The sequence below is a fragment of the Meriones unguiculatus genome (genome assembly GCF_030254825.1).
Source record: "Meriones unguiculatus strain TT.TT164.6M chromosome 13 unlocalized genomic scaffold, Bangor_MerUng_6.1 Chr13_unordered_Scaffold_37, whole genome shotgun sequence".
In the NCBI taxonomy this organism is placed as follows: Eukaryota; Metazoa; Chordata; class Mammalia; order Rodentia; family Muridae; genus Meriones; species Meriones unguiculatus.
In genome coordinates, this window is record NW_026843647.1 from 1,520,584 (window position 1) to 1,664,762 (window position 144,179).

The following is a 144,179-nucleotide window of genomic DNA, read 5'->3' on the forward strand; positions in this document are numbered from 1 at the left end:
TTGGCATCAGAACCAGAAAAGCATATTTTGAAGAAATGCAGCTGAGAAGTACCGTGATAATGTGGCCTTGACTCACAGAATATTTCCTCAAGTGTTTCACAGCATTCTTATTCAGTAGAAGGTGTTCATATGTTCCCTATACAAAACAAAAATAGAACGCTGTGTCTTCCTACAACCCCATGGGACTTCTGTAGTTTCTCCTGCCTTCTTTGACTTCTTTTGTTTTCAACACATTAAGAATTTCTTGTAACAGAAATTTAAAAATTAAATAAATAAAGATTTAAATCTTTCTTTCATCCGCCATTTTTTTCTGTAAACTCTACTGTGTGCTTTCCTTGTGAAAGGAACCTGGCAAAATGCCAGCAGACATGGCTCTGATGTTTGGTTTATTATTATTATTGTTATTATTATTATTATTATCATCATCATCATCATCATCATCATCATTTTGGATTTTTTGAGACGGGGTTTCTCTGTGTAGCTCTGCCTGTCTCGGACTTGCTCTGTAGCCAGGCTGACCTCAAACTCATAGAGATCTTCCTGCCTCTGCCTCTCCAGTGCTGGGATTAAATATCTGCACCACAATGCTTGGAAGGACTTTCTTATAGCCTGGTTGTCCAGACATGTGAGTGTGAAGAGCTGACAGCAGGTACATGCCCCTCTTTTTGAAAGACAGGGTTTCTCTGTGTGGCCTTGCATGTTCTGAAATGGTTTACAAACCCAGATGACTTGGAACTCACACATACCTGCCTACCTCTGCTTGCCCCACTGATTGTCACAGGTGTCTGACACCACACTTGGCTTTTTGTTATTATCTTAAAAAATGATTTCTAGTCTCTGTCGGCCTTCCTGAGAGCAGCCCTGTTTTTTACTCAGTCGGCACTCACTAAAAGAAAGTGTGGCAGGGATCCCAGGATTTCTTTTTTAGGAAGCAGGGACTTGCTGGGCCCTGGCTGAGCAGGAGAATTTAAACTGGACACATTTAAACTGGGATTATATAAATTTACATTGTGGCTGTGTGGCCAATAAACTAGCTGTACTTACTAATGGACACTTCTGCTTTTTTGTCCTCTCCTAAGAACTGTAAATCCCATCTGTTTGTTTATTTTTACATATATGAGTGCTTTGCCAAGGTGAACAGGTGTACCTGTTTGTACCAGGTGGATGCCTGGTGCCTGAAGAGGCCAGAAGATGGAGCTGAATCCCCTGGAACTGGAGTTACAGATGGGGTGAGCTACCAGGTGGGAAACACATCTGGTACTTTGCAAGGACAAGTGCTTTTAACTCCCGAGCCATTTTGTAGCCCCAGAACTCTGAAAGGCATCCATGATCTTGTCCTCAGTGTTGTGTCATATTGGTAGAAATCCTCTCACAATATTGACTGTAAGTCTAGAAGGCGGTCACCGACATTTCTGGGTTCCCATGAAAACTCTGCAGCTACCTTGACCTTGCCCCTGTTGCTAGGGGGGGTCAGTCAGGAAAGTGGCTAAGACACTGCAGAACACTAGCACGCTGGGTGTCAGGAGCCTGGCTTCCGTAGATCAGTCAGGAAAGCTCTAGCCAAAAAAGTCACAGTGAACACTCCTCAGTGACGGAACGGCTGGGTATCCCAGGACATAGTAGAAAGCAGAAGTTGTGTCTTTGTTAAATATGACTATTGTCATGGACCAGCAACATAGATTCGGGTCATCCCAAATTCCAGGTTCCAATGTGGGGGCAGTCCCATGAAGTATTTATACTATCAGAACAGGCATACATGCTCTTCAGTTAGACCTTAGAAAAAGCAGGTTATGGCAAAGCATAGAAAACTCAGCTATGGACTCCAATGCCATCAGGTGAAATTCTTAACATTGGGCCTGCCAGACACTTGTGTTCTAGTTAGCACCACCCTACAGGTATTCATCAGTCCTAGGATACTAGGTCCAACAAATAAGCTGACAAGGAATGGCTAATAGGGGCTAAAGATGGCCAAGACAAATTGTTATTAGGCTCTGAACACACCATCTCCACCTCACTCCAGTTCTGATTGGTCAGTCAGATCTGTCCACATGTTTCTTCTGTGGGAATTCTCGTTCCTATGTTAAGGTGGGTGGTCAGGTTCAGGGTGTGCAACTCTGTCAACACAGGGGAGATATTCCCACTAAACACCACAGACAAGAGTCGAATCCAAGAGCAAATAAAGAAGACAGACAGGCGACTGATACCAGCAACCGCCCCAGTGTTCCTGAATTATAGCAACACACACACACATAGCAATATTCTCTCTCTGTCTTTGTCTTTCTGTCTGTCACTATCTCTCTGCCTCTCTTTTTCTCTCTCTCAAACACATACACCCCAAATGACTCATGAACAGAGCCTCAGAGTGGCTTGCTGGGTGATGCAGATGACTGTGCTGTGGTGGCCAATGGAGAATAAATAGAGGAAGCAGTAGCAGCAGATAATCAAGAGATGGCTTAGAATTCTGGGATTGCTCTTGACAATGGCCAGGAAAGGCTTAGTACTTCAAGAATTGACCCAAAACCACAGCAGTGATAGCAAAGAAGCACAGAGTTGCACCAAACCCATAACCAGAAAACCCTAAATGGTAGGCCAGATCATTAGTTTGGGGAGGTGGATTTATGTCACAAGCACACACTTTGGGATTTCATAAAGAGGAAATTGTCAGGCTCCAATCTTCCAGAAATCAATAAAACGGTTGAGGTGTCTAATGTTATTAATAAAAAGAGGAAAGAAAAAACATGAGGGAAACATGGGTGCAGAGATACAGATATTCGCTCACACAGAAATACCATGAAAGCATGAAACCAGAAGCCATATGCATACAAAAGAACTGAATATATATTGTAGCCTTGACAACTCACAAATATTCCCTTGAGTTTTTTCTGTTGCCATCTGTTGCTGCTCATGGGGCTAACCGGTTAGTCTGGTTTGTGGCCCCTTGGAGAAAACTAACTTTAAATTTTATTATTATTATTTAAAGAGGTAGTGAGTGTTCTTTTTGGATGGAGGGGAACTTTTTCTTTGAAAATTTATTATTTGTAGAGTATTCTGCCTGCACACCAGAAAAAGTCTCCAGATCTTGCTATAGATGGTTGTGAGCCACCATGTGGGTGCTGGAAATCGAAATCAGGACCTTTGGAAGACAAGCCTGCACTCTTAAACTATGTGATGTCTCTCCAGCCCCATCATTTATTATTATTATTATTATTTTAATTTTTACTGATTCATTGTAGATCCCTGTCATAGACCCCTCCCTCCTCTCCTCCTGGTTCTACTCTCCCTGATTCCCCTATCACCCCTCAACTGGCCCCTCAGAGAAGGGGATCATCCCCTCCCCTGTGCCCACTCACCCACACCACCATATCAAGTCACATCAGGACTCAGTGCATCCTCTTCCCCTGTGGCATGGCAAGGTAGCCCCAACAAGAGAGTGTGATAGAAAAGCTAGCTTGTGGGTCAGGGTGAATTCATATGTGTGTTGGTCCTGCTGTGTTTACAAGACCTTGTTACCCTCGTGTCCTTCATCCCCTCTGTTGCTTACACTCTGCACACAGAGTTTCTTGAGCCCTTGGGGTAGGGAATTGCTGGAGACATTTCATTTAGGGTGGAATGGTCCAAGGCCCCTCACTGTCTGAGAATCTACTGGATGTGGATCTCTGTATTTGTTCCCATCTGCTGCAGGAGGAAGTTTTCTATGATGGCCAAGCAAGGCACTGATCTGTGAGTATGGCTGTGCTCCTTTAGCACAACTGTAGCATTTACATTTCTCTGATGTCCATGGTCTGTGTAGGTTCAGGCTCCTGGCCACCCAAGCCATGTTGGATCAAGGTTCCTTATCATGGAGTGGGCCTCCTGAAACTCAACCAGATGTTAATTGGTCACTTCCATGAAATTTGTGCCACAAGCACACCAGCAAATCTTATAGGCAGGTTACCATTGAATAGTGAAGGGTGTATGGCTGGGTTTGTGTGTACTTTACTCTTTAGGTGGACTTTGGTGAATGTTAAGTGGAACACGAGCATCCACAAGCATGCATGCCATGTCTTCAATGTCTTATGTATTGTTGACAAGCAAGCACTTGAGAACAACTATAAAGTTATGTTCCAAGAACCTGACACTTGGTGGAAATTCAACTTTCAGGAGTTAGCAAGGCACCTCTTCACTTTCCTAGTTCCTCATTCTGTATCCTGTTATTTTCAGGTATTTCAGACTGAACAAAAAGCATCTTTTCAGGCTGGAAATGGACTGTAGTTTTCAGGTTAGATATACCAGTAGCATAAAATTTGGTCAGTGGTGAACTATACTCATCTGTGTGCATTATTAAAAATATCTAGATTGCAACATGTTTATATTCATGAATGGACTTACATGTATTATAGGGATTTTATGTAGATAATTCACAGTATGATTGCTTAAAACTCTTTCAAAAATTTACTGTTATTTAACCCACTTCCTTTTTTATGTTTATCCTCCTTCATAATTAGAGTACCTCCCCTGGTTTATCTCAATAGGATCAATTGTACCTGCCATTGTATTGCTTCCCTACCATGCTTTCTTGTTTCTACAGTTATTCCATGATGAATATTCACAAACCAACATTTGGAGCTAGATGCCACAGAGTAAAGAATGAAAGATATTTGTCTTCTGGATATGGGTTACCTAAATTATATTTTTTACTTACATCTATTTATGTGTATGATATTTATTGTGTTAAACATATTTATGAGTTTCCATTTCCTACCTACTGTGAACAGAATAGCAATGAAGGTGGCTGAGCAAGTATTTATAGAGTGGGATGTCGAGTTGTTTTTACGTATGTCAAGGAAAAGAGAGCGGAGTCAGGCAGCAGATTTATTTTTTCTATTTAGAAAATTCTCCACTCTGATTTCTGGAATGGCTCAACCTGTTTAAAAGACACCCCACCCTCTTTCCAGAGATCAATTTTCACGCCTGTTCTGTAGAAGAATCTCATATACCACCCAAAACCCTGTTATACTCCCCAAAATAACAAAGAGAACAAGTATTTAGTTCATGTACTATTTATATCAATTACTATCATATAATTACATTTTGAATATGTATATTGTCCACAAATTAATATGTAACATGCATAACTTACTAAAATTTGTTTTTAACAGCAGCTTCTATTCTGAAATAAAATGTCTGTGATTGGGAGACAAAGTGAGGGGCTCTTATATTTCTTTAAATACACATTTCAGAAAAAGTTACTTTAAAGTAGGTAAATGATTTAATTTTATTACACTAATGAGTTGTATTAGAAAACTAATACATGAAAATGACCACTTTTTTTGCTAGTTTTTGTTTTTCAAACATCTCAAAGAGTTTTTATCAGGTCTTAAGAGAATAATGTAGCACTTAGGAAAAAGATGCACCCCAACAGCCCTGCACTGGAGGCCAAGATGGAGAAGACCTCCACAGCCACCATGGCTTTGCCCTTGGTGCTCTGGTAGACAGGGATGAAGGTGACCCAGACACTAAGGAACACCAGCATGCTGAATGTCAGGAACTTGGCCTCATTGAATGTGTCAGGCAGGTTCCTCACTAGGAAAGCCACAGTGAAGCTCCCTAGGGCCAGGGTTCCTAAGTATGCCAGCACACAGTAGAAAGCAGTAGCTGAGCCCTTATTGCATAAAATGATGACATGAGCATGTTCAGAGTGTACATCTATGTCAATATAGGGAGGAGAGGTTCCCAGCCACACTCCAGAGAGAATAAGTTGAATCAGGACACAGATGGGGATGACAGCATTATAGATGCCTGAGACAAACAACCTTCTCATTGTTCTCCCAGATTTCATGATCCTAAAGGCCAGAATTACAGTTATAGTTTTTGCCAAAACAGTGGAAATAGCCAACGTGAATACAAGTGCAAATGTTATTTGTTGCAGTATGCAGGAGACAGTGTTTGGGCGTCCAATGAAGAAAAAGGAGCAGAAGAAGCAGAGGAGGATGGAGATGAGCAGGATATAGCTGAGAGTCTTGTTATTGGCCTTAACAATGGCTGATTCTCGGTGTTTAAGGAAGATCCCCAAAACTATAAATGTGCTGACAGAGAAGAACAGAGCTGTGCAGGCCAGAGCCATGCCCAGAGGATCCTCAAAGGATAGGAATGTCACTGCCTTGGGTAAACACTGGTTTCTCTCAGGGTTTGGATAGTCTTGACTTAGGCAAACACTGCACTCCTGCTGATCTGTGCGGAGTAAGTGAATCAACATTTCAGTTTATACATGTATTTATACATTGCACATTTAATTCATAAGAGTTCTTTTCAATAATTTGTATAGCCTGGCATATTCGGCTTCATGATAGTGCCAAAATCATGAACTCTTTGTGAATCCCAATCTATTGTTTTCCTTGATACTTAATAATAAGTTTTGTTTAAAGAATTTATTACTGTTTGTCTAAGGCATTTAAAGTGAAATCTATATTTCTCATATTCAGAAAAAGTAAGACTCTCAAGTAATCCTTCAGGTACTTTTTATTTTTTATTTATTTTTTTATTTTTTTTATCAGTTACATTTTATTAACTCTGTATCCCAGCCGTGTCCCGATCCCTCATTCCCTCCCAGTCCCTCCCTCCTTCCCTCATCTCCACCGTGCCCCTTTCCAAGTCCACTGATAGGGGGGACCTCCTCCCCATTCATATGATCCTGTTTTATCAGGTATCTTCAGGACTGGCTGCAAAGCCCTCCTCTGTGGCCTAACAAGACTGCTCCTCCCTTCGGGGGTGGGGAGACCAAAGAGCCAGTCATTGAGTTCCTGTTAGAAATAGTCCTTGTTCCCCTCACTTTGGGAAACCAATTGGTTACTGAGCTACCACAGGCTACATCTGAGTGGAGGTTCTAGGTTATATCCATACATGGTCCTTGGTTGAATGATTTAAATTACTAAGTATAGTATTTTGATCATATCAGTGTATCCAAATACACTTCCCTGATTACACCATCATGGGTTCTTCTCATTTTGCTTGTTACTCACAGTTTCAGTAGATATTTATTACCCTGCTTCTACATATTTTCCCAAGGTACCATGTGAAGAAATTAGATCCCACATCCATGGCCTATGAAACAATTCTGATTTGGTGGTAAGCATACAACACTTGCATCAACAAATTGCAGCTCTAAGCTCAGATCAACCAGTACCTATCTCAGCTGTAGAAGTTGCAAATGCATTTCTACATTCTTTGGCATTCTTTGACTCAGTACAGGACTCTTGGTCTTTTCATTATAATTCCAGAGTAATCCTAGGAATTATTCTAATTTCCACACTTGTTTTTCTGGTTATTTTCTGAAGACTAAAAAAAGCCCTATATGTCACACAAGAGGTCTATAAATATTGAAATCATTACATCAGAAAGGGGAAAATGGCACAGTAATATTCACTGGAGTTGGTGAAAGTCATTTACTTTGCTTGATGTAATGCCAGCAAAGCTGAGCAGATTGTTAAAATCACTGTTCTTCTAACTTTTTGGATATTTTTTGTGTGTGTCTCCTTAGTAGTGGCTTTCTGCGCTATGATTCCATTTGTTTTTTCTACAAAAATTTATGTCTGAGTCTTTTTATGAAAATCCAAAACTTAACTTTATGTGTACACTGTTTATAAATCTTCTTTCTGCCTGGGACATCATTAAGCACAGATAAGCATATTAGACATGAGACCATTATTTCAGAAGTTTTCTTGGGGTATCTTCCCCTAAACAGTATTTTGGTGCAGAGTAAACAAGGCATTGTGCAAACCCTGAGAGGCCAGGAGATTCAGTTATAGATTTAAGACTTCCTTTCATTATAGGTTTAGAGCTCCTTGAAAATGTAGTTTAAAGATCAGAGAGGATACACTCCTGATGGAATAAAACTCAGTAAATAGGACAGATTGACTAAAATAAACTTTTTCTACTTTATAGCATGATGATGATGCATATAGTAAAAGGAGTTATTTATTAGTATTTGCTATTCATACAAAGACCTGTTAAAGTATTTTCTGTTTTTCTGGACTGCACTCATACTACAAACACTGCCAGTCTAAAAGCAAACTGTCATACATTAAATATGTTTTCTTTGCAGGAGATATTTTTGATTCCTTAAAGTAGAGTCATGGGCTTATAATACTATCTTTTCTGTTTGTATTTTTTTAATTGTTGCTGAACTTGTAACCATGGAAAAAACTCAAACACCCACTCTGTACCACTTGTATAATCATTAGTCTGCGTTTGAACTGTGAAACTTGTATAAATACAGAAGGACCTTTTTGATAGTAAATCAGAGCTACAGAAATGTCTGAATTTTAAATGTCAACTGAGAGATTCCCCTGACCACTGCACCTGACTCACTCCCTTCACTTACTGACCCCTCATATAGTATATACTCTGTGGAACACCCTGCTTGCAAACATACTCCAATTCTCTTTTCCATGCTGAGGATGGCCTCACAGAAAGGTTCCTGGTACAGGATCACAGAGAATGAACTGCCTACAAGAAAGTATTCATGGGACAGATATGTGCTCTCTGCACATATGTAGTAGTTGTGCAACTTGGTCCTCATGTGGGACTTCTAAGAGCACATGTGTAACCATTGTGCAGATTGGTCTTCATGAGGGTACCTATCAGCAAGATCAAAGCTGTCTCTGACTCTTTTGCCTGCCATTGGATTCCTTTTCCATAATTAGACTGCCTTGTTTAGTCTCAATAGCAAAAGTTGTGCAGTCTTATTGCAACTTTATATGTCAAGGCTGGTTGATATCCAAGGAAGGCTCCTTTTTTTTGAAAAGAAAGAGAGGAAGGGAACATGGGTTGGCAGGTGAGGTGACAGAGAGGGACTAGGAGGAAAAGTGTGATTAGATGCTGCAGTAGTACATAAACAAATCAATTAATAATCCATTAAAAAGAAATAGTAAGATTGTAATAGAAATGAATGAAACAGAAACAAAGAAAATGCAAGTGTTAACTAAAGGAAGAGTTGGTTCATTCTGAAGATAAACAAAATTCACAGACCCTTGTCTCAAGTAAATCAAAGAAAGAAGTAGAGGACTCAAATTAGTAGAATCAGAAGTGACGGAAAAACATTGCTACAGAATCCAAAGATATTCAGAATATTCTAAAGGAACATTTAGAAAAATTATATAGCAGAGTGCTTAAAATGCACATGAAATGGGTAAGTTTTAGATTGGTCCAAGAAACCATGACTCAAACATGAATTCAACTTTTATTCAACATCCTAAATAGATCTAAAGAGACCCATGAGGAAATTCAAACGCTCATGAAAGCATCTTACCAAAAAAGAAATTAAGGAAGCTGAAAGATTACAAAAGGAGACTCTAATATGTTGGAGACCAGAGTGCACCATAACTGAAGGATAGAGGATCAGAGTCCCGAAGTCCATCGAGCAGGTCCAGGGGTAGCAAACTATGGGCAGCCTGCCCTTCCACATACTCCAGTGAGTTTGGACCCCCAGGGTCTCTCAGCTGTAGAAACCAGACCTCAGATCCTTCCTGCTCCCCTGAGATCAACATCAGGATTATTGGGACAGAATCCCAGCCATCAAGCCACATATTCTCTGGACACCTTGTGGACACCAGGAGAATAAGAGAAACACAGGGATCTCAGATCCAATATGGCAGAGCAGAGAGGAATCTTCATACAAGGAACACAGTTTTAGGCAGGCTTATAAGCTGCAGCCCAGCTTTCTTCTGATTAACCCCCACTCTTGTCACCTTGGCCTGGAGCCCTTTGGGGCACTTGCATATGCTCAGTGTTCATGACCAGCAGCAGCACCTGTACCCCAAACATCGGAGCTCCCACGCATGCACACTCCATGACCTTCAATTCACCTACTCCCATCTGTTTTTTTGCTCACTACCTGGCCTGTTCACTGCCCTTGAAGACACCGGCATCTGAATTGCCAGCACCCATTCTTGAGCCACTGCACATTCCTCATCTTCCTGAATGCTACACTAGACTCCAAAGACAAGCTGGTTCAGTCTTTGGTGCAGGTTCCAGGAACAAAACAGCTAAGGCTACAGACAACCACATGGCAAAAGTCTACAATAAAATAACAGTCAACAAAAATTAGGAGACCATGGCTCTAACCCCCCCAAAAAACAATGGATATACTAATGTAGCTGTAACACAAGAAAATGACCTTAAATCTATGCTTATTCAATTATTTGTGGCATGTGAAGAGGAAAACAACTAATCTCTCAAAGAAATACAGGCAAATACAACCAAACAGAGGCCATAATAGACAGGAAACCACAATCAAACATGTGAAGGAAATAAAACTTTTCATGGCCTTAGAAAACTAGAATTAATAAAGAAACCACAAACAAAGAAAACTGAGTATGGAACACTTAGAAAAGTGATCAAGTACCATGGAGATAAGCATCACCAACAGAATACAAGAAATTGGGGAGAGAATCTCAGGCATTGAAGATGTAGTTGAAGTAACTGATAAATCTCTCAAAGAAAAGAAAAAGTACAGTTTCTCGTGCAAAACATTCAGGACACCATGAAAAGATGAAACCTAAGAATAATAGCAATAAAATAAACAGATGATTCAAGGCTCCAAGGTCCAGTATCTATTTTCAATAAAATTGTGGAAGTTTCACCAACCTTAAGAAAGAGATAGCCTTAAACATAAAGGTGGCTTACAGAACACCACATATTCTAGACCAGATAAGAAAATACTTGTGCAACATAATAATCAAAACACTAAATCTACCCAATGAAAAAATAAATAAATAAAAGCAGCAAGGAAAAAGGCCAAATAAGATATAAAGGCAGACCTATCAGAATCATACCAGACTTCCCAACAGAGACTATGAAAGCCAGATGGGCTTCAGTGGATGTTATGCAGACACTAAGAGACCATAGATGACAGCAAAAGTGACCCAGCAAAAGTTACCGTCAACACAGATGGAGGAAACAAGATATTCCATGACAAAACTAAATTTAAACAATATCTTTGCAGCATCCAGATCTAGAGAAGCTACTAGAAGGAAAACTCCAACCAATGAGATAATCTAAACCCAAGAAGCACAGGATATAGATGACATCACAAAAAAATCAAGAGAACACAAGCACACAAACATACTATTAGCACCAACTCCACAGTAACAAGAACTAATATTAATTGGTTTTTAATATCTACCAACATCAATGGACTCAACAGTCCAAGAAAAAGACACATTCTAACAGTATGGTTATACAAACAGGATCCAACATTTTGCTGCAAACATGAAACACTTCAGCCATAAAGATAGACACTACCTTGGAATAAAGTGCTAGAAAAAGATTTTCCAATCAAATAGGCTGAAGGAGCAAGTGGCAGTAACATCCTAATATTTAATCAAATAGACTTTTAACCAATATTAATCAAAAAAGATTGGGAAGGATGCTTCATCTTCATCGAAAAAAATCCATTAGGACATCAATATCTTGAAAAACTATGCCCCAAATACAAGGACACCTGCACTGTAAAAGAAACATTCAAGCTGAAATCACACATCAGTCCCAACTTAGTAATAGTGGGAGACTTCCACCACACTCTCACCAATTGACATATCATTGGAACAGAAGCTAAATAGTGATAATGAAGAATACAGAGGTCAAAAATCAAATGGATCTAAGAGATTTCTACAAAAATTTTCACCTAGACACAAACAAATATGCTTTCTTCTCTGCACATCATGGATCCTTCTCCAAAATTGACCACAAAGTCAGGAACAAAGCGAGTCTCATCAGATACAAGAAGACTGACATAACCCCTTGTATCCAATTACACTGCCATGTTCTAGAGCTGGACCTCAGCTATGACAAAAAGAGCAAAACACCTGCACATATATCGAGCCTGAACAACTCTCTACTCAATGACAGGTGTGTCGTGGAAGAAATAAAGAAAGAAATTAAAGATGTTCAAGAATTAATTGAAAATGAAGGTGCAACATACCGAAACTCCTATGACAAAATGAAAGCCGTCCTAAGAGGAAAGTTCATAGTGTTCAGTGCCTTCATAAAGAAACTTGAGACATGTCATACAAGCAATTTAACGACACACCTGAAAGATCCAGAAAAAACAAAAAGATACAGACACACCCAAGAGGAGTAGATGGCTTTAAATAATCAAACTCAGTTCTGAAATCAATATACTAAAAACAAAGTGATTCAAAGAATCAACAAAACCATGAGTTGGTTCTTAGAGAAAATCAACAAAATAGACAATCTCTTAGCTAAAGTAACTAAAAGTTAGAAAGACACTATCGAAATGAACAACATAAAAAATGAAAACATGTATGTAAGGACACACATCAAGAAAATCAAAAGTCTTACTTCAAAAGTCTATATGTCATAAAATTTTTAAATCTATATGGAATGCACAATTTTCTTGATAGAGTCCACTTGCCAAAGTTAAATCAAGATCAGGTAAATAAATTAAATAGTCCTGTCTTTCCTAAGATAATAGAAGCTGTAATAAAAAAATCCCCATCAAAAAAGCCCGGGTCCAGATGGTTTCAGCACAGAATTCTACCAGACCTTCAAAGAAGAGGAAATACCAATATTCTTCAAACTATTCCACAAAATAGAAACAGAAGGAACATCACCAACCTCATTGTATGAGGCCACAGTCACATTGACCCTACAAAGAAATGAACCTCAGACCAATACTGCTTATGATCATTGGTGCAAAACTACTCAGTAAAATACTTGAAAACTGAATCCAAGAATACAACAAAAATATCATCCACCATAACCAAATAGGCTTCACCCAGACATGCTGGGGTGGTTCAGTTTACAGAAATTCATCAATGTAATCTACCATATAAACAAACTGAAGAGAAAAAAAAAAACAAAAAACAAAAAAAAAAAAAACAATGCATGATCATTTCCTTACATGCCAAAAAAGCATCTGACAAAATCCAACACCTATTATTCATGTTAAAAATTTAGGAGAGATCAGAAATAGAAGGCACATACCTAAGCATAGTAAAAACAATATACAACAAGCCTATAGCCAACATCAAACTAAACAGAGGAGAACTTAAATCTATCCCACTGAAATCAGGCACAAGGCATGACTGCCTGCTCTCTCCATATCTCTTCAACATAGTATGTGAAGTCATATATCACACTGCAAGGAATTTAACCTATGGTAGCACTAGATCTCAGAATATAAAGAATATTTATTTAATCTTTCAACATTTTATTGTTTTTAATAAAACATAAAAAGTTTTGTTTGTTATCCAGTTGTCTAAGGATTGGCCTTTTTGAATATGATAAAAAAATAGTAGATTCTCATCATTATATTAATGTATTTTCATTTTGACTTTATATTTTATTATAAAAATTTTCATTTTTAAAAAGAACATAATTATCTCACTATACCTCTTCTTGTTCTTTGCCTAGAACATCTTCTTGAGCCACTTTATATCTATTCTCTCTCAAATTCATGGCGTCTTATTTATTATATGTTTATTTGTGTGTGTGTTTGTTTGTATTAAAAATACAACCTGCACATGCCAGATGATATTACTTGTCTATGTTATCACACATTTGAACATAACCCTAAACAGGCAACCATATTTTTATTTACATCAACTTGCTTTTTCTACTCTTGTTGATACTGAAGATGACAAATGTAAGTGTTATAAATGCAATTCTATTTCTCATGCACTCAAGAAATAATCATACATGTACTTTTTCTGGAGTTATCTTCAGGCAAAAATCATTAGGTTTGTTTATTGCAGAAATAAAAATCAATTCTGGACAAGTGGAGATCTCACATTTAATGGGGAACCTATACCATGGAGATAGCCATGTCATGCACCAAAAGGCAGGTTTTTTTATTTTAGTAGTTTTCATCTGACACAATAACATGAGAATTGCCACTCAAATCTTCACACATTTTGTGGCATCAGCAGTGATTACTAATGGATTCAGGGATGAGGGAAAGAGACATGGAGAACAGCATTGCATTATGACACCATAGTTACTTAACTTTCCCCTTCTACATTCCCAAGCAGTTGAGGAAAAGTATTATTTTTCTACCTGTCTGGTTGGAAATGTGCCACTCTGGACAAAATACACAAGAAAAGTAGCAAATGGGTCTTTCTTCTTGTAGAACTTTCCAGAATCCTGGACCACAGCTCTGTGTACATACAGATTGAGGAGTCTGAAGGCAACACAGAAAAACTGGTCATAATATTGAACATTAATTTAAAATACTTTTGGCTAAGTAACTTAAATGCTCATACTCTAGGTAAAGTGTATGTATTTTTTGTGTGTTTAACTTTTTTATAATTTTTATTTTTTTATATTAATCACAAGCTCAGTATCCAAGTGGGTTACACTAGTAAAGGGAACAGCGACTATTTCTGACAAGAACTCAATGACTGGCTTTTTGACCTCCCCCTTCCCTCTGAGGGAGGAGCAGCCTTGGTAGGTAGATGAGGACATTGCAACCAGTCCTGAAGATACCTGATAATCTAAGGTCAGATGGAATTGGAAGAGGAATTCTCCTATCAGTGTACTTTGAAAGGGGCAAGGAGGATATGAGGGAGGAAGGGTGAGATTGAGAGGGAATGAGGGAGGGGTTACGACTGTGATACAAAGTAAATTGTATGTATTTATGGGGAACTCTGAGGTTATTATATGTGAGTGTAGAATGGAGATTTGAAGTTAGCTCACTTTCCATTATTAAGTGTTCAACAACCATTTATGGTGATCAAACTGTGACTCACTTCTGCCTCACCTTTGTGAAATGTATAAGGCATCCACATATTCTCTCCTCTGAGGCAACAAGTCAGAACTCATTTGGAAGGGTTGGATTGTCAGACAGAAACCCCATTTCTCTTGCCTTATATTACACAATGAAGTTTATAATTCTTTACAAATAATTCCCTTTATATTAAATGCTGAAAAATTTCCCAACCTGATTAAAGTTGCTTGGCCATTGAATCAGAACTTCATTGATGAAAAAGCCTTGGTCTTGTGGACTCTTGAAGACAAATTCTCCCACTTTAAGTATTAATAAATTTTGCTTACTATATGAAATAAACTTCTGTATATCATATGTTTCCATAATATTCTTTTTCTCATCAAAGCTTATTTCATCTCCGGCAGCATTTATCACTTTAATTTTCCTCAAAAATGGATGCAGCTGAAGAGAGACAAAATTAGATATGAGTGGCCTATACAGATTACTCATTGAACTCTAAGAGAAATTCATTTTCACTCCCTCTGACATGGGTTTCTTTTTGAAGGTGCTTAGTTTGTTTAGGTGTCTCTCCAATTATGTAGCAAGATTAATATTATTCCCCATGGAAGTAATGCTAGAGCTCCTAAACACAAGTAGAAATATCATCTATGAGTTAGAAGATAGTATAGTGTGTAGCATGTCCTTAGTTGGCAAAATGTGTCTTTCTCCAGCACCAGAAAAAAATATTTCCACTTAAAAGATGGAGATTTGAAGAGGATCCAAAATGATGGTGCCGAGTGTACATGGTTACTGAGTGCTAGGACTCTAGTGACTCCACAGCAAGTGAGAAGCTATGCTGTGGACCCCAAAATGCCAATGTCTATGCTTCCCAGCTTTAAGGTACACTAGAAGGAAAACCCCAAGCAAAGAAAGTTAACCACACCCAAGAAAACAAATAAAATATAAAAAAGCACCATTGCTGCAAAACCAAAAGGAGAGAAACACAGAAACTCACTACAACCATAAAAAACAAAATTACCAGCACTAGCAAACATTAGTTATTAATATCACTCAACATCAATGGATTCAATTCCTCAATAAAAAGACACTAACAGAATGGATATATAAATAGAATTGCTGCATACAAGAAACACATCTTAACAAAAAAGGAGGACATTACCTCAGAGTGAAGGGCTGGAAATAGCTTTTTCAAGGAAATGGACCCAAGAAGCAAATTGAAAGAAGCCATCCTAATATCTAATAAAATAAAATTTTAACTGAATTTATTCAAAAGATATGGGAAAGGATACATATCATAGTAAAAGGATACATATCATATCAAAAATCCACCAAGATGATGTCTCTATTCTGAGTATTTTGCTTCAAATACAAGGGCACCTACATTTGTAAAAGAAGCATTACTAAAGCTTAAATAATACACTAATATATCCACAGTAATAGTAGGAGACTTCAAAACCCCACACTAACCAAAAGACAAGTCATGAAAACAGAAACTAGATAGAGAAACAATTAAACTAACTGATGCTCAAATCAAATGGATCCAATAGATATCTACAGAATTTTCACCCAGACAAAAAGGGATATACCATCTTCTCAGCACCTCACAGAAACTTCTTCAAGATTGCCCATTGACTTGGTCAGAAAGCAAGCCTCAACAAGTATAAGAAATTTGTAATAACCCCTTGTATCTTATCAGACCACCATGGATTAAAGCTAGAGTTCAATAACAATGGAAACAATAGAAAACCTATAAAACTAACAGAAACTGAATGACTCAGTGGTCATTGGGTCAGAGAAAAAATAAAGAAAGAAAATATAGATCTTCTAGAATTCAGTGAAAATGAAGAGACAACATACCTAAACTTCTGGGACACAATGAAAGCAGTGCTAAGGAGAAGGAAGGTTCATAGCATTAAGTGCCTTTCTAAAAAGAATTAAGGAATTCTCATAGCAGCAATTTAAAAGTACATGTAAAAGCTCTAGAACAGACTGAAGTAAACACCTAAGAGGAGTAGACAGGAGGAAATAATCAAACTCATAGCTGAAGTTAGTGTCAAAGAAAAAAATGGGAACAATACAAAGAATCAATGAAACCAAGAGCTGTTTTTTTTTGAACATCAACAAGATAGACAAAGCTCTAGAGAAGCTGACAAAAAGGGAGAGAGATAGTATCCCAATAAACAAAATCAGTTATGAAAAGGGAGTGTAACTCCAGAGAATCATTAGGTCTTATTTCAAAAGACTGTATTCCACAAGTTTGGAAAATCAAAAGGAAATGGAAGATTTTCCTGATATATGTCACTTGCCAACATTAAATTAAGATAAGGTAAGCAGGTTAAACAGTCCTATAACCTCTAATAAAATAGAAGCTGTCATCAGAAGTCTCTCAACCAAAAAATCAAGAGCCAGATGGTTGTAACATGGAATTCTACCAGACTTCCAAAGAGGACCTCATTCCAACACTCCTGAAACTATTCCACAAAATATAACAGAAGGAATATTGCCAAATTCATTCTATGAGGCTACAGTTACTCTAATACCTTAAACCACAAAAGGACCCAACAAAAAAGAACATTTCAGAGCCATTTCCCTTACAGACTTAGATGGAAAAGTACTCAATAAAATACTAGAAAACCAATCCAGGAACACATCAAATACATCATCCACCATGATCAAGTAAGCATCATCGCAGGAATGTGGGGATGACTCAACATATTTAAATCCATCTCTGTAATTCAATGGAAGAAAAAAATAAACATGTTTATCTAATTAGATGTAAAAAACGCCTTTGATAAAATCAAGCACCACTTCATGATAAAAGTTCTGTAAAGAGCAGGACTACAAGGCCCATACATAGACATAATAAAGGTAATATATAGCAAGCAGCCAAAATCAAATTAAATGGGGAAAAATTCAAAGCAAATACACTAAAATCAGGGTCAAGACAAGGCTGCCCATTCTCTCTCTCTCTCTCTCTCTCTCTCTCTCTATATATATATATATATATATATATATATCTTCAAAGTAGTACTTGAAGTTCTATCTAGAAAAATAGTAAAACTAAAGGAGATCAGGGGGTCCAAATTGGAAAGGAAAAAGTAAAAACATCCCTATTTACAAATGATATACTATTATATATAAGTGACCCCAAAAATTCTACCAGAAAACTTATACAGCTGATAAACAACTTCAGAAAAGTGGCTGCTATAAAATTAACTCAAAAAATCAGTAATGGCCTGAATACAAATGAGAAATGGGCTGATAAAAAAATTGTGAAAATAGCATCCTTCAGAACAGCCAGAAATAATATCTTGGTGGAATTCTCCCCAAGCAAGAGAAAGACTTCTGTTACAGGAACTTCAAGTCTCTTAAAAAAGAAACTGAAAAGATATCAAAAGATGGAAAGAGCTCCCATGCTCATGGCTTGGTAAAATTAACAGAGTAAAAAGGACCGTATTAGCAAAAGCAATATACGTTATAATTCCTATCCAAATAACAACACAATTCATCACAGACCTTGAAAGAACAATTCTCAATATTATTTTGAACACCAAAAAATAATAACTCAGCATTTCTGTGCAATAAAAGAACTTCAGGCCACAGAGGAAGACAATGCAGTCAGTCTTGATGAGACCTGATGTACTAGGGACAAAGGGAAGGGAAGAATGACCCCCCCCAACAGTGGGCTTGAGGAGAGACATAAGAGGGGATGAGGGATGTAGGGTGGGATTGTGAGGGGATAAGGGAGGGGGCTACACCTGGGATACAAAGTGATTAAACTTTAATTAATTCAAAAATAACTAAATCAACAAACCTCTCTCCCCACACACAAATAAACAGATTGTTTGATCAATGGAATTGAATTGAAGACCCAGAAATAAACCCAGGCACCTATGGACACTTGATTTTTTTTTTTTTACAAAGAATTCAAAACCTCTAATGGAAAAAAAGAAGAGAGTATCTTTAACAAATATCTCTGATCCAGCTGATGCCTACATGTAGAAAAATATCAATAGTCCCATATTTATCAATCTACACAAAACTCAGTTCAAAGTGGATCAATGACCTTAACATAAAAGCAAACACTAAATCTATTAGAGGAGAAAATAGGGAAGATCCTTGAATTCATTGGCACAAGAGACAACTTCCTGAACAGCACACCAACACCCCACGAAGTAAGATTTACAATTGATACATGGGACCTCATGAAACTGAGAAGATTCTTTAAAGCAAAGGACCCTATTAATTTTATGATCTTTTGACATTAAATATAGATTGAATTTTATGTGAAATAGCAGCTTTGGATATGGTCATTATGTCTAAAGCTTATTTCAATTGGTATATTCCAAGAAAATATAAATTTTGATTACTGAACTTGCTATATTTTGACATTAATCACATATTTATATTTTAGAATTTCGTGTCAGGTTAGGAAACATTTGTTGAAACACATTCTAATTTAATGTCTTCAAATCTGTGCTTTGAGTTTCAAAATCATGTCAGATAGTTATAGACATATATAGATATCCTATGACAAACCCTTTTGCATTTTAATATATACTTTTAATTATAAGAAGAAAATGATCTCTTGGTTAACCACAGTAAATTGCTTACCAATAATATACGATCCTGGTGATTCCCTTGCTTATGAATGAGGCTTACCTGCCATGGTAGAATCTCACCCTTGTTTCTGTCATCCATAGGTCCCATTTCAGTTTTGGTCAACAGCATTTTATGGAGGGCATGGGCCACTGCATATACTGCATTCCATATGGAATAGCTGGGCTCAGAAGTAGTCATCACATCATTTATTTCATCCCCAGTCTTTAGGGAAATATTCGCTGGAGAGGGTTTAAATTTTTCACATAGAAAACCAAGAGGTGAACAATCAAAATTGTCAACCCAGAATTTAGAGAAGTAAGAATCTCCTGGGTACTGGGAGGGTGTAAGTGCCTCAAGAAAGTGCTTGAAGCCAGGGATACTTCTCCTCTTTGAAAATGAGAAACTTCCTCTGAAAATATATATCCAAAAATTCCTGTCATTGAATGTAGATTCTAAATATGTCAGGTGTTGCTTTGCCATGATCACACCTTTATTCTTAAAAAAAAAATTAATGTATGGGAGGGAGATCACCAAGTCATCCATATTATCATAGAATAAAATCACATTTACTTGTATATGTTGGTACAAGTTCAGCAATCCATAATCATAAAATATTCTAAATTTTGAGTTATCAGTTTTTCTGTAAAAGCCACACAGATATCTTCTGAAACAATCTTTACTGTTAGGTCTGAGAGAAACTCCCTTCCTCTCCCATCATCTGACACAAAGAGCCCCAGCCACCTCCAGCCAAAGTGGAGCAATAAAGAGATCAACACTTGGGTTAGAGCTCTGTCTTTAGGAGACAACTGATAAAGGGTTGGGAATGTATCTTTGTCACTTAGCATGGAATCAAAGGGACCATATGTGACCTGAAGAAGCAAAGGAAAAAAAAAGTGATTCTTGAGTTTCACATATTTGGAATCATAACCCGGAGGGAGGAAGTGAGTTCATTCTTTGCATATGAGAATCAAAGGACAGAATATTGGTGAGGAGCTGTCTTCTCTGAGATTAGCTTGTCTCTCTAATCACGTGATGGAATATGTTGTTTTTTTTTTTTCAAGTACCATGAGCTCCAACGTTACTAAGGTATCTGGAGTAAACAATATTCTGTTCACTGTCTTTGAAAGACCTGATAGATCTCCTTTGTTGCAATGACGATGCAACAGAGTATCTGATGTAGTGAAAGACTGCAGAAAGTACTACCAAGTACTTTCTGGTCATATAACAGCATATTTCTCAGAACCTTCAGCTTTAGAAAAGCAAATAGAAAAAGAGACTGACAAAATTTTTAGAGATTCAGTTACCTAAGTTAAAATGGTACAAGTTGTAAAGATCTAAAATCACATTTCCAGGAGTTATTGCATTATTCCTGTCTAATGATAGATTTGACTGAGGAAAAAAAAAAAGTCTCTGAAACAGATGTAAATTATTCTGTTTCATTTTTTGTTACATTAGGATAAAATACATTTATTAATTGTTAAACTGAGTGATAACAATCAGAGTTACACTGTGGTTTTATAATCTTCATTATTCCAGACCCTTGTGCTCACACAGTATTTTTCTCTGTTTGTAGTAATGGCGGCTGATGGATACCTTTCTTCAGTGTAGCCTGGAAAGAGTCAATTGTGGCAATCTATTTAAGTGGTTGGTCTCTGTGAATGCTGCGCTGAGATCTACTTTCCTGAATGAGATTGTTAATTCCTTGAAAGATTTTCATCCATGATGACATTGAAGATTGTTCTAAATTTAGTTACATGTCCCAGACTTTCTTTTTTCATACATCAGTATTGACAACTGTAGGAATTTTGAGACTGTTATATGCTTTCTTTGGTACTTAGGTATCTTTGTTGTACAATTTGGCTTATGATAAAATGCAGCCTTACTATCCACAGTACATCTTCCAGTGTTTGACAATAGAGTCATGGTTTCCACTAAGTGATCGGCTTAGAAATTTTCAAAATGTACTGAGCATGATTTTTATGACATTCTTTCTACTGTTAACCATTGCCATATCAAAGTAATTCATTCACTGCTCTTTTAAATCTGCTTATACTAAACATAAAACACTTCTCTGTTTTCTTTTGTTTTTGTCAGTTTTGACCTATGATTGTGCACCAAAATACTTTTCTAACTTACTTGTGGGACGTTTTAGAGCTCTAAAAGTGTTCCAATTGCAGCAGAAAATTCTGACATGGTTCCTGAAATGATTCCTAGAGCTTTGTGTTGTGTTTTGCATTCGTAGTTAGGAACATACTCAGTTCTTCCAGACATTGACATCAGAGGGCCTTCCAGGGTTTTTTTTTTTTTTTTTTTGTTAGAATTAAAGGCGTTGTAGACATGGAAATCCAAGGTCACAATGGGAAGCAGTTGTGAGTCCTTATTGATCTGATCAATGGCAAAGTATAAGGTCATCAAATATATAGATAGTTTCTCCATTTCGGTCTAAACCAGAAGAACAGAATGATGAGTGTCGTCAGCCCATTTTGTCAGAAACTCTTTATCAAATTCAGGAACCTAGAAGTGTTAAGCCTTGACTTTTACTGTGACATGTACAGCTTTTGTGAATAAGCCCCTGACGAATCAGGAACATCATGGAATGGCTCTTAAACTCTCAGAAATTGAACTATAACTAATAATGGTTTCCTTGCTGAAGATTTTGTGGATAAAGATTTTGTGTAACTTTTTTATGTCCTGTGACTGCTGAATATATAGGTGTTTATGATGTTTCTCTTCATGGAAACATTGGAATATAGAGGAGTCACTAAGGTGTTCACTGGGAATGTGAATAAGAGCTTCATGTCCTTTTGTTTTGCAATTATTCATTTTCATAGTCATTTACAAAAATTCTAACAACTTTATTTGTATGCACTCTTGGTGTTAAAGTGTTGCATGGCAGGGTGGATAGATATCCAGGCATCTAGGAACACTGACCCCTTTTTGTACAAAGAAGAGTATCAGTCTCAGTGCACACAGGAGGTCCTGGAACCATCTGTAGCTCTAGGTCATGAGATCCCTTTTGGAATTTAAGACCACCAGGCACACATTTTGTATTCACACAAGAAGGCAATCACTCAAGTACATGAAATAAAAATAAATAAACCTGTGTAAAATAGTGTTTTGAGACTTCAGAAATGACTGAGATGTTATGAGTACTTGCTGCACTGTGGAGGACTCTGATTCAGTCACAGTAGCCACATTTTGGATTTCCATACCATTTAACACCAGTTCTAGGGGTCCTCCTCTCCTCTCTGCACACACCAAGCATACCTGTGGTATACAAACAAACATGTAGGCAAAACACACACAAAAAAGCTCATAAACACAAAATAAAAATACAAAATAATTTTATAAAAATGTAAAAAGTAATAACGAAAGGAAAAGTGTTTCTATAAGTTTTCCATCTAAATTGCTGAGTAGAGTTTCCTGGGTAAGGTAAGGCAGTGAAATAAAAGAGTAACTTATCCTAGCATAAGAAAAAAAAAAGAGGAAAACACAAGTTCCATAAGGTAGTAAAAAATTACTAATTATAGAAGGAAATGGAATTTTGGTGCAGGTAGTTGGGCTGAACTGTCTCACTCATAGACGTCCATGTTTGGGGATGGGTCTTCATATGCTTCTTTCCAAACCCCTGGTAGGTGAGAGCTTGCCTGGCCCAATAGAGGCAGAGTAATAGAAATCATTAGCTTGAAGTCCACTGGTTTCTACTGAAGGAAAGATTATGCCTTCATTCCTGCCATCACCAAGTAGAAATTCATTTGGTTGCAATATATTAAACTGAGATCTATGGCTAGATGCTGTGAAGAGAATCTATTGTTCTAAACCATGCAATTAGCAACCATTGACAGAGGGAGGATTAGTCTTTCCCAGGAATTACTCAATATCAAATATTCAACTGTGCGAATGTGTACATGTATGAATGATAACTACTGGAAAGAGCTATGTCTCCAATGACTGGCTATAAAATCTTCATTGATGATTTTAACCTTTGGCTACCTGAGATCTGACTTTTGATCCTAGTCCCTTAGCTGGTATGCTTTGTCTGGCCTCAGTGGGAGAAGATGATCCTGGTCTTATAGAGACTTAATGTGCCAGGGCTGGTTGATACCCATGTGGAACCTTCCCCTGCTCTGAAGAGGAGAAGGGAAAATGGGGGAAAGAGTGTGTGAGAGGAGGGACTGGAGTATAATGGGAGGGCTTCTATCAGAATATAAAATTAATAAATATATAAAATAATGGAGAAAAACTTGTAGCTTATATATAAAATTTTTTCAAGATTTCTTTCTTTTTTTATGAAAGATCATGTTTATTTCAGAAATATTTGTTTACATAAACTCATATTGATGTCAACTTTTTGTTTCAATGATGTGTTCTTGTCAGAGAGAGAAACAGATAAATACATTTGTTTTTTTTATTTTATTTTATTTTATTTATTTTTTTATTTTATCAATTACATTTTATTAACTCTGTATCCCAGCCGTGTCCCGATCCCTCATTCCTTCCCAGTCCCTCCCTCCCTCCCTCATCTCCACCGTGCCCCTTTCCAAGTCCACTGATGGGGGGACCTCCTCCCCATTCATCTGATCCTGTTTTATCAGGTATCTTCAGGACTGGCTGCAAAGCCCTCCTCTGTGGCCTAACAGGACTGCTCCTCCCTTCGGGGGTGGGGAGACCAAAGAGCCAGTCATTGAGTTCCTGTTAGAAATAGTCCCTGTTCCCCTCACTTTGGGAAACCAATTGGTTACTGAGCTACCACAGGCTACATCTGAGTGGAGGTTCTAGGTTATATCCATACATGGTCTAAGAATATTTTGTATAGATTCTATAACTCAGGATTTGTAAATTCTTGGGTTTGGTTTAAAACTCTGTAAAATCACCAACAAAATGTCAGGTTAAAAATTGTAAGAAAAAATATTAATAGCTAAAAAACTACAGCATGCTTGTGTATTATGTGCATTCAATTCATATTTAGAAAAATAAACATGTCAGAACATAGTGTATATGTTATGGGAATACAATTTCTGTTTCTAGAAAATAGAACTTACTAACATCAAATGTTTGACAACATTTTGTAAATATCTATTCAGGTTAACAGAGACTGACTTAGAAATGTATGTCTAAGTTTATAACTGTCTAAAAACACACATATATCTCTACTAATTGTGTTCAAAATGAGGCTTGTTGAAAAAACCTAGGTAAGGAACAACGGATGTTAAATAACTAAGTTATGTTTTATAAATGAGGTCTATTGGAGGTTGTTCTGATGTGTGTTACTGGCACTCAAGATCTGTTACACCTATCTTAGTTTTGAAAACCTGCCTAAATCATACCTGATTGTTCGATTAAATGTCCTATTCTGGGCATGGCAGAATGGGTTAGGCCTGACAAAGATTCTGGGGCTTCTGGGAAAGGAGAATCATGAGACAGATGGTCGGGAAGTGAGGAGGAAGAAGGATGCCATGATGGGTTATTGTGGAGAAAATACCATGTGGGCTAAGGAAGGACTCTAATAATGGCATGAAAAGGCTCATATGTAGAATGCTAATATGTACTATGGGATTATAGATGGAAGGTGGACCAGATGAGGAGGATTAAATTGGAAGGCATTGGATGGGGGCTAGGAGATGAATGGTGAGGTTATTGAGCCAGCATATGTGAAATATCTATCTGGCCCAAAATAAATAAGACAATTATAAAATCTAACCAATATCGGTGTTTTATTTGTGATAAGGGGTAAATAACACCACAGTGATAGTGTTCTGGAAAATAATAATAAATAGTATAGAGCCCAACAATCTTTTTTTTTTTTAATTTTCTGCAACAAAGGTTTATAAATTCCTAAGGTCTATCCAGGATCCCAGAATTTTACATGAAGATGTAAATATAACCTCTCTGTCTTTGCTTAATATGTTAATGTTTAACTATTTGGATAAACTGGGTCATATAAGAAACTAATATTCTATAAGATACACTACAAATATATCTGGAAAATGACATTCCTAGTCTTTCTGTGAACTCTATTTATGTTTTAAGGTTCTTTTTTGTTGTAAAAGATCTTCACCTAAATCTTCAAATCAAAATGTTAAGGCTCAAACTTACCATGGGTAAAAGTGCAAAAGTTTAATCTTAAAAGCTGTGAACTTGTTGAAAACTGTAAAAGATAATTAATATTCTGGATAATGGTCAGACACCTTATAAATGACCAAATACTTTAACATGTTCAGAGGTAGGCTTATTATCATGCACAATATAAACATAATGCCTCTACAGAGAGAAAAGTGTCTCTGTGTCTAATCAAGGACAAACCTTACATAAGTAACTGAATATCAGTGAAATTTATTTACTATAAAATATGGTTAACAAATTTGATGTTGTTCCCCAAACCCTTCAGAGAGTTCTTCTGAATATGGATTTAAGAAATCTAAAGAAAAAGTCTCCCTCTGGTAAACAAAAATTTACACTTCCAGTCAGAAGCTAAGGCAATTCACAAATACTATGGGCAGAAATAGCCTTTGTCTTGATCATATCTGAACTGTAGTAATGCTGACAATTGAACCAAGAATTGACATATGCTTCACCCATCATTATATCCCTGACCAACCTCTGGACACTGTTGAGTTGAATACCCTAATGTTCCTGGCCAAGACAAATTAGTTTTTCTACATTCCTCTTCCATAAAACATCTCTCAGACCTTACAGGTCTGGTGCTTGAAAGCTGTTGATTCCCTATGTTGCAACTGAAGTCTTAATGTTGTTTGGGTGACATTCAAAGAATGTCTGCTCGCCACAAAGTATTTGAACACCATGGAGGAACCTAGACCCTAGACTGGGTGTACAGGTATCAGACTTTTTGACTGATACAGAGGCCATTTGGTTTATACTGCTTATTCAATTTAACCCTCTCAGGTCTCTGGTGGTGTTGACAGTATGTTGTCACTATAGAAGTTGAACAGCAATCAGGAAACTTGAGGCATATTTTTAAAACAAGGCAGCAGATGTTTGGTCAGTCCATACTATATGTGACAATCAATCCTTGTTCTTTCTACAGCTAGCAGGTGACCTGCTGAAGGAGGCATTATGCCAGACAGGTTTGCCTTGCTGACAGGCATCACACTGAACAACATAATCACACAAAAATAAATATATATGAAATTCAAACTAAAGCTATCATGTTATTAATATATATCAACTAATTGTTAGAATTTTTAATTAAAACAACTTGCTTTTCAAGCACTGCTTAATTAACAGAGTCTCCTGGTAAATGGCTGGAGGGGGAAACAGAGGCTTTAAACTTGATATAAATTTTGACTGATTAAGACAGTGAATTATGATATCTATATGCAAGTTGTAAATATCTGAGACAGTGGTTTAAGGTATGAGAAAATGAGACTTAATGATTTCAGAATGTTGGAGTTTTAAAATATTAATCAGTGGAGTTCTGATATCCTATGGAAACCACCTGATGAAAGATGTGGCTCCTGTTCACATAGTTATAGAATCTAGTTTTTTAATGTCCTATCATTGTTCTGAAGACACAGTGCTTCTTATTGTGCAGAAATCTTATCTTTCATTATATATATATAGACAGAGCTATGTCTGTTCATTTTTCATGACTTTAGCCCATAACCATCCTTTTTTGATCTCCAAGATTTAGGTATAGCTGTAAAGCATGAATCTAACCCAGCTGTTTACAGATATTTGCTTTTCTTACAATGAGGGTTACAGTGTGTATTCTGTATTGTGTTTATATTAAAATATTTGAAGTGTTCATCTTCTTTAGTAAAGTTTTAAAAATATACTGTAAGCTCCAAGGAATTGAGACTTGATCCCCCTAACACAAGTCAAACAGATTCTAGATTGACTTCTGACAATTAATAATTCATTCTTTCTGTCTCTTGCCTATCTCTGAGGAGGGGTTCTTTTCTTTCTCTGGTCTTGGTACACTTTCTACCTCCTGCTGTAGGGGGCTAATGAACTATAGTTTCTCCCTCATGTGAAAGCATTCCTAAGAGTACTTAACTTGCAAAATAAATCAGGCATCCTGGGATTTTTCTCTTCACATACTCCATAACAATACAGCTATGAGGACCACAGGCTTTTAGGCTTCTTTCCTGCTCACAAGGAGGTGCATAGAATGAGCCTTTCAGAAGATACTTGCAAGTAAAGTATCATCTTAAGCCAGAATTGTTACTCAAGTGAACAAATATGCCAAATATAGCATGAATGGAAAAACAGAAAATATGGAAAAGCTGAATGACTCCTCTACAATATCTTCACAACCAACAAATGAACACAAGTATACTCAAAGCAATAAAGTGGCCAGTGAATACTTCAGAAAGTAAAGAGGTGAATAACCCAAAGGAAGATGGGATCAAACATGGAATTTGTCTTGGCATTGAGACAAGAATAAACAGTACACAGGAGAACTTGGATGAGGGATCAGAAAAAAGGAATACAAATAAAACACTCAGTACCAAAAAAGATAAATCCTAAGACAAAATTCAGATTCTAGAGGAGGAGAAGGACAAATGCTAACATTGGAAATTAAAACCACTAAGACTCCAATCACACCACAAGTCACTGTGTTTCCAACAGAACTAAGTAGACATCAGAATATCAGGCATGAAGGACATGACTTTCATAGCACTGCATTAAAGTATCAGTGAGAAATAAATAAGTCATAACTGTGACCACAGTGTTCAAACTCTGAGACACTTTAAAGAGACTAAATCATGTAGAACAGGAGAGGCTCAGATTTGTGCTAAGGACATGGGGATACTGAAGTTCATTTTAGTTGAAAATCTCCAAATCTGGGGAAACATTCAAACAAAAGACATTTAGATGCCCAAATAAAGGTGAGAAGAGTGGAATATTTTCTGGATAGATTAGAGGAAATGTGTCAAAAATATATAAACCTGAGCATGGAATTCCACAGTGAACTAGACACAAAAGTTGGTGGTTTCTCTCTCTGATTTCTTCCCCATTGGACATATAAGGAAGAGAAGTGGAAATGTTTGTAGATGTGTAATGAAGGAGGACAGGTTAAAACTTTTACATTTCTCTGTATCATCTTCAATATTCTCAAAGAAATTGCATGTGCACAGAAGAGCAGGTACTATCCTGTAGCCAGAACACGCATACCACATTCAGACAAGTACTCACAGAAAGAGTTCCCATAGTGGCCTTGGGTCATTGTCAAAAATATTCGTGAAGGGTGCTTCTAGTGTTATGTAAATGGGGATAAATGCACCTAGGATTATGTCTGCCTTTGTGTAGGTACTGGGCTGCTGCCAGCACTCAAAACAGCTGTGGTGCATCACCTCCATTGATGTAAATGAAGATTGCAAGAGTACTAAGAGACAAAGCAAAGGAAAGGACATGTCAGTGTCTTCACAACACAGAGACAATGCCCTGCTTCTATGATGATTCAAGAAGATTGTTGATTTATGTCATGCAGCAGGCTCAGACTTCAACCTTGCCTTAGAAGCCTTTGTATGCTACAGCTGCTTCCTACTGTTACTTCACGTTCTTAGTCTGTGCACAACCAATGGTTCTCATGACAGCCTGCTCACAAACTGAAGCAAAGTCCAGACAATAGATTGTGGGTCACGGTGTTGAGATATTTCTCTAACTCTAACCAGAGTCACTCTAAATTCCATGGATTTTCATTGTTGTATTTTCCTCTCCTACCTGTGTTCTGGGGATCCCATAACCCTGGGGCTATGCACCTGAATCCTTGATGTGGGTGAAAAACATGTTTGGTTCTTTCTTTCTTCCCCAACCTGTATGATTTCATCATGGTCTACAGTGACTTTGGAGAGTCCCATAGTCTGAAACAGAACTGTAGGTCATCTAAAACTAGCTTGTTTGTTTTGGATTGCTGTTGTGAAGGTAGTTTGAACAGGTGATTTTAAAAAATTAAATGTATTCCACAAAACTGCACTTAAAATATTTCAAGATTGGCAACTGGTGGTGTCAGTCTCTTGTGTCTGCCATTCAAAAGCACAATAGCCTTGTATCTATCTTGACTCCCTTATCTGTTGTCTTCTCTTTTCACTTATAATTATAAAGTATTTTAAAAAAAGAGTAACAATATTACAGTCAAGTCCACATGATCATTTCCTATGTCACCCATTCATAGTATTAAGATACACAAGCATTAATCTTACAATCTGTGTTCTGCTAATAGCACACTCATGTACCAGCCACTCCACAATTACATTTTTTAATAAATCCAATGTTGTGTTTTGAAACAACAAAATAATCCCAAAAGTCACAAAAGTCCAGGAAACCATGATCTTTATTTGAATTATGCATCAAAAACTGACCAGTCTGGGACAAAAGCACAAATTTGGGTACTGACTGATTTTCTGAACATTCCTCATAGTAAATATGTAAGCAGATGACAAAAATCTTATTGCATTCAGGCCACTGATCAATTAGGGCTTCAGAACAGACTTTGTAGCTGAACTGCAATGCTAAAGTGAAATTGTACAGCATTTTTATAGGATGGAACTACAAATCAAGGGTGAGCAGGGAAGGCTGTAGTATTTTTCAATCATATTTTGATAGAAAGCTTTGATCAAGGAAGTAAACACTGGTGACTGAGCCCTATCCAGGACACATGATTTCTGGGTTCTTGACTAAGCTTTTGCAATCACATCCCCTCTGGCCTTACAGGAACTAAGAGTGGAAAAGCTGTTCATAATCAATTTAAGTCCTGACAGGCAACACATTTACAACTTGTGTGCCTCAGTTTAGATGATCAGCAATTTCCCTCTTTACTTTCTTTACCTATTAACAGGTAACACCTGAAGAAGAAGGTTAAGAGTTGGGTCTGGGGCCAACATGAACATGAACTCAATTTTCACCCTGCCAGTAAGAAGCAGGTTGTTCCTGAGATGGCTTGACTCTGGCAACCATCTACTAACAACTAAAAAGAATAATACTTTACTTCTATACTTTTTCTGCTATTCTTTAATACTGTTTATCATAAATATGCTGGATCTAATTTTATGGTTATATTATATATTACTGTTACTATAATATAAACAAAATTTTGAAATGTTACTTATATAAAAACAGTTTATGAAAAAGTGGCCATGAATTTTTAAAAGCCCAAAAAGTGTGTTCAGGAGACTTTGAATGGAGGAAAGTGAAAGAAAAAATGATTTATTTATAATTTAATATATAAATAATATATGAATAAATGAAAGAGCCATGCCCAAAGGATCCTCAAATGACAGGAAAGTCACTGACATGGGCAGGCAGTGGTTTCTCTCAGCGTTTGGGTACTCTTGACTTGGGCCAGGGTTAGGGTTAGGGTTGATGCAATCCCGTTCATCACCGGGGAGGAAGACAATCAACATTTAAGCTTGTGTTCTTATTTACTAATTGAATATTTAATTCATCAGTGTGATTTCCTATGATATGTGTAGCCTGACATATTCTGCTTCATGATAGTGCCAATATCATGAAAATTTTTATGAGTCCGAAATAGCAATATTTTGACTTCTTCCTCGCTGATTTGTATGCCCTTGATCACCTTTAGTTGACCTACTTTAGTTTCATGAGGTCCCATTTAATAGTTGTTGATCTTAGAGACTGAGCAGTGGATATTCTGTTTAGGAATTTGTCTCTTGTGCTAATGAATTCAAGGCTCTTCCCCACTTTCTAATCTAACATATTTAGTGTATCTGCTATTTATAGTGAGGTCTTTGATCTACGGGGGCTTCAGATTTTTTGCAGGGAAATAAAGATGATCTATTTCATTTTTCTACATGCAGAAAAACAGTTAGACCAGCACCATTTGTTGAAGATGTTGTGTTTTTTTTTTTTTAATTGTGTGGTTTTGGCTTCTGTCAAAAATCAATTGACCAAAGGTATGTGTGTTTATTCCTGCATCTTTGATTCAATTCCAATGATCAATCATTCTATCTCTATCGCAGTACCACACAGTTTTTATTACTATTGCTTTGTAGTATAGCTTGAAGTCAGGGATGGAGATAACTCTAAAGGTTCTATTATTGTATAGGATTGTTTAAGCTATTCTGTTGGCATTTTGATGGTGATTGCATTGAATCTGTAGAATGACTTTGGTAAGATGGTCATTTTTACTGTGTTAATCCTCTGGATCCAGGAGCATGGGAGATTTTTCTATTTTCTGATATCTTATTCAGTTTCTTCAGATACTTGAAGTTCTGTTCAAACAGGTCTTTCACTTGTGTGGTTGCAGTCATACCAAGATAATTTATAGTATTTTTGACTATAGTGAATGGTGTAGCTTCCCTAATTTCTTCATCAGCTCATTTCTAGCTTGTGTACAGGAGGGCTACTGAAGTTTTTTAATTAATCCTATATCAGCTACTTTGCTGAAGCTGTTTATCAGCTGTAGGAGTTCTCTGGTGGAATGTTTGAGGTCACTTACATACATTATTATCTCACCTGCAAATAGCGATATTTTGACTTCTTCCTTGCTGATTTGTATGCCCTTGACCTCCCTTAGTTGTCTTGTTGCTCTAGCTAGAACTTCAACTACTATTTTGAAGAGGTATCTAGAAAGTAGATATCCTCTTGTCCCTGATCTTACTGAAATCACTTTTGAGTTTTTCTGCATTTAGTTTGATGCTTGCAATCAGCTTGCTGTATATGGCCTTTGTTATGTTTAAATACGGATCTCTCTAAAACTTTCATCATGAAGGGATGTTGGATTTTTGTTAAAGGCATTTTATGCATCTAATGAAATGTTCATGTGATTTTTTTTTCTTTGAGTTTGTTTACATGGTGGATTACACTGATGAAGTTTTGTATAATGAACCATCCCTGCATACCTTGGATGATGCCTACTTGGTCATGTTGATGACATATAGGATGTGTTCTTGGGTTCAGCTTGTGAGTATTTTAATGAGTATTTTCCTTTGCTGTTCATGCATGAAATTGGTCTGAAAATTTCATTCTTTGTTGAGTCTGTGTGGTTTAGGTAACAGGGTGACTGTGGCTTCTTAGAAGAAATTTGTCAATTTTGCTTCTGTTTCTATTTTGTAGAATACTTTGAAGAGGGTTGGTATTAGCTCTTCTTTGAATGTCTGGTAGAATTCTGCTCTAAAACTGTCTGGACCTGGGCTTTTTTGGGGGGAGGGGGATATTTTGATGACTCCTTCTATTTCCACAGCTGTTATAAGACCTTTTATACTGTTTCCTGATCTTGATATAGTTTTGGTATATGAAATCTATCAAAAATCATCTGTTTCTTTATCCCAATTTGTGGAATACAGGCTTTTGAAGTAGAACCTAATTATTTTTTGTGTTGCCTCTGTTATGTCTGTTATGTCACCCTTTTTGTTTCTGATTTTGTTAATTAGGATACTCTCCCTCTGCCTTTCAGTTAGTTTGGCTAAGAATTTGTCTATCTTGTTGATTTTCTCCAAGAACCAGTTATTGGATTTATTGATTCTTTGTATCAGTCTCTTTGTTTCCATTTTCTTGATTGCAACCCTGAGTTTGAATATTTTTTGTCCACTACTCCTTCTTTGTGTGTTTGCTTCCATGTGTTTGAGAGCTTTCAACAGTGCTGCTACATTACTCATATGGGATCTCTCCAATTTTATTACGAAGGCACTAAATCCTGTAAGCTTTTTTCTTACTACTGCACTCATTGTGTCTCATAAGTGTGGGTATGTTGTGTCTTCATTTTCATTGAAAGCTAGAAAGTCTTTATTTTCTTTCTTTGTTTCTTTCCTGACCTAGTAGTCACTGAGTAGTGTTGTTCAATTTCCAGATTTTGTATGCTTTCTGTTGTTTCTCTTGTTGTTGAGTCCAGCCTTAATCCATGGGGGTCTGATAAGATTCAGAGGTTTTTCAATCTTCTTATCTGCTAAGGCTTGCTTTGTGAATGATTATATGTTCAATTTTAGAGAAGGATCCATGAACTGCTGAGAAATGTTCTGTGGATATCTTTTGTTCCATTTGATTCATGATATCTATTAGTTTCTTTATTTCCACATTTGGTAGTACTGTCCATTGAACATAAGGATATGTTCAATATCCTTAGTCACCAGAAAAATGGAAATCAAAAGTAGTTTGAGATATAGTCTAAAAAGAGTCACAATGGCTAAGAATATTCATACACTGCTAGGAGGACAAACATGTTTAGCCACTAAGGATATATTTGGGGCTGTTCCTCACCAGGATTTGTTTTGCACCAAGAACCAGCTATACCACTCTTTGGCATACATCCGAAGGATGCTTCATTGTACCACAGAGAAATTTGTTCAAACATATTTATGTCTACTCTAATCAACATATTCAGAAATTGGATATAACACAGATGTCCATCAACAGAAGAATAATTAAAGAAAATGTAGTACATTTACACAACAAAATATTACTCAGTCATTTAAAAAAGTAAGCAAAGTAATTTTAACGTAAATGTGTATTTACAGGTAAACTAGAAAAAAATCAGAGTGGGTATAGTAATATAAGTTCAAAAATAAAAATATGTCGTGTATCCACTGACATGTTAACATTATTTGTAAAGTGAATTATAAGCATGCTACAGCACATAAAACATGTAGTATACAAACAGAATAAGGGACTAGGGTTCAAGAAGAACCAAATGGATCTCCCTAGGATAGGGTAATAAAAAATGTATTTATAGCTAGAAGCTGGGCTCCAAAAGGAGAATAAGTTGGAAGTAGGGAGGAAAGAGGGTAATGTGGGAGGTAATACAAGGAAACACAGCTAAAATTAAATGTCATTTGAATGTTACTGTTGTAACCTAATCCAGTAGAAGCTTCCTAAAAGATACATATCTGAACGTGATTTAATGAAATATTATGAGTGAGTACCAACAGGATGTCACTTCTCATCAAATGAAGATTCCAATACTGGTAATGGGTAATATCTACTTGAGGTGTTGGCCGAAGGAGTTTTATTGGAATGCTCAAACAATGCAGACTTTTGTCAAGATTATAGGTTGCTCTCCCAAAATTGACTGCAAGGCCCTATTAATGAATACAATACTTACACAACTCACTGAACATAGAGAAATCGAGCTCGTGCATATATATATATATATATATATATAAATTTCTATGTATAAATATATATTTATATAGAGAAATCTAAAATATAATATACATTACATATTATATTATATATTATGTATTTTATGATATATAATATATTAAGATATTATATATTATATATAATACATATAATATTACATGTATTATTTATTATACATATTATATATTATGTGTAATATTATATATAATACATATAATATATATAATGTATAAAATTTTATATATTATATATAGTATATAATATATATTATATATAGTATATAATATAATATATATTGTATTATAATATGTATAATATATAACATGTATATAATATGTAATATATTATATATGATTATTACATATTATTATATGTATTATGTTATATTATATGTAATTATGATATATAAATTTTTATATAGAAATTATATATACATAGAGAGATATATAGACAGATAGATAGATTGATAGATAGATATGTTTTGTGTGTATAATCTGTATATATATATAAAATTCCAGTAACAAAATTTTGTAAGATTATTCATAGAAGACATTAAATAATTTTTTTCTTTGTTTGTATATTAAACAATCATTACATCATTTTTTTTTCACTTTCTTCCTTTCAAAGCCTCTTGAATTTTTTCACTGTTTTGAAAATTCATGGCCATGTTTTCATGAATGGGTTTTTCAAAAGTGAGATATCAAAATTTGATTGCATTATATTGTATTACAATAACAATATTTAATACTACCATAAATTATATCAATTGTGTTAATTATAAATAGTATTGCAGGAAAGTAGAAAAAGCATAGAGATGAAGTATTATTTTGTTGTTGTTGTTGTTAGGAGACAATCGCCTGAGTTCAGCCATCTCAGGACTTCTGCTGTCCAGTTCAAAACTGAGTTCATACTCACAGGCCCCAGAACCTTCTCCTATCCTGATTCTTCATATATTTCATGTTTGTCTGTTAATCAGGAAATATGTAAAGAGTGAAGTTGCTGATCATCTAAACTAAGGCACAAAAGTTGTAAATGTGTTGCCTGTCATGACTAAAATTGATTATGAACACCTTTCCCTCTCTTTTGCTCCTGTATAATTCTGAATTTGGTGCCAGACATCCCAGAGGATATTTGAATACAAAAGCTGAGTTTTGAACCCTGAGCCCAAGTGTCTTGGATAAGGCTGACAGCAGTGTTTAGTTTCTTGGTCAAAAGCTCATGTCAAAGTATGACTGCAAAATACTACAACCTGCTCTGTTCCCTCTTGACTTGTGGTTCCATTCTATAAAAATGCTGTACAATTTCACTTTAAGGTCATAGTTCAGCTCTCAAATATGTTCTGAGAACCTGAACAATCACTTGCAGCCTGAGTACAATAAGATTTTGTCATTGCTTAAACATTTACTAAGATAAATGTTCAGAAAACTAGTCAGTGCCCAAATCTGTGTTATTGCCCCTGACTGATCAGTTTTTGCCCCCTAGTTCAAATAAAGTTCTTGCTTTGATGGACTTTTGCAACTTCTTGGATTTTTTTTTGTGTTTCAGACCCCAACATTGTGTATTATTGAAAATGTAATTGTGGAATGGCTTGTACAAAAATTTGCTAATAGCAGAACACAAATTGTGAGATGAAGGCTTAAGAATCTTAATACTATGAAAGGGTGAGGTTGAAAATGATTATCTTTACTTGGCTGTAATAAACTTACTCTTTTTTAAAATTTATTATTATAGTTTCAAGGGAGTGCTTCTGACCGGCAGACATTAGAAGCTGATATTACCAGTTCCTCTCTTAAAACAAACACTAAATTGAATATTTTAAGTTTGTGCTTTGTGGAATGCAGCTATGGCTTTTGTTAAAATCACATATTCTTTTCTGGTGACTTCTTTCATTGTTATTATTATTACTAATTATATATTATTGACTTTGTAACCCAGCTGTAGCCCCCCTCCCTCATCTCTCTGTCCCACCTTCTCTCCTTCTTTCCCCCGTTTTCCTCCCATAGTCCACTGATAAGGATGGTTCTCTTCTCTACTATTTGACTCTAGCCTATCAGGTCTCATCAGGACTGTCTGGATCCTCTTTCTCTGTAGCCTAGTAAATCCACCTCAAGTGGGGAAAGAGATGAAGGAATAAGCACCCAAGTTAATGCCAGTGACTGCCCCTGCTCCCTTTACTAGGAGGAATCAGGTGTTCAAACTATCTTTCACAATAGCAATCCAAATCAAACAAGTTGTTTTTTGATGACCTAAAATTTTATCTCAGACTATCGTGCTGTCCAAAGTCACTGTGGACCATGATGAAATCATACAGTTTTGGGAGGAAAGAAAGAACCAAACATGTTTTACACCCACATAGAAGAACCAGGTGCAGAGCCTCAGGACTATGGAATTCCCAGAGCACATGGATGACAGGGAAATAGAACAATAAAAAGACAGCAAATTCAGAGCAAGTCTGGCTATAGTGACAGAAATACCTCAGCACTGTGACCCTCAGTTGTCTGGACCCTCATTGTGCTGGCCTGTCATGAGAACCATAGGGTGTGCACAGACTGATAGCTTGAAACAACTGTAGGAAGCAGCTGGAGCATAAAAAGACTTCCCTGACACTATTGAGATCTGAGCCTGTTCCATGACATAAGTCAATAGTCTTGGATTAGACTAGATGCAGGGGACTGTTTCTGTGTTGTGATGAGCCTAACATGTCCCTTCCTTTGCTTGGTCTCATCCTATTCCTGCAACCTGTGTATACATCAATGGAGATTTCTCTGCTCCCTTGTGATTATTACTGGGAGCCCAGCACCTACATGGAGGCAGATATTATCCTTGGTACATTTATCCCCATTCACATCCCAGTCCATCTACCCCAAGATGTCCAGAACCTTTTTGAGAGTGAACCAAGTCTACTATGGAGGACCTTTCTGTGAGTACTTGTTTGAATGTGTTATGCTTGTTCTGGAGAAAAGATAGTACATGATCTGCTAATCTCATGTACTCCATTGAGAATAATGAACTATATAAGGAGGAATATGAAAGTCTGTTTCACATTTTCCTGCTTCATTGTAGATTTGCAAACATTTCCATTTCTCTTTGTTATGTTTCCAGTCAGGAAGAAATCAGAGAGAGAAATAACCTACTTTTGTGTCCGCTCCATGGTGTGATTCCATGGTCAGACTTACATATTTTTAACACATTGTCTCTAATATATCAAGATAAGATTCCACTCTGCTCACCTCTATTTGGCCATCTAAATGTCTTATGTTTGAGTATCTGTTTCTTTCCAGGGACTTGGAGATTTTGTGGTGAAATGAACTTGAATACACTTATGACCTTAGTTCAGATCTTAGCATCTCCTGTTCCACATGTTCTGGCTGTAGTATATTTAAAGTATCTCAGAGTTTAGATACTGTGGTCATACTTTTGACTTATTTATTTACCATTGATATTGTAATGAAGTGTTCTGACAGTCATGCCATTCATGTCTGAAATGCAGTGCTTTGTGTTTTGAAGGTTTTATGATTTTCATTTCCAACATTTGTATCTGCTTCTCCCCCCCTCAGAATCTCAATTTTGTCTTAGAATTTGTCTTTTATGGTACCGAGACTTTCCCGTGGATTGCTATTTATTCTATTGCTATTCCAAATTCTCCTGTACACAGTTGATTCTTCTCTCAATATCCACATTATTTCATTGTTTGCTCCTGTCTTCTTTTGTGTTACTCATCTTTTTTACTATCTGAAGTATTCATCTGCCAATTTAACTCTTTGAGAAACTGTGAGTTCAGTTGTTGGTTATTTATGATACTGTGGAGGAATCATTCGGCTTTTCCATGTTACCTGTTTTTCTGTTGATATGATTGGCACATGTGTTCATTTAAACATGAATTTTGGGATCAGGATGGTCCTTTGCTATGAAGTGTCTTCTTGAAACCTCAGTACATATTTCCTCTCTGAGCAGGAAACAAACATACAAGCCTGTGGACCAGGTAGTTGTAGTGTTATGGAATACTAGAATAGAAAAAAAACAAGATGTCTGATTTATTTTGGAAGTAAAGCACTATTAAGAATGCTTTCACAAGACAGAGAAACTATAGCTCAGTAGCCCATTGCAGCCAGAGAGAGAAGGAATCACAACACCAGAGAAAGGAAGCAGCCCATCCTTAGGATAGGCAGTAGGTAGAAAAGATTGAAGTGTTAATTGACAGAAGTCTTACTGTAGATTTTGTTTCACCTGTGATAGATGGATCAAGTCTCATTTCCTTGAAGCTTAAGTTATAGTTTTTAAAGTTTACCCACAGATATAAAAGTTTTTAATATATTAACATGACCCCAATCTCTAATTTACACTGCAATCATCACTTTAGGAAAAACAGGTAACAAGCATCTATAAACAGCTGGGTTAAATTCATGCTTTACAGCTAAACCTTGGACACCAAGTAGGATGGTTGGTTCTGGGGTTAAAAAAGGAACAATATTTCCTCTCTGTATATTTAATAACAGATAAGATTTCATCACAATGAAAATCATTGAAGTATGTCTTCAGCAGGAATGAAAGGACAATAAAACTTTTGATTCTGTAACTATGAGAGAGAATCCAGTGCTTTCACATGGTGGTTTTCATAGCATATCAGAACTCCAGCGATTAATATTTTCAATCTCTGAAAATTTAAAATCTTTAACTCTCATTTTCACATACTTTAAACCACTTTCTCAGATATTTACAACTTGCAATTACATATCTTAAATCAGTTTCTTAGATATTCAAATTTTACATCAACTTTAAAGTGTTTGTTTGTTTTTTTTATTCTTTATTAATTACACTTTATTCACTTTGTATCCCCCCCATGGTTCCCTCCCTCCTCCCATCCCAATCCCTCCCTTCCTCCACCCTCTGCATGCATGCCTCTCCCAAGTCCACTGATAGGGGAGGTCTTCTTTTCCTTCCTTCTGACCCTAGTCAATTAGGTCTCATCAGGAGTGGCTGCAGTGTCTTCTGTTGCTTGGTAATGTTGCTTCCCCCTCAGGGGGAGATAATCAAAGAACAGGCCAATCAGTTCATGTCAGAGACAGTCCCTGTTCCTATTACAATGGAACCCACTTGGACATTGAACTGCCAGGGGCTACATCTGTGCAAGGGTCTTAGGTTATCTCCATGCATAGTCCTTGGTTGGAGTATCAGTCTCAGGAAAGACCCCTGTGCTCAGATTTTTTGGTTCTGTTGCTCTCCTTGTGGAGTTCCTGTCCTCTCCAGATCTTACTGTTTCCCACTTCTTTCATAAGATTCCCTGCATTCTGCCCAAAGGTTGCCCATAAGTCTCAGCATCTGCATTGATAGTCTGCAGGACAGAGCCTTTCAGAGGCCCTCTGTGTCAGGCTCCTGGCTTGTTTCCTCTTTTCTCCTTCTGATGTCCATCCCCCTTGCCTTTCTGGATAGGAATTGAGCATTTTAGCAAGAGTCCTCTCTCTTGCTTAGTTTCTTTAGGTATACAGATTTTAGTAGGTTTATCCTATATTATATGTCTATATGAGCGAGTATATACCATGTGCATCTTTCTCCTTCTGGGCTAGCTTACTCAGGATGATCTTTTCCAGATCCCACCATTTACCTGCAAATTTCATGATTTCCTTGTTTTTTATTGCTGAATAATATTCCATTGTCTCACTGCCATCTTTTCTGGTCCCCTTCCTAATATATTTGGAATACATTCTGGTCCCCTTAAAATGTTTTTTTTTCCTGTATTTGGGTCACACATATTCCATTTCTGTGAGACTTTTTTTCACTTCATTTTACTTTTTAAAATTATATTTTTCATTTTAAATTTTTTATGGGTATGGGTATTTGTCTTGCATAAATTTATGTGCATCAAATCCTTGCCTGGAGCCCAGAGGAGGGTGTAAAATCTCCTGGACCTGGAATTACAGACAGCTGTGTGCTGTCATGTGGGTACTTGGAATATAAATCAGGCCCTCTGCAAGAATAGTTAGTGCTTTTAACCTCTGACCCATCTCTCCAACTCCTAACACTTCTTTTTAAAAGCTATACTCTGAAACAAAATGACTTTTAAAATCTGGCATAATCTATGCAGCATACTAATCTCATATTATTGATTGATTGATTGATTGATTCTCAGTGATATTTTGAGATTTTATCTCACCCAAAGCTTTAATATATTTGAAAAGTAGAATTCATGAACTAAAAAATAGTGTCATTCTATAGTCCTGCCAAGTTTAATGGAAGTAGGTTTAACCTGATTACATTAACACCAGTATCACTGATCTGATATTTACAAAAAATCAGTGTTTGTGTCCCCCATCCAGGCATTTACCAGGAGACAAATTTGTTTGATTACTGGGATAAATGATTGACAATCAAGTTCTTTTCAATGAAAGAACTGTAAAAAATAAACTGTTAGGTATTAGTATCTTCAGTTTGAATTTCATTCAAATTGTGAGATTGGATTTTTCAGTGTGAAGCCAGCAAGGTAATGATTTCTTCATCAGGGAACTTAGTATCTGTAGAAAAAAAAAGGCCATACTTTTTTGTATGATATAGATTAACCATGCAGCTGCAGTCTTGTTCAGAGGAGATGCCTAAGGTTTCATTGGCTCTGCTAAACTTCTACACTGACAACTTGCTGTTAACATGTCAAGAGATCTGAGAGGGGTAAAATTTGAGCAGTAAGTATAATCCAAATGGCCTCTATATCATTCAAAATGATAGACTTAAGGGATATCTGGGCACCCAGTCTGGGATCCTCCATGACAATCTCAAAGACTTTGCAGAGAGCAGAGTTTAACAGTGTTTGGATGTCATCCAAGACAACACTAAGGCTTCAGTTGCCACACAGAATATCGTCAGCCTTCAATTACCAGACTAGTGAGGTCTGAAAGATTTTTTCTGTGGAGGGCAAATTGGGAAAAGTAACCTAACTTGGCCAGGGAGAGTAGGGAAATTAACTCAACAATGTCCATATGCTGGGCAGGGATTGATCGGTGAAGCATATGACAATTCATGGTTCATTTGTCAGCATTACCACAGTTGAAATATGATCAAAGAAAAGATCATTTCTGCCTATCTTATGTGTGGATAGGCATAGCTACTGACTCTAGAAGTCTATCAGAGAAAGTCTTTTTTTCATTAAATTCCTTAAATCCATATTCAGCAGAACTCTCTGAGGGGTTTGATGGAGTGCATCTAATTTATTTCCATATTTTTCACTTGGATATTTTTTATTAATTAATTCAATTTACATATTGGTCACACACCCAACCCTCCTCTCTTCCTATTCCCATCTTCTCTCTTACATCCCCCTCCCCTGTTCTACCTCATACCTACACACCCCAGCTCCTGTAGTCTCATGATGACTGTGTTCACCTATCTACCCTGTGTTCTCTTAAGGAAGTTTCATCAGGGGAAAGTGATCAACAAATGGAAAACATTCCATGACAGAGATATCTCCAACTCCCCTAACTAGTAGGCCCACATGAAGCCTAATAAGCCCATCAGCTACTTATATAGAGAGAACGTAAGTCCAGACCATGCATTGTTATTGGTGGGTGCTTCCGGATCCATAGGCTCCTCTAGGCCCTTGTTGATTAGCCCTGATGATCTTCTTGTGGAGTTCCTGTCACAGATAAACAAATGAATATGTATACAGATATAACCAACTGAATCCATTCTTTAGTCTTTAGTATTGCTTTTATGTGACTGGAAAAACATTATCCCTCAGCTCAAATGTAAAAAAGAGAGAATTTATTGTTGAATAAATTGGAGAGTCTATGAACACAATTTACGTTATTCCAATTTCCATGTTACAATGTAGAAGCAGCTTCATGTATTTTTCATAGTAACAGAATTTTAAAAAAGCTATTAATCCAGTGCATTCCTGGAAACATCAGGGAGGAGGTTACAGCAAGTTATCGTACAGGCCCAAGATGCTATGTGATGTTATTCTTGTCTTTTAGATTGGCAGGAGCAAGTGGTGTGTTGGGTTACTATATTCCAAAATGATTTTATTCATTAGCTATAGAAGATCATCTCAACAGCAGAGAAATAGCTACTAGGGTGCTGCAGGTAGCCTGGACTATGGTAATGAGCCCCTAGAACTACAACATTCCAATCTCTCCATATAAATTAAGTTTTTATAGCCAGTCTTTGTAGACACAGGTCTTTCCAGGAGTTCTCACTGATACATGTATACATTCATACAATTCAATATTGAGTATGGGATAATCCTTGGGGAAGACTAATTCTCTTTCTCTCACTTCTTCCTAATTGCCTGCTTTGACCAATAGATTCTCTCTTAACAAAGCATCTAACCATAGACCTCATATTAGTGCAGTGCAACCAAATGGCATTTCTTCCTGGTAATGGCAGGTCTTAAGGTAGAATTGTTCCTCCAGGAGAACCGAGTGGATTTCAGGCTCATGATTTCTGGTAAGCTCCCTCTATAGGGTCACCTACAACAGATTTTGAAAGAAGCTTCTGAGGAACCATCCCCAAGCACTGAAGGCTGTGAATGAGATAGTTTAGCCCACCTACCTGCACCAAAGTTCATATCTTCTCACAGTGAGCAATTTTGTTTCACTGTCTTAATATAATCCCATTTCTCCTCTCTTCTATATGCTAGTTTAACTTACTTTTTTTTTCACAGCCTTACCCAGGAAACTCTACTCATTCATGTTATATGTGATCTTAGAGAAACGCTTTTCATTTAGTTACTACTTTTTACATTTTTGTAAGGATATGTTAATTTTTACATTATGTTTATAGGTTTTTGCCTACATGTTTGTGTGTATACCACTTTTGTACATCATTCCTTCAGAGGCCAGTGGAGGACATGGATCCCCTAGGACTGATGTCACATATTATTTGAACCTAAAACTGTCAACTGTGACTTGAATCAGAGTCCACCACAAGAGCAGCAAGTAGTCATAACATCTCAGTCATTTTTCAAGCCCCCAAAACACTATTTTGCACATGTTTATTTATTTTTATTTCATGTATTTGAGAGCTTACCTTCTTATAAATGTGTGAATAGCACAGTGTGTCTGGTGCCCAAAGATGCCAGAAGGAATCTTATGAACTGGAGCCACACATATTTCCAAGGCCACCTTGTGGGCATGGAGAACTGATGCTAGCTTTTATTCAAGGGAGTCTATCTATAGATAGATGCCACGACATCTTTAACACAAAGAGACACTTTAACAGTAGGAGTGCATATAATCTTGTTAGAATTTCCATAAGTGAGTGTGAAACTGAATCATTACAAAATAAAGGATATGAAGCTCTTACTTATATTCCTGGTGAACAACTTAATGACTCTTCCATAACCCAATGCTTTCACAAACAGAAAAATCATAAGCACCTATGTATTCAATAATCATAAGATACAAGCAAGTGACATGTTATGCACTAAATGTACACCAAAAATTAGATAAAGTTCAATTTCTGAGAGTTTAAGAGCCATTCCATGATATTCCTGAGTTGTTAAGGTTTTATTCACACAAGATTTACATGTCACAGGAAAAGTCAAGGGCTAGGACCTCTAGGTTCCTGAATTTGATTAACACTTTCAGAGAAAAAAAATGTAGTGACTATACTCTTCATTCTGTTCCTCTGGTTTAGACTGAAATGGAAAAACTATCAATATATGCTGTCCTTATACTTTGCCATTGAAGAGATCAATAAGGACTCAAACCTGCTTCCCAATATGACCTTGGGTTTCCACATCTACAATGCCTTTAATTCTAATAAAGAAACCTTAGAGGGCCCTCTGATGTGGCTGTCTGGAAGGAGTGAGCATATCCCTAACTACAAATGCAAAACTCAACACAACGCTCTAGGAATTATTTCAGGAACCAAGCCGGAATTTTCTGCTTCAATTGCAACACTTTCAGAGCTCTACAAAGTCCCACAAGTAAGTTAGGAGTCTATTTTTGAGCACAATCACATGTTAGATCTGACCAAAACAAAAACAATAACAATAACAAAACAAACAAAAGAACACAGAGAAGAGAATTATGTTTATTGTAGGCAGATTTCAAATAGCAGTGAATTAATTACTTTGATATGACAATAGTTAAAAGGTGACAGAGTGTGGTAAAAAGCATTAACAGTAAATTATGGGAATTTCTAAGCATATCACTTAGTAGTAGCCATGATTCTATCTCCAAACAATGGATGATGTACTGTGGATACTCCGTCTGCATTTGATCATAAGTCAAATTCTAAAGCAAAGATACCTAACTACCCAATCTAGCATATAAACATCTCAAAATTCCTCCAGTTGTAAATATCTGACATATGCAAAAAGAAAGTTCAGGACATGTAACTAAAGATTTTGGAAAACTCTTCAAGTCATCACTGATGAAATTCTTTCAAGGAATTAATGAGCTCATTCAGAAAAGTAGATCTCAGAATAGCATCCACAGAGACCAAAAACTTGGATAGATTGCCACAATTGACCCTTGCCAGGCAACACTGAAGAAGTCCATCCATCAGCAGTATTTACTACAAACAGAAAAAATACTTGGTGAGCACAGGAGTCAGCAATAATCAAGATTAAAAAACCCACACGATAATGTTCATTGTTGTCACTCAGTCAAATAATTCGTAAATGTGTTTTAACCTAATGTAACAAAAAACAAAAGACAATAATTTACATCTATCTGAGTTTTGTCTCTATCAAAACTATCAAGAGGGATGATGCAATAACCCCTGGCAATGTGGCCCCAGATCTTCACAACTTGCACCACTTTAATTTAGGAAACTAAATCTCTAAAAACTTTGTTAGTCTCTTTCCATATTTGCTTTCCTAAAGATGAAGGTTCTTGGAAATATGGTGTTATGTGACTAGAAAGTACCTGTTAATGTTTTCTGTAGTCCTCCTCTACATCACATAATTTTTTGCATTGTTATTGCAACAAGAGAGATCTATCATGCCTTTCAAGCCAATGAACAACTTATGGGCTGCTTCAGACATCTTAGTAACTTTGGAGCCTATGGTATTTGAAGACTGTATTCCACCACATGACTGAGAGACAAGCTAATCTCACAGAAAACATCCTCCTTAACAATATTCAGTCCTTTAACCCTCATATTTGAATAATGAAGTCACTTCCTCACTCAGGATGATGATTCTAAATGCCTGAAACTCAGAATCTTTTTTTTTTCTTTGCTTCTTCAGGTCACATATGGACCATTTGATTCCATGCTTAGTGACAAAGATACATTCCCATCTCTTTACCAGATGTCTACTAAAGACAGAGCTCTAGCCCAAGGGTTGATCTCTTTATTGCTCCACTTTGGCTGGAAGTGGGTGGGGCTCATTGTGTCTGATGATCAGAGAGGAAGGGAGTTTCTCTCTGACCTGAAAGTAAAGATGGTATCAGAAGATATCTGTGTGGCTTTTACAGAAAAACTCCCAGATAATTGGAAGTCTAGTTTAAAATATGATTATGGTTTGCTGAACTTAAAACAACATACAGGAGTAAATGTGAATTTATTCTATGGTGATATAGATGATTTGCTGTTCTTCTGTGTAGACATTCATATCTTTTTAACCAGAAAGAAGGTGTGGATCTTGGCAAAGCCACAATCGCCATACTTAGAGTCTATAATAAATGAAAAGTTTGTTGTGATAAACCTATTCAGTGGAAGCTTCTCATTTTCAAAGAAAAGAACTATCCCTGGCTTCAAGCACTTTCTTGAGGCACTTACACCCTCCCATTACCCAGGAGATGTTTACTTCTCTAAATTCTGGATTGACAATTTTAATTGTTCACCTCTTGCTTCACTCTGTGGAAATCATAAACCCTGTGCAGTGAATATTTCCCTAAAGACTAAGGATAAAATAAATGATGTGATAAATACTTCTGAGCCCAGCTATTCCATATGGAGTGCAGTGTATGCAGTAGCCCATGCCCTAAATAGAATGCTATTGAGCAAAACTGAAATGGGATCTAAAGAAGACAGAAACACAGACTGGCTTCTACCATGGCAGGTAAGCCTCACTCATAATCAGGAGAAGCTTAGAATCTTACATTATTAGAAATTTACTCTGGTCAAGCCAATAAAATATTTTCATCTTATATTTAAAAGTATAAGTTAAAATGGAAATGGGTTTAAGTTTCTCTCATTTTAGTTTGATGTTGGCTCTATGCTTGCTGTATATTGTCATTAATGTGCCTTGTATCCCTGATCTCTCCAAGACTTAGTTAAACATGAATGGGTATTGGATTTTGTCAAATGCTTTTTTGACATCTAAGGAGATGATCATGTGGTTTGTCTCCTTCTCTTTGTTTATATGATTGATATCAATGATGGATTTCTGTATATTGAACCTACATGCCTGGGATGAAGTCTACTTGATCATGATGGATGATATCTTTTAGGTGTTCTGGGTTTCATTTTGCAAGTATTTTATTGAGTATATTTTTCATCAATGTTCATAAGAGGGATAGGTCTGAAGTTCTCTTTATTTGCTGGGTCTTTGTGAGGTTTAGGTATCAAGGTGACTATGGCTTCATAGAATGAGTTTTGTAATTTTCCTCCTGTTTCTATTTTGGTGAATAGTTTGAAGAGAATTGGAGTTAGCTCTTCTTTGAAAGTCTGTAAAATTCTCTACTTAAACCCTCTTGCACTGTGTTTTTTTGTAAGGGAGACTTTTGAGACTGCTTTTATTTCCTTGGGGCATATAGGAGTATTTGATCTATTTACCCAATCTTGATTTAATTTTGGTAAATGGAATCTATCAAGAAAATTTTCCATTTCCTTTGGATTTTCAATTTTTTTTTTTTTGGCATATAGGCTTTTGTAGTAAGATCTAATGATTATTTGGATTTCCTTAGTATCTTTCGTTATGTCCCCTTTTTCATTTCTGATTTTTTATAGTTTTTCTCTGCCTTTTAGTTAGTTTCCCTAAGGGTTTGTTTATATTGTTGATTTTCTCAAAGAAATAGCTCTGTGGGTCTCATTGATTCTTTGAATTATTTCCTTGTTTCTAATTTATTGATTACAGCTCTGAGTTTGATTATTACTATTGGTCTATTTCTCTTGGGTGTGTCTGCTTCTATTTTTCCGAGGGATTTTAGGTGGTTCATTAAGTTGCTTGTATGAGATGTCCCAAACTTCGTTCTGGCAGCACTTTGTGCTATGAACTTCCTCTTAGCACTGATTTCCTTTTGTCCCATAAGATTTTATTACTATTTCTCTGTAATAAAACTTGAAGTCAGGGACCGAGATACCTCCAGAAGTTCTTTTATTATACAAAAAATGTTTTAGCTCTTCTGTGTTTCTGTATTTGTCTTTGTGTTCAATATGAAATTGACAATTGTTCTTTCAAGGTCTGTGAAAAATGGTGTTGGTATTTTGATAGTAATTGCATCCAATCTGTAAATTGCTTTTAGTAGGATGGTCATTTTTACTGTTAATTCTACTGATCCATGAGCATGGGCGATCTTTCCATCTTCTGGTATCTTTTTCATTGTTTTTGTGTTTCAGAGATGTGAATTTCTTTCCATAGAGGTCTTTCTCTTGCTTGGGTAGTTACATCAAGATATATTATATTATTTCTGGTTATTGTGAAGTATGTTGTTTTCCTAATTTTTATAAGCCCATTTATTATTTAATGTCATGGTGGACTACTGAATTTATAAGTTAATTTTATAGCAGCCAGCATACTGAAGGGGTTTGTCTACTGTAGAACATCTCTGGTAAAATTTGTGGATCACTTATATCTACTAGTGTATCGTCTGTGAATAGGGATATTGTGACTTCTTCCTTTCCAATTTGGACCCCTTGATCTCTTTTAGTTGTCTTATTGTTCTAGCGAGAACTTAGAGTACTACACTGAAAAACTATGAAGAGCCTTGTATTGTCCCTGACTTTAGTGTAATTGCTTTGAGTTTCTCCCCATTTAATTTGATTTTGGCTATTGGCTTGTTGTTATATCACCTTTATTTTGTTTACTAGGGCCTTGTATCCCTGATCTTTACAGGGCTTTTATCATGAAGTTATGCACGATTTTATTAAAGTTTTTTTTTTTTATCTAATGAGATGAACATGTTTATTTAACTTTTTTTCTTTCAGTGAATTACAGTGATGGATTTAAATATGTTGAATCATCACTGCATCCCTGGGATGATGCCTACTTGATCATAGTGAATGATGTATTTGATATGGTCTTGGACTGGTTTTACCAGTGTCCTACTGAGTATTTTTGCATCAAAGTCCATAATGGAAATGGGTTTGAACTTTTCTTTCTCTGTTGAGTCCTTGTGTGGTTTAGGTACCAGTGTGACTGTGGAGTCATAGGATGAGTTTGGCAATGTTCCTTCTGTTTGATTTTGTACAATAGTTTCTGAAGTATTGGTATGAGCTCCTCTTTGAAAGTCTGGTAGAATTCCATGCTAAAGGCAACTGCTTCTGGGATTTTTTTTCGGGGGGTGGGAAACTTCTGGTGACTGCTTCTATTTTCTTAGGGGTTATAGTACTCTTTAACCTGCTTACCTGATCTTTATTTAACTTTGGTAAGTGAAATCTATCAGGAAAATCTTCCATTTCCTTTAGATTTTTCAAATTTGTGGAATAGTCATTTGAAATAGTATCTAATGATTCTTTGGAGTTATTCCCCCTTTTCATTTCTGATTTTATTTATTTGGATACTGTCTCTCTGACTTTTTGTTAGTTTGTCTAGAGGTATGTCTATCTTGTTGATGTTCTCAAAAAAAAACAGCTCTTGGTTTCACTGATTCTTTGTATTGTTTCCATTTTTTTCTATGATGCTGATTTCATCCATGAGTTTGATTCTTTCCTGCTGTCAACTCCTCTTGGGTGTGATTACTTCTGTCTGTTCTAGAGCTTTTACATGTGTTTTTAAAATTGCTACTATGAGAATTTGTTAATTATTTTTAGGAAGGCACTTAATGTATTGAAACATTTCCTTAGCACTGCTTTCACTGTGTCCCAAACGTTTAGGTATGTTGTCCCTTCATTTTTATTTAATTCTAGAAAATCTTTAATTTGTTTCTTTGCTGACCCAGTGGTCACTGAGTTGTTCAGTTTCCATGAGTTTATTTTATTTTTATTTTTTAGGTTTTCTCTTGTTTCCATTGTTATTGAAATCTAGCTTCAATCCATGGTGGTCTGGTAAGATAAAAGGGTTATTTCAATTTTCTTGTACCTGTTGATGCTTGTTTTCTTACCAAGTCAATGCACATTTTAGAAGAAGTTTCTGTGAGGTGCTGAAAAGAAGGTATATTCATTTTTTTCTGGGTGAAAATTCTGTGGATAGAATTTGGATTACAGTCCTATTTTTCTGCACCCAACTTTTCTTTTATCCTTTCATCATGATCAAATTCATGTTTTCCTGCTTATGTGGCAAGCATGTTAAATCCATTTGATCTGTGCTTATGTGGCAAGCATGGTAAATCCATTGATCTGTGCCTATGTGGCAAGCATGGTAAATCCATTTGATCTGTGCTTTTGTTAGTTTAATTGTTTCTCTGTTTAGTTTATGTCTTTATGACCTATTCTTTGGTGAGTGTGAGGTTTTGAAGTTTCCCTCTATGACTCTGGTTGTATTTGTGTATGATTTAAGCTTTAGTAATGTTACTTCTACAAATGTAGGTGCCCTTGTATTTGGACCAAAATATTCAGAATTGAGATATCATCTTGGTGGATTTTGCTATCATATGTATCCTTTTGCTAGGATATGTGTCCTTTCATATGTGTTTTGAATAAATTCAGTTAAAAGATTATTTTATTAGATATTAGGAGGGCTTCTTTCAATTTGCTTCTTGGGTCAGTTTCCTTGAAATACCTATTTTCAGCCCTTCACGTTGAGGTAATGTTCTCCTTTGTTTTTAAGATGTGTTTTTTTGTATGCATCACATTGATGAGTCCTGTTTCAACATCCGTTCTGTTACTCTGTGTCTTTTTGTTGAGGAATTGAGTCCATTGATGTTGAGTGATATTAATAATTAATGATTGCTACTGCCTGTGGTTTTGATTTTTATGATTTCTTTGAGTTTGTGTGTTTGTCTTATTTTGGTTTTTCAGCAGCGGTGTTATTTATTTTCTGTGTCTCTTTGGGTGTTGTTTACTTCCCTTGGTTGGGGTTTTTCTTCTAGTAACTTCTGTATAGTTCTGAAGCAGAGACACTGGAATTTTCAAGTTCACAGCACGGCCTCTCACTTGCTATGAAGTCACTACAGTCAAAGCCTTAGTTACCATGTGCACCGGGTGCCTCAATTTGGATCCTCTTCGTATCTACATCTTCAAAATGGAAGTATTATTTTCTGGTGCTGGAAAAAGACACAGGACCTTTTTCCAACTATGGACATGATACACACTATACTATCTTCCATCTCATAGACAATATTTCTACTTGTGTTCAGTAGCTCTTGCACTGTTTCTATGGGGAATAATTTTAATCTCACTAAACAAGTGGGAAGACAGATAAACAAATTAAGCACTTAGGAAAAGAAAGCCATGTTAGAGAGAGGGAAAATGAACTTCTCTTTAAAGTCAGCCAGTAATCTGTGTGGGCCACTCATATCATATGATGTCTCTCTTCAGCTGCATCGATTTCTGAGGAAAATTAAATTTATAAATACAGCTGGAGATGAAATAAGCTTTGATGAGAACAAGAATATTATGGAAACATATGATATACAAAACTTTATTGCATATAGTATTGAAAATGTATTACTACTTAAAGTGGGAGAGTTTGTCTTCAAGAATGCACAAGATCAAGGCTTTTTCATCAATGAAGTTCTGATTCAATGGCCAAGCAACTTCAAAGAGGTCTGGAATTTTTTCAGTATTTAATATGAAGGGAATTATTTTTAAAGAATTATAAAATATGATTGTGTAATGATTCTTTGAAATTTTAAAATAATTGTGAAATTTTAATTTCTTAGTTCTATTGTGACTATGAGCTAGTGTGTGGGTGTTCATGCACATGAGCATGTGTGCTTGTTAAGTCCTGAGTCAACTGTGGTTATCATTTGCTGTCAACTTTATTTTTATCTGTGTGAAACCCTTGCTTTCTGATTTTGCTAAACTCATTACCTAGATTCTCTCTCTGTCTTAATGATCATAAAATTTGGATTACAGTCCTATTTTTCTGCACTCAACTTTTCTTTTATCCTTTCATCATTATCAAATTCATGTTTTCCTGCTTATGTGGCAAGCATGTTAAATACTAAAACATATCTTTAGTTCTGTTTGATAACATTAAATCAGAAATGAACCAATATTTCAGAATTACATATATGTATATATACTTACACATATACATACATATATGTATATATACATACACATACATATAAATGCGCACATAATGTCAGCTAATTTCTTAGCTAGAATTAGATGAATTGGATTTGAATGTTTGTTTTTGTTCATAATGCAGTGAATGAATGATCGAGTGTTCATAGTTTTATAAAGGCATGTATGTGTGTTTCTATATATAAGCACACACATGCACACAAACTTATGTAGATTTTCACATATTAAATATAAAGGTTAGCTGATGCTCAAGCATCCTTCCATTCACACAATTAATACTCAAGCATATCAATAAATTTACAAGGTTGTGAGCTAGCATAAATAATTAATAAATTATTAATATATTATAAATTTGGACATAAGACATTTCTGTAAACAATGTGTATGAGCTGCCGAATATGTGTGTCAGGAACTGTAGCCATATTTCAGTTCAAGAGCTGTATGCACTCTTAACAGCTGATCCAGTTATCCAGAAACATATTCTTCTTAATATGTACATATCAATAGACAGAAACTGAATCCAAACCAAGGCAGAGAAGAGGTCTAAGATAGAAATATTTTCTGTCCGACAATATTTCTAACATATAACAAACTAAAATTGCATTAGGATTTTAGTAGTTATGTGATTAAGAATGTAACTGGTGAAAGTCCCATTTGATGACATCACAAACATTTGAAAAGAAAGGCATAGAACAATCTCTAGCATTGGGTGTTAAGGGTAAAAGTCACAGTAACCGATTATAATTCACCAATGGCCAAACCATTTTCATGAGAAAATTGAACTTCCTTTTGCAGCTGAATCAGAGTGGATGGTTTTTACTACAAGAATGGAAATATAAAGGTAGAAAAAAAGTGTGCTTGGAGGCAAGTATGACTGGATTCTTGTCTTAAAATCCAACTGTCCCAAAATTCATACAACAAAATAAGTTCTGGCTTGCTGCCTCACAGAAGAGGATATCCTGATGTCCAACACATTTCACACAGCATAGGCAGTAGAGTTGTAGTTTGGTCACCATAAAGGGATGTTGAACATTTAGTATTAGAAAACATGGTGAGTTTAAATCACCATTCTACATTCCCACATTAAAACCTCAGAGTTCCTCATAAACAAATACAATTTCCATAGGTTACATGTATTTATCCTAAACTATTTTAAACTGATGTTCAATATCATGACTAGTTTTTCTGTGTTGCCTTCAGACTCCACAATCAGTATGTACACAGAGCTGTGGTCCAGGATTCTGGAAAGTTCTACTAAAAGAAAGACTGGTCTGCTGTTTTTCTTGTGCATTTTGTCCAGATCAGCACATTTCCAACCAGACAGGTAGAAAAATAATACTTTTACTCAAAATGCTTGGGAATGGAGATGGGGAAAGTTAAGAAGTGACCTTGGTGTCATAATGTAGTGCTGTTCCATATGTCTCTAACACTCATCCCCAAATCCAGTAATCATGGCTGAAGGCACACAATGTGTGAATTTAGAGTGGCAATTCTCAGGGTGTTGTGTCATATGCACCCTACTTTTAAAAACCTGCCTTTTGGTGCATGGAATGGCCATCTCAGTTCTTGCAGTGTTCCATGCTATGAGTTCCCCATTAAGTGTGAGATCTCCTGTTGTCCAGGATTGATTTGTATTTCTGTGATTAACAAACCTAATGATTCCTGCCTTAAAATAACTCTAGGAAAAGTATATGTCTAATTGTTTCTGAATGCGCAAGAAACTGAACTGCATTTATAACACAGTTGTAATTTTCAGTATCAACAATAGAAAAAGCAAGTCTTTGTGAATGAAAATATGGCTACCTGTTTAGGGTTGTGGTCAACTGTGATAACATATATAAGTAATATCATATGGAATGAGCAGGTTGCGTTTTTATATACAAAAACACACACAAATAAACACATTTAATGAAAAAAAGAGCCCATGTATTTGAGAGAGAATAAATATAAGGTGGGTCAGGCAGAAGGTTTAGAGCAATGAAAAAGAAGAGGCATAAAGAGGTAATTATATTATTTTTAAAATGAAATTATTTTATGAAAAAAATAAGAAGTCAGAAGGGAAATACAGCAATATAATGATGAGAATCTACTATTTATTATATTAAAAAGGCCAATCCTTGGACAACCATAATACAAACAGGATTTTATGTATTATTGCAAATGACCAAATGTTGAAAAATTAATTAAATATTCTTCATATTCTAAGATCTAATGTTAGCATAAGTCAAATTCCTTGCAGAGTGACACATGACTTCAATTCCTATATTAAAAAGATATGGAGAGAGCAGGCAGCCTTGCCTTGTCCCTAATTTCAGTGGGATTGATTTGAGTTTCTCTCTGTTTATGTTAATATTGGCTATAGGGTTACTGTATATTTACTTTACTATGTTTAAGTATGTGCTTTGTGTCCTTGATCTCTCCAAAATTTTTATATGAACATGTGTTGGATTTTGGCTTCTATAGAAATTATCATGTGGTTCTTTTACTTCTCTTTGTTTATGTGGTAGTTGAAATTGATGGAATTCTATAGACTGAACCACTCCTGCATGCCTGGGATAAAGCCTATGTGATAGTGGTGGATGATATCTTTTATGTGTTCTTGTATTTAGTTTGCGAGTATTTTATTGAGTATTTTTGTGTCAGTGTTAATGACAGAAATTGGTCTGAAGTTCATGTCTTTCTTCGGTCTTGACTGTGACATAACTGTGGCTTCATAGAATCAATTTGTTAATGTTCCTTCTGTTTCTTTTTTGTGGGATAGTTTGAAGAGTATTGGAATTTACTCTTCTTTGAAGGTCTGGTAGAATTTTGAGCTGAAACCATCTGGCCCTGAGTTTTTTTGGATGGGGACTTTTGATGACTTCCTCTATCTCCTTAGGGAAGATAGGACATTTTATTTACCTGATCTTGATGTAACTATGGTAAGTGGAATCTATCAAGAAAGTTGTCCATTTTATATAGATTTTAAATTTCTATGGTGTATAAACTTTTGAAATAAGACCTAATGATTCCTTTGATTTCCTCGGTTTCTGTCCTTCTATCATCCTTTTTGTTTTTTATTTTTTTCATTTGGATAGTGTCTTTCTGCCTTTTATAGTTTGGCTAAGAGTTTGTCTCTCTGGTTGATATTCTCAAAAAAACAGCTCTTGGTTTTGCTGATTCTTTGAATCATTTCTAGTATGTTGATTTCAGCACTGAATTTTATTATTTCCAGATGTCTACTCCTCTTGGCCCTGTGTACATCTTTTTTTTTTAGGTCTTTCAATTGTAGCATTAGATTGCTTGTATGAAATGTCTCAAATTCCTATATGAAGGCACTTAGTGGTATGAATTTTCCTCTTAGCACTGCTTTCATTGTGTCCCATAAGTTGGGCATGTTGTGCCTTCATTTTCATTGAATGCTAGAAAATCTTTAATTACTTTCTTTTTTTCTCCCATGACACCTGTTATTGAGTTGTTCAAGTTCCATGTTTTATGTGTAGGCATTTTGCTCTTTCTGTCATTGTTGAGGTCCAGATTTAGAACATGGTGGTGTAATTGGATCCAAGGGCTTATTTCAGTCTTATTGTATCTGTTAAGACTTGCTTTGTGCCTTAATATATGTTCAATTTTAGAAAAAGTTCTTCATTTGTGGAGAAGAAGGCCTATTTGTGTCTGGGCGAAAATATCTGAGGACATCTATTAGGTATTTGATTCATGACCTATGTAAGCTTCATTATTTCACTGTTTAGCTTCTGTGACAATGATCTATCACTTGGTGAGAGTGAGGTATCGACGTTTACCATTATTACTGACGTTGGGACTGATGTGTGATTGAACCTTCAATAATGTTTCTTTATAAATGCAAGTGCCCTTCTATTTGGGGCACAGTTGTTCAAGATATTGTTGTCCTCATGGTGGATTTTTTATGATGAGGATGAAGTATCCTTCACTACTCTTTTGATTAATTTTGTTTGGAAGACTATTTTATTAGATATTAAGATGGTACTGCCACTTTCTCCTTGGGTCCTTTTGATTGGAAAACCATTTTCAAGCACTTTACTCCAAGGTAGTGTGTATCTTTGGGGCTGAAGTGTGTTTATTGTGTGCAGCAGAATGTTGGATCTTGTTTCCATAACTATTCTGTTAGTATGTGTCTTTTTATTGGATTTCTCATTCCATTGATGTTGATAGATATTAGTCACCAATGAATTTCAATTCCTTTTATCATGGTGTTATTGTGGATAGTGTGTTTGTGTGTTTGTTTTTTTGATTTTTGTTCTCATGTTACCTATATCGTGTGTTTCGTAAGTGTAGTTGATCTCATTGTGTTGGAGTTTTCATTCTAGTTGCTTCTCAAGGTCAGGGATAGTGCATAGATATTGTTTTAATTTACTTTTGTCATGGGATATCTTGTTTCCTCCATCTCTGTTGCTCCTAAATTTTGGTGAGTACAGTAGTCTGCTTTGACATCTGTGGTCTCTTTGCATCTGCATGACATCTTCCCAGGACCTTCTGGGTTTCATGGCCTCTGTTGGAAAGTCTGGTGTGATTCTGATAGGCCTACCTTTACATGTCACTTGATCTTGTTCCTTTGATGCTTTTGATATTTCTTTCTTCATTGTGTAGATTTATTGTTTTATTTTATGTCAAGAGGATATTCTTTTCCAGTCTAGTCTATTTGTGGTACTGTAAGCCTCTTGTAAGTTTAAGGTTATCACTTTCTTAAGGTTGGAAATATTTTCTTCTATGATTTTATTAAACTTATATTCTGCACCTTGGAGCCTGGAATCATTTATTTAGTCTATTCCCATTGTTCTTAGGTTTCACGTTTTCATGGAGTCCTTGAACTGTTATGGTTGTACATTTTCTTTGAGAGATAGATCAGTTTCTTCAATTGTATCTTCAATGCCTGAGATTCTCTCCTCCATTTCTTATATTTTGTTGGTGATGCTTATCTCTGTGTTACTTGATCTCTTCTCTAAGTATTCCATCTCCAGGGTTTTCTCTGTGTTTCCTTATTGATTCAAATTCCGTTTTCAAGAATTGAATAATTTTAATAATTTAGTTCACCTGTTTAATTGTGGTTCTTGTCTATGATGGCCTCTCTTTGTTTGCCTTGTATTTCCCTGTATTTCCTTTAGACATGTTCTTTTCCTCTTTATATGACTCTAATAACTGCATAAACATAGATTTAATGTCCCTTTTCTGTGTTTCAGCTGTATTAGAATATCCATTGCTCTCAGGGGTGGGTTCTGGTGGAGCCAGGATGTCCCAGTTTTTGTTGACTGTGTTTCTCTGTTGGCCTTTAGCCATTTGGTTGTCTGTAACCTTACCTGTTTCTTCCTGGAAACTGCATCAAAGACTGGATCCTCCTGTCTTTGGAGTTTAGAGTAGTTATCAGGAAGATGTCAAATGTGCACACGAATGGGTGCATCTTAAGATACAAAGAATGAGATACAAAGAATGACAGCATCTTGAAAGGGGAGGCACAAGACAGTGTATGGACACATACACATGTAGGGGGTGGTGAATTGAAGGAGAGAGGTGTGCATGCACAGGAACCCTTTGTTTGCCTTGTCTTTCTTTGTATTTTTGTGAGACCTTTGTTCTTTTCCTCTTTATGTGTCTCTAATAACTGCATAAACATAAATTTAATGTTGTTTTTCTGTGTTTCAGCTGTATTAGACTATCCATTGCTCTTGGGGGTGGGTTCTGGTGGAGCCAGGATGTCCCAGTTTTTGTTGACTACATTGCTATGCTAGCCTTTAGCCATCTGGTTGTCTGTATCTGTAGCCTTACCTGTTTTTTGTTTTTTGTTTTTTGTTTTTTGGTTTTTGGTTTTTTCTGAAAACTGCACCAAAGCCTGGATCTTCCTGTCTTTGGAGTTTAGAGTAGTATTCAGGAAGATGTCAAATGTTCAGTGGCTCTAGAATGGGTGCTGATGGTTTAGATGACAGCATCTTGAAGGGCAAGGCACAGGGCAGTGTAAACGTGTAGAGGCTGGTGAATTGAAGGACCGGGGTATGCATGCTTTGGAAACCTGGATTTTGGGGTGCAGGTACTGGTGCTCATCATTATCAAGGTTCAGGTGCCCCAGGTGGCATCCCTGGGATTCCTCAGAATAATGCTGTGCTGCCACTTGCAGGCCTGCCCCAAACTGTATTCCCTTTACTCAGATTTCTCTGAGATCTGTTTTATTGGATCTGGGATCTCTGAAATTCTATTGTTCACCTGCTGTCCATGGGGTGAGTAGAAGAACAGTGGCTTGGTGGCTGGGGTGCTCTCCCAGTAATCATGAAGCTGGAACACAGGGAGCAGGAGGGATCTGAAGTCTGGCTGCTAAAGCACAGAGTCCCTGGATATGGGGATCCAAACTCACTGGAATATGTGAAGGTGCAGGTGGTCCAAAATTTACTACTCTTGGATCCATGAGATGGCCACAGGGGGCCTAGATCAGATCAACTCCATTCCCTGGATGACCTGTCCAGATCAGAAAGCAGCAAAGTTGATGCTCTGGATCTAACCACTTGTCCATACACTGGTCTCAGATTATCTGAATCTCTGCCCCTCAGATATGGGGCACACTGGTCTCCACCATATTGAATTCTCCATTTTTTGATCTTTCATCCTTCTTTTCTTTTTTGGTGGGAGCCTTTTGTGACCTTTTGAATTTCCTCGTGGGTCTGTTTAAGTCTATCTAGGTTGTTGAAGTTTTGTTGAATTCATCTTTGAATAATGGTTGCTTGGGCAAATCTAAAACTTATCCATCTCATGTACATTTTTAAGCTTACTGGAATATATTATGTTTTAAAAATATTTCTTTAGAATATTCTGAATTTTGTTGGTTTCTGTAGTAACGTTTTTCTGTAAATTCTGATTCTGTTAATTTGAGTACTCTATTTTTTTCTTTAATTTACTTGAGCTATGGGTCTGTCATTTTTGTTTATCTTCAGAAAGAGCCAGCTCTTCCTTTGGTTAATTCTATGTATTGTTTTCTCTGTTTCTGTTTCATTCATTTCTATTACAATGTTATTATTTTTTTCTATTATAGTATTAATTTGTTTGTGTACTATGGAGCTTCTGCTCACACCTCTCCTCCCAGACCCTCTCTCTCACCTCACCTCCCTACCCAATGTGCCCCTCCTACCTTTCTTTTCAAAAAAAAAATTGAAGTCTCCCATGAATATCAACCAGCCTTGACATTTAAAGTTGCAATAAAATTATGCACAACTTCTGTTATTGAGGCTACACAAGGCAGCTTTAGTCTTGCTGTTAGGTGTCCCCATAGAGACCAAGCTGTACAACTTGGTCTTTATGTGCAGGGAGCCCAGATCTGTCCCATGCATGCTCTATTGTTGGCAGTTCATTCTCTGTGATGTTGTTCCAGGAGCCTTTCTGTGGGGCAATACTGAGCATGGAAAAGAGAGGTGTTTGTCTACAGGGTGCTCCAGAGAGCAGATCAGGGGTCAGAGAGAAGAAATTAGTCAGCTGTGGTGGTTAGGGGAATCTAGAAGCTGACTACTAAAATGTAGATGTTTCTTTGGCTCTGACTTTTTGCTGACAAGGCTCTTGTTTGTTTATAGAAGTTTCACAGTACAAACACTGATTAATGATTATACAAGTGGTACAGAATGGGTGTTTGATTTTTCATTATACAGGGATCAAAGCTCAGTTACAATTTTAAAAGTACATACAGAACATATTTGATTATCATTCGTAGCCCTATAACTCTAAAGAATCTAAAGACTGTCTCCTTGAAAGAAAACACATTTAATATGTGAAAGCCTGCTTTTAGGTTGGAATTGTTTACAGTATAAGTGCAGTCCAGAAAAACAGAAAATATTTTAAATGATCATTTTATGCATAGCAAATACAAATAAACAGCTCCTTTTACTATATGTATCATCATCTATGCTACAATGTAGAAAAAAGGTTAAATCAGTCTACCTTATTTAAGTCAATCTATCTTATTTACTAGGTTTTATTCCATAAGGAGTGTACCCCCTTTGATCTTCTATCTTTAAGCTACATTTTCCAGGAGCTCTAAGCCTATAAAAAAAAGCATCTTAAATCAATACCTGAATCTCCAGGCCTCTCAGGCTTCGCATAGTGCCTTTGTTTACCCTGCCCCAATATACTGTTTAGGGGCACATACCCCAAGAAAACTCCTGAAATAATGGCTTCATCTTCCTATATGGCTACCTCTGCTTAATAATCTCTAGGGCATAAAGAAGTTTTGCAGTGGACAGTGGACAGAAAAAGTTAAGTTTAGTATTTTGATAAGGCTCATGTCTCATCAGGGATGGCTGCATTGTCTTCCTCTATGGCCTGGTAAGGCTGCTCACCATTCAGGGGAGGTGATCAAAGAGCCAGCCACTGAGTTTATGTCAGAGACAGTCCCTGTTCCCCTTACAATGCAGCCAGTCCTGATGAGACCAGATAAGTTATGGTCAGAGGGAAGGGGAGGAGGACATACCTATCAGCACACTTGGAGAGGGGCATTGGAGGAAATGAGGGTGGGAAGGTGTGGAGGGAATGCGCAACGGGGCTACAGCCAACCTACAAAGTGAATAAAGTACGATTAATTTAAAAATGCCTAATTTTAAAAAGAATCAGACATAATTTTTCTGTAGGAAAAAAAAGAAATTAAATCATAGTGAAGAAAGTCCACAGTAATGCAACACACACACACACACACACACACACACACAAAACAAAATAACAAAAAACAGAAGTTAGAGATAGAAGAACAATGATTGTAACAATCTGCACAGCTTTGCTTGAATAGCATCAAGCAACTGTGCTACATGACTCTCAGCAATTTCAATGAAAATGGCTGTGTCATTCTCCCCTTCTGATTTAACATTTTTATAGATTTCTGGTATTTATGACATGTAGGTTATTTTTTATTCTTCAGAATATTACTTGAAGAACAAGAGTGTAAATTAGAACAAACTCCCAGGATTATTCTGGAATTAAAATGAAAGAGACAGTGTCCTATCCTGCGTCAAAGGATGTCAAAGACTATAGAGATTTATTTCCAACTTCCACAGCTGAGATATGTAATAATTGGTCTGAGCTTACAGCTGGTGTTTGTTGATGCAAGTGTTGTATATTTACCACCAAATTAGAACTGTTCCATAGTTCATGGAGATGGGACCTAACTTATTACCATGTTACCTTAGAAAAATTATAGGAATGGGATTAACAAATAACCACTGAAACAGTAAGAAGAAAAATGAGAAGAAGCCATGATGATGGAAACAAGAAAGTGCATTTTTATACATTGATGTCATCAAAATACAATGTACACATTCTTAGAAACTCAAAGAACAATAAAAGCATTTGAAGGCTTACTTGATAGTACTATTTTATCTGAATATGAGTAAAATAGATTTCACTACCCTAGAGAAACAGTGATAAGCTGTTGAGCAGAAAGCTTATTTTTAACTAAACAAGATAAACAGTAGAAATGCGAATTGTAGAGAGTTCATGTCCTTGGCAGTAACAGGAAGCAGAATACACCACATTACACACATCACTTGAAAGCAGTTTAATGAATTTAATGTACAATGAATATGTACTTATATAAGGTGAAATATTGATACAATTTCTCCACACAGATCAGCAGGAGTGTATCCCTTGCCCAATTCAAGAGTACCCAAACCCTGAGAGAAACCAGTGCCTTCCCAAGAAAGTGACGTTCCTTTCCTTTGAGGATCCTCTAGGCATAGCTCTGGCATGGACAGCTCTTTGCTTCTCTGTCAGCACAATTGCAGTTCTGGGGATCTTTCTCAAACACCGAGACTCAGCCATTGTTAAGGCCAATAACCGGACTCTTAGCTACATACTGCTCATCTCCATCCTCCTCTGTTTCCTCTGCTCCTTTCTCTTCATTGGCCTCCCAAACACAACCTCCTGCATACTTCAACAGATAACATTTGCACTTGTCTTCACCTTGGCTATTTCCACTGTTTTGTCAAAAACTATAACTGTAATTCTGGCCTTTAGGGTCATGAAACCAGGAAGAACAATGAGAAGGTTGTTTGTCTCAGGTGTCTATAATGCTGTCATCCCCGTCTGTGTCTTGATCCAACTCATTCTCTCTGGAGTCTGGCTGGGAACCTCACCTCCCTATACTGACAGAGATGCACACTCTGAATATGATCATATCATCATTTTATGCAACAAGGGCTCAGTTACTGCTTTCTACTGTGTGCTGGCCTATTTAGGGACCCTGGCCTTAGGTAGCTTCACTGTGGCTTTTCTGGTGAGGAACCTGCCTGACACATTCAATGAGGCCAAGTTTCTGACATTTAGCATGCTGGTGTTTTGCAGTGTCTGGGTCACCTTCATCCCAGTCTATCTGAGCACCAAGGGCAAAGCCATGGTGGCTGTGGAGGTCTTCTCCATCTTGGCCTCCAGTGCAGGGCTGCTGGGGTGCATCTTTTTCCCAAAGTGCTACATTATTCTCTTAAAACCTGATAAAAACTCATTGAGATGTTTGAAAAACAAAAAAATAGCATACAAAAACTGATCATTTTGATGTATTGGTTTCTCTAATAAAACTCATTAGTATACTAAAAGTAAAGTATTTACCTACTTTTCAGAAACTTTTTTATGAAATGTATATTTAAACAAAAATAAGAGCCCCTCACTGTGTCTCACAATCACAGACATTTTATTTCATAAGTGAAGCTGCTGCTAAAATTTTAGTATGTTATGCATGTTACCTATGAATTCAATTCATATACAATCTAAATATTCCAAATATAATTAAATGACAGTAACTGAGATAAATAGTACAAGAACTAAATACTTATTCTCTTTGTTATTTTGAGGAGTATAACAGGGCATTGGGTGGCATTTGATATTCTCTATATAACAGGCAAAAAAGTTGATCTCTGCAAAGGGAATGGACTTTTAAACAGGTTGAGCCATTCCAGATATCGGTATAGAGAATTTTGTAAAAGATAAAAATAAATCTACTGCATGACCCTGTTCTCTTTTCCTTTACATATGTAAAAATGACTATATACCCCACTTAGAAATAATTGCTCAGTCATATTTATTATTATTCTATTCACAATAGGTAAGAAATGGAAACTCATAAATATCTTTAACATGATAAATCGATAATATCACCCATAAATATATGTAAGAGAAAAATTATAATTAAGGTAACCCATATTCAGAAGACAAATATCTCCCATTCTATACTTTGCGGCATCTAGCTCCAAATGTTCAGATGTGAGTATTCACCACGGAATAACTGTAGAAACAAGAAAACATACAATGGCAGGGTATAATTGATCTGACTGCGATAATGTGGGGGAGGAACTCTAAATATGAAGATGGATAAATATATAAAAGAAGAAAGTCGGTGAAATAATAGTAAATATTTGTGAGTTTTAAGCAACCATTCTCTGAATTATCTACATAAAATCCCTATAATACATGTAAGTCCATTCATGAATCTAAACATCGTAACCTAAATATTTTTAATAATGCACACAGATAAGTAAAGTTCACAGATAAGTAAAATTTCATTAATTCATGACTGATGAAAGAAGCTTTTCTTTACACCAACAATCATAACTGAAAAGCACAACCAATCATAAGGCAGAATTCTGGAGAACATTCACACATATCTACAAAACAATTCCCAGATCTAAGGCTCAGAGATCATGCAGCACAGATGATGAAAAAAGTATATAAGGCAGAGGATCAGAGTAGGTTCTGGTATTTTGTCTCCTAATCATACCAGAAGCCACAGCCATAAGACTTACCAATATAACAAATAAAGAAAAAAAAAAAAAAAGAAAAGACTTACCGATATACTTGCATAAACATGGACTGAAAGTTGAAAAATATAAGACATGTGAACGTGTTCCAGAAAGAAACCACTGGCCTCAATCGTATGAAAATCTGTACAGGGAACTGATAAAGGCTGAGAGTGGGATGAATATTCTTCCCAGGAAAGAGCGTACACTCAGTTATCCAACACCAAACAATCAGCCCTGAAAACATCCATGGAAGTCACAGTATTAAACTGAGCAACTAATATTAAGAGTATAATACCAATTAATGAAAAAAATGAATTTAAGAGAGAAGCAGGAGAGGTATGTGGGAAGGTTTGGAGGGAAGAAAAGAGAAGGCACAAAATGGTATAATTATATTATAACCTGAAAAATGAAATAAATATTGACTCTTTAGCTCATGATTTTAAAATGAATTGCTATTGAGTAGTATAAAAAAATTGCAGGTAAAGAGATGGAACTAGAAAAAAAAATCATGTTACATGAGGTAATCCAAACACAGAAAGACAAACTTCACATATTCTCTCCTCTAAGGTTCCTAGCTCTAAACTGAGTATGTATGTACTCAGATGTGAGTCCATATCTGGCAGTAATTGCAATAACAAGGAGTGAAAAAGAGAGCATTTCCAAAATGAGAATGGAGTTGTGGGAGCAGTAGGAAGTAGAAGGGTTTTAGTGATTTGAAAGAGGAAATTAGAAAAACATGGGGGGGTAATAATAATCAGGAGGTGAGTCCTGGTGACTGCCTCTGGCATGCAGACAGAACACTGTACAAATAATAAACAAATATTCTATAATAAAAGAACTACACAGTGAATCATAAAGTTACACTCCCTCCAAAAAGAACATTCACTACCTCTTTAAATAATAATAATAATAAATGAAAAACTTAGTTTTCTCCAAGGAACTTTCATTGGGGCAACAAACCAGAGTAATATGTAAGTCCCATGAGCAACAACAGATAGTAACAGAAACACTCAAGGGTATGCTTGTGGGGTGTTAATGCTTTATATATATATATATATATATATATATATATATATATATATATATATCATATATATACATATATATCATATATATATATGCATACATATACATATATATGTATATATACATACTGTTCCTTTGTGTATATTATGGCTTCTGGTTTCATGCTTTTATGGTATTTCCATGTGAACAAACATCTGTATCTCTTCCCATATGTATACCTCATATTTTTTCTTCTCTCTTTTTATTAATAACAATAGACACATCAATCATTTTAATGATTTATGGAAAACTGGAGCCTAACAATTTCCTCTTTATAAAATACAAAAGTGTGTGTCTGTGAGATAAAGCCATATTTTCAAACAAGTGATCTGCCCTGCCTTTTAGGGTCCTCTGGGAGTGGTTTTGGCATAGCTCTGTGCGTCTCTGTTACCACTGCTATGGGTTTCAGTCATTTCATGGAGTATTAAGCCTTGCCCAATTGTTGAGGGCAATGCCAGAATTCTAAGCTGTTTCTTGATTATCTGGTGCTGCTGCTGCTTCCTCTGCAGTGATGTGGCGACGTTGATATGTCCAGAGCCTAATAATGATTTGTGTTGGGCCATCTTTAGCACTTATTGGCCATTCCTTGTCAGCCTCTTTGGTGGACCTAATGTACTAGGACTGATGAATACCTATACTTTTGTTTTACCATTCCCAGTGCTAAGAATTTCACCTGATGGTACTGACGGCCCATAGTTGAGATTTCTATGCTCTGCCATAACCCACTTTTCTAAGGTTTAACTGAAGAGCATTTATGACTATTCTGAAAATATAAATCCTCCATGGGACAGCCTCTGTTGTGCCCAATCATGAGACCACAAAAGACCACCAGGAGTTGAGCCATTGCAGAACACATGAGGATCTTTTTATTACAAGCTATTGCTTGGGCCCACACCCTAACTGACTCAGCAGTTGAGAGTAGAGTACCTCGTGCTTAGGGTAGGCGGACTTGACTCCTTTCTTTTAGTGAGTGCTCACCCTCCTAATCAAATCAAGGCTGGTCTCAGGAAGGTAGACACATACACAGAGATTATAAATCATTTTTAAAGATTATAATATAAAGCCAGGTCTGACATCACATGCCTGTGACTATCAGTGGGGCAAGCAGAGGCAGGTGTCAGTTCCAAGTCATCCAGGATTGCAAAGGGAGTCCAGGACATGCAAGGTCACATAGAGAAACCCTGTCTCCAAAAACAAGGGCTTGCACCCCCTGCCAGTTCTTCACACTCACATGTCTGGACATGTCCTAAGTTACACAGTATGACTTCAACCGGGCTATAAGAATGTCCTGCCTCAAGCATGGTGGTACAGACCTTTAATCATAGCACTGTAGAGGCAGAGGCAGGAGGATCTCTGTGAGTTAGAGGCCAGCCTGGCCTACAGAGCGAGTCCAAGACAGCCAGGGCTACACAGAGAAACCCTGTCTAAAAAATCCAAAATAATAAGAATAAGAATAACAATAATAATATTAAACCGAACATTAGAGACACCCCTGCTGGCAGTTTGCAAAGTTCCTTTCACAAGGAAGGCACACAGTAGAGTTTATAGAAAAAATGGCAGATGGAAGAAGATTTAAATTTTTATTTTATTTCAATTTTTAAATCTCCATTACAAGAAATTCTTAATGAGTTGAAAACAAAAGAAGTCAAAGATGGCAAGAGAAACTACAGAAGACCCAAGGGGCAAAGGCTAGGGGGAGACACAGGGTACAATTTTTATTTTGTATAGAGGACATGTGAACACGTTCTACTGAAGAAGAATGGTGTGAAACACTTGAGGAAATATTCTGCTCGTAAGGTCACATTATCACAGTGCTTCTCAAAATGTGCTTTTCTAGTTGTGATTGCACATTTACTTTTTAAAAGACGTTTGTGTGTGTGTGTGTGTGTGTGTATGTGTGTGTGTGTGTCTGTGGAGGAGAGAAGAGGATAGTGGATACCCTGGAGTTGGCATTACAGTTGGTTAGGGGTTGCCTGACATGGCAGAGTGATGCATTTTAATATTTTATTAAATGTGCAAGATACATTAAACACATCAAGTTTGGAATTCTTAAAAGATGATAATCCCTACAAACAGATATATGTACCATCTGCTTCAGTGTTCTCACTTTAGCAGCCCAAGCCTAGAACCCCAGCATTCACAAGGCTGAGACAGGAGGATCACTAGTTCAAGGCTGGCCTTCCCACCTATCCTTGAAAAGGTGCAATTTACTCATCCAGTTAGATCAGCTAAAGCAGCATATAACCTCCTAGTGATCGTGAGTAAGAAACATCATCCTGAAAACACAATGATAAATTTCATTCACCACATTGTGACATAAGCCATTTAGATGAACTTGACAAAATCATTCAAACTTATCTATGACCATAGTAAAGAATCATTAAGACATTTGTTAAGCTCTTGGCTACCATCCATTTTGACACTTCACATTGTTTCCTTGAAAAACAATGCCTCCTTCTACATATGTTCATAACACATTCATTTATGTTTTAGAAAATTTAAGCAACATGAAGTAAAGAAAAATGGGACCAGGGCTAGAGAGGTAGCTCAGATGTTAAGAGCATTGGCTCTTGTAAAGTTCCTGATTTCAATTCCCAGCAACCACATAGTGGCTCACAACCTTCTATAGTGAGATCTCATGCCTCCTATGGCTTGCAGCAGTACATGCAAGGAGAACACTGTATAATAAATAAATAAATAAATAAATAAATAAATAAATAAATAAATCAATCAGAGGAAAGAAAGGAAGTAAGGAAGAAGAAAGGGAGGGAGGGAGAAAGAAAGATAGAATGAAAAAGAAAGGAACATGAACAATTTAATACCATAAATTCCTTCTTAAAAATGTTCTTGGATGAGGCTGGAGAGGTGGCTCAGAAGTTAAGAGCACTACTCACTATTCTTCCAAAGGTCATGAGTTCAATTCCCAGCAACCACATGGTGGCTCACAACCATCTATACTGAGATCTAGTGTGCAGGTAGAATGTTGTATAAATAATAAATAAATCTTTAAAAAGTTTTGGAAACATGATCCTCCTGCCTCTGCCTCCTGAGTGCTTACCCTGCAGGTGTGTTCCCCACACCTACCCTTACCAGGCCACAGAAGAATACAATGCAGCCACTCCTGATGAGTACTTATAGACCAGGATCAGAGGTAAGGGGAGGAGGACCACACTTATCAGTGGACTGGGGGGAGGGGTACTACTAAGGGATAGGGAGGGAGGGTGAGATTTTGAGGTGAGGTGGGTGGGAGCTACAGGGGGGGATAATAAACTGTAATTAATAAAAATAAAAATAAATTTAAAAAATTCAAAAATTACGTAGCCTTGTAAGAGACATTCTAATTAACAAACATAAAGAGGGGGAGACAAGGAAAAAGATGAACTGTGCTTAGCCCACCTCAGAGAAATTGTATGAACAGTTCCTAAGTATAAAAACAATGGGGAAGCTGGGTGTATTTTGTCATGCCTTTAATTCAAACAACCTTCAGGAAGCAGAGGCAGGTATATCTCATATAGCTGGACAGGAGCCTAGGTTATGCAATGAGTTTCAGAATAGTCAGGGGCACATAATACTCTACAAAAATTAATCAAACAAACAATAGATAAAAGAACTGACAGATCTTTGTTCAAGTTTCTGCAAAGAGTATTTATTCCCTCTAGTTATGTACACATTTTCTAGAAACCTGAAGTCCTTCACTGTAAATTGTAACATTAATATGATCTTCCTAAAATGAAATCTGTGTTTAAACAGTTACAAAAAAAAAAAAAGATGAAAGCATCAGCAATGTAAATGGTGGTCAAAAATAGGCAATATAGGGCATGAAAGTTGGCTCACCAGTGAAGAAGTTTATGTGGGAATCAGGAACCACAGGGAATGGGAGTGAGTGGCAAAAAAGCCCCACGCAGAATCCTGGGAATCAAACTCAAGAGACAAGACTAAAACAGGCATATCTAACATCATCATGCATTGTAAAAGCCTTTAAATGACTGAAAGCCCAATCAGAACATTCCATGCTAGCCTCAAGTATCAGGAACAATCAATTTGTTTGGTACAACTATATGGAAATGTCAATCAATTTGTTTGGTACAACTATAAGGAAATGTGGTAGCTGAGTGGGGAGGCAAGGTCACTTTAGGAGATTCATAAAGAAGGGGGAAGCAGTCATCACCCTTGGCTACCATCCATTTTGACATTTCACTAGTGTGCCAGCAGTCCCTAGTAGATCAACACTGTGTGCAGTGGATCAGGACCTTTCAAGGAGTCGTAGGAGTCACTGAAGTTTCACTTGCTATCACTATGGAACTCTGAAAGTCTTAACGTGATATACGTAGGAGCACACACCTATCCATTACTCTAAATTCAGAAGTACTGAGACCATCTTTTGACTGCTACAAGGACCAGACACACATGAGAAAAATAATAGTATTCATTCAAAAAAATTTTAAGACAATCACTAAAAAGGAAAAAAAAAAAGTACCACACAGTTGAAATAATATAACTCAGAAGGTTCAAGTATTATTAATATCCTGATGAAGATCAACACAAGAGTATATGCTTGACATGTACAAAACCTACATTCCAGGCCTATCAGATAATAATATAAAAATGACACAAAAATGCCTGGAATGTGAGCCACAACCTCCATAAGATTAACTCTAAATGGATCTTACACCTGAATGTTAAATGCTAAGGGCAGAACTTGTTGAAGATTTTGAGAAATTAGTGCTCTCTGGGTTTGGCATCTTAAGAAAGATGCGTCTGCACACAAGCCCCTGCTCCAAAAGTTGGCCAAATGTAGCCTCATAATGAAGTTATTCAGAGGCCACCCTGGGTCAAAGAAATGACTAGGATCATAAGAGACCTAAGAGGTAGCTGAATATGGTCACTGCTTACCACCCAATTTCAGCGAGAATCCACCACACCAGCTCCTGGAGCTCAGCTTCTTGATCTTCCCAATTGTGGGCAGTGAACCAGAGCTCAACTTGCCAGACCTCCACTTCCAGTACCCTGTGGTGCTCAGAGGTGCTGCAGCAAGCTCAGAAGCGGCAGAACCTGCAAGTTGGGGCCTGGAAGAACACACCTCCTCTTATGCCTGCAGGCCCTAAATGGACAGTGTGTCTTGAGTGACATGAGCCCCTCAGGGTTAGTGTGTCGTGAAGGGGAAAAGCATAACACTACCAATTCTGGGCTTCCAGTTCAGGGCCATGCCTTTTCCAGGTGTGCACACGTTTTCATTTCAGCAGCCCTTGTGCCTGTCCTCCCATAGTTTACTCATTTGTCTTCTCATCCAGCAAGACAGGAACCACCACTCCTGCCAGCTGTGTTCAGCAGCCTGCTCCTCCCGTGGTCAATGACCCTCCACTCACCAATTTCAGACTTCAGAACTTGCTCTAGCTTCCCTCACAAATCCAGCAGCAGCTCTTACATCTCATCACACATGGACATTCCGCTCAGAAACAGCAGAACCTAGAGCAGGGCACCAAGAAGGACCTGCCTTCTCTTCTGCCTACACACCCTGATAGGCCAGAGAGTCATGAGTGACATGAGTCGTTCTCTTAAGGATGGAACATGCTGAGGGACACAGCATAATACTACCAGGCCCAGGTTTCCAGCTAAGTGCTGGGCCTTTTCCAAACCTACAGAGATTTGTATTTCAGTAGCACTTATGTCTGTCTTCCATCTGTCTTCTCAACTATTTCCAGGCAGGAACCACCACTACATCTAGCTCTGATCAGCAGCCTGCTCATCCCATTTATGGGCAGTGACCCGCCACTTACCAAGTCCAGAATTTGGAACTTGCTTGAGGTTCCCTCTGAACACATAGTAGCAGTACTCATAACACCTCACACAGAATCATTCGAGCCTGATCAGCTACAAAGTAGAATCTCTAGCATGACTCCCCAAAGAACCTGGCTCCTAGTATGACAGGCAATTCTCACCAATGTACTGGTTCTCCAGATAAAACCCATATTTTTGGCCTGGGAAGCTGTCCTGGGACTTGTGAGCCTAAGAACAAGACAGATCTGAGGAGAGATGGTATCCCAATGAAAAGGCATCCTGAGATATGGGAGCCCAGAAACCACACAGCTCTGAGGTGGGACAATGTCCCTATGGAATGGAATTTTGAGAGAGGAGGGCCAAAGAACCACAGAACTCTGAGAGGAGGCCTCTTCAGCAGAGGTGTTCCAGCTCCCATGGGAGGGTATCCCCAGTTGAACTGAGGAAGGACGTCAGGAGCCTTGGCCCTACTCCTACTTCACCTCTCCTTTGCCGTGCTTCTTGGCTCCTTCCAAGCAGAGTCAAACCTGGCAGTAAATCTCATAAAAGGGGTTTATATTGGAGGATCTAGCCAGTGCAGGAAGAAATCCAGGAGTGGCTGCCTCTGCTCCCTGGAGAAGGCAGCAGAGAAGTGAGCAGACACAGCCTTTTAATGTGATTTGTTATGGTGTGGATCTTTCTAGGGCAGAGATTTTCAGAGTGAGGATTGGGAGGTTTTCAAATTCTGCACTTAGGGGAGTTCAGGATTTCCTGGTCTTCCTGTTCAGAGATAGGTCTGAACTCCAACTCATGGATAATGTCTGTGGGTGGGGGGGGGGGGTTGTAGCTCAGGAATTGGTGGGTTTTTCTGCTCAGATATTAGTGAACTGTTGTTTCGGGTTTTCACCTAAACTTAACATAATATAGGGTGTGAATCTGACCCAAGTTAAATTCATTCTATGTGTAAAAGAAAGTTATGCAGAATTCACACCACCTACAAAACAATTCAAACTAACCCCTAAATTGTTGTATTTCTAACCCTTCACCTCCTACTGATCTCTCTTTCAAACCAGATGTCTTGCATATGTGACAGAACTATGCTTTTGTCAAGAAGGAAACTGCAACTGGCACCCCAGGAATTACTGTTGGCTATGATTCCCTAATGGTCCATTAAGCAGCTTGTTACATGCCTCTTCTTTGACATGGAGATGGGAAAATGGTTTGTATGAATCAGGGAGGTTTCCTTGGTTATTGGTTGGAGACAAATTTGTTGACTATCATCTTAAGGAAACATGTTTCCTAGCATCCTAATCTCTAACAGCCCTGGTTGGCATGATACATATATATGGGGTGTTTTAAAACAGCCCTTAGCTAAATTCTACTTGGTGTGACTTCCTGTCTCCTAAGCACTGGTAAATCCCTTACATCAACAATTTTAATCGTTTATATCTCATCTTTATAATGAAGTGCTAATTAACATATGTGTTATTTACAACCTCCAAAAAATTAACTCCAAATGAATCTTATAATTAAATGTCAAATTCCAAAATCATAACTTGGAGAAAATACTAGAAACTAGGCCTCTGTGAGTCTGCATCCTACTAAGGACATTTCCACTTTCAAGCCCCTGCTGCAAACGCTTTGTGAACCTGCAGCCCCATAGTGTGTAAGGAGGCAGCCGTTCAGAGCCCATCCTTCTCCAAGCAACTCTTAAGTTTTGCTCTTCCATTTTACTAGAAAGGTTAAATTAACTTCACATTCCCAAGCTTGCAAGGCCATCTCCCACCCTACCCCCTGTATATTTTCCTAACTATCTGTGAACTGGTTAAACTTACTATTACCTTAACAGAGGTGCCTAAACTGTAAAAATGCATCACCTACAAAGACCTCACTATGGACAGAGGACTCACTTCTTTGTTCCCTCATCACTTAGATCTCCAAAAGTCTAGCGATGAATTAAGGACCTTGGATTCCAGACCAAATGTCTTGGAAAATAGTTAAAGGCCTTGAGCAGAGGTGTCCTGAATCAGCACAGCCTCCAACAGAAACTCCCTTGCTTAACCCACAATTTTAAAATTTGATTGGATGACCCAGACACTCACCAAGGTTGCCTAGCTTTGTGGATTTATCCCTTTAATAATACAGCAAACCTTACTCCCTTGGGGGCTTTTCAGATCCAGAACAGGCCACCTCCCTGTGCTTAGAAAATAAAGCTTTCCTTTTAACCTTCTGTTCCCAAAGTGAGATTTCTCGGCTTCCACTGCTAACGCAATATAGTGAAGATATTCTGATGCCCCCAAAGCATTCAAGGCTAGCACAAAGGATCTCTCCCGTGGCTGCCTCTGGCTGCAGGTTCCCACCCATTCCAGGAAGGACCCGACAAGCAGGCCTTGCTGTTCAGCCTCCTGCTCCACCAGGTTGGGGGCAGCAGCCACACATTCACCATGTTGTGACTTTGGAACTCGCCTGAAACCCCTCAGAGCACACAGCAGCCGCGCTCAGACCACAGCACACCGACCATCAAGCCTGCTCAGCTACAGAGCGAACAGAGAGCAATGCACCAGGAAGAACCCGCCTCTTCCTCTGACTGGAGGGATGGCCTCAGGGTCCTGATTGGTCAGTGAGTCTTGAGTGACATGAACACATCTTTAGAGTTACATCATATGGGAGCAAAAAGGTACAGTGAGTGATTCCTGGCACAGATTCCATTTCAGGAGCAGACTTTTTCCAGACCTGCAGAGATTTGTATTTCATCATCATTTGTGCCTGTCCTCCCCTAGCCTACCTTGTCTTACACTCAGTGGGCAATTTCCCTCTTCCTCTTGGAATCAAGGTGCCTGTATGCCACACAGTCCATTATTCAACCCGCAGAGTGAACCATATGACCTACAGCTGGCAGGTTGCCAAGAATATTAGAATTAAAGAGAAATTTTAGAAAATGCAATGAGATTTTTGTTCTGTGATTTCATGCTGTGGTCACATAAACCGCAGCTACTTTCCTCTGGGAAGGTATAAGACAACCCAGGGGTAAAAAGCAGGAAACACATGACACTTTGGAATATTAGTATCAGCTAGCACTTCTTCCTCGATGGAAAGGTGTGGAAAAAACAAAGCTGTGTTAGTAAAGGCTCTCTATACGAACAAAACTGTTAGAAGGAAGTTCTCTAACAGTTGGAAAGTTGTTTTATAAGAATGGCTCACAGGCAGTGAAGAGTTGAATCTAGTAGCTGTTCAGAACGTTTGCCTGGATAACTAAGCTTCCTGATTATCAGAATATTACAGAATTTCAAAGAAGTAGTCACTAATGTCAGTGAAAATAATAATAATAAACTTACTAGCCAGAGTTTAGGCATGCAGAACAAAAGACAGATTGACCATCTTCAATGTCCATTATTTATGTAGGCTGCCACCAGATGTGTGGGTTAGCTTAATCAGGGAGTTTATCACCTCAAATAGTCCAAATTAAAGAAGGGTTTTCCTATGTCAAAAGATATAAATAAAATAAATCGATCACTTACTTGAACTACACTAATTTGGTTTAATTGTAAGTTCAGGGTATTTGTTTCTTTTCTTTTTTTATTCCTTTGATTCTTTTTGTTTTTGTTTTTTGTTTTTCTACACAGGGTTTCTCTGTGTAGCTTTAGCAGTCGGGGACTTGCTTTTGTAGACCAGGGTAGCCTCGAACTCACAGAGATCCACCTGCCTCTGCCTCCCTGAGTGCTGGATTACCTGTGTGAGCCATCTCAGCACTGCAGAATATGGTATAACCACATTCTTCTATTCTAAACTCTAAAGGAAGAACCACTTGGCTGAAGCTGCTGAGTTCTGCTGCTTGCCTGGGGCTGGAACATGGAATCATTGTTCAATGAATTCTATACAAGCTTCCTTTTTTTCAAACTTTTTCTTCACTGATTAAGGCTGGCTCTGCTGGAACTTGCTCCATAGAATGACACTGAACTCAGAAATCAACATGTTTCTATCCCCTGAGTGCTACTGTTGAAGGTGCATACCGCCATGCATGGCCCTAAGCATGCATGGAATGGAAGCTTGGCTGCATGGGGTCTTATCTTGAGGTCACTACTCCCTTATTTCAATTTCTCTAGCTCTTTTCCTAATCTACAATTCCCAAATCCACATTCCTCCATAGAAAAGCATGATAAGGCATATTGCAACAATACCACAGCTCCTAGTAACAACTTTAGCTTTAGTTACAGTTTCTATTGCTGTGAAGAGATACCATGACCATGGAATCTCAACAAAAGAAAACATTTAATTTGGGATAACCTATACTAGACTTTCAGAGGTTTATGTCATGGTGGGGAACATGATAGAAGAAAGGCAGGCATAGTTCTGGAGAAGGAGCTATGAGCATTACATCTATTTACAATTAATTAATTAATTAATTTACTAATTACAGTTCATTCATTTTGTATCCCAGCTGTAGCATGTCATGATCAGCTTACACTTTCAGACCACAACAGGAGGATTAGTTTGTTGTGTACATTTGCAGGATGAACGGAAACAATAAAGGACAAAGAGGAGCAAAATAATGAAAATAGGAAAAGCTTGATTTTGACAGACAGAACTCCCGTTCTTTTTGTGTAGTGGCTGAACATCACATGGGAATTCATGACAAGCTCTTTCTCAGGCCATGTCTAAATCTGTGAAATGAGAAGCATTGTTCTCAGAAAAGTGAAACAAAGAAAACAAACTCAGGGGCTGGAGTGATGACTCAGAGGTTAAGAATACTTGCTGTTCTTCCAAAGGTCCTGAGTTCAATTCCCATCAACCACATGGTGACTCATAACCATCTATAGTAAGATCTGATGTACACGTAGAATGTTGAATAAATAATAAATAACTCCTTAAAAAAAGAAAAGAAAACAAACTCAGGTCATTTTCTGGTGTTATTTTTCACTAGTTTTTATTGACGAATTACAGAAGTTCCTGCACATTTCATTCCAAGAGAATACTCTTCTTTCTTTGTAAGGAAACCAAGTGTTTGAATAACTATTCAAATAGAAATAAATATGAAATACTATCCAGTACACATATATTTATTATATAATATGTGAAACATAAAGAAACTGATGTATAAAAATGTTACATGTTTAAACACAGTATCCAAAGCAAAAGTGAAGTTCTTATCATCTACAGTGATTATTTAATCAGAAAAAGAGATGAGTCACTTTTCTAAGAAATCATTTTTTGTTCAACTGTAATTTATTGTCATTGTTTAAATTCACCCATGTCAATGTGTGTTTTAAATTCATTTGTAGTTTTGCCTGCAGTGTGACTTATTGGCAGAAATCTCTCATACCATCCAAGTAAATCAACTTTCTGGATTTTTTTTTTATAATCTGTTGTAACAGCACATTTGCTTCTCCTTTTTATAACAACTCTTGCTACAAAATCTTGATATTTAATTTTTCTTATCTACATACCACCTAAAAGAACATTAGAAAAACATTTTGAAGGAGACTGAGTGAGCTAGATTCTGTGCTTTCAGCCCGTCATTTACTATTGCCACCTGAAGTGTAGACAAGATGGACGAATCTCTCCTATCCATCTGGAAAAAAACCTCTGCACTAATAATTAAAATCAGAAGGGAGAAAAGGTGGGTTGACACTGACTTTCCTGCTTTTACATGATGTCTTATGACTAATACAGTACTGACTGTGAGAATCAGTTATAAGTGTATAATTATTTAGTGATTGTTATTGTCTTGACTCTTTTATCATGATGTCCTCTTGAGGCACCATATTATCCTGGGCAAACAAGCATGGGAGATATTTTAATATGTAGACAATGATGACTATAACTGCAATGAAAATGAGAACTGTGATACTTCTAAATACCAACTACATGTGACTAGACAATCTAATGAGAAGATTGCTTTAACCCATAGCAATTCTGTCCTTTTATAAGAATTCTGATCAATGTGGTTGTTATGTGACCATATGAATGTATTAGGTATCACTAAACTCTGTCCCTCTTTATATAGCTTTGAACATCATTTGACAGAAGTTTAAATGTCACACTTACTGTTTTACACCAAAAAATGACCATATAATATCTTCTCCCATTTCAAACACTTAAGCTATGTTTTCAAAAGAAAAAGATAAAAGACTTTGAACTTTCAATTTGCAGCATGAATTAAAAACAATTCAAAGAGAATTCCTAACAATTTGTTAAGGAAAAGCTGATTCAAAAGCCATGTGCCATGTAAAAAACTCAGAATTCCCATTATGACTATGAAGACATTTTACACACACTGGTACAACATGACTTCTGTACTTCCCTAAAACTAAAATATTCAAAAGGTATACAGTATTAGTGAAAGAATAAGTGGATGAAGACCAAAATACAGAAAACATAAGCCCCAAATTATATTCAAGTTTTCATTAAATGACCTAAGGAAACAGGAAGAATGTGAACCTGACCAATGTTACAATTGTGTGTGCACAGAAATTAAACAAACACAAATTTCATAACTCAAACAAAATAACTAATTTCTGACTCTCCTGCTACTACTTATTTCTCTTCCAGAGAGGTCCCATGTTCTATACATCTCTCTGTATAGGGAAGTGATCAGAAAGGTCTGTTATGGATCTGCAGCTCCTCAAGCCTATTTGTAATTTCAGCAAACCGAGCCACAGTGATGCACACACACAAAATAATGTTGAACTATATTTTCATGTCAGCTTCCTGGACATATGGATAATGGCACAAGATGTGAAATCTGCCCTATCTACCTGAATAACACATGCATACTTGAGAAACCTCTGCAGCTCAGCAATTTATTTTGTACTGGGAATTGAATTTTCCTGAATCACACCACTGTGGCTGCTGGTAGTGGAATGGTAAAGAGATTCCAATTAAATGTTGCCTAACTGACACTGGAAAAGATCAGGCCTTTCCTTTGCAAAGGGAAAGACATTATTAAGATATTGTGTGAACTTAATCCTGAGAGCAATGTTATTTGTTTAGATCTGTTGTTACCTGACACACACAGCTATAATGAATGGCCTGTGTCTCAAATGTCAGAGCTGACTTAAATGTGCCTGTTGCCTGGACATATCTGCAAAGGACAGTTCCCTAGTTGGATATTCACTATTCAATAGATCATGCTATGAGGGGAGTGGCCACATGATCCTTTTGGATGCCCAAAAAGGAATGGTGAGTGATGTCAGTGGCTCCTATGGATCCTCAAAAGATCCTGATCTACTGCATACAGTGTTCATCTCCTAGGGACACCTAGCTCACTATTAAACTCTCAAAATGGATCTGAAACTAGGGCTGGGACTGCTTCCCCATTCTTTACAGAAGTCTCATAATGTGACACATTTCCTTATAGTTGCACCAAACTTTGTTGTTGGTGTTTGAGGTGGTCTCATTGGCTTTTCAGTCATTTAAAGACTTGTACACTGGACAATAGTTAGACCTGTACATTCAGTCTGATTTCCTAGGATTCTGTGTAGATTCTGTCACCACTCCCAAACATCCTCCACCTGGCTCCTTACTCCCACAATGCTGTCCTCCCAAATTGTACACCCACCAATCTGGTCTGTCTTTATTCATCTGACATTAATTATTAATTCTTGGGATATTAAAAATCACTCGCCTTGCCACAATCAGTTCATTTTCACAATGGTGAAATCAGCAGTTCTTTGAGTACCCTCTTTCTCTCTGGGGTGTACAAAATAAACTAGTCCTTCTATTGTGGTCTGAAAGCAGATGCTGAGCATGACATGCAAATTTTTTCTTGTTACTACAATGGAGAGTTGACTATATGATTCAAATGGATAATATTTAAAGTGAGTGATGGTGCCAACCTTTCATTGAAGAAGTTATTTATCTTAATAAAAAAGACAACAAGCTCATTTCCTTGAGGAGCAATAGAATAATATCATGGTGATATACTTCAACATAGGAGACCTTGGCTCTGAAATATTTTTATAAAAGGCTTGGTAGGCAGCTGCTCTAGAATTATTAACCTTTATATGGAGAAATTGCTCTATACACTTGAGAGATTATTAAATAAAAATATCTTAAATGGTAGCATAGCTTCATCTCTGGATACTACTGAAATGGGAGCAGTCTAAAATAGAGTTTTTTCATTCCACATATCCTGTCATCCTTAATTCTCTTCTAGGTTCAGGACCCAGGTTTTACTTTGAACAATTTTATTTCTTAGCAATGAGAGACTGCAAATCTCACCCTTAAAGTACTGGGATAATTACAGAGCAAATCTATATTTTGGATCAAAATGTATACCCTAAAAGATAGACCTAAAGAATTTATCAATGCCACGATTCTCACACAAACAAAGAACAGAGAACACAAATACAGAAAACATCAAGGAAAAGTTACCTCTAAGCACTGTGTTTGCAGTTCATAGATGAACAGATATGCTGAGCTACTCTTAAATTCAGAGTAATGTGAGAGACCAAAATATTAAAAATCAGCAGTTATTATTAAAGTTTAAAGCCTGAACTAGGTGGGTGGAGAAGTCCAGTAATGACCTGAGGGGAAGAACCTGCCTGACTGCATTCTTTCCCCACCCACTAGAGATACAGTTGCTAGGAAATCGGCCCATCTCCCTAGGGAGGGACACCAGATCATTAATGGTTTGGGGACCTTCCTATAGCCAAGCAATTCAAAATGCAGCATTTTCACCAATAGATGATTCCCAGACAGGAATCGCCCCTGCCTTGGGCATGCTGGGATGGACCAGAATCTTTAAATCACCCAACTAACCTGGGCACGGCGTGCTCGGCTCCCACTGCCTCGGTGGTGGGTGGGTGTGGGCCAAAGCTGCAGCTTGTAACTTACAATAAAAAGAACCTCATGTATTTCAGTGGAGGCTAGTTATTCTTGTCTTTTGGGGTTCATGAATTGGGCAGAACAAAAGCAGCTTCTGACTCTGAGAAGGCAGGCTCAGAGGAGAGTCACAGCTGCTTCTATGCAGAACCAGAAAGGGTTCATTTCAACTACCCGTGGCTGCAGTCTATCTCAGGGCTATCATCACAGGGAATTTTCTTTCATAAGGTTTATTTATATTTTATGTATGTATATATGGAAGTATTTTTCCATGTATTGGTGTAGAGTACAGACAGAGGCCAGAAGCGGGCATCAGATTCATTGCGAATGAAGTTAAGGAGCTGGTTAGCTAGGAGCTTTTTTGTAAATTGGAACCTATGTCTTTTGTAATACCACCCAGTGCTCTTCACTGCTATGGTATCTTTCTAGGCACTTTTCATTTAAAATTTATTTTTGTACATGTTAAATAAAATACACTACATCATTTCCTCCTTTACATTTCCATTCTCCATCCCTTCCCATATACTTTATTTCATTTTTTTTTCCTATTAAGTATGTAAGTTTGTATAAATACATAAACAATACCTGCTGAATCCATTTTTTGTTGGGTTTATTTATTGTTGTATGCTAATTAAAATGTATTACAGCAATTTCCCCTTTTCATGTCCTTTTATCATCCCTTACCAAATTTGTCCATTCCAATTTTTCCTTATAAGTATGTGAGCAGTTATGTGCAAATTTATGAATTAAACCTGAATCTCTTTCTGTTGGTTCTGTTTAAATGGTTTCAGTGCTGAAGACTTTCCATTGGATATGTAATGAGGGAGCTCATCCCTGCCTGAGGCTGATTTCCCCACTTGCAGGAGAGTTCCATCCATTAATGACTAACAGGAGTCTGACCCTGAAGTGACCTAAGCTCCCTTGAAAAAGAAACATTAGAAAAGAGAAAGCAGTAAATATGTCATCAAACAATTCAAACAATTTCTAGAGCCATGGCTTTGAATTTTGCACCTGCAAGGAGGACTACAGACTTTGGCCTCGGCTACTAACTGCCTCTCTTTGTTCTGAAGGTCTCCCACTATACCACTGATCATTCACTCCTTGGGTGACCTTGAAACCTTGAAATTCTTCCTCCTCTTTCTAAGCACCTTGATTACAGACTTGTGTCACCGTACCTGGCTGAGGTGGCTTCAACTTCATTTAGTAGTGTAATAGAATGATGTGACAAGTAAGATGAGCAGTTACACTTACCTATATTACAAAAACACTTATCTCTGTGAGTCTCAGCTTCACTCTCTGTAGAATAAGGATGGAACTCTGCCCTAGTCTTAGATGAGTTATACACTTGATGATACAGTAAAGCAATGTTGCTCATAAGTGGTAGACTGTGGACTTTAACCAGGAGGGCTACATTAGATGGGAGCCTTCTTCTGTTACTGGAGTTAAGACCACAGCCCATGTACTAACTACCATAACCAGTCAGGGTCAGCCATTCATCCTCAATAAGCCAATTTAAAAAACTGAATTACCAAGCTGTGACATGTTGCCTATAATGCCAGCACTCTGGAGGGAAGGTGGGTATATACTGAGTGCCAAGACAACCAGAGATACATACTGGAATTATTTTTAAAATAAAAAAGAGAGAAAACAATGACAAAAGGAAATTATTAATGAAAACTGAAAACATTAACATATTTATTCAGTTGTTTTGATCAGTGATGAAGTTATAAGGTAACTAATACATCCTTGAGGTCTTAATGAGAGACCAAAAGATTAAAAATCAGGGGTTATTATTAAAGTTTAAGGCCTAATCTAAGGCTATCTGGGTGGAGACTAATCCAGTAATGCCCTGAAGGTAAGAATTTATCTTTCTGCATTCTTTTCCTGCCCTCCAACTATACAGTTGCTAAGAAACCAGCCATTATGACCAGGCCATAATTGTTTGTAGTCTTGGCACCTAAAGTGGACCAAACATTTCAAAAGTCAGGTTCCTTTAGCCAATCATGTAATGTCAAAGGATGTATGTCACTGCTTGCATTTTTCCCTTAAAAACTCTGTACCCCTAGACCTTGAGGCTGCATGTCTGTTTTGTTTCCACAGGAGGTTTTGAGTCCTGTGTATTTGCAGTGGAGTCTATTTATCCCTTGTCTTTGGGGGCTAGCAAACCAGGCATAACACTAACAGTTTTAGATGGAAGGCAAGATACACAACACTAAGTAATCTAACCAAGCCATATAATAAATTTTTCCCATCCTTAAATCCCTCTTTCATTCTGAGCTCCATTATCTCCTACAAGGCAATCATGAAAGAATCAGACTAACTTTGTAACCTATGTTTCTTTAGCTGCCTTATAACTTATATTTTCAAGTTTTAGGCCCATGTTAATTAAAGCCTCTTAGTGCTTCTCCAGAGAACCGAGGAATGTAAAAGTTCCTGACATTAGCCATCTGTGAGGGCAGAGATGAGGAGGAGAACAAGCAGAGATCACTACTAAATGGAGATAAAACCACCGGCTGGCACCTGGGAGATGAGCTTTGGAAACTGTGCCAAATGGCCCCAATCCTTCTCCTGAATAGCTCCTGACCTTTGATCCAAAGCCTGTAACCCCCACTCCTAAGAACAGACACAGGATGAGTTAATCATTCTCCAACCTTTAATTGTGGCTATATCTCATATGGCAGAAAATTCCAAACTGACTTGAAGATCAGATATTTACGACAAGGCTGACTGGACCTAGGGGTGCCCAGAACCAACCAATTATTTTAAAAGTTAACTACCTCATCCAATCCTGAATCACCAAGATTGCAACTCTAGGAGATTCCTGCACTTTGTCTTTTAAAAACCCAAGTTCTTTGTCTCCTGGTGCCACTCCTTGCTGACAAGCAGGGGTGATCCCATTGTACAATGGTCAAAATAAACTTCTTGCGATTTTGCAGAGATGGGTGATTAGTTTCCTGGGTTCTCTTCATACCTTCTTAAAATTAGGCTCATTCTGGCCCTAACAATCAGACATTGAGTTAATCTTTATTTAGCAAAGAAGTTCTCATCTGGAGAAATCAGCCTTTTCACAGAAAGAGATTTGAAGGGAAATTAGAATTTCATGGATTCCAGTTTCACTAGATGTTTGCCTAAGGGAGAGATATAAATGTCTTTAGAATATTCTTATTCCTACCAGGCAATCAGGTCAAAGGGATGAAAGAGTGGAAACTGAGGAGCTTTAAAATCCAATAGGATGTTTTCTTTCATACAAGTCTTTCACTTGCTTGGTTAAAGTCACGCTAAGTTACTTTTTGTTATTTGTGGCTATTGTAAAGGGTGCTGTTAATTTATCAATGCTTTTGTCTTTTGTATACAAGAGGACAACTGATGGTTTTGAGTAACTTTTTTATCCAGCCACTTTGCTGATGGTGTTTGTCAGCTGAAGGAGATTTCTGGCAGGCAAATTGTGGAAACAAGAAAAGATCATCTTGAGTGAGGTAACTCAGAAGCACAAAGACACACATGGTATATTTTCACTCATAAGTGCTTATTAGACATAGAGGATAAACATACTGAGATCTATACTCCTGAAAAAGCTGGACAACAGGGAAGACCCTAGGGAAGATGCTCAATCCTAGTTCAGAATGGCAAATGCTATAGATATCCAAAGCGAGAGAAGATAGGGAATAGGACTGGAGCCTACCACAGATGGACTCTGAAAGAATCCACTGATGGAGGTATCGAAGTAGAGGCTAAGACTCATAGCCAAACTATGGAAAGAATACATGGAATTTTATGAAAGAAGGGGGGAGGTGAAAAGAGATCCAAAAGGAGACCAACAGTCCCCAAAAATACTGGTCCCTGGGGACCCTGCAGAGACTGATACCCCTTCCAAAGAACATGCATGGAGAAGTACTAAAACCCCTGCTCAGATGTAGCCCCTAGACTCATACTTACACACACACACACACAGACACACACAGACACACACACACACACACACCACTTATTCTTGACGATGAAGTAAGACAGACTCCAGCAAGTAGGTTCCCAAGGCTTCTCTTTATTTAAACTTCTCTTCATATAGCTTCTCTTACAGGCTTCTTATACTGTACACAGTCACATACACACAAACATACCTGCATACATACATACACATTCACATACTGGGTAGATGGAGCAAACTCCAGAGAGGGAGTTTCAGTCCATCCTACACACACATATATAGATAGATAGATAGATAGATAGATAGATAGATAGATAGATAGATAGATAGATAGATCTATATATATATATATATAATGTGATGGATGGAAGAAACTCTGAAGAATAAGTTCCAAACCACCTTACATATATACATATTTGTGGATGGAACAAACTCCAAAAAGCAAGCACCAAACCACCTTACATACATATACATCACGGTGGATGGAGCAAACACAAAAGAGCAAGTTCTATCCCAACCTTACATACATACATACAAACATATATATATATATATATATATATATATATATATATATATATATATATCTTTGTGGATGAAACAAACTCCAAAGAGTGAGGTCTAAACCACCCTATGTACATATACCTTGGTGGACAGAACAAGACCCAGAGTGCCTGTTCAGATGACACTTTTACTCTTTTTCCACAGCTTATCTATCTCAGCAAGATCTCTCAAGGAGTACTAAACACAAAATGTGGTAACACTGTTTTTAAGTGAATGAGTACAATAAATATATGCAAAATAAAACACATATTCTCCAATACCTTCACATGATCAAATGTTTTATCTATTATGGGTGAAAAACAAATATGAAGTCAAGTTATCCCCAAGACCCGAAACGCACTTGTAATTAACCAACTTGTAATCGATAAAGAAGATGAGCAAGCAACATAACTTCTCAGACAGCTTTTCTTTACTGGCAAGCTTAAATTTGGGGTAATCAAGAAGCAATTATATTAAAAAGTAATCTTATAAACATCTTAAAAGGATCACAAATCTAAACATTTATATGTATAAAATGATCAGCCACCTCTACATTAAATCTTGAAGGGGTGCGGACTTGCTCATTAATAACTTTTATTAAATCATATCAACACACAACACACAGGAGAGTTTTTAAAGAGGCTCCAGACTCTCAGCCACAGCAGCAGCCATAGCAGCATCAAGGAGCAAGCCTGACTTTTTATTGCAGAGAGCTTTTAAGCCAGAGTAAAAACAGCTCAGAACAATGGGTTAAATTCACAAGGAGTTGAAGCAAGAGGTGTGATCTTCACAAGCTATCCCACCTGCTGTCACAAACAAAAGAGATGGACTTGCAAATTCTTCCCTGACTTCAGTAAAGTCCTGGTAAAAGCTGTCTTTCTGCTGAGATTTAAATATCAAAGCAGCTGTCAGAGCCACGTGGCTCCCAACAGTGGCTGCTGCTGACCAGACAGGAGAGGCCTGATGCCCAGTGCCTTAAGTAAAAGGGTCATTTAATCTCTTCCCACCATGACAAAGAAAAAGACCCGGGCTCAGCGAGCTTAAATAAGGTGACCCAGGCCTCGTAACCTTGGAAAAAGTGTTTTTGCTCCTAGTGTTTGTCTATAAATGTAAACTCTTCCAAATCCTCTCAGTGAAGCTATGCTATACATAATGGATAAAAATACAGCAGTAGTTGCTAATATAGTTTATATATACATATACATATAAACACACATGCAATTATCGGTAATTAAATAAATATGTATGTATACATGTATGTATAATTAAATATATTAAATGTATAAATATATTAAATATATTGAATATATAATTAAATATGTGTATAAACATATATAATAAAATATATAAATATATATATTAAATGTATAATTAAATATGTATATACACCTATAGGTATATAGGCATACACACATATATTTATTAATACCTCACCAGATAGAATAATGAATGAAATAATCATACCTCATAAGGAATGGTTTATCAAAGGCTGCTAAAAATAGAACTTGCTGACCAATAAATGAGGGGAACAGGTGGAATAGCCAAGCAACAATCGCCAGTGCTCTCGGTGGCTTTCTGGAAAGTTCTACAGGAGAACTCTGGGTTTCCTTGTGGAGCAAAACCCCTAGAAGCTTTAATGGATGGAGGTAAAGGCTGAGGAGTGGTAGGGGGACATTTGGATACCATCAGAGCAGGCTGTGCTGCTGGCTTCCCAGGCAAAGCCCCCAGACACTCTGAGGTTGACTTTACCAACACCGCTTTGGAGACAGCCATCAGAGAAATGCATGCACACAGCTAGCCATAGGTTGGTAAACAGTGAAAAAGACAGGTCAGTCCACTCACCTATAATTACATTAATTACAAGCATAGCTACCTGCCAGCTATATCCTGCATAATTCCATGGTGATTAACAAGACAGCCATGGTGGGGGACTTCAAATGGCACTGATAACAGGGCATAATTGGATTATGCACCCCTAACCCTGCCCCTGTAGCCTAAGCAAATATGTTCTCTTAAAGCCAATGTTTCTGTGCTGTTTTGCTATTAGTTCAGGGTCACCCCAGAGACCCCAAGGATTGCTAGAGCTGGTTTTCATGCATCCTGTGCAAAGAGAAAGAGAAGGATCCTTGCTGAGTGAGAGCTCACAGACATGGTCCTGAGGCCTCCTCTTGCCTTCATGAAGCAGAAGAGCCACAGCAATGGACAGTGGGACAGAGCCCATGTGCAAATTGTTAAAAACTAAAAATAGATGAAGCAGGGGGACAACTGGTATTCTCTGTGAGAGGTTTATTAGGGGGGTATGGAGGAAGTGGGTAGCAGGGCATGGTGGGAAAAGAGAGGGGGATAGAGAAGGGGAAAGGAGGGGCGCCCCAAGAGAGAGAAGAGAGGGTGTAAGGGTAGGAGTAAGAGCAAGAGTAAGAGAGCGACCACATGTCGGATCAGACCTTTTATGAGGGCACGGTAACCATGCCTTCCAGGTGTGACCACTGGCAGATGACATATGATGACATCATAGGTTGCTGAGCAACCCAGAAGCAGGTTGTGTTCCAAAATACTAACACATATGATGCCTGGGAATACGATGTACTTATTTCATGTGTAGAAACAGGTTATTTCCTTAAGGGCTTGTGGAAATTCTGTAAGTAGACCCAGATTTGAATATAGAGAAATGCTACAGTCTTGCAGGAACTTCCAGGGAAAACTTAAGGGGGGAAGAAAAAACCCAAAAAACCAACTTCATCTTTCCCCATGTTTTTTCACTTCTTGTGTAAGAACTTTTGTGAGACCAGAGTGAACTGTTTCAGTTGTTTCCCTCTGTTCTTCCTGTTTTGCTGGAGAGTGGGATTTACCCGGATGGAGCTGTCTTTAATGAGAATAAATTTGGGCACCATATTTCAGAACACAGTGTGTGTGTGTGTGTGTGTGTCACATCCTTGGAAGGAGTGAGCTACTACTTGACACAGTGAAGGCAACACCTCTTCAGACATCCCAAGCCTTACAGAGGACCAATGGAGTCCTAATTTTGTTAGGCCCAGCAAGAGCCTAAATATAAGAAGGTATGAAGAGAACTCAGGAAACTAATCATCCATCGATGCAAAAACGCAAGAGACTCACTCTTCTTAACCATTGCAATGGGGTCACCCCTGCTGATCAGCTAGGAGTGGCACCGGGAGACCAAGAGCTTAGGTTTTTAAGACACAAGGCAGGAATCTCCTGGGGTTGACTTCTTGGCAAGTTAGGATTGGATGAAGTGTCTAACTTTTAAAATAATTGGTTAGTTCTGGTCACCTTTAGGTCTAGTCAGCCCTGTCGTAAATATCTGATCTTCAAGTCAGTTTGGAATTTCCTGCCATCCACAGTTAAATGTAGGGGGGTGATTAACTCATCTCATGTCTGTTCTGAGGAGTGAGGGTTACAGGCTTTGGATCAAAGGTCAGGAGAAGGATTAGGGCCATTTGGCCCAGTTTCCAAACAAAGCCCATCTCACCGGCGCCAGCCGGTGATTTTTTCTCCATTTAGTAGAGATCTCTGCTTGTTCTCTTCCTTATCTCTGCCCTCACAGATGGCTAATGTCAGGAACTTTTACATTCCTCGGTTCTCTGGAGAAGCACTAAGAGGCTTTAATTAACATGGGCCTAAAACTTGCAAATATAAGTTATAAGGCAATTAAAAGAAACATAGGTTACAAAGTTAATCTGATTCTTTCATTTCCTTCTTCTCCTTTTAACTGCTTCAATCATGAAGCAGCTGTAGAGTGAGGATTCTATTTTAAGAAAATTTTGTCTTTTGACTCAACATTTCAGCCTGTAGAATGGGACAGTGGGTCGAAGATCCGTCTTCTGGAATTTCCTTATGCTGATGACTGGGCCGTTGATATCTCAGTTTGAAAGAGGCTGAAATGCTGGTCAAAAGTTGGGGCGAGTACGTGGATAGTTACCTTAGTCTGTAATTATCTGGGTTTTAGTTTTCATTCTATGTCCAGTCATATTTACTCTTCGGTAATGTTATCTTAGTGTAATCACTTGCACTGCACTAATCTTTTTCCTAATAAACATAACCAGATGATTTACAATGCAGGGTTCAAACACTGAAAAAAACAAGCAGAGTAGCTAAGGGTCCTATTTCTTGAGTGCCCAAGGGAGTTGCTTTTAACTGAATTTCTCCTGGATCTTTAGAGCTTTCACCCAAGATACTAGAATCTCTTATTTTGATGCCAAAATCATGGCCTTTTGTCCAATTACAAGTTTTTCCTAATTTAGTAAAGATTACTAGGAGGCAGTCAAAGTCTGGTCAATGAGGCAAGGCAGTCCTTAACAGTCTCTGGTTAGTTGATTCAATGGAAGAGATGGGGACCAGTCATGTCAGCTTCCAAAAAGTCCAGATTTCAGCTTGTAGTCCATAGCTGGTCCCAGAAATAGAGTCAACCAGGTGAAAATCTGCTGAGACAAATTCAGACTAGAGACAGAATTTAAGATTTGTCTATTACATGGAAAAAATGAGGAATCCTAAGACCAGGGAAAAACTCATCTGGGATCCGTTTGAGCTATGCCAGATCTAGGTCTCATGACCTTTTGATTTCTATAAACTCATATGAATTTTTGGTACACAAAAGAAAATATATATTAAAAGACTCAGAAAAGTAACATATCAGCAAATCTAATACAACAACATTTTGAGAGTAACAGGTAAAACTATATCCAACAGAATGGGCAACAGTCAGGTGTTTGTTTTGTCCCTTTTATAAACAACTTAAGTTTGTCCACAGTCTGAAACTCTAACATTTTAACTGTGAGCCCTGTTGGTAATCAGCCATTAAAGGAGCTCAGCTACCTTTTGTACATTTAGACAGGAATACATTAATGGCTTTACTGCTAAACCCTGGATGCTCGGATTTTTCTTAACAAAGAAACTAGAAGGAGTAGGTTTAAGATATTTCTGTGTCAAAGTCTACCCCAGAAATGGCAGACATTAAGAATACCATAATAAGAGCTATGACTTTTCGGTCAGATATATACATTAAACAGATGTTTTAGCATGATGATAAATACCTTTAAATCTATTTTCAGAAAACAACCAAAGGAAATTAAAATTTCAAGCTTGTAACTAAATAGTAAGCAGTCAGTGTCCCATCAACTTATCAGAAGTCTATTGATCAATGCCAAAATTCTGAACTTTTGAAATCTTATACCAGTATAAGCACAAGGGTAGCAAAGAGAAGAAATCTAAAATATCTCCTTTTTTTAATATGTCTTAAATCATTTTTCTATCATTATAACTCATTTTTACATATTTTAAAGCATTTAGACTCTCTAAATTTTTTGCAATAATCAACCCTGAAACATTTTTTTTTTAGACCAAACAACATTTTTTTATTTTTATAACCTAAACTTCTGAGCACTGAGAATGTAGCTCGGTGGTAGAACTTGCCTAGTAAGTCTGAGGTGCTAGGTTCAATTCCCAGCTCTGCAATAAATAATTAAATCATCATAACCTAAACTCCTATATCCTCAGACCCTACATAATCTCTATATCTTTTTATCCAACTACTTATCATAAGACACAGGCAATTGATATAAAGCCTGTGAGCAGGGCAAACCTGTTTTTCTTTTTACACAAAAGATATAGTACCTAGTAGTTCTAACTAACTAATGAACTGTCCAATGAGCTGATAGTGGACCTATTTGTCTGCTCTTTAGCTGCCAAGCTACAGTTAACTTAGCCTAGCCTTCCAGCCTAGCCATCAATGTGATCAGACCTGAGAAGGATAAATTATGAGCTAAGTAAATGTACCAATCCATGTACCAATCAAAATGACAGAGATGACTAGTTAGTCCATCACCTAGGCAGTGTCCCTGGCTCATGTGGTCTCCTGGCTTCCGGAGCAGAGGCAATCCAGCCATCAGGCACAGAGGATGAGAAACTGCTGCTGTGGAGAGAGGAACAGGAGAGATTGACCTCACCTCACCTCAGACAATGTGAAACAATGACTCTGCAGGTGTCCACAGCTGCATCCACAGTTAGGCTGAGCTCTAGCAGTGGGCCAGCTGAGGCAGTATTGCCCAGTGGTTAGCATACCACAATCCAGAGTCACGGTCATCTGTCGTTGTCCAAATCTTCTCGGAGACCTTGGGGAGCTACTGCCAAGATTTTGGGACTTTCTGTCACAATGAACTTACACATGTTAAAATGCCATATTCATCAGATCTCTGACAAGCTTGAGGGCCAGCATATCTGAATTACTCTTTGTCTATTTTTATCATCTGCTCTAAATTGTGTCCTATAAAACAGAATGCTATAATCTCTAATTTGGCATATTTCTTAGATGCATGTTTTAGAATCAAATTTCAAGTAGATCTATATAGGCAAACTTCATAGTTACCCATCCTAAATTTAACCTTAGAAAAACAACCTAATAAACACATAGGCACATATACATGTTTTAAACAAGAATTTGAATTTTAACCTTAAAACATACCCAATTATTTTTTATCATACCAACCATTTAAGACCAGTTGAAAATAATTATAAAATGGCCATATATTTAAATAGACAGACAAAACTTTTTTTTAAAATTTAGACTCAGCTGTAACTCTAAACATTACAGCAACTGCAATTTTCTTCCTACATCTTTGTTTGATCTGTAAATTGCAATTGACTCATGCCCCCTAGGTGGGAGGAGGGAAGAGAGGAGCAAGAGGCCTTGGTAAGCTCCTGCTGCTCACTTCCCTGCTGAGCTGACTTGAAGGCAAGGGGGAGGAGTTTTTCCTCACTTTCAGTGGCCTGAGCAGCTCCTGTCGGGTGCTGCTCCCTGCCTAGCCATGTACAAGGACTTCCACCAAGGAAGCCCATGAGCCTTGCCTGCTCCCTTGGCTCTCTTGTGAGCTTCACTCTAGCTTACCTCCCCCAAAGGTCCTGAACCCGCTTCCCAGCCGGGCCTCTCCCTCTTTGGCTGCCCATCATAAGGGGCTACATCAAACCCGTGCCCTGCTGGGTGTGCATTGTTATTCCACAGAGGCTCAAGTGCCCAAGCTCAGCCCCAGCAGCCAGCTCCACCACGTCTCCCCAGCCACCTGAAAGCACTCCCTCCTCCTCGGCAGGGAGAGCACACTGCTTGGTATCACCTGCCATGCAGCCATGTGCCCTCCCCAGCCGAGAACAAGTCCTAATTTTAACTGTCCTCTGTCCAAATTTTTGTCAGTCCAAGTCTACAAAGAAACAGACACAGAAAAACACATACATACATGAGAGACACAGGAATTGCCAGCTTGCCTTATTTGGCCAAGGTGCACAGACTCAGATTGTTGGGGGAGCAGCCCCCAATCCAGCTTGGAGGATCGGAATCTCTCCGCCTCCTCCCTTTTCACAGAAAGGGACAAGCTTAGCATCCTACAGGATGCCCCGCGGTCTCAGCATTAATGACACGTCTGTCTGCCTTAATGAGACCGTTCCAGGCGAGTGGCCTCGAACCACTCAGGGGACTTGAACCCCTTCTACAGATGCTTGCGAGCCAGACCATAAACCCAATACTGCCACTGTTGGTATAACAGAACAAACATGTAACAGACAAGAGACACAGGACAAGGACAACTGCGGTACCTACTTCTGAGCTCAGATGAGTCCTCCAATAGCCAGTGTCCAGAGTTCTCCTCAGTACCCCTAAATCCCAGACGAGCCCCCATAATGTTAGGCCCAGCAAGAGCCTAAATATAAGAAGGTATGAAGAGAACTCAGGAAACTAATCATCCATCGATGCAAAAACGCAAGAGACTCACTCTTCTTAACCATTGCAATGGGGTCACCCCTGCTGATCAGCTAGGAGTGGCACCGGGAGACCAAGAGCTTAGGTTTTTAAAAGACACAAGGCGGGAATCTCCTGGGGTTGACTTCTTGGCAAGTTAGGATTGGATGAAGTGTCTAACTTTTAAAATAATTGGTTAGTTCTGGTCACCCTTAGGTCTAGTCAGCCCTGTCGTAAATATCTGATCTTCAAGTCAATTTGGAATTTCCTGCCATGCACAGTTAAATGTGGGGGGGTGATTAACTCATCCCATGTCTGTTCTGAGGAGTGGGGGTTACAGGCTTTGGATCAAAGGTCAGGAGAAGGATTGGGGCCATTTGGCCCAGTTTCCAAACAAAGCCCATCTCACCGGCTGTTTTTTCTCCATTTAGTAGAGATCTCTGCTTGTTCTCCTCCTTATCTCTGCCCTCAGAGATGGCTAATGTCAGGAACTTTTACATTCCTCAGTTCTCTGGAGAAGCACTAAGAGGTTTTAATTAACATGGGCCTAAAACTTGCAAATATAATTTATAAGGCAATTAAAAGAAACATAGGTTACAAAGTTAGTCTGATTCTTTCAATTTTTATTTCATGTACCAATATCAGTGTTCTGAGCGCAGGCACATCTGCATGAAGGTGTCAGATCCTCACACGGAATAGAAGCCACAGACAGTTGTGTGGGTGCTGAGACTTGAACTTGGGTCCTCTGGAAGAGCAGCCGGTGGGTGCTCTTAGCCACCAAGCCATCTCTCCTGCCAATAGTCATCTGTTAGGTGGACATCTTCTCACCACATAAACAGAAAACAGAGGAGTGATCTCATGTATTCTGAAGGGCACAGGGCACATGACCACCCAGGAGCATCCTGAATCATCTTTAAAGATGCCTCATAATGGCCAGAATGCAAAGCTGTACCATCTGCCAGCCCATCTCCCTGGCATGGCTGCTGATAGCACTGAAAGTGGGGTGCACCCTAAGGGTCACTTGGGACCTGGCATTGCCCCTCTCATCCTGATTCAACACACAGAGACACTCATGGGAATGGGATTCACCTCTACTAGCCACTTTTTTTTTGGAAGAGGCACAAAGTGCAAGATCAGAAAAAGCTCCCATGATCTGCATAGCTTTTCCTTGTCCCCCTGGCAAGCACGTCCAGGTTTTCTCGTCTTCAGCCTCACTTGAAGGAGACTTGGAGGTGGTTAGACAGGCTGCCCATCTCCTGGCTGGAGACACAGCTGTGAAGAGCGCACACTACTGTTGTGGAGTTCACTTCCTGTCTGCCATATGGCATACGGATATGACATACAGATGTGTGCACAAGGACGCACACACATACATAAGTACTGAAATGAAAGCAAGTGTAAAAGTAGGACTGAGGTTAGATCAGTAGGTCAACTGCTTGAAGATCTAGCAGGACTTTCAGTCTTTTTTAATAATTTATTTAATTTTATTTTACGCACATTAGTTTGAAGGTATCAGATCCCTTGGGATTGGTATTATAGACAGTTGTGAGCTACCATGTAGGTACTGGGAATTGAACCCGGGTCCTTTAGGAAGAGCAGACAGTGCCACTGAGCCATCTCTCCAGTCCAGGACTTTCAGTCTTAAAGTGTCTGTATGTCATTGTAACAGTCAAGAAGTTGGACTAGCAGGCTTTCAGTCTTAAAAGGGTCTGCACATCATTATAACTGTCAAGAAGTTCCAGGCATACCTGGGTGGCCCCCCAAAATGTGTGCAGTGCCATGACAAAATACCATGAAGAGCTGGTGGAGGCCACTTTCCCTTCATCTGTTTAGCAAATGCAACCTGACAGTCCCCACCGTGGTTAGGAGAAGAGAGAGCAAGTGCCAGGCAATCAAGGTCATGGGAAAATTGTTCAGCTTTTAATATTTGAATTCTTCCCCTAACTCTGAGACAGGGTCCTTCTGTGTGGCCCAGGCTATCCTGGAGGGCTCGCTCTGTGGACCAGGCTGGCCTGGAACCTCACAGAGATCCTCCTGCCTCCATCTCACATTGAGGCAGGTCCTGGGACTTGAACTCAGGTTCCTGTGCTTGCAAGGCCGGTGCTTTACCAACTGAGCTAAGTTGCTGGCCTTGAGAGGTGAACTTTCGGTACCTCGGTGGTTTCTCTTCAGTATCACATGATGGAATCCTAGAAGCACTGTGCCATTTGTCTGGGAAGCCGATGATGGATGGATGGATGGGCAGAAACACACAACTGGTGAATGGGTGGTGGAGAACTCAGAGTTTGTTGAGATAAGGCCTTCCAGCTCCAAGCTTTTGGAGTATGGAGTATTTCGAGGGGCCTTAGCTAGAAATTGGAATACACCAGTTACTTCCAGGCAGATCTAATCCAGCTTTCTCTTCCTCCTCCTGCCCTCCTGCATCTCCACCTCCTCCTCCTTTAACTCCACCCCTCCCCCTCCCCCTTCCTCTAGGAGGAGAAAGTCATTCAGCTGACAAGCCAGCTGAATCAGGAGCCAGGGTGTTTGTAAACATCCCTTGAATGAATACACATGGGCCTTTTGGGTCAAGTCCCTAAATGGCAATTGCAAAAGCCCTTGTTTGTAGCCATGCAAGAGGCAAGTGTCTGAGTCAAGGGGTCCCTCCTTCACCCAGGGCTGTGTGCTTGGAACCCAGGCTAAGAGAAGGCAGAGGAGGGGGGAGGTGACTGCTTGCCTAACCTGTATGGCACCACACTGCCGAAGCAGCTGCTGTCTGTCTGTGTTCTTGTCTAAGCTCCCCATCAGGACTTCAAAGTCACAAGGACAGATGCAATATTGGGAAGCAGAGCTGTTCTGGTTTTAGAGTATTTCTATGTGTTTCTTTTTGTTTGTTTGTTTTAAGATTTATTAATTTATTGTGTATACAGTGCTCTGGCTGCATATACACCTACTTGACAGTAGAGGGCGCCAGATATCACTATAGATGGTTGTGAGCTACTGTGTGGGTGTCGGGAATCGAACTCCCGACCTCTGGGAGAGCAGCTCTCTTCACCTCTGAGCCGTCGCTCCAGCACCTTGTATGTGTTTCTGACGAAATGTCCCGGAGACGGGAGCCAAGTTTAAATAGAAAGTTTACATATCACACTTTGGCCTGTATTTTTTCTGTAACACTTTGGGAAAGTCTGTGCAGCGAGGTTTCATGTTATAAAACTTTCTACTTTCTCTCCCCTCCCCCTTTTTCTCCTCCCCCTCCTCCTCTGCTTTCTCCATCCCCTCTTATCCCTCCTCCCCCTCCTCCTCGTGCCCCTCCTCCCCCTCCTCTTCATGCCCCTCCTCTCCCTCCTCCTCCTCCTTCTTCCCCTCCCCTTCCTCCTCCTCTTTCTCTTCCTAATTTTCCTCCTCCCCCCTCCTCCTTCCCCTCCTTTCTTGACACAGGTTCTCTCTGTGTAGCCTTGGCTGTACTGGACTCTGTAGATCAGGCTGGCATTAAACTCACAGTGTGCAAAGAAGGCGAGTGAGAGGAGAAACAGGGATGCTTCTGGGGAGCAGGGGAATCCAGAGAGAATTTGCACACTCAGTCACTCTTGACTGAGAGGGACAAACTATGAGAAGGGACTGAGGCGGTGACGCAGGAGGCAATGCCAGCCCTTTGAAATGGATTGGGAGGAACTGTGATCTCTCTTTGCTGGGTGGCCCTGCTAGGGCTGGCCCACAGGGCATATGGGTATCTGTGGCTGAGACATCTGAAAGGACAGTGAACAGCTGGAGCATTTCAAGTCTGCTCACAGTTCACAGTAACCAACTGATGTGGTATGCATCTGTTTATGAATTACTGGTTTCAGGCCAGCAAGGGCTATAAAGGGAGTTCTTGGGGCAGCCTGGAATACAAAAAGAGGTCTAGGTTAGCCTAGGCTATAGAGTGAGACCCTGTGTCAAAAAAGGAGTGGGGTCTTTATGTCTGGAGGGATTTGGTCCTGTTGGGTACCCATATTGAAGCCCACAAGACATGGAAGAAAGCTGGAAGCTCCAGTTTGCTTAACCAGAGAACGCAAGGAGAGATGTCATGACTGAACCCAGTTGGATTTTTTAGATGCTAAGTAATTAGTGAATTAAGAATAAAACAAAGGTTAGAAATACTTTGTACATTGCTGTTATATTCTATGGGTGTAATTAAATGTAAAGATCTAATCCTCATAAGATTGATATGTCCCTTTTAAATAAATTGTTGGTATTATTGTTTTGTATTGTTTTGTTTTTGAGACGGGGTTTCTCTGTGTTCCCTTGCTGTCCTGAACCCATTCTGTAGGCCAGGCTAGCCTTGAACTCACAGAGATCCTCCTGCCTCCGCCTCCTTGGGTGCTGGGATCATAAGTGTGCGCCACTGCAACTGGGCATAAATAATTTTTTTTACTTCAAAGAACAATGGGCACATTTTAAAAAACTTCAAAATAACATTCGAAATATTTCCTTAGACCGCTTTAAAATCAAAATAGCACCTACAATATTCAATACGTTAAAATAATGCTCATTGTAAAGTCCTAACACTGCAGGATACAGACCAAAAGTCTAACAGCCCGTTTTTACTATTCACAGCTACAAATTCCATTTTCCTCCCTAAACAATTCCTGTGTCCTGATTTTTTTTTTTTCACGTAAGCGCAATAGTTCACTCTGGATATCCCATATAAACACATATTTCATGTATGTAAAGTATACACAGAAATATGTCTATATATCCTCACATGGTTATCTATCTATCTATCTATCTATCTATCTATCTATCTATCTATCTATCTATCTCCCCACAAAAGAATATTTTTTCCCAACCAAATAGGATCTGTTACTTAGTACCATTTTTGGCCTTACTCTGTTTCTTCAACAGCAAATCTGAGCGCTCTCTCTGCACATATGCTGTATGCCAGCAGAGGGCACCAGATCTCACTACAGAAGGTCTTGAGCCGCTGTGTGAGTGGCAGGACTCTATAACTCAGGACCTTTGGGAGAGCAGCTGGCTCTCTTAACCTCTGAGCCTTCCCTCCAGCCCCTCTAAGAGGGGAAGTTTGGTAAGACGGAAAGAAAATAAAGAAGGGTGCTCTTGGTCAACCTGGTGCAAACACATACAAGCACAAGCATACAAGAGTTCGAACATAAGCAAGCTCACTTGTTCCAAGCTCGGCTCCCCTGTCTGGCCTCCCACATGTACAATCGAAAGTTTCAAGAAACCATTCCGGTTCCACCTGAAAGCCATCTGCCTGCCTTCCCCACTGGGCTCTGGTTTTGATGTGACTCCGCTCACAGTGGGCGGGCCCCCATCCATCACTAATTAAGAAGATGTCTATGGAGGTCGCTGCTCACTGGCATGCTCAGCCTGCTTTCTTACAGACCCTGGACCACAAGCCCCGAGATGGCAGATCCTCCCCAACAGCCCTCATGGCTCCGCCCACAGTGGACGGGACCTCCCTATCAATCATTAATCAAGAAGATGCGGGGGGCTTATAACACACAGGACCACCAGCCCAGGCATGGCACCGCCCATGGTGGGCAGGAACTACCCATCAACCACCATAGCTCCACCCACAGTAGGCTGGGCCTCCTCACCATCACTAAGAAGGTCCCCCTTAGGGCCCTGCTCACAGGCTCACTCAGCCTGTTTTCTTATAGACTCTGTAAGACCAGCCCGGAGATGGCTCTGCCCTCAATGGGCGGGGTCTCCCTCCCAGCCCAGTGACTCTGTCTGGTCCTCTTATCCCCTACTGCCTAATGACCCAGGACTTGACAGGTATAGATTTTCTATTCCTCCAAGATTTTTAGTTGTGGTATCTTTTTATCTTGGGCAGAGAGTTCCGAGGGAGCAAGAGGGCCAGCTTTAATTAACAGTCTAATAGACTCCAAGAAAAGAGCCTCAGTTAAAGAGAAAGCAAGGCCTCAGGTCACTGTGACCCAGAACCTCCCCCACCTCTGTCCCCTTCCCTCTTTCTCCCCCCTCACGTGCAAGCTAGGCCTGGTCCACAGCAGAGAACTTGGCTTTCTGAGTTCTCCAGTTAAACCTGTGATGTGGCAAAAGGCCAGTAATGAGACTGATTGCCATCAGCATCTGGAGGGCCCCCTGGCCTGTAAGGGAAGGACTGTAGAATCTGCCTCTGGTTCCCCAGAGGGAGAAGCTGCATGGAGGCTTTGGGTTCTTGGCGCTGGGCCAGACGATGGTTCCAACCTGGATAAAGGAGCAGGAGTTGGTTGAGGAGTGGGAGGAGGAGGTGGTGGAAAAAATATTTCCATGGGAGTCCCATGCTGTAAAACAGATTGGGGGGGTCTATGGAGCCAGGGCAGTGGCCTCTGGTTCAGGAGATTCTATGGAAGGAGAATTGTTAGGGGGAATCAAAAAGGGCTTAATCCACGGAGGTGGATGAGTCACCAGGTTCTTCCAAACTACAATATATGGCACCTGATCTGGGTGCCTGCATGCTTTCTGAAAAACTTTGTCTTCCACTGCTAAGACGGTGGGAAGGTGGAAGGTTCCTTCTGGTGGCCAGCCCACATTGAAGGTGGGCCATTCTGAGCTGCAAAAAGTCATCATTTTTCCTTTTCTCACATCAACTGAAAGACCATGAGCTCTAGCTTTAACCTCTCCAAAATGAGTCAGAATCAAGTCAAGGGGTTTGGAAGTAGTCTGTCCCATATTGTCAGTCAGTCTATTCGTCAAGAGAATTCAAGAGAATAGAAGAAGTAAGGAGAACAATTTCAACAAATAGTAAATCACTCATGCACAAAAAGAACCGGCTGTCTCAGACAAAAACGAAACCAAAGGCAACAACTTACAGCCTATACCCAGGCTAACATCATGGGACAAAACTGAAATCATAGAAATGAAAACAGCTGCAGTTTTAAACAAAAGTAAAATCAAGCACTCTCAAGTAGACACAAAACCACAAACAATTAATCACAAAAATTAAACAGTAACTCCGGGCACAACATCAAGAGGGAAAAAAAAAAAAAAAACAAAAAACAATTAATCACACACAGAAACCAAGTAACACTGAAAACCTGGACTTCTTTGCCACAGAAGTTCCAGAAAACCTATCCTCACTCCAGTTCCCCTATCCCAGGAGTTCCGAGGAGGTGAAAACAGACAAAACCTGGACTTCTCTGCCACAGAATTTCCAGGAAACTGATCCTCACTCCAGAGGCAGAAACAGATCCTCACTCCAGTCCCCCTATTCCAGGGGTCCCGAGGAGGCAGAAATTCCAGGGCAACAAAATGTCTTTTGAAGCCCTCACAGCCTAGGCCCCAACACATCTGTCATACCTAAACTGGCTGCTCTTGTAAGCACCTCGAGGCTTTTCAGGAAAAGAAACAAAGAATAAAGGCAAACAAACATTTAAAGCAGATGGGATTAAGCTCTTCTGGCCAGGAGTCCTAGAGGTCTTGAGGCATCTCGGATGGGCGAGCCCCCAAATGTTATGCCAGGTTCACGGGACCCTCAGAGACCACCAGGAGATGACTCGATGCAACTGCAAGAGAGCTTTATTATGAGAGCAATCGAACTGGGGACCCAAGTCTCACTGGCACAGCAATAGAGAAGTGGGACCCCGAGTTCTGAGTGAACAGAATTTTTAAAGGGAAAGTCTATGAGCTGGGAGTTTCCATGGCAGCAAGCAGGGGGGCACAAGCCTTGGTGTTACAGAATTGGGTGAAGTTTAGCAGGGAAGGGTGACCTTTTCTGAGGCACATAATCACAATGGCTAAGGCATATAATCACAATGGCTATTTTTCTAAACCATATCTGAAACATTGGGGAGAATTTTCCCACCCGATTCTCAACCGATTCCCACTGATTATTGCCAGGGAGTTTGTCTCTATTTTCTATGAAGCATTTATTGTTATATTTCCTGGAGGCTGTTGCTAGGAGAGTTAACTTTGTTTTCTACCAGGTGTACATTCTGTGATATTTCCTGGTGCCTGAATTCAGTTCCCAGTCAAGATCTGTATTTCAAAATGGAGTTATATTCAGGCTATCTTAAGCTCTTCAGTTACTGTTTGACTTTGACTGAAGTTTGGATGAAGGACTTCCCAGCTATGAGGTAGAGATGAATGCACTGGACACTGAGTGTGTAACATAAATTACCTGTATCTTGGAAAATGAACAGGTGCCCTGGGAGAGTGGAAGATTGAATTTTAAAACATTTCCAAGATGAGGGTGTTGCAAGATATTTGATCCCAGTGTGATCCCTTAGATTGTGAACTGTAAAAACCTGTGCTTTGTTTTGTATGGTTGAACCCTAACACAAACCTTAATTCCACGGACTGTCTGTTTATTCTAAACAGGTGATTATGGTATGATTCTGTCATTCCCGGAACATACCTTTAATTCAAAAGCTCTCGGTGCACAGGATGAAATAATGTTAACCCTAGGTCAAGAGGCAAAGCAATAAACCAGCTGACAAGGATTAAAGAATAAGTCGAACTTTCAGCTGAAATGTATTTAAGACAGAATGTAAAAGTGGAAGGAGTTTTAGCTTGGTAGCTTTTGGACTTTTTGAGCTTTGAGCTAGAAAGCCTTTGGCGTTGGGTTCCTTTGGCCTATCCCCCCTTAGCTGTCATCTGAACTGATGAGCTTTTGGGGCTTTTTACTTCTGGAGGTGAGGTAAGTAGGAAGGTCAGATGAATGCTTTCTCTGCCTCTCTGCGCTATCAGGTTTTAAAATTGAATAATTGGGATTTTCATTCTTTTATAACAACACTAAGGTTCTGTGTGCCCATAGGGGTTGGGGCAAAGCTAGAATGCCTCTGCTATCTGCATTATTTGATCATTGATCCACTGGTAGAGGAGCTACTACTGTCCTGAGACTCAGCTCCATTGTTCAAGCTAATGAGGGACTCTGGGCAGGCCTAGCAGTCAGGAGCAACAGTGAGAGGTAGTTTATGGTTTTGTTCTGGGATTTTCCTCTGATGTAGCTCTAAAGAGCTGTGACTGAGACCAGAGGCCATGTTATGCTGAGTGTGGGGCCATTGTCCTAAGGCCATGAAGAGCAGGCTGCTGAGGTATCACAGCCTGATCTGCTTTGACCGAGATGGACTGTGGTTCAGACTGTGGTTCAGGCTGTGGTTCTGTTGCTCTCCATGTGATGATCTCGGCAGAGACCCTTGGCCTTCGACCCTTCCTTTTCTGAGTGTTGAATGTCCAGAGAAGTGAGGACTTTGCAGCCTGGGCAGTAGAAAGTTGTGGTGCTTATAATATCACTATCTAGTGTGCACCACAGGCATTGGTTTTGCAGTGGACAGATTGGAAAACTGAAGGTCTCATTTCTAGAAATGATGAAGGTTGTATTCCACATAGAGCTTTGTGTAAAAAATTTTACAAATTGTTTTGAAACTGGAAGAAAAGGGGGGTGGTGGTCATCTTTCAGCAATACTTTTTTATGGGTTTTTTATGGTTTTTTTTTTTTTTTTATCCTTTCAACTTCCACCAGTCACAATGGCATGGTTTAGGGAAATTCAATTCCAGAGTACAAAAGGAATTTCTGAGATGCAGAATTTTGTCAGGGGTGCCTGGTTTTAAATAAGTGGATAGGGCAGATTCCACATCTTGTGACATAATTCATGCAGCAGGAAACAGAAACTAAATTATTTTCCAACATTTTTTTATGTGTGAGTGTTGGCTGTGCCTGAACCCACAAGGGGACATGAGGGACTACAAGCCATAGTCCAGCTTATGATCACCTCCATTTTCTAAGAGACTTCCAGAGCAAAAGGACTCTCTGGAAAGGAGGTTAGTAGTAGCTGGAGGGTCAGAAATATAACAGTTTAGGTGTCACTTTGTGTTTGTCTAGTAGCAGTTGTGAAATCTTTGTTTATTTAATTTGTATTAATTAGAAAATCAAAGGTATCTCTGGTCCAGTACACATTTTTCATGCTAGAGTTTCCTTATGTCTTTTCATGTAAACTTGACTATATTTTAGGCTTATGTTTTTGGCTTTTTCTCTCACCCACTCATTCTTTCACAAACACTGTACACATTCTTGATTATTGAAGTTTGTGGTAAGTACAGAAGTCACATCATGCCAGAAGATTATGAGATTCATGACATAGAATCATCCCTTATTTTTCTGTTTTCCTCTGTTTCTTACCAGGTGGCTTTTCTGATATGAGATAGAGATTTTGGATTGTTCTTTAGCAATCACATAAAGACAATTTGCACTTATGTCTGTAGAAGGCAGAAGAGACAACATGAAGGTGAGTGATACCAGTTGGCTAGTTTACTCTTTCTCTTTTGACATTTGCTTTTGGTGATCTGTCATTTTCTTCACAAGTTTCATGTGTCCAGTTGTCTCCATATTCGTTAGTTGGAAGATTTTATTCTCCTGAAAAGATTAAATCAAAACCCTGCCCCATCCCTAATTCAGGGGAAAGGGTCCTACCTTTTAGGCATGTTATTTTTTTATAGGGCAAAATGGTTTTTTGGAAATAGAAAAAGTATAATATCTCAATTAAAGTTAAAAAATCTTTGAAAGTTTACAAATATACCTTAAAGTGTATTTATTTCTAGATAATAAAGTATATTCACTTTGATTTTCAGCCTGCCTTTTACAAGCAGCTTTTAAATAAAATCACTGTAAATCCTATGTGCCTGCCTCTGCCTCCCAGGTGCTATGAAAAGGCCCGTGCCTCCCAAATGCTGGGATTAAGGCTATGAACCACCAACACCCTGTCATTGTAACTCCTGAATTCAGAAAACAACTAATTAATAGTGAACTGCTTGTCTCTGCTGGGATTAAAGGCACTGTCTATCACCACACTGCTCAAAAATTTTATATTCACTCCAAATTATTCCATCTCAAACAAATTTATAACTTTGAATTTACTTAAAACATTTAAACCTCTTAACTGTTTTTAATATGAAACAACAAAAGTATCCATTTTTATTTAAGAAGAAAACACTAGTCTTTATAAGTTTGTGTGGACTCAATGACCAAGCTGTCTGATGAACAGTTACCTCTGCTTATGCAGGGGATCTCTACTATTCAAATCTAATCATTATCAATTTTGATAGGATCCACCATTCCTTTCCTGTGGAGACATTTAGTTTTACCCGTGAAGACACAGTTCAACAGTTTCTCATTGTCTACTCCTTTTAGTTATGTTTACTTCTTTTTGTTGTACAGTATTTAGGTGTGCTGTTAAGTTGCTAGTAAGAGATCTTGCTGATTTTTTTTCTAAATGTACTTAGTGCTATGAACTGTCTAATGGTCAACATTTCTATTGTGTATTATGAGTTTTGATATGTTATGTATTAATTTCATGGAATTATTGCAAGTTTCTTATATGTTTTGATATTTCTACTGTTCAAGTATATCATCAATTTTGTAGAATAGTATATGAGTTGCTGAGAAGAGGGAATAATCTTTTGTGCTTGGGTGGATGTTCTGTAAACATCATTTGGGTATATTTAGTTTTTTGATGTTAGTTAGCTGGAACATTTCTCTGTTTAGTTTGGTCAGGAGGACCTGTCCATTGGTGAGAGTGATATATTGAAGTCTTTCCCTATCGGTTTATAAGGGTCAGGATGTGATGCAAGCTGCAGAAGTGTTTCTTTTACTTTAATATGTCATGTTTTTTGCCATCTTTTTTTAGTTGTTTTTAAAGTCTGTTTTGTTAGATATTAAAATTGCTATACAAGCTTGATACTCTAGTCCATTTATTTGGAATATCTTTTCCAAACCTTTACCTTGAGATAATGTCTATCTTGATGTGAAGCTGTGTTGTATTTAGAAGAAGGGTGGATTCTATTTTATCATCAATTTTGTTTGTCTGTGTCTTTTTATTGGTGAATTTGGGTTGATGTTATTAAGAGATATCATTGAACAGTAATTGTTATTTTGGTGGTGGTGGTGGTGGTTTTAGCACCTTGAGTGGGGCTGTATTTATAGATACATATTATTTAAAATTGACCTCTTTATGGAACATCTTATTTTCCCCATTTGGTGACTGAAAGTTTCTGGGCATAGTTAGTAATTTGTGTTGGCTTCTGCAGTTTTTTAGAGTCAGAAGCACTCTGTCTAAGCCCTTCAACTTCTAGCATTTTTACTGAGAATACAGGATTAATTCCAATAGATCTGCCTTTTTTGTTTTTTGGTTGGTTTTTGTTTGTTTTGGTTTGTCTGATTGGTTGGTTAGTTTGTTTTTTTGTTTGTTTGTTTATTTTCAGTTGCAGCTTTTCATATTCTTTCTTCGTTCTGTATATTTAGAGTTTTGATTATTCTCTGGTAAGAGGACTTTCTTTTCTGGTTCAGTGTCTTTGGTATTTTGTATGCTTCTTGTGCCTTGATAGACATCTTCTTCTTTAGGTTAAGAAATTTTTCTTGTATGATTTTGTTGATAATGTCTTCTGGACCTTTGATCTCATCCTTCTTCTAATCTGATTATCAGCATGTTGTGTGTTGTCCTAATGTCCCAGAGTTCCTGGATGTTTCCTGAAAGTTTGTATGTAGACAGGCTGGTTTTGAACTTCCAGCTCTAACTCCAGTCGAGTGTTGGGCTTAAATGTAGGCCAACATGCCTGGCATCAACATCACCATCATTGGCTGCTGAGCATGGAATACATGGTTTTAGGTATTTATTTTGTTTTGTTTTGTATATGTAAGCATAGGCTATTGTGTTGATATTCATCAACATCTTGCATTTGAAATTTGACAGGGAGTATATTTAATTTCTTAGGAAGGCATTTAATCATGACACTATCTGACCTTTCTGAGTCATTGAATTGTGGGTTTGTGACACTCTCCTTACCTGTTGTATTTGTTTTTTTTAAATTTTATTTGTTTTATTCACATTTAATTTATTTTTAATTTAAATTTGTTTTTTTTAATTTATTCTCTGACATGAACTCGAGTCTTTGATTACCTCCTCCTGAGTGTTCCAGTCTTGCAATGCCACAGAGGAAGATGATGCAGCCATCCTTGATGAGACCTGATAAGCTAGAAGGGAAGGAATTCCTCCTCAATTAGGAGACTAGAGAAAGGGCATAGGGGCAGAAGAAGGAAGGTGGATGGGACTGGGTGGAGATGAGGAAGGGGGCTATGGCAAGGATACAAAGTGAACACATTGTAATAAATAAATAAATAAATAAATAAAATTAAAAAATAATTTATTCATCTAACATCCCAATTGTAATCCTCTCCCTTGTCTTTTCCTAGTCTCACCCTCCATTCTTCTTTCCCCTTTATTCCATTTCCTATATCTCAGATACAGGGAGCCCTCCTCTCCTACCATCTGAACCCAGCCTATCAAGTCTCACTAGGACTGCCTGCATCCTCTTCCTCTGTGGCGTAGCAATGCCCCCTCCACCAAAGGGAAATGATCAAATAGCAGACAACAGAGTCCATGTCAAAGCCAGCACCTTCTCCCCTTACTATGGATCGAACATGGAGACTGAGCTGCCTATCAGCTACATCTGAGCAGAGGTCTGGTTCCTCTTCATGAATGGTCTTTGGTGGGTCCATCAGTCTCTGCAAGTCCCAATGGCCCCAGATTTGTTGTCCTTGTTGGTCTTCTTATGGAGGTCCTGTCAGCTATGGGTCTTTCTATCCCCCAAGACTTTCCTATGACCCCCTGTGCTCTGCTCAAAGTTTGGCTGTGAGTCTTAGCATCTGCTTTGATCCCCTGCTGGGTAGAGTCTTTCAGAGGGCATGTGTGTTAGGCTCTCATCCTGTTCCCTCTCCTCAGTCACTTCTGATGTCGATTCTATTTGCCCTTTTGAATAAGAATTGACCATTCTACATAGGGTCCTCTTTTTATGTAGCTCCTTTAGGCCAGTGGATTGTAGTATGTTTTTCCTGTATTATGGCTATTATCCACTTACAAATGAGTATATACCATGCATGTCGTTCTGCTTCTGGGTTACCTCACTTAGGATGATCATTTGTAGTTCTATCCACTTGCCTGAAAATTTCATGGTTTCCTATTTTTAAATACCTGAGTAGCTTTGCATTGTGTAAATGTACCACAATTTCTGTAACCATTGTTCAGTTGAGAGACATGTAGGTTGTTTCGAATTCTGGCTATTATGAATATAGATGCTATGAACATAGTTGAGCAAATATCTTTGTTAAATGGTGGAGGATCTTTTTGTTATATGCCCAGGAATTGTATAGCTGGGTCTTGAAGTAACACTATTTCCAATTGTCTGAGAAAGCATCAGATTGATTCCTAAAGTGGTTGTATAAGTTTGCACTCCCACCAGCAATTGGAGGAGTGTTTCTCTTTCTTCACATTCTAACTAGCACGTGCTGTCACTTCAGGTTTGGTCTTAGCCATGATGAGTTTAAAATGGAATGTCAGAGTAGTTTTGATTTGCATTTCCATGATGACTATGGATATTGAGAATTTATTTAAGTGTTTTCCACTATTTGATATTCCTCTGTGGAGAATTCTGTTTAGTTCTGTACCCCAGTTTGAGAGTGCATTATTTGGTTTGTTGGAGTTTAATTTATAGAGCTCTTTATAATTTTGTTTTTTATTTATAGAGCTCTTTATAGAGCTCTCTGTTTGTAGGGTTGGTGAAGGTCTTTCTCAGGCTGTAGGATGTTATTTTGTTCTATTCACAAAGTTCTTTGCTTGATAGAATCTTTTCGTATCATGAGATCCTATTTATTAATTGTTGATTTTAGAGCCAGTGCTCTTGGTATTCTGTTTAGGGAGTTATCTTCTATGCCAATGAGATCAAGGCTCTTTCCCACTTTTTCTTCTAACAGATTTAGCGTATTTGGTTTTATGTTGGAAGTCTTTGATCAACTTGAACTTTAGTTTACTGCAGGGTGATAAATACGGATCTATTTTTATTTTTCCACATGTGGACCTCCAGTTAGAGCAGCACAATTTCTTGAAGATGCTGTCCTTTTTCCATTGCATGGTTTTGGATTCTTTGACAAAAATCAAATGTCCATAGGTGTGTGGGTTTTTTTATGGGCCTTCACTTTAATTCCATTTATCCACCAGTCTGTTTTTATTCCAGTACCATGCAGTTTTTATTACTATTGATTTATAGTAGAGCTTGAGAGCAGGGGTGGGGATACCTCCTTAAGATCTGCTATTGTACAAGATTATTTTAGCTATTCTGGAATTTTTATTTTTCCATATAAAGCTGAGAATTGTTTTTTCAAGGTCCAGGGGGAATTGTGTTGATATTTTGATGGGAATATCATTGAATCTGTAGATTGTTTTTTGGTAAGATGGCAATTTTTACTATGTTGATCCTACTGCTCCATGAGCATGATATTTCTATCTTCTGGTATCTTTTTCAATTTCTTTCTTTAGAGTCTTGAAGTTGTTGTTTTGTTTTGTTTTGTTTTGTTTCATATAGGTTTTTCACTGGCTTGTTGAGGATAACACCAAGATACGTCAGTTTTTTTTCCTGCCTATTGTGAAGGGTGTTGTTTTCCTAATTCTTTCTCAGTCGATTTGTCTTTTGCATACAGGTGTGCAACTAATTTTTTTGAGTTAACTTTATATCCAACCACTTTCAACTGTAGGAGTTCCCTACAGTAGAATTTTTGGGGTCACTTTTGTTACCTGTCATATCATCTGTGAAGAACAATACTTTGACTTATTCCTTATCAAATTGTATCCCCTTGATCTCCTTTAGTTGTCTTATTGTCCTAGATAGGACATTGAGTGGTGTATTGAAGAGATTTGGAGAGAGTGTGTGGCCTTGTCTTGTCCGCGAGTTCAGTGGAATTGATTTAACTTTTTTCCATTTAGTTTGATGTTAGCTATAGGATTGCTGTACATTGTCTTTATTATTTTTAGATCTGTGCCTTTGTCCCCAGTCTCTCCAAGACTTTAAACAAGAATAACTCTTGGATATTATCAAATGCTTTTTTGGCTTATAAGAAAATGATCCTGTACTTTTTTTAATTTGTTTATATGATGGATTAAGATTCCATATATTGAACCATTCTGGCATGCCTGGGATGAAGCCTACTTGGTCATGTTGGATGATATTTTTGGTATGTTCTTGGATTTGGTTTGCGATTATTTTATTGAGTATTTTTGCATCATTGTTCATAAAAGAGATTAGTCTGAAGATCTCTTTCTATTCTGGGGTCTTTGAGGATTTATCAAGGTGACTGTTGTCTTACAAAAGGAGTTTGGTCATGTTGTGTCCATTTCTATTTTGTGGAATAATTTGAAGAATATCAGTTTTCACTCTTCATTGAAGGTCTTGTAGAATTCTGCTCTGAAATCATCTCGCACTTGGCTTTTTTTTTTTGGTTGGAAGGATTTTGACGGCTGCTTCTATTTTTTTAGGCAGTATAAGACTATTTAATATCTTTACCTGATTTTGATTCAACTTTGGTAAGTGGAATCTAACAAAAGAATTTTATATTTCATTTAGATTTTTCAAATTTTGTGGCATATAGGCTTTTGACATAAGAGCTAATAGTTCTTTGGATTTTCTCAGTGTCTGTTATCTCTCTCTATTCCTTTCAGACTTTGTTGATTTGGATAGTGTCTTTCTGCCATTTACTTAGTTTGGCTAAGAGTTTGTCTATATATTTTATTTTCTCAAAGAACTAGCTCTTGGTTTCGTTGATTCTTTGAATTATTCTCTTTGTTTCTAATTTATTGATTTCAGCCCTGAGTTTGGTTATTCCTAGTGGTCTACTCCTGTTGGGTGTGTTTGCTTCTTTTTTTTCTAGGGCTTTCAGGTGTGCCATTAAGTTGCTTGTATGGGATGTCTCCAATAGCTTATGAAGGCCTTTCGTGCTATTAAAAGTCCTCTTAGGACTGCTTTCATTGCAACCCACGAGTTTAGGTATGATGTGCATTCATTTTCATTGAACTGTAGGAAGTTCTTTCTTTATTTCTTTCCTGACCTAGATTTCATTGAGTAGGGAGTTGTTCAGTTCCCACGTGTGTGTAGGCTTTTTATTATTTCTGTTATTGTTGAGGTTCATCTTTAGTCCATCATGGTCTGATAAGATACAAGATATTATTTCAGTCTTGTATCTTTTGAGGCCTGGTTTGTGACCTACTGTATGGTCAGTTTTGGAGAAGGGTCCGTGAGGTGCTAAAAGAAGATATATTTTCTTTTTGGGTTTAAAAATTCTCTAGATATCTGTTAGGTCCATTTGATTCATGACATCCATTAGTGTCATTATCTCTCAGTTTAAGTTCTTTTCCATTGCACTGTCCCTTGATGGTAGTGACATGTTGACATCTCCCACTATTAATGTATGGTAATTGATATGTTCTTTAAGGTTTATTAATGTTTCTTTTACAAATGTGGTGTCCTTGTATTTGGGGCATTGTTGCTCAGAATACAGATGCCATCTTGGTGGAATTTTCCTTTGATTAGTATGAAGTATCCTTCCTCATTTCTTATTTATTTATTATTTATGAGCAATAACTGATATCTGTCAATATTTGCAAAGTTTGAAAATATGTGTAACAGCATAGTTCTTAAAATATCTTTCAAAATTTTATTGTTTTCTTTTTAATTTTTATTTATAACAATTTATTTATTTTGTATTCCCACTGTACCTCCTTCCTTCCTCCCCTCCCAATCCTTCCCTCCATCTTCCCCACCCCTGTGCTTCTCTCAGTCCCCTGATAAGGGAGGTCCTCCTCCTTTTCACTCTAATCCTAATCTATCAGTTCTTATCAGGAGTGGCTGCATTGTCTTCTTCTGTGGCATGGCAAGGCTGCTCCCCTCTCGGGGGAAGGTGATCAAAGAGCATGCCAATAAGTTCCTGTCAGAGACAATCCCTGTCCCCATTACTATGAAGCCCACTTGGATACTGAACTGCTGTAGTCTACCTCTGTGCAGGGATTTCAGGCCATCTCCATGAGTGGTCCTTGGCTGGAGCACCAGTTTCAAAAAGACCACTGTGTCCAGAACTTTTGGAACTGTATCTGTCCTTGTGGAGCTCCTGTCCTCTCCAGGTCTTACTATCTCCCACTTCTTCCATAGGATTCCCTGCACTTTGCCCAAAGTTTGGCTATGAGTCTCAGAATCTGCCTCGATACCCTGCAGGGTAGTGCCTTTCAAAGGCCCTCTGTGGTAGGCTCCTGTCCTGTCCCTGTTCTCTACCTCATCTGATGTCCATCCTCTTTGCCTTTCTGCATGGGGTTTGAGCATCTTAGCCAGCATATTCCTTCCTGATTAACTTTCTTAAGTGTACAGATTTTAGTATTTTTGTCCTATATGTTATATCCAATATCCACTTTTATGAGTGAGTATACACCCTGTGAGTCTTTCTGCTTCTGGGATACCTCACTCAGGATGATCTTTTCCACTTTCCACCATTAACCTGCAAATTTCATGTTTTCCTTGTTTTTCATTGCTGAGTAATATTGCATCGTATAGATATACCACAATTTCTGTATCCATTCCTCAATTGAGGGGCATCTGTGCTGTTTCCAGCTTCTGGCTATTACAAATAAAGCTACTACAAACATAGTTGAGTAGATGTCCTTGTTGTATACTTGAGCGCTTTTTGGATATATGCTTAGGCGTAGTATAGCTGGATCTTGAGGAGGCGCTATTCCTAATTGTCTGAGAAAGTGCCAGGTTGATTTGCAAAGTGATAGTATAAGTTTACATTCCCACCAGCAATGAAGGAGGGTTCCCCTTTCGCCAAATGCTATCCAGCATGAGTTGTCACTTGAGTTATTTGTCTTAGTCATTTTGATGGGTGTAAAGTGAAATCTCAGGGTGGTTTTGATTTGCATTTCCCTGATGACTAAGAATGTTGAATATTTCTTTAAGTGTTTCCCTGCCATTCTATATTCCTCTATTGAGAATTCTCTGTTTAGCTCTGTACCCCATTTTTTAATTTGGGTTACTTGATTTGTTGGTGTTTAACTTCTTGAAATCTTTATAAATACTGGATATTAACCTTGTGTCAGATATAGGGTTGGTGAAGATCCTTTCCCAATCTGCAGGCAGTCATTTTGTTTTGACAACAGTTTCCTTTGACTTATAGAAGTTTTTCAGTTTCATGAGGTCCCATTTATTGATTGTTGCTCTTGGAGCCTGTATTGTTGAATTTCTGTTCAGGAAGTTGTCTCCTGTTCCAATGAGTTCAAGGCTCTTCCTCACTTTTTCTTCTAACAGGGTTAGTATGTCTGGTTTTATACTGAGGTCTTTGATCCACCTGAACTTTGGTTTTGTTCAGAGTAATAAATATGGATCTATTTGTATTTTCTACATGTAGACATCCATTTAGACAAGCACCTTTTGTTGAAGATGCTATTTTTTTTTCCGTTGTATGGTTTTGGCATCTTTGTCAAAAATCAGGTGTCCATACTGTGTGGGTATATTTCTGGGACTTCTATCTGATTCCGTTGATCCACTAATTGGTTTCTATGCCAGTACCATGCAGTTTTTATTACTGTTGCTCTATAGTAAAGAGTAAGATCAGTGATGGAGATACCTCCAGAAGACCTTTTATTATGGAGGATTATTTTAGCAATTCTGGGTTTCTTGCTATTCTACATGAAGTTGAGAATTTTTCTTTCAAGGTATGCAAAGAATTGTGTTGGTAATGTGTTGGGAATTGCATTAAATCTGTAGATTGCTTTTGGTAAAAGGATCATTTTTACTATGTTAATCCTGCCAAGTCATGAGCATGGGAGATCTTTCGATCTTCTGATATCTTTTTCTATTTCTTTTTTCATAGAGTTGAAATTTTTTCATACAAGTCTTTGACTTGCTTGGTTAGGGTCACACCAAGGTACTTTATGTCCTTTTTGACTATTGTGAAGGGTGTTGTTTACCTAATTTCTTTCTCATCTCTTTTGTCTTTTGTATATAGGAGGGCTACTTATTTTTTGAGTTGATTTTGTATCCAGCCACTTTATCATCTGCAAATAGTGATACTTTGACTTCTTCCTTTCCCATTTGTATTCCCTTGATCTTTTTTAATTGTTTTATTGCTCTAGCAAGAACTTAGAGAACTATGTTGAAGAGATATGGAGAGAGTAGGCAGCCTTGCCTTGTCCCTGATTTCAGTGGGATTGATTTAAGTTTCTCTCCATTTAGTTTGATGTTGGCTATAGGCTTGCTGTATATTGCTTTTCTTATATTTAGCTATGTGCCTTGTATCCCTGATATCTCCAATACTTTAAACATGAATGGATGTTGGATTTTGTCAAATGCATATTCAGAACCTAAGGAGATTATCATGTGTTTTTTTTTTCTTTCAGTTTTGTGGATAACATTGATAGATTTCCATATATTGAACCACCCCTACATACCTGGGATGAAGCCTACTTGGTCATAGTGGATGGTATCGTTGATGTGTTCTTGTATTGGGTTTGCAAAGTATTTTGTTGAGTATTTTTGCATCAATGTTCATAAGGGAAATTGGCCTGAAGTACTCTTTCTTTGTTGGGTCTTTGTGAATTGTAGGTACCAAGGTGACTGTGGCTTCAATGAATAAGTTTGGTAGTGTTCCTTCTGTTTCTATTTTGTGGAATAGATTGAAGAGAACTGGAGTTACCTCTTCTTTGAAGGTCTGGTAAAATTCTGTACTGAAACCACCTGGCCCTGGGCTTTTTGTGGATCTGAGACTTTTGATGAATGCTTCTATTTCCTTAGGAGATATAGAACTATTTAATTGATTTACCTGGTCTTGATTCAGCTTTGGTAAGTGGAATTGATTAAGAAAATTGTCCATTTTATTTAGAGTTTCAAATTTTGTGGCAAATAGACTTTTGAAATAAGTCCTAATTGTTTGGATTTCCTCAGTGTCTCTTGTTTTCTCCCCCTTTTCATTTCTGATTTTGTTAATTTGGATAGTATTTCTCTGCCTTTTAGTTGGTTTGGCTAAGGATTTGTCTATCTTCTTGATTTTCTCAAAGAATCAACTCTTGGTTTCATTGATTCTTTTAATTGATTTGTTTCTAATTGATTGATTTCAGCCCTGAGTTTGATTATTTCCAGACATCTACTCCTTTTTGGTGTGTCTGCTTCTTTTTTTTCTTAGGGCTTTTAGGTGAGCCATGAAGTTTCTTGAATGAGATGTTTTAAATTTCTTTTTGACGGCACTTAGTGCTATGAATTTTCCTCTTAGCACCGTTTTCACCGTGTCCCATAAGTTTGGGTATGTTGTGTATTCATTTGCATTGAATTCTAGGAAGACTTTAATTTCTTTCTTTATTTCTTCCCTGACCCAGCTGTCATTTACTAGTAAGTTGTTCACTTTCCATGTGTGTGTTGGCTTTTTGCTATTTCTGTTGTTGTTGAGGTCCAGCTTTATTCCTGGTGATCAGATAGGAAAAAAGGGATTATTTCAATCTTCTTGTATATGTTGAGGCTTGCTTTGTAATCAACCATATGGTCTATTTTGGACAAGGTTCCATGAGGTGCTAAATAGGTACATTCTTTTGTCTTTGGGTGTAAGGTTCTGTAGATGTCTGTTAGGTCCATTTGATTCATGACCTCTGTTAGAGATATTTTTTCTTTGTTTCTCTGTTGTGTTGACCTGTTCTTGTTGAAAATTGGATGTTGAAGTCTCCCACTATTAATGTATGGTGATCTATGTGTGGTTTAAGTTTTATTAATGTTTCTTTTATAAGCATGGTGCCTTTGTATTTGGAGCATGGTTGTTTAGGATTGTGATGTCTTCCTGGTGGAATTTTCCCTTGATGAGTATGAGCTGTCCTTCCCCATCTCTTTTTATTAATTTTGGTTGAATATCTATTTTATCAGATATTAGAATGGTTAGTCCTGCTTGATTCTTGGTCCCATTTGGTTGGTAAAATGTCTTCCAGAACTTTACCCTCAGGTAATATCTATCTTTGTGACTTAGGTGTGTTTCTTGTATGCAGCAGATTGTTGGGTCTTGTTTACACATCCATTCTGTTAGTCTGCATCTTTTTATTTGAGAATTGAGTCCATTGATGTTGATAGAGATTAATGACCAGTGGCTGTTAGATCCTTTGATTTTGATGTTGGCTGTGTAGTAAGTTTGTGTTTTGTTTTGCTGTAGTGAGATTAATTATTTCCTGTTTTTTCTTGAAAGTAGTTAGTTTTCTTGGGTTGTATTTTTCCATCTAGTATCTTCTATAATGCTGGATTTGTGTGTAGGTATTGTTGAAATTTGTTTTTGTCACTGAAAATCTTGTTTTCTCCATCTATGAGGACTGAGAGTCTAGGAAGGTATAGTAGCCTGGGCTGACATCTATGTTCTCTTAGGGTCTGCATGATATCTATCCAGGCCCTTTTGACTCTCATAGTTTCTGTTGAGAAGTCAGGTGTGATTCTGATGGGTTTGCCATTATATGATACTTGGCATTTTTCCCATGCAGCTTTTAGTATTTTTCTTGTTCTGTATACTTCCTGTTTTGATTATTATGTGGTGGGAGGATTTTCTTTTCTGGTCTATTTTATTGGGTGTGTTCTGTAGGCCTCTTGTGTTCTTATAGACCTCTCCTGTAAGTTGGGGAATTTTTCTTCTATGATTTTGCTGAAAATATTTTCAGGGCCTTGGAGGAGGGAATCTTCTTTTTCCTCTATTCCTATTATTCTTAGGTTTGGTCTTTTCATATTTCTTGGATTTCTTGGATGGTCTGTGTCAGGAATTTTTTAGATTTAACATTTTATTTGATGGATATATTGATTTCTTCCATTGTGTCTTTCACACCTGAGATTTCTTTTCCATCTCTTATAGTCTATTGGTTATGCTTACCTCTGTAGTTCCTGTTTTCTTCCCTAAGTTCGTTCTCTCCAGCATATTCTCCATTTGTGTTTTCAGTCATTTTTCCAGTTATATTTTCAGTTCTTGAGCTGTTTTGTTGATTTCCTTCACCTGACTATATTTTTCTTCAGTTCCTTCAGCTGTTTCTTTGAACAATCCTGTTTCTTTAATTTCTTTCAGTTATTTTAGTATTTCTTCTGTAAAGGCCACAAATTGTTTGGCTGTAACTTCCTGTATTTCTTTACAGATGGCCACAATCTGTTTGTCTTTATCTTCTTCCATTTCTTTGCAGATGTCCATGATCTGTCTGACTTTATCTTCCTCTAGTTCTTTATGCAGTTTGTTTGTTTCCTCTATTATCCTCTTCTTAAGCATAGATGCAAAGTCATCTTTTTGAATTTCATTTACGTTGGTGTATCCAGGGCTACTTGCCCCTGTCTAAACTGAGTTCTGGAGATGCCATATTGCTCTCTCGTTTGTTGGTTGAGATTTTACACTTGCCTCTACCCATTTGGCTATCTTGGGTGTTGGGTGTTAGATTCTGGTGCTTCCTGGAATCCTGTGGTGGGAAGAATCCCCCTGGTAGGAAGATGATTTTTACCGATGGAGGCCTCCTCAGGTTTTGGGGTATGGTCACTGAATAGCAGGTGTTTTGCAGGAATTGCCACAGCTCATCTTAGGCGTACAGACCTTAGTGGTAATTGTGGCCTTTGTTAGTAAACGGGGCTCTCCTCTAACCCAGAGAAGTCCAGGAGACAGCTGCCCTGCAGCTTGGTTTCTTGCTATAAATTTAGTGAGCTGTAGCTGTAACCTGGGTGCCATGTGGTTTGGTCAGTTTAGTTAGAAAAAACTCATTGTCCATTGGAGCAATATTTGGGGGTTGATCTTAGGAACCCAGGCTTCTGGAGGTCTGAGTTTGGGGCTCTCTGCCCCAGTACCCAAGTGGTAATCAGTGGCATGTGAGCACTACTCTCATGTTTGCAGCAGGAGGCTAGAGTCTGGAGCCTGTGGATAGCCAGAAACTTTTCTAGAGCTAGGTGTCCTGAGGTAGGGCCAGATATTTCCGCCACCTTTGGGTTTTTTCTCAACAGAAAGACGCAGTCTGTACTGTTGGGGAGGGGGCGTGTGGAGTGAGTAGGCACTTGCTTGGGAGTGGTGGCTCCAAGCTGGTGACTGGACAGGAACCTGAGAACTTTTTCTGAGAACATTCCCGTATGTGTGGTGTTAGTGGTAGTGGGGGGTCAGCTGAGTACTCTAAGCTGGGACCTGCTGTTTCCCTCCCTGTGGGGTTTTCTCCCAACAGGAAAACCCAGCCTCTAGTGCCCTGGGGCACACAGTTCTATCTGTGATGGAGAGTTAGTTGTGGGGTTGGCGGTTGGAGCCCCACTCAGGGCTGGCTGCTTTGTGCCTGCAGGTCTGCAGGACCTTTTCCAGGGATAGACTGGTTGACCTGAGGTCAGCCCTACTTGCTTCCTTCTCTGGGGTTTTCTCAAGACTGGGACTCCCAGTCTCTTGTGTCCTGGGGTACACAGTTCAGCCTGGGAAGGTGATCAGGACATGCAAGAGTGTGCTTCTGGTCAAGTGACCCAGTGACTGTGTGACCTGGGGTTTCTTCTGGGTTCTTGCTGGGTGACCTGAGAGTAGAGCCAACTTATTCCCACTCCGTGGAGTTTCCTCTCACCTGAGAAACACAATTGCTTTTGTTTTAGGGTCCAGAGTTCAGCCTCTTAGTCACTGTACCAATATTGCTGCCCTGCTCCTCAGACAGTGTCATCCCAGCACTGCCATCTTGGATTACCCCTTTCTCATCTCTTTCAATTAATTTTTGGTGAAAGTCTATTTTATTAGATATTAGAATGGTTACTCCTGCTTGCTTCTTGGGTCTATTTGCTTGAAAACCTTATTCCTGCTAAAACATCCCAAGAAATTTTCAAGGGATTAGCTGAGTGCTCTGAGGTTGAACCCAATTGCTTTTCTCATCTCACCTGGTAAATACAGTCAGTGGTGTTTGGAGGCTTACAGTTCCAACTATTGGTCACTGTGCAGTCTCTGCTACCCTGCTGATCAGACACAGTGTGAGTTCAGCCCTTCCAGCTGGGATCTGTTTTTAATTTTTACTGAATATGAGTATTTTGATTGTATGCATGAATATGCATCTCTTGTGTGCCTGATCTTCACTATAGTCTGAAGATGTGTTCAGAACTCACGAACTGATAGTAGTGGGTTCCAGGTAAACAATGACAATTGAGCCCACTTATTTGGAAGAGTAGCAAGAGCTCCTCACTGCTGAGCCATCTCTTCTACCTTATGTTGCTTATTTATGATCAGCATTGACATTGCTAATATTTTCATTTTTCTATTTTTAGCTGTTTAAACATGCATTCCCTTTTAGTAAGATGTTATTAGAGTTAAAGTTTAAGCTGGGGCAGTGCAGATTTCTGGAAAAGGAATGCACAACTGGAGTGGATGTATAATTTCTTGTACAAGCTTCAGTTAAGACCTCTGAGTTCTTTCAATCTTTTATGTTTGTTTGATTGACTTTTAGGGGAGGCTCTGTCTTACTATATAGGTCTAGCTGTCCTGGAACTTTTTGCATAGATCATGCTGGCATCCAATTCAATAAGATACACCTGCATCTGCCTCCTGAGTGATGGAATTAAGGCATAATAGAATACACCCAGCTTGTCCATAATTTTTGTAGTTAGTAACTGTTCATAAATTTCTCTGATGTGTACTAAGTACTGCTCATCCCTTAATTTCTCTGTGTGTCTCTGTCTCTCTTTTTCTATTTCTCTCTCTTCTCTCTGTCTTTGTCCACATTAATTACCATGACTATTCAAAAGCTATATCCTATTCAAAAGAGTTCAGATATGACATAGTTAAACTTCATTATTCAGTTTTCTTCTAAAATGACTTAGTGATAACATTAACACTTATGTTTTAATAGAAAAGATTTAATCTTTATTTTTAAACTGTAGACTATACATGATTTAGAAAGGAGAATAAACAAAACAAGGATCAACGAATAATCATGTGTTCTATGCCTTTTCTTTTGTCTGTGAACTCAGAAATATGATGTTATCAGCTATGATTATTGTTGCTTGCCACTCATATTATTTTTATCCATCTGTTCACTGTAGTACAATTTCCCTTCCACAAATATATGAGCCCCCATTTTCATATACTGGTATGCCACATCTCTGATCCCTGGTCAAAACATGATATCCAGTGCCATGTTGTCTTTTGACTGACACCACCCATCTGTTCACTGTCACGTGATAGCCACATATCATTTGTTGCTAGATAAAATATCATGCCTGTGTTTTTTCCTTCCACCTGTCTCATGAAAGTGTCCTGACCTACTCACCCAAGTAACTGAAGATGATTCATAGATCACTCAAGAACCCAACTAATGGCTACTTCATATTCATGTCTTACAAACCAATACAAAACCTTTAACACAGGTTTTCAAAGCAAGCCTTTTTTTCCTTTACAATCTAACCTTTAGGCTTTTTCTTCTCCCATCCTTTACCTGATGCACAGCACCCAACTGTCTAACATTAGCACTTCTGTGTCAGAACATAAATGGAAGCATTAGAATTATATGATTATATTGCCAATGAAATATAAATTTATATTGTTGCCAGTCTTTCTTTTTTACAAATGTATGGTATATTTTAGAATTCAGTGACCTTTAATGATGTCCATGTGAAATTCAGCCAAGAAGAGTGGGCCTTGCTGGAACCTTCCCAGAAGCAACTCTACAAAGTTGTGATGCTAGAGACCTGTGAAAACCTCACTGCTATAGGTAAGACTGCAATTTTTCTTTCACTTTAAAAATAAAAAGACAACTCTTACTTTGTTATTGATCCTCTTCTGTTATTCCAATTGAGAATGAGGAGGAATGAGGTAAATAAAACAGGCATGGTTCTAAGAGTCACAGAAGATAGTGATTTAAGTTTTGCCTTAATAATAACATGATATTTCCAATAATATATATTTTCTGGTACTATATTTTAGGCTACAATTGGGATGACCATAATATTGAAGAACATTTTCAAAGTTCTACAAGTAATAAAAGGTAACTTTATGTGCATGTTGATACAGATATAAATCTTAAATTTTAATGTGTCCTGGAAGTTTGGTGTTTTTTTGTTTGTTTGTTTGTTTGTTTGTTTATTGGCTGCTTTTTATTTTCTGTTTTTGAGATAGAATTTTTTCTGGGTATCTGTGACTTTCTTAGACTTGCTTGTTAGACCAGCCTGACCTCGAAATCACACATATCTGCCTGTTTCTGCCTCCATGAATCCATGGATTAAAGGCTCGTAGCAGCACACCTGGCTGTGTCCTGGAGGTTTTAAAGAAAAGCAACAGTGTGAAAACAGCACTGCTTTGAGTATAATCTCACAATTCCATTTACCTCAATGTCAGGTATCTGATTTGTGTTTGCAAGGCATTCCTTAAGATAGAAGAAAATAAAATAATGTTGTAACAGAAAATACCATTTAAATCATATAGACATTACAGCTACTGAGTTGAACTGCCAATCTGTTTAGTCTCATTTTATCTACTCAGATATTGTAAGAGGTATACATATTGAATAGGTGATCAGTATGTGTCCAAAACTTTCTAATAACAACCACTGTTACTCATATTCATGCAGTCATATTGTAAAGTTTAGTGAAAGGAGCAGCTTATGAGAGTCAAGAATATTGTTGTGAAGAAACCTTAATCCCTATATGACATGTCTATAATGAATAAAAAACAAACTGTGTTAATTCAGTGAGGGAATCCTTTATTATTCTTGTAATTTAAATAGGTATGTCATATGTCACAATGTTTGTAAGGCACATGAGCAGAGGAATATTGAAAGAAGCAGTGTACCTGTCTTTCTCCAAGAACAATTAATTTTGTAGTAGTCCCCACTTTGAGTAGATTTTCTGAATGCGATAAATGGTTACTATTAATTGGTTTTGCAACTTCACTGAGAATTCATCAGCAACTAATACTGCTGAAAATACCTATGAATACTAAGAATTTGGAACTTCTTCTGCTTCTCGTGGCTCACTTTGCAAAAGAAGTGTCATTCATACAATAAAAACAATGCAAATGGAATTGCTGTGGTAAAGGTCTGTATACTTACAATAATATATATATGTATGTATATATATATATATAAAACTCTTATAGAAAAATGAAGCTATAAAAGTGAACCACGTAACAAATGCTCTTACCATCACAGAGATCTTCAAAAATACCCATAATGAAGGGAAAAACCATTAATGTAAATAACATGATAAAACTTTAAAATTTGATTCTCCTTTACCATTAGATCAAATTATGAAATTAATTAATATAGATAAATATATTTATTAGTGTAAAGCACTGATTGTGGTAAATCTTTCACATGTGGTAATTATCTGTGCAGGCATGCAAGCAGTCGTACTGGAGAGAAACCTTCTAAATGCACTGTATGTGGTAAAGTCTTCTCCTATACCAGTGATCTCATAAGGCATAAAAGAGCACACACTGGAGAGAAGCCTTTCAAATGTAATCAATGTGGTAAAGTGTTTGCACAAAAGAGTCATCTCATAAGCCATAGAAGAACACATACTGGAGAGAAACCTTATGAATGTAACCAGTGTGGTAAAGCCTTTGCAGAAAACAGTACTCTCTTAAGCCATAAAAGAACACACACTGGAGAGAAACCTTATGAATGTAACCAGTGTGGTAAAGCCTTTGCAGAAAACAGTACTCTCTTAAGCCATAAAAGAACACACACTGGAGAGAAACCTTATGAATGTAACCAGTGTGGTAAAGCCTTTCCACAAAAAAGTCATCTCATAAGCCATAAAAGAACACATACTGGAGAGAAACCTTATGAATGTAACCAGTGTGGTAAAGCCTTTGCAGAAAACAGTACTCTCTTAAGACATAAAAGAACACACACTGGAGAGAAACCTTATGAATGTAACCAGTGTGGTAAAGCCTTTGCAGAAAACAGTACTCTCTTAAGCCATAAAAGAACACACACTGGAGAGAAACCTTATGAATGTAACCAGTGTGGTAAAGCCTTTGCAGAAAACAGTACTCTCTTAAGCCATAAAAGAACACACACTGGAGAGAAACCTTATGAATGTAACCAGTGTGGTAAAGCCTTTGCAAAAAACAGTACTCTCTTAAACCATAAAAGAACACACACTGGAGAGAAACCTTTTGAATGTAACCAGTGTGGTAAAGCCTTTGCACAAAACAGACATCTCTTAATCCATAAAAGAACACACACTGGAGAGAAACCTTATGAATGTAACCAGTGCAGTAAAGCCTTTCCACAAAAAAGTCATCTCATAAGGCATAAAAGAACACATACTGGAGAGAAACCTTATGAATGTAACCAGTGTGGTAAAGCCTTTGCAGAAAACAGTACTCTCTTAAGACATAAAAGATCACACACTGGAGAGAAACCTTATGAATGTAACCAGTGTGGTAAAGCCTTTGCAGAAAACAGTACTCTCTTAAGACATAAAAGAACACACACTGGAGAGAAACCTTATGAATGTAACCAGTGCAGTAAAGCCTTTCCACAAAAAAGTCATCTCATAAGCCATAAAAGAACACATATTATAAAGAAACCTTATGAATATACCCAACATGATAAAGCCTTTGAACAGCAGTGTGGTATCCACAAAAAAGAAAAGACACACAGTGGAGAGAAGCCTGGTGAGGGTAATTAGTGTGATAAACCCTTTGCATGTAATATTCATCTCCTAAGACAACAAAATATTGTGCAGGGAAACCATATGAATATAACTATGTGGCAAAGCCTTTGAACATAACTTCTCCTAATAAATAAAAGAACACATACTGGAAAGAAGCCGTCTGACTGCAATCAATGTGAATAAACTTTTGCACTTCATAATCAATTTCAAACTCATGAAAGAAATCCTAATGGACAAAAAGCCTATGAGTGCTTTTAACAAGGCGAAACTATTCCACATTTGTATAATTTTCATCTTCATGAAAGGATTCATACTGGAGAGAACTTATGAATGTGTTAAAATGGTGAGGCCTTGCACAAATCTAGAGTCATCATCATCATCAAAATTACCTTACTGGAGAGGAATTCTGTGACTATAAGCAATGTAGAAAGACCTTTGTGTTCTTTGGTCCAATGAGATCCAACAGAACTGAAAAACTAGCTCAATGGAAATGACCTCCCATTTCTGGAGGGGAAAGGGAATAAGGGCAATAGGAAAGGAGGGTAGTTCTGGGGGAGAGAAGGGAGGGGGACTATGGTTGGAATTTAAAGTAAATAAACTTATTTTTAAAAAGAATACAATGAATGGTAAATATCAATTAAATGCAACAATATTATATAATAAGGTGTTTATGGAAGACTTATTGATAATCCTGATTCTCAACATTTACTGTTTTCAATTGCCTCACTTTACACAAAAAACTTTTAATCCAGTGGATGAATATGTAGGGAATGGTGAACTAATACCAGCCAGGAAGTTCTCTGAGAGTAACACAACAGTGGTAGCCTGTAGAAGTTTCTTTGTGTACACATACCTATTGTTCCAGGGGTTCTATTGAAAATCATCACAACTCACACTGAATTTTGAGATATGAGGGAGGAGGCTTTCTTTTCCATGTAGGACTCTGCTTCTGGCCTAGATGGGTAACCATGTCAATGGTGCGTTTTCTCTGCCTGACTTCATCTGGAGAGTATCTTTAGACATGGAAACCACCAATCAAATTTGATAGATGGCCTTTGACACAGATCCCTGATAACTCTCCCCTCCCTTCAAATATAGGATAATTTGGTTCTGTGTTCTTGTTCTTCTTATTCATATAATAGGAATGTGCTGTTTAATGCAAATCTAGCATTCTTGAATTTCCTAGTATTAAACAATTATCTACACCTATGCTTGGAGCATCCCAGGTACTCCCCAAGGAATATAAGCCACTGTGTTCTGTTTTCTGGAATTAAAGTTGAACTTACTTTCTGAGGTGGCTCCCAGAGTGGCTAACCACTGTTATGCTCATGAGCTTTCCAAGCTTTATACTACTCATCTTCTGCCCCTCATGCCTTCCTGGGCTGGTGGGAAACAGCCCTCCAGGCAGCAAGAGAATCACATTCTCTGAAATGCCTGTGATAAAATATTTCAGACTGCATAGCATTTCAAATTTCACATGTTTCTGGATTTGAGATGGTCAATCAAACAGTATCTTGGGATGGGACTCATTAAAATGAGTTATACTTAGTGTTTAGTTCAAGGTAAGGTTGCAGGCAAGCTTCATGGTATGAAATCTTCTAAGGTGAGTACAGTGGCCCATGGAAAATAAATACAAGCAGAAATTTTATTTTTCTGTTTTTAATAGCTGAGTACTGTTCTGATAATGTAAGGGTGAATGGCAGGGGAGAGGAACTCTCCTTTTGAGTAGTCTACAGGAAGGGGATGGGGGAAGGTGGAGGGAGGGACCAGTAGGAGTTGAGGGAGTGACCTTCAATCAGCATATATAATGAATAAATTGTGAAAAATAAAAACAATTAATAAAATAACATATAGTAAGGAAAACAAAGCAAAACAGCAAAAATTTGAGTCTAGTTTGGTTAACTGCCCTCCCTCAAAGAAAAGAAAGATGATATATAGAAAGAAAAGAAAAACAGAATCTTTGTCTTTGTCACCTTTCTTCCCTGTGAGCTCAGTTGAAGATCATTATGCAATGGAGACCATGATTCTCTCTCTGAAGTTTATGTTACCATAGAAGTAGGATTCAAACCTGAAACTAATGGCAGAGTTTCCTAGTTAACATATCAAATCAAACCTACCTGCCATTTTCTCTCAGAAATCCTTCAGTCCTTCCATGTTATCTGTCCGTCCAGGCTAGTACAGCCCATGCAATACCCTGAATTCTCCTTCCCAGGGCCTGGGATAACCTTACCCCCCCCACCCACATATAGGCAAATTATTTGGGCTACCTGGTTCTGTCAAGCACCATGCAGGAGCAACAGTAGAACAGCTATAGAACTCATGGAATGTGGCTCCCTTGTTAGCATAATCATGATGAGTTTGTCTTGGAGAAGCATAATCCCAAGAACTAATTTTCCTGATGACTTTGTGTTCTTATGTAGCATATCTCTGCTTGTTGCCTTTGTGATGCCCATATTCCTTATAACATGAGTTGTATGAAAACTTTAAGAAAGCTTCTATCTCATCACTGGGCAATATCACTGGCATTTAAAATTAACAATGCTTGATCTCTTTTCACATGTTTACTGGAGCAGTTTAATGAATTAAGCATTGCCCTTGAAATGAGCTATAGATGTAGATTGTTAGCAATGACCATTATACTTAGAAAGAATTTGGAAAAAAATAGATTGTTTAATAAGGTCAGGGAAGATGTTTTTGCTAACGGCTCTGTTGTAAAAACTCTTAGAGAACAATTTAAATTTAAGAAAAGTACACTATTAATAGTAAAGCCATGGATGTTTTAAGGTTGATGAGCTGAAACAATAGCCCAAGGTTAGCATTGGCTGTCTGGGCACCCTCAAACTGGGTCTAAAACTAAGACAGCAGTTGATTCCTCTATATTTGTTTTTTCCCCTCAGCTTCTTGATATGATTTAATAAAAATGATTAATGAGTAGATGCACACCCCTTTAAGTTTTAAAGTACAGTTGCCAGTACCATGCCATTTTTTATTACTGTTGCCCTATAGTACTACTTGAGATCTTGGATGAAGATACCTCCAGAAAATATTTATTGTGCAGGCATTTTTTTAAAATCAATTCTGGTTTTTTTGTTTTTCCATATGAAACTGAGAATTGTTCTTTGAAGGCCTGTAATGAGTTGTGCTGGTATTTTGATTGGAATTGCATTGAGTCTTTAGATTTCTTTTGGTAGAGTGGCCATTTTTACTATGTTAATCCTCCAATCCTGGAGTATGGGAGATCTTCTGATATCTTCCTGAAGTTCTTTTTTTTTCGTACAAGTCATTCACTTGCTTGATTAGAGTCACACCAAGGTACTTTATGTTATTTGTGGCTTTTGTAAAGGGGTTTTGTTTCCCTAATTTCTTTCTGAGCCCATTTGTCTTTTGTATAAAGGAGGGCTTCAGAATTTTTAAATTTAATTCTGTATCCAGTCATTTTGCTGAAGTTGTTTATCAGCTGTAGGAGTTCCCTGGTTGAATTTTTTAGTGTTATATCACATCATCTGCAACACAAGCTGGAATGGATGTGGAGAAAAGGGAACCCTTCTCCATTGCTGGTAGGAATATAAACTTGTACAACCACTTTGGTAATCAATCTGGTGCTTTCTCAGAAAATTATGAATAGTGCTACTAGAATATTCATTTATACCAACCCTGGGCATATACTCAGAAGATTATCAACCATACAACAAGGACATTTGGTCAACTATACTCATAACAGCATTATCGACAATAGCCAGAATTTGGAAACAACTTAGATGTCCCCAAACCGATAGACAGAGAAATTGTGGCACATTTATACAATGCAATACTATTCAGCAATTAAAAAGAAGGAAATAAGCAGGCAAATGGATGCAACCAGAAAAGATCACTCTGAGTGAGGTATCCAGAAGCAGAAATACGCTCATGGTATATACTCACTCATATGTGCATATTAGTCATATAATATAGGAATAAAATACTAAAATCTAGAGTCTTAAAGGATCTAAACAACAGAAAGAACCCTAAGGAAGATGCTTAATCTTCATTCAGAAGGGCAAATGGGATAGACATCTGTAATGGGGGAAGATAGGAAACAGGGCAGGAAACTACCACAGAGGGCCTCTGAAAGAATCTACATAGCAGGGTATTGAAGCAGATTCTTAGACTCATACCCAAATTTTGTGCAGAAAGCATGGATTAATATGGAAGATTCAGGAGCTAAAAAGGCCTGGATGGGAGAGGCCCTCAACAAGGAGGCCAATTGAGCCAAAAAATATGGGCCTAGGGAGTCCTGTTCCAACCAAGGACCATGCATGAAGAACACCTAGAACCCCTGCTCAGATGTAGCTCATAAGTATCTCAGTTTCCATGTGAGTTCCCTATTAAGAGTAACAGGGGCTGTCTCTGACATGAACTCAGTGACAGGCTCCTTGATCAGCTACTCCTGGAAGGTTCAGCCTTGCCAGGCCACAAAGGAAGAAGGTTCAACCATTCTTGGTAAGACTTGATAAGATAGGCTAGGATAAGATAGTGGGAAGAAGGACTTTCCCTATCGTGGACTAGGAGAGGGGCATAGCGGGAGAAGAGGAAGGTAGGTTGTAACTGGTTGAAGATGAGGGTGGGGCTTACAGCCAGAAAATAAAGTGAATAAATTATAATAATCAATAAAAAAGAAAAAAAGGAGGATTTTTTTTTTCTGAGATGGCTGGACTCAGGCAACTGTCTCTTAAAAACAACTAGAAAGAATAGTATTTCATCTCTACTCATTTTCCTTTTTCCTGTAATACTATATATAATAAATACCCTTGATAAAATTCAGTGGTTTGTCATATATTCCTAGTATTATAATATTGTAAAATATTTTACAATTCAAATTTTGATGTTAAGTGTGTAAAAATAGTTTATGAAAAAGTGGCTTGAATTTTCAAAGAAGCAAAGAATGATTACTCAAAACTCAGGAGGGTGAAAATAAAAGGAAATTGATGGAAGAATAAATTATATATAAAAAATTAATATCTCTTACACAGTAATTAAAACATTTTGGTTATTGAGATTTAAAAACTATACACAGAATATTTCTCAAGTAAACAATGTACGCTATTAGTAATAGCTCCTATGCATGCACCCTGAAGTATTTCTTTAAATTATTCCTCTTGTCACTGAAATGTGTTCTTTGACAAGTCATGCCACTACACCCTGATGTTCAGGCTCTAATACTGGCCATTCAATTCTTATTTCAGGGTACTGACTGCTTATAGCCCAATTAGGAGTGAAGTCAGACAATGTTTGATTTCTGTGTCTAGCTAAGGTCACAATTTTTGATGATACGTTTTTAGTTCGTCCACAATTTCAAAGTAAAATGATTGACTTTCTTGAAATGTTAAATGTTCTCTCTCACATACATGCACACACACGCATATATAATGTGTGATACATGTAATAGGAGTTATTGGCAACACAAGACTTGAAATTGAAAGAGCCAAAAGAGGGGTGTATGGGAGATTTTGTAGGGAGGACAGAGATGTGAGAAATAATGTGATTATATTAAAATCTCAAAAAAAATTATATGTTTTCCATGAATAAAAAAACTGAATATTATAATATTTTGCACTGATGTGATTCAGGACAATCAAGTCTATTCTATCTTAGCACACAGTCAGCTGTGTTTCAGTAAACATGAGTATATATGTGTGCTGGACTTGCGCAAGTCATCTGTTGTTTTCATATGGATAATGGTAGAACTCCTCATTCAGTGTGTACAGTATATATTCTCTTTTAAATTGACTCAAGAATTGTAGGAATTTTTTGTGCGAACTGTATAAAATAAAGTTCCCCTAAACTTCTATCTTGGTCCACATTCTTCTACTGTCTCCTTACATCCTTTTACACAGAAATGCTATCTAACCTGGATGGTAAAGAGTGTTCAGTAGATGAAGCAGAAGAATGGACATTTTTTGTCTAGTCCATTCTGTTAGTTCCTGTCCTTCTGTTGGAGAATTGGACAACTGAGTTCAGAGTTTTCAAAGAACAATGTTTATTATTTCCCTTTATTTTGTAGTTATGGTGTGTGGGTTTTGCCTCTTTTTATTTGATGCTTGGGATAATTCATTTTTTGTCTTTTATTGGATGTGATTAACATTTTTAGATAGGAGTTTTGCTTTGATTGGCTTCTGTAGTGAAGGAGTTTTACAGAAATACTGCTCATATTTTGGTTTATTGTACAATATATTTTTATTCACCATTTACTATTGAAAGTTTACTGGATATAGTAATAAGGATCCCTTAAAGATCATATACAATCGGTCTCAGCCATTCTAGGTTTAGAATCTCTCTTGAGAGATCAGGAGTTACTGTAATGAGCCTGAATGTATATGCAACTTAGTCTTTTCAACTTGCAACTTTTAATATACCTTCTTTGTTTAATATACTTTTCTTTACTTTTAGGGTTTTGATTTTATGTGATGAGCACAATTTCTTTTCTGGTAGGCTTTGTTGTTTTCTATACTTTTTGTACTTTTATAGGTTACCCCTTCTTCATTAGGTTAAGGATATATTCTATTATTTTGCTGAAAATATTTCTGGGATTTTGATGTGAGTTTTGTCTTTTTCCTCTATTTCTATTATTCATAAATTATTTTTTTGCACTTTTTAAATATTCTGGATCTTTTGTGCATGGCTATTTAACATTTCTTTTGATGCAATTATCCAGTTGTTGTTGTTTGTTTGTTCTTGTTGTTCATAATAATCATCTTCATCTTCATTTCTTTGTCCTCCTCCTGCTTCTCTTCTTGCTCCTCCTCCTCCTTTTTTTCTTTTCAAAATAGTCGCTTTACTCATATATTCACCCTGATTAAAGTTTTCCCTTCCTCTAACCCTGGCAACTCTTTCCCATCTCCCCTTCTATCCTGTTTAAATTCACCCTCATATAAAACAAGGAGGGCTATAATGTATAATAAGAAAGTAAAATAGAAAAAAGACAAAAACAATCACATCTTATTAGAACAAACAAAGAAAAGAAAAAGAGCTCAAGGGGAGAAAAGATGTAGACTTGTTCACACATGCAGAAATCTCATAAAATATTAAACACAAAACAGTAGTACACACAGAGGGTCCGTGTAGCTTTAAAACTAGTAAAAACTCTTCAGCAAATTAAAATGAGAACTGTGATAAGTTTTTTAAAATTCATGCCAGAATTACAGGACATGAAAATCCAAACATGCCAGTGAGCGAAATTTTTGCCATCTACCTTTTGGAATGTATGCTTAAAAGTACAATTAAGAGTAGTCCCTCGGATAAAATGAGTGTACCTTGGAGAAAACTATATTTTCATTTGCAAGCACTTATCAATTAGAGATTTGGCTAGGGACAACATTAAATGCCTTTTGCATGCTGCCTCACATGCACAGCTTATATATTCTTCAGTCCTCTTAATTTAAAATGCTTTCTTCTTTGATATCCTCTATCCTTTCTGGCTCTTATACTCTTTTGGCTGAATTACTGAAGAGCCTGGAGGGCATATTCTGAGGTCTCTCACTGACTGTCTATTTTCTTTATGGGTCTCTGAATTTGTTTCCATCAGCTGCAGGATGAAGCTTCTTTCATGATGGATGAACAAGATACTGGTCTATGAGTATTGCAGAATGGTGGCAAGGTCCATTTTTATTACTTTTAGTAGAATGTAGTATTTGCTTTTTCCCTAGAACCCTGGGCTATGTAATTTCTATTTCTTGATCAATAATCCAGTGTCAGGTGTGGATAGCATCATGTGAAGTGGACCTTAAATCAAACTATAGATTGGTTATTTACTCCTACAACTCTTGCACTAATATGTCTTACAGGTAGGACTATGTTATAGTTCAAAAATTTGGTAGCTGGGTTAGTGCTTATATTTCTCCTCTTGTAGTTGCAGAGTACTTCTCATATATGTAAAAGCAAATACACACCCTATGTGTCTTTTGGGGTCTAGGTTCTCTCACTCTCAGTTATCTGCAAAGGTGAATTTACCTTCACATTTCATGATTTGATTTTTTAAATGTCTGAGTAATATTTGATTATGTAAATACACTAGCATTATAACAAAATTATATCAAAATTGCTAGAATGTAAGTGTGAAGGTTATATGTAGGCACAAGCTCTATTTATCTATGTTCCATGTAAGTGTAAGTGTTGTCTCCAGCAATACTGCATTGCAGTCAATTTATGGAGAGCATCCTATAGTCTTGGCAAAAGCCTGTATTGTTTTGGCATTAAGATCACACTACTTTGGCCAATACCTCAATTAAACATAAACTATTACCAGTACTGGATGCTTTACTTAGTGACAAGAGATTTCCAGTTGGGACTTTCTTGTGTGGTGATTTCATTTATATTGGCTCTTAATATGAACGTAACTTAAAAATATTTCTATTGCATTAGTTTTCCACTGTACCAAACAAATGACCCTTAATTTTACCTGTGTTTTCTCATGTTACCTTTTCATTGCCCTCTTCCTTTTCCAATCCCCTTCAATTCTATATTTTTAGCCCAACTTCCATTTGTACCAAGTATTTTATTTCTCTTTCCTATGGAGAAATCTCTGGCTCCCCTAACCTCCAGTTCTTAATCTGTATGTATCCCCTGCATTATTATGTTCAGTTGCTTGCATATCATACATCTTACAAGTAATATATATGTAAAAGCAAATACACACCCTATGTGTCTTTTGGGGTCTAGGTTCTCTCACTCTCAGTTATCTGCAAAGGTGAATTTACCTTCACATTTCATGATTTGATTTTTTAAATGTCTGAGTAATATTTGATTATGTAAATACACTAGCATTATAACAAAAAATAGATATACACACCTGAAAGCTAGAAATGCACACTGGAAAGACAGGTAAAATCTTCACAAATGGTGCTGACCAAACTAGATGTCTATATGTAGAAACATAGAAATAGATGCTTATTTTCTTTCAAAAGTCACCTCCAAATGGATTAAAACCTCACCAAAGTTTACGTATAATTAAAGCCATGAAGTCAGCACAGCTATTTGACAAAGATCAAGCACAGCTGAGCTGCATGTTACAATAGACTTCATGCTATCTTTCAGGCTTGGTCTTGATCTCCACTTGTTACATGCTTAGAGAGCTTTCAATACATGGACAACCTGGGGGCATTGGAGCAATGGGAAAATTTTTAATGAATCATTTATGCCTTCACCCTGGAGTACTGCTTCTAAGATTCCCCAGGAAAAAACCTAAGCAGACTGCCCCTTTCATTTTTAGGGGAAATATCAATTATCTGGCCCTACATGAATGTCTTCCTCATGGACGTTGTAACTCACATAAAAATGGCATATAACTCCTTATGAGACTTCAGCTCCAAGATAGTCTTGCAAAATCTACCCTTGTGCTTCCTCAAGAAGAAAATAATCAGAACAACATTTTCTTAAAAGGCAAACAAAGTTTGTATTAGGACTTCCTTTTCCTAGATATATTAGCTTGCACAGTATCACTGTGGTGTTGTATGACCAAATTAATGAAAGAATACTTAGATTTAGCACATAAATAAATTTTACAAAGATATGAAGTATAGACATTGCGTTATGACAAGAATTTGATTTTCATTTCTCATATTTTTAAGGACGTTGGACATTTTTAAGTGTTTCTACACCATTCAATATTCCTCTGTTGAGAATTTCTGTTTAGCCTTGAACCCTATTTTAAATTGGATTATTTGATTTGTTGGGTTATTTATATATTCTGGATATAAGCCTTCTGTCAGATGTAGAGTTGGTGAAGATCCTTTCCCAGTCTGTAAGCCATCCTTTTGTTCTGCTGGCAGTGTCCTTTGCGTTAGAGAAGCTTTTAAGTTTTATGAGATCCCATTTATTGATTGTTGATCTTAGAGCCTGTGCTGCTGGTGTTCTGTTCAGGAAGTTGTCTCCTGTGCCAATGTGTTCAAGATCTTCCTCACTTTTTTAAATAGCAGATTAAGAGTGTTAGTTTTATGTTAAGGTATTTGATTCACAAGGACTTTACTTTTGTGCAGGGTGGTAATTATGGATCTATTTGTATCTTTCTATATGTGGACATCCAGTTAGAAAAGCACCATTGGTTGAAGATATTCTTTTTTCCATTGAATGGTTTTGGCTTCTTTGTCAAAACTCAGGTGTTGTAGGTGTGTGGATTTATTTCTGGGCCTTTGATTCAATTCCACTGATTCACCAGTATGTTTCTATGACAATAAAACACCATTTTTACTGTTTCTCTGTAGTACAGCTTGAGATCCAAGATGGAGATATCTCCAGAAGCTTTTTTTTGGTACCAGATTATTTTAACTATTCTGGCTTTTTTTGTGTGTTTTTATGTGATGTTGAGAATTGTTCTTTCAAGGTCTGTAAAGAACTGTGTTGGTATTTTGATGGGAATTGCATTGAATATCTACATTTCTTTTGATAGGATGGCCATTTTGCTGTTATTCCTACTGATCCATGAGTATGGGAGATTATTCCATCTTATGATATCTTCTTCAATTTCTTTCTTCAAACACTTGAAGTTTTTTTATACAGATTTTCACTTGCTTGGTTAGAGTGACACCAGTGCACTTTATGTTATTTGTGGCTATTGCAAGGTTGTTTTTTTCCTAATTTCTTTCTCAGTCCTCTTGTCTTTTCTATACAAGAGGGCTTCAGATATTTTTTAGCAACTTTGTTTTCAGCCACTTTGCTGAAGGTGTTTATCAGCTGTAATAGTTCTCTGGTAGAATTTTTAGGGTCACTCATGTATACTATCATATCATCTGTGAATAGTGATACTTTGACTTCTTCCTTTCTGCTTTGTATCCCCTTGATTTTCTTTAGTTGTTTTACTGCTATAGCTAGAACTTCCAGTACTATGTTGACGAGAAAGGAGAGAGTGAGCAAACTTGACTTGTCTCTGATTTCAGTGGGACTGGTTTAAATTGCTTTTCATTTAGTTTGATGTTTGCTATAGGCTTGTTGTATATTATCTTTACTGTGTTTAGGCATGTGCCTTTTATCTCTGATATCTCCAAGACTTTAAACATTAATGGAACTTGGATTTTATTAAATGCTTTTCAGCATCTATTGAGATGATCATGTGGTTTTTCTTTTTCAGTTTGTTTATGTGGTGGATTACAATGATGGTTTTCTGTACATTGTATCTCCCCTGCATGCCTAGGATGAAGCCACTTGGTCATGGTAGATGACATTTTTGATGTTTTCTTGGATTCATTTTGCAAGTATTTTATTGAGTATTTTTGTTTCAATATTCATAAGAGAGATTGGTCTGAAATAATCTTTCTTAGTGTATCTCTGCCTTTTATTTAGCTCTTGTGAGTTTTAGGTATCAAGGTGAATGTGGCTTCATAGAAAGAATTTGGTAATATTCTTTCTTTTTCTGTTTTGTGAAATAGTTTGAAGAGTATTGGAATTACCTCTTCTTTGAAGGTCTAGTAGAATTCTGCATGGAAACTATCAAGCCCTGGGCTTTGTTTGGCAGGGAGACTTTTGATGAATGCTTCAAAAGGGCATGTAGGTCTATTAATTTAGTTACCTGATCCAGATTCAACTTTGATTAGTTGAATCTAATCAAATATTAGAATCTAGCAAGAAAATATTCCGTTTCATTTAGATTTTCAAGTTTTGTGGCATATAGACTTTTAAGGTGAAACCTAATGATTCTTCAAATTTCCTCAGTGTCTGTAACCCCCTTTTATTTTCTGATTTTGCTGATTTATATAGTGTCTCCCTGTGTTTTAGTTAGTTATACTAAAGGTTTGTCTATCTTTGTCATTTTCTCCAAGAACCACTCTTGCTTTTGCTTATTCTTTGAATTGTTTTCTTTGTTTCTAATTTATTGATTTCTGCCCTAAGTTTGATTATTTCTAGCCATCTACTCCTCTTGTATATGTCTGCTTCATTTTGACTAGGTCATTCACATGTGTTGTTATGTTGATTTGAGATGCCTCATATTTCTTTATGAAGGCACTTAGTTCAATGAACTTTCCTCTTAGAATTACTTTCATTATGTCTCATTAGTTTGGGTAAGTTGTGCCTTCATTTTTGTTAAATTCTAGAAAGTCTAATTAGTTTATTTCTTCCATAATCCAGCTGTCATTGAGTAGAGTTCAGTTTCCATGCATATGCAGGCTGTTTACTATTTTTTGTTATTATTAAGGTCTAGTTTTAGACCATGTTGTTTTAATATGATACAAGAAATTATATTGTTATAATATTCTTTTGTTGGAATGTATACAATTTACCCTTGTTCATTCAAAAGCTGATTTCTCTCCTCTATTGTCTGGTTTCAATACAGATACTGCATTGTGATGCTTTTTATAAGCATCACCTGTCTCAAGTTTGCATAAACATGCCACCATTTGTTCTCTATATTGTCAATTAAAACAACCAGCCCAAATCTTGAGTAATGGAGAGGATAAGGTGAGACATCCTGGTCCTGGGAGGAAGAGGAAGGAGACAGGAGAGGAGAGGAGAATCTCCAAGAGAGGTCTTGACACCACATGTAGAAATGAACTGGAACTAAGATATCACTAAACGCCATATGATGGGTGAATCTGAATGGTAGGAAACTCTGTGGGCTTAGAGGTTTAGGATGGAGTAACTGTTGGCTTGCATTGTGCTCTAGGTTAATTAAATAAATCCTAGTCTCTGTGTGGTGATTTGGTTATACAGCTGTTTAGGAATAACCACTGCTTAACTAAAATATTTATCAATAGTAAATATTAATAATCTACAACAAATGGCACCCAACTCATCTAAGTATCCACACACTTTAAATCCTACTTTAATATAATTTGGTGGGGGAGAGGAATAAGCTCTCAGCAATACAACCCAAACTTTAAACCTAAAAACTCCCAGATAAATTACTGGCTCTTTAAAAGAGACTCTTAAACATGCCTCAGAGCAAAAGACAGCCTACTGTGGGCAGACCTGAGACTGAACAAAACTGGTTGCCACTACAGTCTAACAGGATGAGAGAAACATTAAAACAGACTTCTTTGAGCTTGGCTGATAATCTCTTCTACTGTATTAAGACAGAAATAAAGGAAAGTTTAGAAATTATGACTATGGTTACATTCATATTCCTCAATTTAACTTTAATAATTGATTTAGCCTTTTATGTATTCTCAAAGGCAAAGGCTTTATAAAAGATACTGGAACAACACAAAAAAAAAAAACAAGTAGAACAATATAAAGAAATAATGAAGGTTGGAAACAGGAAATAAAATTAGAGATACAAAAACTTACAGAACATAAGAAACAACAGGAAAATAGGACAGAGGTTTTAGAAAAGATACTGAAAAACACAACAAACAACAAGAACACTATAAAGAAAAAATTAAAAGTTAGAAGAGAGGCATAAAACAAGAGATTGAAGAGATTATTGAACAAAACAAACAACAGAGAGATAGTTGTGAAATATGGGTACAGACCTTAAAAAATTGTTTAGAATACTAAGTAAAGAAAATACTCAGGCAGAGGCAAAAGATAATAATAAGTAAAGTCAAACAAAGGTGGTTAGAAAACAAACATTAGCTTATCCAGTCAGTGTACAACAGAGACCAGCAGATGATGATTTTCCACAGGATTACCATGAGGCCGAATGGCACCCTGTGGAAGTGCCAGACTAGAGAAAATTTAAAGAAAGTGTCAACAATTTTGGAATGCATTCACCATTTTTAAAATAAGTGCTGAATTCCTGGCCAATCAGTAGAGTAATCCCAAAGGACTCTGGAGGATATGGCAAAGGCAATAAAAGAACCTGAGCCATATTTACAATCGCTTTCATGGTGAAGAGAAGAGGCTAGAGAGATAGCATACAAAAATAGAGTCAGGGCTGTTGGTGTTTCTAAGGAGCAGTTGTTTGGTGATGGCCAATAGGCTGACACAGAGATACAAGCTGTATATAATGAAGAAACCTTAGCATTATGTCACTTAGCAGCCTTAAATACCTGGGACAAGGTTGAGGAATCAGGAAAAAGGCTTGATCCATTCTCTCAGGTCATACAAGCTCCATGTGAAACATTCATTAATGTTTTTGCAAAGATTGACTTCAGCTGGGGATACAAATATATCACATCCACTAGCTAGAAAATTTTTTGAAATGCAAAGATTTTGAATGCAAACAGGTAATACAGCCATTAAAAGCAAGGTGTGCACAAATAGATGAATGGGTTATAAATACAATTGACAACAAACCTCAGTCACCCAATTTAGCCTTGATAGGAGAAGCTACCCCTGAAGACATTGGGAAATGTCTTAATTTTGATGGGCAAACGGAGTTACCAGAAAAAAACAAAATAATTCAAAAAGGAAGCCTATACTTCCTAGAATATGCAGCAGATGTGGCAAGGGTTGACATCGGATAAGTGAATATAGAGCACAGATAAATGGGGTAATCCTTTATCAAAAACTGCCTGAAGGGGCCTTTCTCAGGCCCCAGTACAGGACAGGGATACTCCTCCACAAGAAAGATAAACACCACTGCTCTGGGAATAAACATTAAAAATTTCAACAGTGAGGCCAGGGTAGGTTTTATAGGTAAATAAAAAAAAAAGGAAGGGAACAAAAAAGCAAATATATTGGCAAACCTCTATAAATGATCATAGGGCAAAGTTAAAGATAATTTTAAATAGTATTGAAATTGAAGGTGTGGTGGATACTGGGACTGATGTCACAATTATTACTTGTAAATCCTGGCCTCCAAATTGGCCACTTCAGGAGGTGGATATTCAATTCCAAGGAGTTGGGACTTTATCTAAAGTGAAACAAAGTGTTAGATGGTTTAAATGTACAGAACCAGAAGGTCAAATAAGAAAACTAAGACCATATGTGGCTGAGATAGCCATAAACTTATGGAGAAGAGATGTGTTACAACAATGGAAGACCCAGATTAACATCCCCCCATGTTATGAGGCAAAAAACAGGTAATACTCCTGATAAAGAAGCTAAAATTATTTTAAAATGCCATCAAAAACAGTTTCAGACTGTCCAGGCTGTCCATAAACAAAATACAGCAGAGGCCATTTTTTCAACTGCCTGTTGGAAAGCCACTGCTGATAAAATTCCCACAGCCTTACCACTAAGGTGGTTGGAAAACCAACCTATTTGTATTGAACAATGGTCTATGAGTAAAGAAAAATTACTGGCACTAGAACAGCTAGTCCTGGAACAACTGGAGGCTCAGCATATAGAGGAGTCCAACAACCCTTGGAATTCTCTGGTATTTGTCATCAAAAAGAAATCTGGCAAATGGAAGATGTTAACAGATCTCAGAGCCATTAACAAAATTATTCCAGCAATGGGGTCATTACAATCCGGAATCCCATTGCCTTCCGTGTTACCTAAACAATGACCTATTATAGTGATTGATTTAAAGGATTGCTTTTTCACAATTCCTTTACATGAGTATGATAGGGAAAGGTTTGCTTTCTCAGGACCCACTTTGAATAGAAGCTGTCCAATAAAGAGATACCACTCGAGGGTCTTACCACAAGGGACGTTGAACAGTCCTACTTTGTGCCAACATTTTGTACAACAACCGATGGAGGTAATTTGTAAGCAGTTTCCTCAATCCATAATTTACCACTATATGGATGATATCTTATTGGCTGATTCAGATAGAAAAACATTAGAAAATATATTTGATGAAATAAATAGAACTTTGCCTTGTTGGGGTTTAGAGATTGCGCCCGAAAAAGTACAAAGAGGAGATTCTATTAATTACCTAGGATACAAAATAGGTCTACAAAAAAACTCAACAACTTGGAAGAACCCAATTAAAAACTCTCAATGATTTTCAAAAAATTACTGTAAGATATTAACTGGCTATAGCCTACATTTTGTTTAGCTACTCAAAGCTAAATAACTTATTTTAAACCTTATATGATGATAAGGACTTTAAATGTCCAAGAACGTTATCAACTGAAGATGAAAATGAATTGTCTCTGGTAGAAAGGAAATTACAAGATGCATATATAGACCATATTGATCCAAAGACGGCCTATATTTTGGTTATCTTGCTTTTCACTCATTCTCCCACAGGAATTCTAATGCATAAGGTGGACTTTGTCTTAGAATGGGGTATTTTTGGTACACAAGCAAAATAAAAAAAAATTAAAAATCGATATAGAAAAGTTCCTGAATTACTCTTAAAAGGAAAAATGAGACTTCATCAGTTGGCTGGAATAGATCCAGCTGGAATTGTGGTGACCTTTCCCAATGCTGAGATTGTATCATTATGGGCAGTGAACGGATATTGGCAAAGAGCTTGTTGTGAGTTTTTCGGAGAAATCAGCAACAGATACCCCAAAATCAAGTCACTTCAGTTTATAAAAAGAAACAATTGGATTCTTCCTCATATAATAAAAGGAACTCCAATTTTTGGAGCTCCCACATTTTATACGGATGCCAATAAATCAAAAATGGCAGGTTCTAAGTCAGAAAATCTGAGTAAAGTGATGGAGAGTCCTTATGATTCAGTTCAAAAATCAGAATTATATGCAATTCTCTTGGTGTCATCAAATTTTCAAGAATCTCTTAATATAGTCACTGACTCTCAATATGCAGAAATTATTGTTCTACATATAGAAACTTCTGATCTAATTCAGGCTTATTTGGACTTAACTTCACTGTTTCTTCAATTACACCGAGTAATAAGAAATAAAAATAATACATTGTATATAACATAGATCAGATCTGATATGCATCCACCAGGCACTCTAGCACAAGGCAATGATGAAATTGATCAACTATTGACAGGAAGTTTGTTAGAGGCCTCAGAATTTCATTTTAAAAACACTATGTTAACAGCAAAGGTTTAAAAAGAGAGTTTTCTATCACTTGGCAACAACCCAAAGAAATTGTGCGAAAATGTCCCACTTGTTCTTTATATATTTAAACTCCACTACCTGCAGGAAGTAACCCAAATGGTAAACAAAGAAATGAAATTTAGCAAATCATGTGTTTTATTTTATAGAGTTTGGTAAACTGAAATATGTGCACCATACTATAGACACATATTCAGGGTTCCAATGAACAAAAGCCACAAGTTCTTTTTTTTTTTTTTCAATGCAGTTTATTCAGGAACCTTGAACAATCATCTGACCCTGGGTAAAGCCAGCCCACAGGTTAAATATCCTCTGGGTAGCCAACCTCAGCATGCCACGTGGGCAATGCAGATAGGTCCACATACATGGAAGCAAGCCAGATCCTCAGCCTTAGCCAAATGCGGAGTTGTTTGTGACAGAGAGCACTCACCATCGGGAAGGTGGAAGGCGGAAACCAGCTCCATCTTTCAGGCGAAGCCACAAGTTCTAAGAAGGCTGATTTAGTTATTACAAATTTATTAGAAGTTCTGGAAGTTATGGTTATGCCTACACAAATCAAGTCTGATAATGTTACAGCATATGTCTTTAATAAAATGGAAAGATTTTTTTACATATTATAAGATAAAACATGTAACAGGTATTCCGCAGAATCCTGCCAGTCAAGCAGTCATTGAAAAATTGAATCATACTTTAAGGGACATGCTTAACAAACAGAGAGGGGTTTTAACCCCCCCCACGAGATAGATTACATAATGCTTTTTTGACCTTAAATTTCTTAAATGTTAATGAACAACAAACAACAGCTGCACAAAGACACTGGGTTATAGAAAAAAATTGCTGAATTATTTCAGCCTATATATTTCAAAGATACCCTAACTTCACAATGGACAGTAGGGGATGTGTTACATACTGGGGAAGAGGTTTTTCATATGTTCATACAGGAGAAGAGAAATTATGGGTTCCTTCAAAACAAATAAAAATCAGATATCACAGAGGAAGACCACCCGAAAACCTTGGTCACACACAAGAAGAAAGAAATTAAGAATACCAAACAAAACAGGCAATATAAATTGATAATCGCTTCACATAATTCTAAAGCTGACTGAGACATAAAAAATGTCTCTAGCCAGAACTTCAGCAGTACATGACCAATAAATTCTTGGCTATAATATCCTCAATATTTATTATGCCATTCTTTTAATTGGCATTGATAAAATTGGTTTACAGTTTAATTTCATTCTGAACATCTCATACATTTATAATTTTAGAACTGTATAATGCTTGTGAGAAATTATATGTTTGCAGACAAAAGAAGTGAATACTGGAGATGCTGGACAAAACCTGACAGAATACTCCTTCCAGCATGCTGAGACATTAACAAATCTGTTTCAGAATCTTGCATGTTCCAGAATTCTGCTTGTTTCTGCCTCAACTGCTTCAATTGCTGTTTCTCATCACAGCCTGTTCCCAAGAGAGCTTTGAAGAAAGCTACAAATCTTAATTGGTCCCGCATTTTAGACTGTTCTAAACAGGACTTTTACTAACTTATTATTTTCTCAACATTCAAAGACTGGACCACAAATATTTCTTATTTAATTAAACATTTTTTTCCAATTTTCTTTGGGTCCCCAAAAATATTTCTGCATGTCCAAAATGTCAGCTAGATGAAATCAATGAGAATGATGTCCTATATTCCTTAAGGGAGATTGGGTAGTTTTTGGGTTGTTTCCTGTGGCTACAAGTGTTTATTGTCATTGGAAGATGTTTATAAATTACTAATGGTCTTATTCAGAGTGAAACTGTTATGCCCAGTTTGGGAACCCCAAAAGCCCAGGGGTACACTCTACTGTAAATACATGAGGTTTTTAAAATTGTATACATGTTCAGACATGGGACACAAACTTCCTGTGGACACAGGAGAGGAATGTAGCCCTGAGATCTAGGGAAGCAATGTTTTTATGGGGCAAAACCGCAAGCAGGGACTTACATGCTTTGGTGTTATGTGATTGTGAAATGGAAACTGACTTTTGAAATGGTTGGTCCACTTTGGGCAGCAAGAGTACAAACAGTTCTGGCCTGGCCCTATGGGCCAGTTTCCTAGCAACTGTATAATTAGTGGGCAGAAAAGAATGTAGTAAGGCTAATTTGTCCCCTCAGGGCATTAAGGCTAGTTCTTCCTCAAAGGAGGTTGGACATGTCTCCAACTAACTAGCCTTTATTCATGCTTCTGCTTTAAACTTTAAAACAATACCCACTGACTTTAAGTCTTTGGTTTCGCTAATCCACTAAGAATTAATGTAATTGAGATTTTAAAAATGAAATAAAATGAAGTTTAAAATCTTTCTTCCATCTGCTATTTTTCCCATAAACTCTACTGTGTGCCTTCCTTGTGAAAGGAACCTGGGTCTGGCAATGTGCCAGCAGGCCAGGCTCTGATTTTTTTATTTCAATCTTATTATTATTATCATTATTATTATTAATTTGGGTTTTTGAGACAGGGTTTCTCTGTGTAGCCCTGGCTGTCCAGGCCTCTTTGTATACCAGGCTAGCCTCAAATTCACAGACATACTCACAGACATCTACCTGCCTCTGCCTCCCGAGTGCTGGGATTAAATGTGTGTGCACTGTGCTTGGCAGGGCTTTCTTATAGCCTGGTTGAAGTCATACTTCATGACTTAGGACATGTCTAGACAAGTGAGTGTGAAGAGCTGGCAGGGGTGCAAACCCTTGCTTTTGGAGACAGGGTTTCTTTTGTGGCCTTGCCTTGTCCTGAACTCGTTTTGCAAACCCATATGGCCTGGAATTCAAACCAGCCTCTGCTTGCCCCACTGACAGCCACAGGCATGCGACACCACACCTGGCTTCTTGTTATAGTCTTTAAAAATGACTTATAATCTCTGTTTGCCTTCCTGAAACCAGCCCTGTTTTGACTGGGAGAGTTGGCACTCACAAAAAGAAAGGGGGGCAGGGGCCCCTGGATTCCTTCTGCAGTGAGCAGGGAATGGCTGGGCCCTGGCTGAGCAGGGAATTTTGAACTGGCACATTTAAACTGGGAATACATAAATTTAAGCTGGGGCTGGGTGTGCAATGAACTACCTTTAGTTACTAATGGACCCTTGTGCTTTTTCCCCCTCTTCTAAGAAGTGTAAATCCCATCTATTAGTTTATTTTCACACGTATGACTGTTTTGCCTGCATGGATAGGTGTGCCTGTGTACCAGGTGGATGCCTGGTGCCTGAAGAGGCAGCATTGACAACCCACAGTATACCCTTGAATTTTTCTGTTGCCATACACATTAGTCTGGTTTGTTGCCTCAATGAGAGTCCCTTGGAGAAAACTAAGATTTTCATTAATTATTATTATTATTATTAAGGGGAATGAGTGTTCTTTTTGGAGGGATGGAAACTTTATTTATGATTCATAGTGTAGTTCTCTTTATTATGGAAGATTTGTTTATTATTTGTACATTATTCTGTCTGCATGCCAGAGGAGGGCACCAGGTCTCACTATAGATTGATATGACCATGTGGGTGCTGGGAATTGAGCACAGAAAGTCTGGAAGAGCAGCCTGTGATCTTAAACTCTGTGCTATCTGTCCTGCCCCCTTATTTCTTAATTTTATTTTTTAAATTTTTATTTATTCATTTTACATCCCTGTCTTAGACCCCTCCTTCTTCTCCTCCCAGTCCTACCCTCCCTTTTTCCACTATCATCCCTCACCTGGCTCTTCAGAAAAGGGGATCACACTGCCTTTCCTGTGCATACCCACCCACCCCAGCATATCAAGTGGCATCAGGACTGAACACATACTCTTTGCCTGGCAAAGCAACCCCAACAGGGGAAAGTGAAAGAAAAGCTAGCTTGTGGGTCAGGGTGCATTCATATGTGTGTTGGTCCTGCTGTGTTTACAAGGCCTTGTTACCCTTGTGTCCTTCATCCACTCTGGCACTTACACTCTGCACGCAGAGTTTCTTGAGCCCTTAGGGGCATGGGTTTCTTGGAGACATCTTATTTAGGGTGGAATGGTCCAAGGCCTCTCACTGTTTGCATATCGAATGGATGTGGGTCTCTGTATTTATTCCCATCTGCTGCAGGAGGAAGTTTTCAATGATGGCCTAGCAAGGCACCAATCCATGAGTATGGCTGTGGTCCTTTAGCACAACTGTAGCATTTAGATTTCTCTAATGTACTTGGCTTCTGTGGACTCAGGTTCCTGGCCACTCAAGCAGTATTGGATCAAGGTTCCTTCTCATGGAGTGGGCCTCCATGGCAGGGTTGGTGTGTACTTTTCTCTCCTGGTGGCATGCAGCATATGTTCCAGTATCACAAACAGCAGTCTATAAAGGTGAAGGTTCTCGGTAGGTGCCAGCTGGGATTCGCTGTGTTCAATGACTTGTGAAGTTGTTGTCCTCAGCAACAGAATCTTACCATCAGGTTGAGGAGAGCACTGGAGGATGGACACAGGTTGGGTAGCCCCAGGCCCTGCTTTGATCTAGCACAGAGACCTCCTGCGTCCCGACTCCACAGGACTCTGGGAAGCCTGCTCTCAATACAAGCCCTTGTCTGTTCTTATTAAATTGAAATAAATACATAGTATTAAATGAAAACATCACATAAATAAAGCTAGTTATTAAGTGACACGTGTGCGCCACCAGAGGGCACCAGATTCCTTGACAGATGCTTTGAGCGCCACCGTGTGGTCCCTGGGATGGAACCTGGCACCTTGCTAAGAGAGGCATTCTCTGTATCCCAGAGCCCTGGTAGTTGCGATGACAAAGGTCGGCGCTTTTTTTTTAAGATTCATCCATCCATTCATTCATTCATCCATTCATTCATTGTACAGCATTCTGCCTGTGCACCAGAAGAGGACACCAGATCCCATTACAGATGGCAGTGAGCCACCATGTGGTTGCTGGGAATTGAACTCAGGACCTCTAGAAGAGAACCCAGCGTTGTTAACCTCTGAGCCATCTCTCCTGCCTCCATTTTTTTTTTAATATTTAAAAAAGATTTATTTTCCATGTGAGCACGTTTCTGCCTTCCCAAGACTAGTCCTGCTTTGACTGGGAGACTCGAAATTAATTTTAAAAGGGAGGAGAGACCCCAGGATCCCTTCTCCAGGGACCAGGGACCAGCTGGACTGCGTCTAATCAGGAGAATTAAAAGCGCACATTTTTTTTTCTGCACACAAGTGGCTTCCAGCAGCCCTGAGTGTTTATTTCCTGTACCAGGGGGCGGGGCGATGACCCCACAAATTGATTCGGAAGACTTCGAGGGGCGCAGGGAGGGGACATTTACAGAACTCCGGGGACCAGGGAAAACGCTGTGTGCGTTGTGGCGCGGGGAAAGTGCTTCCGGGGGATACTTCTGGGTCCTGACAAAGCTCCAGGCTAAGTAAGGAGGAGGAAGATGGCTTCTGAGTGTGTAATGTAGTGCGTACAGCATTCTGGGAATTGTATTTCTGCGTCTGCGACTCGGCAAAGCGGATGATACAGTGAGACCTGGCTATGTGACTACAAACAATCCCAGAAGTCCTTGCTCTGAGGCAGTTCTCAGCAGCCCTCACAGAGGCTCTCACAGAGCCGGCACAATGCAATCTGGGATTATTTGTAGTTCCCTGGCTATGGAGTGCTTGGCTTTAAGAATTTCCGTGTCTGGGACATTTCGTCATGAGTTCAGTGCCCTTTCGTAAGGATGTTCACAGTCGTACAAGATAAAACAAATACTTTTTTTTTTTTTGTCTATGAAACACCTATAATACAACGTGAGTGGCTAGAAGTGGAGCTGAACTGCAGTAGATAGATTTAAAGTCTGGACAGCTCCTAAGAGGGTGGATGGGGTATTGGAGCTTTTGGACAGGACTGTACCGAATGTTAAGTGGAACGCGAGCACCCACAATCATACATGCCATGTCTTCAATGTGTTATGTACTATTGAAAAAGCAGGCACTTGAGGAGAACTATAAGGTTATATTCCAAGAAGCTGGCAGTTGGTGGAAATTCAAAGTTCAAGAGTTATGGCGGCACCTCTTCGTTTTCCTAATTCCTCATCCTGCATCCTGTTATTTTCAGGTATTTCAGACCGAACAAACAGCATCTTTTCGGGCTGGAAATCGACTGTGGTTTTCAGTTCAGATGGGTAGTAGCACATAATTTTTGAGGATTCTCTTATAAAACCCTTCCCAATAACTCAAAAGTTGACTTCTCATGTCTAGTGTTGGAGTTTTTGTTAGATGGAGGAACAATTGTCATCACTGATGGCAAAATTTCATTTAAACTAAATTTTAGTTTTATACAATAGCTTACATGGATTATACATATCTTAGATAGTTACTAATATTATTCCATATTACTTTTTCAGACATCCTTACCTTACCATCTTCCCTTTTGTATTTCTTTCTGTCTTACCTCCGAAATTATTATACCCCCTTCAAGTTTTTCCCATTTCCTCTTTCAAATCTCTATACCTTTCTACTTCCTTCTGCCCCCACACACTTCCATTCTCACCTTGGAAATGGTCACTATTTCATTCTTGGTTTTTTAATTACTGCCGGATATATACTCACATATGAGTACACACATATTCCGTTTAAAGCTGGGAAACTTAGAAGAGAGAATATGTGAAATTTGTCTTTCTGTGTTTGGAT

The 144,179-nt window shown here is 37.9% G+C and overlaps 3 protein-coding genes across 6 annotated transcripts; 2 read left to right on the forward strand and 1 right to left on the reverse strand.

Moving 5' to 3' along the window:
* Positions 1-5,023: 5,023 nt before the first annotated feature.
* LOC132650974 (vomeronasal type-2 receptor 116-like) lies at positions 5,024-22,706 on the reverse strand. Of its 4 annotated transcripts, XM_060376288.1 has the most exons (6): positions 22,540-22,612; positions 21,464-21,769; positions 15,885-19,566; positions 14,939-15,166; positions 14,056-14,179; positions 5,024-6,210 (listed from the first exon to the last, which is right to left on the reverse strand). In XM_060376288.1, the coding sequence occupies exons 3-6, from the start codon at positions 15,951-15,953 to the stop codon at positions 5,357-5,359; spliced, it is 1,275 nt and encodes a 424-aa protein (XP_060232271.1). In that variant the 5' UTR covers positions 15,954-19,566; positions 21,464-21,769; positions 22,540-22,612; the 3' UTR covers positions 5,024-5,356. The 4 variants fall into 4 exon arrangements, with proteins under 4 accessions (XP_060232271.1, XP_060232270.1, XP_060232273.1 ...); XM_060376287.1 differs by having other exon boundaries at positions 21,464-22,706; XM_060376290.1 differs by lacking the exons at positions 21,464-21,769; positions 22,540-22,612 and having other exon boundaries at positions 15,052-15,166; positions 15,885-15,909.
* A 14,383-nt stretch (positions 22,707-37,089) lies between these two features.
* LOC110543659 (vomeronasal type-2 receptor 26-like) lies at positions 37,090-62,215 on the forward strand. Its single transcript, XM_060376265.1, has 6 exons — positions 37,090-37,310; positions 44,015-44,306; positions 45,576-46,391; positions 50,969-51,196; positions 52,883-53,006; positions 61,288-62,215. The coding sequence occupies exons 1-6, from the start codon at positions 37,090-37,092 to the stop codon at positions 62,199-62,201; spliced, it is 2,595 nt and encodes an 864-aa protein (XP_060232248.1). The 3' UTR covers positions 62,202-62,215.
* Positions 62,216-85,993: 23,778 nt separating this feature from the next.
* LOC132650943 (zinc finger protein 431-like) lies at positions 85,994-120,617 on the forward strand (the record flags this gene model as incomplete). Its single annotated transcript, XM_060376266.1, has 4 exons — positions 85,994-86,023; positions 117,664-117,790; positions 118,003-118,063; positions 119,411-120,617. Coding segments are annotated over exons 1-4 (1,425 nt in total), but the record flags the coding sequence as incomplete, so codon positions are not given.
* Between the last annotated feature and the right edge of the window lie 23,562 nt (positions 120,618-144,179).

What these genes read in the sequence shown, in the direction of transcription:
- LOC132650974 (XM_060376287.1), bottom strand. Translation starts at nt 15,953, where the DNA reads ATGGCTTCTTTCAATTTGCTTCTTGGGTCCATTTCCTTGAAAAAGCTA. An exon ending in TTCCAGCCCTTCACTCTGAG is followed by an intron (nt 15,167 to 15,884) that starts GTAATGTCCTCC and finishes GTCTCTCTTCAG; the next exon opens with CTGCATCCATTTTTGAGGAA. An exon ending in GGCCAAGCAACTTTAATCAG is followed by an intron (nt 14,180 to 14,938) that starts GTTGGGAAATTT and finishes TGTTGCCTTCAG; the next exon opens with ACTCCTCAATCTGTATGTAC.
- LOC110543659 (XM_060376265.1), top strand. Translation starts at nt 37,090, where the DNA reads ATGTCCCTTCCTTTGCTTGGTCTCATCCTATTCCTGCAACCTGTGTAT. An exon ending in ACTGGCTTCTACCATGGCAG is followed by an intron (nt 46,392 to 50,968) that starts GTAAGCCTCACT and finishes GTCTCTCTTCAG; the next exon opens with CTGCATCGATTTCTGAGGAA. An exon ending in GGCCAAGCAACTTCAAAGAG is followed by an intron (nt 51,197 to 52,882) that starts GTCTGGAATTTT and finishes TGTTGCCTTCAG; the next exon opens with ACTCCACAATCAGTATGTAC.